At 47.8% G+C, this 144,179-nt stretch overlaps 1 protein-coding gene across 1 annotated transcript; it reads left to right on the plus strand.

The window, feature by feature from the left end:
* The first annotated feature begins 25,417 nt into the window (after positions 1 to 25,417).
* Positions 25,418 to 98,054, plus strand: MALL (mal, T cell differentiation protein like). Its single transcript, XM_069606853.1, has 4 exons — positions 25,418 to 25,630; positions 78,121 to 78,291; positions 94,260 to 94,403; positions 97,274 to 98,054. The coding sequence occupies exons 1-4, from the start codon at positions 25,520 to 25,522 to the stop codon at positions 97,334 to 97,336; spliced, it is 489 nt and encodes a 162-aa protein (XP_069462954.1). The 5' UTR covers positions 25,418 to 25,519; the 3' UTR covers positions 97,337 to 98,054.
* Positions 98,055 to 144,179: the final 46,125 nt, after the last annotated feature.

A 144,179-nucleotide genomic window follows, 5' to 3' on the forward strand; every position in this document is an offset into this window, starting at 1 on the left:
CGGGGCAGTCCCACCAGATATGCCTCCACGTGCCCACCTCTGCACAGCCTCTCCAGCAAAGATTGGGTGTTTGCGGGTACATTGAGTGCATTCTCTCTGGTGTATACTGTCATTGGATTACAATTTTTACCCACATTTCTCCCATTTGGTATGATTGAGTCATTTTTGGGATGCTATTCCACATATCTACCCATTGCTGCTTTGGGATATCTTCCCCCAGTGATTTCCCTCATTTAATCATATAGGCCCACTTAACTTCTTCTTCTTGGGAGTTAATAAAGGCATACAGTGATGAGACTAACTTCCTGGACCCCGAGTCGGTTAGTAAGTAGTTAATTGTGTAAAGTCCCCAGTGGCCGCTTGTTTGACTTCGGGTGTCGCCAGCCAGTGCCTGAGCTGGTCGTATTTGTACCTGTCCGCCTCTGTTAGGTTTAGCAGTGCTTTACATGCCTCGAACGACCTAATTTCTTTGTCTTGGAACATTTCTCCAATTTTTGTGCACCCTGCTGTCTCCCATTTCTCGAAGGCGCCCCTCTCCATTCCCGGCGGGAATTCGGGGTTCCGACAAACGGGTGTGAAGGGAGTTTGTACTGAGGTCATGGTGCCCCTTCACGTTTGTTCGTCCCAGGCTTCCAGAGTGGCCTTCATGACTTCACTGATGCAGAGGTTAGGATGTCTACGTTGTTTTGCTTTCCATAGTGTTTCCGCCAATGGGGATCTAGCTACTGCCCTATCCTGTGTCACCCATATTGTTTGTTGGTCTTCCCCCAGCCATTCCTTCAGTACCCTTAGTTGCGCTGCGTGATAGTATTTTTGAAAGTGAGGGAAAGCAATTCCCCCCGCTGGAATTGGTGCTGTGAGGACTGCTCTGGCCAACCTTGGGGGTTTCTTTTTCCATATATAGGTCGAAATTGCCTTTGATTTTGCTTTGAAGAAGGATCTGGGGACCGTCATTGGAAGAGCCTGGAAATAATATAACAGCCTGGGAAGAATATTCATCTTTACCGACTGTATTCTGCCCCACCATGAGATCATTAGTGGGTTCCAGCACTCCAGATCCCTTTTTATATGTTCCAGGAGTGGGGGATAGTTTCCTTGATAGAGGAGGTCTACCTTGTGCATCAGTGTAATTCTGAGATATTTTATCCCCTTTTCTGCTATTTGTAGATCTAATGCTGCTGCCTCCCTTTCTATTTCCCTTCTCTCGCCTGCCAAGATTAGTATCTCTGACTTTTTCCTGTTCATTTTTAGACTGGAGATTGCCCCAAAAGTCTCTAATTCTTTTATCGCTACAGCAAGTGTCCTTCCCGGGTCCACTAAGGCTATCAGCATATCATCTGCGTAGGCGATCACTTTATGTTGTCTGCCTGCCATCTCTATCCCTTTTATGAGGGGGGATTCTCTGATTCTTATTAACAATGGTTCCAGGAACAATTGCATATAAAAGGGGGGATAGTGAGCATCCCTGTTTGGTGCCCCTTGATATCTCAACCCTATCTGAGACCTCTCCATTTATAGCTATCCTAATTGATGGATTGTTGTAATTGGCTCTTATCATATTTATGTATTGCTCTCCAAATCCCATGCACTTCAGTGTTTTAAATAGAAGTGTCCACTCTACCCTGTCAAATGCATTTTCGGCATCTAATGGGAGCAGTACCACCGGCATGTGTAATGCCCGTCTTTACCACTAGGTGTATTAGCCTTCTCAGATTGTCATGTGTTTGTCGACCCGGTATAAAGCCTGATTGGTCAGTATTGATCAGGCTGGGCATAAGAGGGGACAATCTACTTGCCAGGATTTTTGTGTAGATTTTACCGTCTAGGTTAATCAGGGCTATGGGGAGGTAGAAGCCAGGGTGGGAGGGATCTTTTCCTGCTTTGAGAAAGACTAATACCTTGGCTTCATTCATTGACAGGGTTATGTTTCCGCATTCTTTGAAAGTGCTTAGGAGTCTAGTTAGAAATGGGATTATTATGTCCGCATATTTTTTATAGACAGGGGCTGCGAAGCCATCTGGGCCAGGTGCTTTATTCGCAGGGAGATCTGCTATTGCCTTGTTCACTTCTTCTTTCCTAATCGGGCTTTCGAGGGCATTTCTGTCCCCCTCTGCAATTTGTGGAATGGGGAGGGTTTGTAAGTACACATCTTGATCGCTTCCATTTGGAAATACCTTTGCATACAGCGATCGGTAGAACTCCCTGAAAGCCTCCCCCATGTCTTGTGTACGTGTTTGTAACTTTCCGTGTGCATTTTGGATATTCATTATCGTCATCACCTTTTGTTTCTCGCTGAGTTGTCTAGCCAGGTTTCTATCTGCCTTATTGGCTTTTAAATAATATTGTTGCCTGAGAAATAGATGGTTTTTCTTTGCTTTTTTGGTGCGTAGCATTTCCAATTGCCATTGTATGTGCCTCAGGGCCCTCTTCAGACTCCGGGTGGGGTGGTGCAATAGTTTCTCTTGTGCGTCCGCTATTTTCCTTTCTAGTTCTCTTTCCCAATTATGCCTCTGATTGTCTTTGGAGGCCTTCAATGCTATCATTTGGCCGCAGAGTACCGCCTTGAATGCCTGCCAGACTGTTCCCAGTGGGGCTTCTCCTGTGTCGTTATATGCAAAATATTCAATAACCTCGTTCCTTATCGACTCTCCCATTATCGGGTCCTGAAAAAGGTCCTGAGGGAACCTCCATCACCATAGCCCACCTCCCTTCCCTGGAAACTTCAACTCCATACATAACGGGGCATGATCTGACAGCAATATTGTTACGCTCACCTGAGATCCCCGGGGGCGTCTGGAAGGCTCTGAGATCTGGAACCCTGGATGCCTAGTTGCCCAGTGCTGAATAATGAATCTTAGTTATTTGTAGGGTGAGCTATCCGTCCTGCATTTCTTGTGCAGGGGCGATTGACGTTTGTTGGCAAGCTGTCCGAGTTGCTTCACTGGTGCAGTACACCTTCCTTGAGCCCAGGCCTGCTGTGACCCCGAATCTGCTGGTAGTCAGGTAGGTTTGTTAATTGTAAGTCTTTGTTCTGTTTATGGTGGGAATTCGTTAATGTCTTTATCTCCTTCTTTTCAGGTGCGAAGGTCTTGATGCTGGCGTGCCGGATGGGGAGGCACGTTTTCTAGGTAAGAGAAAGCGCAAAGCGCAGCGTCTTTATTGTCTTTTAAAGCTAACCTGTGTTTTCTTCTTCTTCTCCTCACAGGCCGCTGTGGTGCTGCGAGTGGATGAGAGCACGATGAAAAACAGGCCCCCGGAATCCGTTAAGGTAAGTACAGGGCTGTGCGGTTGTTTAATATTGAAAGCGAACCTGAATATGTTTCTGTACCTTTGCAGATGTTGCGGTCGTGCGTTGGATGGAAGCGTGGCGTAGCGCGATGGAATTCAGGTAAGACTGATGGAATTCGATGTTTTGGAAGCACGTGTTCTAATATTGTTTTTCCCTTTCTCATTATTGCAGGTCGCAATGTTCGAACAGCAGCTGTGGTAGCGGTTCACCGGAAGTCCTTAAGCTAGTACTCACAGCTCTCGGTTTCCACAGATTGCAGCCCAGTTGAGATGCTGAGTGCTGGATGGTGTTTTCTCAGGTAAGACAGAATAATCTTGATCTTGTAGGATTACAGGAAGATGCTGAAGACCAGGAGCTGGACACGGTGAGCGTCACTCTGCGGGTTGCAGAATAACACAAAGCATGTTCTGCATTCAGGGTGTGGTTTATATAGCCCAGGTAGAGTAGTACCAGGGAAAGTAGTTCCTGGCCTGCCACACCCAAAACACTGGACCGCATGGCTTGGTTCTTAGAACTAGACTGTGTGGGTGCTTCCATGTTGGATGTAAAGGCCCATGTACATAAATGGCACCTAGTTTGAACAGCCCTTCCTTCCTACATATGAGCCTGGTGCCAAGGGCGCCAAGACTGGCTCCAGGAGCCCTTTTGCAGTGGTTTTAAGGCCCCCAGGGTTCTAGTGGGAGCCTGCTTGTGGCACACCTTGTGCCCCCTCACAGTGGTCATGACAGATATTGACCCAATTTCCATTCCTTGTATTTTGCCTATCAGTCCCACCGAAGTCCAGAAGTAGTCTATCCTCGACATTGAGTTATAGACCTACGAGAAGTATGTGTACCCCCTCTGTTGGCCCTTGATCTCCCTCCATACGTCCCATAATGCCATATGGTCCATGTTTTGCCGAAGGTATTTAGACGGTGCCCTCTGGCCCTGGGGTCCCCCTGTGCTCTTGTCTGTTTGTGGGTGCCATGCCAGATTTCGATCTCGGCCCAATATCACCTCTCCCTTTGCAAAGTCCTCGAGTTGATCCAATGTGTCCCGCAGGAAGCCATCCTGCCCCGTGTTCGGTGCATATATCGATGCCAGGGTGAGGCAGTGTCCATCTGTCATGGTGTTAGTGAACGCAAACCTCCCGTTCCTATCTGTTAGCTTATCTATTAGCCTGAAATCACCTCCCTCTTTTACCGCTATCATCACGCCTGCTCTTTTATCTGTAGCGTTGGATTGAGCCCATATCTTGTACCCTCTAAGGCACACTTTCTGTTTGTCCTGGGCTCTTATGTAGGTTTATTGTAGTAGTAGAATGCTCGCCTTTTCCCTCCTCAACATGTCCTCAACTTTTTTCCTCTTCACTGGGGAGTTAAGGCCCCTTATATTATACGTTAGAATTCTTAGTTTCCCCATGGTGTCTTAGCCCAAAGTGAGTGTCATGAGTTCCCAGCTGCTGAGTACCCTTCTGTCTTCCGCCGTCCCCACCCACCCCTCCCCCCAATCCCCTTAACTCCCCCCAACAAAGAACTTTGAAAGAACAAATGTCCCGAGGAGGGCCCGGGTACCTAGGGATGCTAGGGCATTGAGTCCATCGCTCCCGGCCCACAATGAACTCGGGATAAACTTTGTGGGGGTTCCTATACCCCCCATTTACTTCCATCCTTACAGGGTTCCAGTTCCGAGGCCCTTCACCGGGCCGGTGTGTCGCTTTTTTTCTATGGACGTCTTCAACCGTACGTCTCTCCAACCTCCTGCTGCTCTACCTATGCCACCTATATGCAGATCAAATCCTAGATTTCCCTCTACTCATCTGGGGCCTATTTGCGGTTCCCACTTCCAGTTTGCTTCTTCTTTTGCCAGACCGTTTCGCATCCTCTCTGCCTCCTCAAGCTTTCTCCCTGTGCTTTTTTGTCCCCTTCGTCAGCACCATCTGTTTGAATGTCCATTATGTGGACCCCTTCGTCCCATGTGATCACTGTTCGTTGTTTGCCTTCCCATGTGAACAGCAAACCAAATGAGAACGTCCATTTGTAACAGATTTCCTTCGCCACCAGTTCCTTGACCAGTGGGGATATCTCTCTTCTTTTTTGCAGAGTCACCTGAGCCAGGTCTTGGTACAGCTGAATGTCCGCCCGATTCATTCTTATGTGGTCCATCCCCCTCCTCAAGATTTGTTCTTTTTGGGGATATGAGTGTGCCAGGGGAGAGGCCAAGAGATGTGCTAGTTGCCCTCTCCCCTGGCACACTCGTTCTCCTTGGGTCCACCCTGTGCACCCTGTCAATACCAATGATTTCTGCCTCTTGAGCCTCCAGAATGTCTCTGAAAACCTCCTGAACTGCCATTTTAAGGTCCTTATCTTGTACTGTCTCGGGCATATGTTTAATGCGAATGTTGGATCTTTGCGAGCGATTTACGAGATCTTTACATTGTATCTCTAGGTTGCGGGTTAGCCTCACTAGGTGTTCCTGCATCTCGTTGCTAGGCCGCGCTTCTTCTTCTGTGTTCTGGAGGATTCTCTCAAGCGTATCCGTCCTCGCTGGCCACATCCAACTTCAGTTTGTGCTTCATTTCATTCCTCGTCGTGGCAAATTGGTCCTGAACCATTGCCATAAACTTATTGTCACTGCCCAAGGCTCCTTTCCCAGGGATCACCTCACCTGGGTCTTCACTGTGGCTGAGTACCTTCTGCCTCCTTCTCCGGTCCTTTGGAGGTTTCTCTTCTTCTCCTTCCTTCTTTAGAGATCCTTTACCCTTCTTACGTTCAAAGAGATAGGGACGGTCTCCTCCCGAGGCCACTTTGACCGTTAATAGAACAAACAGTCAAGTGAACTCTGGGGAGCCCGCTCCTTCAAACAGGGAAAAAGCCTGATTGGCAGAAAAAACCCTGTGTAGCTGCAGATGACGATGGCCGGTTAGATTTGAAGGTCCAGAGGCAGGTGTGGACTTTCTACTATGATCTTGGTTGTAAATCCAAAGGATAGCGGGGCTTTTCTGGAGGAAGGAGCCCGGGAAGGAGAGGTAAGGAAGAGTCGCTGTAGAGGACCTCCGCAATACACACGGAAGCGGGCAAGGAAGAGTAAGCATGGGAAAAGTACTCCCGGAGAAACAGGTAAGATCAGAGAGAACGAGAAGTCAGAACGAGAGAGAGCACAAGAGAGAATGAGTGAGAGAGAGTGAGAGAGCGCGAGTGAGTCTGAGTGAGAGAGAGTGAGAGAGAACAAATGAGTTTGAGTGCGAGAGGGTGAGAGAGCGAATGAGTTTGAGTGCGAGAGGGTGAGAGAGCGAGAGAACGGAAATGTAGTGAAAGTAACCCCGAGCGGGTGGAAGCCGACAAGTCGGAACCCCGCCGCCGGGGAAGGCAGGTCTGCGGCAGCTCGAAGCAGATAGTTGAAGCAGACCTGGACAAAGCCGGAAAAAAAAACGTAAACAAAGTGATATGCAAGGAAGGCAAAGGAGAAAAACGCAAACAGGCGAGAAGGAAAGGGCAGCTGCGAAAATATATAGCAGCAAGGGGAAATGCTGAAACGGGAGGAAATCAAGGAAGGCAATGGTACGGATCAAAACGAAAGTCAGCGAAAGCGAGTTGCAACGCGACTCGCGGGGGGGCGTGGCTTCCATATATGCCCCTAGCAAAAAAAAAGGCTAGACCGCTAACAGACAAGCAGTAGAGTCCTAATAGCGCCTCCATCTTGCCCATAGCTTCCATGGCCGCATCGGTGTGACAGTATGCCCTCTCCCTATCCCTTCTCCTCCAGGTTTCCCTGGGTGAAGGCGATGGAACAGTCTAAGTAGACGTGGGGCGTGAATGTTACGTCTGGGTTCCCAAGATTGTTCTGCAGCAGAGTACCCTTTCCAGTGGACCAAGTACTATACGATGCCATGTCTGTAGCGGGAATCCACCAGCCTCTCCACCTCATACTCTTCAGGGTCAGGATCCTCGATCCTTGAGGAGGAGAGTCCACGACGACTCATGGGATCGGGATGATAAGTCTTCAGAAGAGAGGTATGAAATACAGGGTGAATCTTCTTCAGACTAGGTGGTAGTCGTAAGCGAAACGCGACAGGGTTAACCTGAGACAAAATAGGGAATTGACCTATGAATCGGGCCGAGAATTTCCCTGGGTGAACCCAACGTGGAAGATATTTGGTTGATAACCACACCTTAGTTCCTACTGTCCAAATGGGATTAGGTGATCCCTTCTTATCCGCGTATTTCTTGTAGCGGATCCTACTAGCCTCCAACTTCTGCACTGCCTCCTTTTGGATGGAACGAAGCTCATGAAGGCGTTGATCAACCGAGGGCACTGTAGTAGGAGGTACCCCAAAAAGAGGTATGTGTCTCGGATGATACCCATAGGTAAAGAAGAAGGGACTACTCCCTGTAGCGGAATGTTGGGTATTGTTGTAGGTGACTTCGGCCAATGCTAGATAAGACTGCCACATGTCCTGTTCCTGATGACAGAAACAGCGGAGATATTGTTCGAGGGTGGCATTTAAACGTTCTGTTTGGCCGTTACTCTGGGGATGGTAACCAGAGGATAAAGCTCTCTTTATTCCCAACGAGCTACATAACGCTGACCAAAATCGTGAGGTGAATTGAGTCTCCCTATCAGACACAATGGTCCGGGGCAGGCCATGTAATCTCACCACATCTCTCAGAAATACTTCGGCAGCAGCAGGAGCAGAAGGCAGACCAGGCAAGGGAGAAAAATGTGCCATCTTGCTCAGGGTGTCTACAGTCACCATGATAGCTGTGTACCCCTTGGAGGGGGGAAGATCTACAATAAAATCAGTAGAAATATGTTCCCAGGGTTGAGACGGTAGAGGTTCCTATTGGAGCAGGCCTAAAGGTCGATGAATGGTTTGCTTGTTGGCGGCACATACTGGACAACCCGTCACATATGCCCTAATGTCCTTTGTCAATGTCGGCCACCAGAAATATCTAGAAGCCAAATGTAGAGTTGCCTCTTGGCCCTTATGCCCAGCCGAAGGAAGGTCGTGGCACCAATACAGGGCTTGAGTTTGGAGTTCCTTAGTCGGTAGAAACGGAGCGCCCTGATGAAAGTATAACATACCCCTCTTAACCAGGAGTGGTTGGTACTCCGATAACACTTCAGAACGACAGGTAGCAACCTCTACATCATGCAAGAAGGAGCTAATCATTCCCAGGATTCTCTTGCCCACAAGTATTTCATCCTGGCCCTGATTCTCTTGGTACTCCAGGCTCCGAGAAAGAGCATCTGCTAAGGCATTGTCCTTACCGGGAAGGTAAGTTATTTCAAAATAAAATTGGGAAAAGAAATAGGCCCAACGGGCATGTCGGGAGTTCCGACACTCCATCTGCTGTAAAACCTTCATATTTCGGTGGTCTGTACGGACCAGAAAAGGATGGGCAGCTCCCTGTAATAAATGTCTCCATTCAATGCAGGCCTGGCGGATCGCTAGTAGTTCTCGTTCCAAAACTGAGTAATTCCTTTCACTTGGTGTAAGCGACCTAGAATAATATGCAACCGGATGTTCCATTCCATCCTTGCCAACCTGCAGGAGGGCGGCTCCAATTGCTCCTCCTGAGGCGTCTGTCTCGACCACAAAGGGGAGAGACTGGTTAGGTTGCACTAGAATGGGAGCAGTCGTGAAGGTCTTCTTAAGTAACTGGAAGGCTTGGTCGGCTTCATAATCCCATTCAAACTTCTGACCCTTCTTAAGAAGACGAGTGATGGGCTCCCCGGAGATCTAGCTTGGTGAAGATTGAAGCTCCTTCAACCGCCTCAAGTACCTCCTTTATAAGGGGCATCGGATATCTATCTCGAATCGTCAAGCTGTTCAATCCCCGGTAATCTATACATGGCCTGAGTTCAGTGGTGCCCTTCTTGGAAATGAAGAACATTGAGGCCCCTGCTGGAGAATGAGATTCTTGGATCAAGCCATTTTGTACATTGGCATCTAGATATTCTTTCAGTGCCCTTCTTTCCGGGAGGTACATCGGATACATACGCCCGAAAGGAACCGATGCTTCAGGCTTCAGATCGATCGCACAGTCCTCTGCTCGATGAGGGGGTAGAGTACGGGGTAGTTTATCTTCAAAAATCTCGGTGTACTGCTGGTAATACGGAGGAATCGTCTGAACAACAGCCGAGGAGGTTGGAATTGCGACTCCCCTCCCCTCCCCTCAACAGGAGATGCCTGGGGTAGACACGAAGCCGAGCAAAACGGCGACAAAAAGCTGACAGTCTTGGCAGACCAGTCAATTCTGGGATTATGTTTGCGTAACCAAGGTATGCCCAGGATGACAGGGAAGTGTGCAGCTCTAATAACATCAAAGGTAATCTGTTCTTGGTGCTGAAACAAAGACATGGTGGCTGGACCGGTCTCCTGGGTGATGGGTCCGGATGAGAGAGGAGCTCCGTCAACACCCTCTACTGGCAAAGGACAATTCTTTTGATGTAGGGGAATAGCTTGTTCTTGCGCCCACTGAATATCAACAAAGTTTCCTGCGGCACCGCAGTCCAACATAGCCAAGGTTTCTAATGAAGCGAGTGAATGAAAAGTAAGATGAACTGTAAATACCATAAGTCTATGGTCCTCTTCCGACACTTCCTGTAGCCTAGAATTGCAGGGATTTTTCAGCTCTGCCTGGTTCTTTTCCCTGCTCAAGACCGGAGAGATGTGTTTCCCGAACGTCTCGGGGGTACCTCAGGGCAACTCCGAAGCAAATGCTTCGAGGATCCGCAGTACATACACAGACCCTGATCTCTGCGTCTTTTTCGTTCCTCGGGAGTCAACGGACCTCTAGTTGTTCCAATTTGCATAGGCTCTTCTGTCTGTGGTCTGGTAGGGGTATTTGCCGTTGGGTTTCCTACAGACTGATGAAGTCTAAACCTCCTTCTTTCAGACCTTTGCTCGTGCAATCTGTATTCCAACTGCAGAGACATCGTGACCAAATCCTGGAAGGCAGCAGGACGTGCCATCCTAGCAAGCTCGTCCTTGAGTTCATCATGTAAGCCTCGTCGGAAGAGGGTCTGCTGTACAGAATCCGGCCACCCTGCCTCTGTCGCCAATTTCATAAATGTGGAAGCATAAGTCTGGACATCCTGGTTTCCTTGACGGAGGTCTAGGAGGGCTTCGTAGGAAGAATATTGGACCTCCGGTCTTTCAAACCTGGCACGCATCAATTGAGTGAACTGAGTGTAGTCATTAACAGCAGGATTTGCCTGGGCTATCAGTGGAGTAGCCCAAGTCAAGGCATTACCCACAAGGTTGGAGACCAGAAACCCTACTCTGGCTCTGTCAAGTTCATAAGCTTTAGGTCGAAACGTAAAGTATATCATACAGGCATCCAAAAATTCTTTCAAGAGTTGAGGACTGCCATCATATTTCCCAAAAGAGAATGTCAGTGGTGGTAAATCGCCACGGAAATCTTCTCGAGCCGCTACCTGTTGACGTAGGTTGATATTCTCTGTTCTGAGGTTCTGAACTTCTGCCTGAAGGCCTTGAATCGCTGTCACCATCTCCTGGTATTGCTCCAAGGAGGCCATAGTAGCTGTTTGGCGTTGCAAACTGTCACTGCCCAAGGCTCCTTTCCCAGGGATCACCTCAACTGGGTCTTCACTGTGGCTGAGTACCTTCTGCCTCCTTCTCCGGTCCTTTGGAGGTTTCTCTTCTTCTCCTTCCTTCTTTAGAGATCCTTTACCCTTCTTACGTTCAAAGAGATAGGGACGGTCTCCTCCCGAGGCCACTTTGACCGTTAATAGAACAAACATTCAAGTGAACTCTGGGGAACCCGCTCCTTCAAACAGGGAAAAAGCCTGATTGGCAGAAAAAACCCTGTGTAGCTGCAGATGACGATGGCCGGTTAGATTTGAAGGTCCAGAGGCAGGTGTGGACTTTCTACTATGATCTTGGTTGTAAATCCAAAGGATAGCGGGGCTTTTCTGGAGGAAGGAGCCCGGGAAGGAGAGGTAAGGAAGAGTCGCTGTAGAGGACCTCCGCAATACACACGGAAGCGGGCAAGGAAGAGTAAGCATTGGAAAAGTACTTCCGGAGAAACAGGTAAGATCAGAGAGAACGAGAGAGAGCACAAGAGAGAATGAGTGAGAGAGAGTGAGAGAGCGCGAGTGAGTCTGAGTGAGAGAGAGTGAGAGAGAACGAATGAGTTTGAGTGCGAGAGGGTGAGAGAGCGAGAGAACGGAAATGTAGTGAAAGTAACCCCGAGCGGGTGGAAGCCGACAAGTCGGAACCCCGCCGCCGGGGAAGGCAGGTCTGCGGCAGCTCGAAGCAGATAGTTGAAGCAGAACTGGACAAAGCCGGAAAAAAAAAACGTAAACAAAGTGATATGCAAGGAAGGCAAAGGAGAAAACCGCAAACAGGCGAGAAGGAAAGGGCAGCTGCGAAAATATATAGCAGCAAGGGGAAATGCTGAAACGGGAGGAAATCAAGGAAGGCAATGGTACGGATCAAAACGAAAGTCAGCGAAAGCGAGTTGCAATGCGACTCGCGGGGGGGGCGTGGCTTCCATATATGCCCGTAGCAAAAAAAAAGGCTAGACCGCTAACAGACAAGCAGTAGAGTCCTAATAGCGCCTCCATCTTGCCCATAGCTTCCATGGCCGCATCGGTGTGACACTTATCTTGGAGTTCCGTGAACCATGGGTGCATGTCATCCTTAGAGGGTGGTGGTTGATGTGGGGTGGGTGGGTTTTGCTCACCCGAGGGGTCCTCCTGTGCCCTTCCTCTGGTATGTGCTGGGGTATCCGATGACCACAGTTGTATTGGGCTGGCGTCTTGTTTGGTGGTTTGGGAGCCTGATAGGGTCGAGCCCCCTCTCCCCTTTGTGTTACACATGACCCCTTTGGGGTAGAACCACTGTTGGTTGGGGCGTCTTGGGGATTCCTCGTGTTTCTGCCTTCTGTCTGTTGGGGATGAGGGCCCCCTCATGGAAACAGAAGCATTGTTACCTATGTCCCTTTGAAGCGGTGGTCCTGAGTTCCCCTACTGCGGGTTGCCGTGGGCAGGAGACCGCAGTAAGTCTATTCCCCTGCCCTGTGATCCGGGGAGGGAGAGGGTACCTCCCTTGGTGAACCCCAAAGGCCTGGCCTCCGCTCTGTAATTCTGGGTTGTGGGTGGCGTGGGAGCCCTGATGAGGCATTTAATGGCAGGGGAGGTGTATTGTGTATGGCTAGGCCCCTTGTCTTCTCAGCGGGGGGAAGGGAGAGGCCCTCAACTTCTGCTCCGCGAGGCGTGCGGTCCTGCTCCCTCTCCGATCATGACTCCGGAGCGCAGCTCTCCGTGGAGTAGGGCCTCCTGACCCCTCATACGCGGCGTTCTCTCTCCCCTCCCTCGGCTACACAGCGCAGCTGTCCCCTCCTTGGACGTGTCCTCTCCACTGCCCGGGAGGCTGTCTGCCACTCTCAGGGCCTGCTGCTCTGTTCCTCGGCACTAGTTACTCCGAGACCAACCGTGCCTGCCTCGGCAGCCCCTCTTTGCAGCCGGCAGGCTCCCTTGATGTTCCTCCGAGGTGAAGGGGTGGTCCGCACTTCAACGCTCCTCTGTCCCGTTGGGTCCGTGCCTGCAGGGTTGGCAGCTACATGCCCTGTGCTCCCGAGGTGTCGGAGGTTGGTGTGAATTTACTTTATTATTTGTGCATCCCGTCTTGAATAGGAGTGCTTTGTTGTAGCGGCCAAGCGGGAGAAGGCCTCACATACGTGTCCCTGCCATGGCCGCCATCTTGGATATAAAATCAACATGTTTTACAATGTACTCTGCTTTAGTGCAAGAGACTGTCAAGCCCCTGTCAACACATAACTTTTTCAATTGATCCACTTTGGAGAAACTTAAAGTGGTGAAAGTGTTTGCTTCCATGATATCTATTACAGTAGGCGACTGCTAATACAAGGCAATCAAAAATTATCGTGTTCTGTTTAAGTATTATCTGGACACACCACCAGTGCTCTAGACTGTGGTACCCAAAACAGATCCTTTTCACAAAACACCCACATGTTATATAGAGAGGGTCATCACACCGCTGTACACCAATTTGTTAGAACTGATTTTCCATACTCTGGCTTGGTGGACAGATATATAGAAGGCCAACCTATATTGTGAAAGGGACAACTCTAGGGGGGCTGTAGCCAAACCAGTTGAGGTAGCAGTGACAGATGGTATAGGCTAAGTTCTTCAGAGGCGGTGAGCTTGTAAAGGGTCCTCAATGAGTTCACACAATGGGAATCACAGATTACACTTAGATAGGATGTATACAAATACAATTCTTATTTATTGGCCAAAACACACTATAGAAAAATGACTCCTGGCAAGTAGAGTTATCACACAACACTAGCAAAAATAGATACATATAGGGCCTCATTCCGAGTAGGGTGCAAAGGGATACCGGGCACCATTAAGGACATCGGTGCCGGTAATCCCTTTGCACCCTACTACAAGTTCCCTTAGTGGATCCCTTCCTTAACGCCTGGTTTTACCAGGCGTTAAGGAGGGGACCTGCTAAGGGAAATCTGAGCCAATAACGGTACCCCAAATTGCGGTACCATTATTAGCTACTCTCCCCTTCCCATTGAGTCCTATGGGGGCTCAAATGGGAATGGGGAATGGTTTGGTGAATGGGGACTTACCGGTCCCGCCAAGGTCGGACTGGACCGGTAAGTCCCCATCTCACCAAACCGGACACGGTACCGGTATGGGAGGTAGTCATGGTGCAAATAGCGCCATGACTACCTCCATACTCGGAATGAGGCCCATATACATTCACTTGTTAGCGAGCATAATATATATCACAAACTCCTACAATGGAAAGGTAAGGTTATAACTATGCACTCAAGATCCACAAAGAATGATCCCTAACTTTAATTGTCCAGCCCTGAGTTGTCTGGGGCCCTTTGCCCAATAGTTTAGGTAAAGTCCCACAGAATCTTTGAAACAGGATAAAATGCAGGTAGGGTCTCTGGGGTCCAGTGAAGGGTTCTACTTGTCAGAGCACAAGTTAAACAAGCTAAAAGAAGTATCCCCAACTTTCAGAAGGCTTGCGCAAACAAGCAATGGCATAGCCAATATTGTTATAATAAAGTTTATTATAAGCCCATAGACTTATAATGGGACTATAGGTGTAGGTAAGAATCACTGTAACCTACCCCCCGTATTCCAATTCTTCCCCAGACTTGGAAGGACAAGGGAAAAGGGTCACAGGTTGTTTTCCCACTGAATGTCTCAGTCCTTGATTCGCAGGGGTTGCAGGTACTAGCTGATCTCCGGTTGCTGTCTTTCACTGTTCCAAGGACTCTCGAATGAAGAATGCAGCCAAATTCGATGCAGGACCCCTCTCAGGACTGGGCCTGGGTGATTTCGGATGGTGGTCACCGTCACACAGTGACACAAAGGGACTCAACTGCCGCAGTTAGATTATCCCTCCTATCTCGGGTCCCCTTAATGCTAGGATGCCGAAATTTCACGAGGTCAATCTCGTAGGGCCAGCAGAGGATCTCCCAAGTTCCAGGTTAATACTCAGAATGGTGATGTTGGCAGCACGATAGCCCAAACTCCGAGCTGGTCAGCCACATGACGGTCTCTGGACACTTCTGAAGGCTCTTCTTTGCAGGGTACCGAGCAGACATCAGGAATGGATGTTCCCTCCACTCCAAGGGTCACAGCTGCTTCTCAGGACTGCTAAAGATCTTCAGCAAGACAGGGCTCCTCCAGGAGAGCAGCAGATGTTGGTCACCAGGCCTTCGCAGTTGGGTCTCTGGTTTCTTCGCAGGTCTCACAGCTGAATAGGGTTCTTGGCTCCGTCAGGTTTCTCCAGGATCTCTGCGGAATGGGTACAGGAGTCCTCGTCTTACCCTAAATATCAGGTAAGAGCTGCTGCCCTCACTAGCCAATGACAGGACTAGCCCACACACACACCCCAGCAGGGGTCCAGTCAGGACCACTGGTGGGAACACTCATGCATATGACTCAGACACACTGAAACCGGCTAGTGGATTGGGACCAGGCAGTCACAGCCCACATCCTGCAAGCAAACACACAGAGCCCTCCATTAGCCCGCCAAAAGCTTCTGTTTTCCTGGGCATTGGAATTCCTTGTAAGGATTTTCCTGGCCTCACAAGCCAGGAAGAAGGCTAAAGAACAAGATGGCAAAAGGACATGTATAAAATCTCGTGGCATGGCCATGTTTGATTGGTAGCAACCTTTAGTAGCCAAACGAGGTAAGCACAGTAAGGCTAAAACAAAAAGTCCCAAAAAGTGAGAAAAAGTCACTGCTGCCACCAACTTATCCTTTTAGCACACCTAGAGTAAACAGAAATCCTCTGAGTGTTAGTCTAGGGCAAAACAAAAAGTGTACCCCATTGTACTGCAGTGTAAGCTGCTTTGTACAATGATAATAGTTACCGCAAGTGATACAAAGTAACCAACAGTAGTAACACAGTAAGACGACTAAGGGAAACAAGAATTCCCAGTACTGACAGCCTGAAGGACATGTCAGTTTCGCCATTACATATGAGCAAAAGCCAGTGTAGTAAAGCTTAATACTTCACTGCACTGGAAAAAGAGCAGGACAGAATCAAAAATAAAAGCAAAACGTTTGGGGTTCCATGAAGATGGAAGGAAAGGTGCAGTAAAGAGAAATCTTTCCTAACACCACCCTGTTAAAAACACTTGGAGATTCACATTACCCCTGGGGCAACCTGGTGTGCTCGAATCTCTGACCACGACACATAAACGCTGTGAGGTATTGAGAATTGAGATTTAAGGGGACTGAGAAAATGCATTTTTTAAATCAATCACCATGGGTCAACCCAGTAGGGATATTACAGAGAATGATGTCAGGATTCGGTAGCATCAGAAATTCTGCCCCAACAAATCCTGGACCATCATACATCTGAACCCCTCCGCTTTCTTCACAGGGTAGGTGGCCGACTTACATGGGGACACAGAAGGCTGTATTATGTCTTGCTTCAACACCACCATAATGGTCTTGTAAATCCCTTTGTCTTATTTTATTTGTTTATTTTATTTTCATTTTTAATGCGCTGGCTGCTCGCAAGCTTCGGGGCGCAGAGACAAGGACACAAGGACAGAGAGAAAATTGGACAGGGATAGCATACGGGACACACAGGTTCAGGGAACATAATAACTAGTTATTGAGAAGTGGAACATTAACTGAAGATGTGTGTTTTCAGTTGTTTGCGGAAGTGCAGGTAGTTCTCTTCCAGTCTTATATTGGCGGGGAGGTTGTTCCACAGGCCTGCAGCCACGATAGGGAATGACTTTCCGGACCCAAATTCACAGTTGTGTGAGGCTACCGTGATCTTGCCCAGGTCGGTGGATCTTAGCACTCTGCCAGGTACATAGAGGTTGATTTTAGATTTTAGATACTCTGGAGCTTTCCCGAAGAAAATCCTGTGCACCAGTGTCAAAGCCTTGAACTGGACCCTATTTTCTATTTTCAACCAATGCAGCTCTCTTCTGGAATCGCTAATGTGATTGGATCTAGACTTTTGCTTAATGATCCTCACTGCATTGTTCTGAATAAGTTGGTAGCTATTGATCCATTTTTTATTAGCCCCTAGGATGAGTGCATTGCCATAGTCCAGGCGTGATAGTATAGTGGCCCTTGCTATGATGGCACAATTGTCTTCCGACAAATAAAGTTTAATGGATTTTAATAATCTGAGGTAGTAGGAGCAGGTTTTTTTATGTATTGTGCTTGGGCTTCAGTCCCCAGTGAAGCTCTGAGCATCATTCCCAGGGTTTTAACTTTACTCAGGACTTGGTTTTGGGTGCCTTTTATCTGAAACGAGCTGTATGCAGGTGGTAGTTTAGCTCTGGCCTGGTGAGAGCCAAATACCATTAGCTCTGTTTTTTGCCATTCAAGCACATCCAGTTTGCATCCATCCATGATTCTACTATGTTATAGGTTGTTGATATTTGTTCACTGTCTTTCTTAAAGTCGCCACTCAATTCGATCACCAGCTGAGTATCGTCAGCGTAGTTGGTGAAGAATATATTGATGTGATCAAGGACCAAGTAAAGATATCTCCGGTATAGATTAAATAGCAGGGGTCACATGCTGGCACCTTGTGGGACGCCACACAGTATGTCTTTTTCAAGGGAGAATGTATACCCCCAGTGAACCCTTGAAATCCTGTTATTGAGAAAAGACGTTATCCAGCCAATCGCTTCTTTCTAGCAGTTGGCTGTTCTCTCTAAGGCTATTTTACGGAGATTGTGGTCCAGCAGATCGAACGCTGCACTTAAATCAAGGAGAATAAGGAGACCTGCCCTCCCTTTGTCCATTATGCTAAGCATTTTAGTTTGAAGGTCGAGCATAGTAGTCTCTGTACTATGGGCTGGACGGAATCCTGATTGTTGGTGGTGTAGGGATTCTGATGCTTCAGCTGCCTCTCTAATCACACCAGGTTTACATTTTATTTACATTTCTCTAATACTCCTTAGCAGCCCCACATCATGAGAATGTCTGGTCCATAAATGGTCCACCACTTTTTCCAAATACTCCTTCCAATGTGGCTATGTATTTCAAATGATGAGCATGGTCTGTGGTACTTCCCTTTGCTCTATTGCTATGTGGCAAGGGACCCAATCTCAAAAACCATCTCTCCTATGTCTTCAGTGTGTTTTAACAATTGCTCGTTGGACACGTCCCTAAGCGATAAGGTTGGATCGATGCACAGAAATGTGCGCCCCTCTGTGCCTTCCTCGTTGGTTCCTGAGAAAACCACCCTGTTTTTCTTGATGACTACTGCTTCTAGGAGAATCATAACAATGGCGCCTGGTGTTACCTCCTGCGGCACAACAGGCCAAAACAAAAACTCAATCGGTACCCAGTCATGCCTGATTTCTGATTCCCGGGACCCAACTCAACAAAACCATTACCCCATAAAGAAACAAAGTTGAATGTACAGGCGCTGTCACTACAATATGCATGCTAACGTGCCGTTTCTCTTACCAGATACAGACCTGGAGTTGAACATACTATACCTTTCTCTGTGAACGCAAAGCAATCGACATTCGAAGTTTGCTCAGATTATCTCAGCCTAAAAGATTCACTGGGGTATCTGTACGATACAACAAGGGAGCAGATACATTTTGTTTAACCACCTTGATACATAGATCTTCAGTATGAGGAACCAACATGATAGCTCCAGAGAATCCCTCTGTGCTCATCAATTTGCCTGAAAAGGGGACTCACCTTCCTTGATGCAAGATTTTGGGGGCCCCCAAATCGACATTGAATGAAAGCTTTTGATCATCTACCTGCACACCTATCCAGGGTCCATCTTCTGGATCGGTGGTAACAGACAGGACTGGACACATGAGAGATCCCTATGGGCTGTCCTACTCTTGATACATATTAGCATCAGAGAGCTAAAACAAAAACACTTGCTCTAGTGTAATGAGTGACCATTCCTTGGGGTAAAGGATTTTTCTCCCATATATGTACCGGTACCGGTGCCTGTGCTGACATAGTCGTTGGGATCCCATAGGTCTGTGCAGCCCCAGTCGCTGGGTTCTGTTCAAACCGTACCTGCTGCAATTGCACAGAGCCTGGGGCATATGGCATGGTTTGGATTGCATCTGCTGAGCTCCCACATTAAAATAATGTCAGCTGTCTCGACAATCTCATGACATATGTCCCATCTTTCTGCACGACCAACATTGAATCCCATAAAACCCTCCATAGTTATTTCAGATTGGCCCATTAAACTGGGGACCCATTCCTCCAAACCTGTCAAATTACCCACTTCCTTGTGAAAATCCTCCCCTACCCCTTGGAAACACTCTCATTGGCCTTGGACCGGGAGCATACCCATCCATCCACCCTTGTGTCATACCTGATTCACCATATCCCCGCTGTCCCAATTGCCCTTGCTGTCCCTCCATGGAGCAAGTAATCACTGCCCCTTCCAAACATATTTTCGCCAATTCCTTCTGAACAAGCTTGGCCTCTGCCTTCTGTGCCTGTTCTATACTCTCTGTTTCCTTTTCTTGCCTCCTTTTACATAAATGCACAATGTGGTGCCTGAATTTCTGGCCAACTCTTGGCCTCTATCCCTACTACTTTTCCTATATCATGCTGGACTTCCTTGGGGAGTCCCTTCTTTAGCAGGTGGTAAAAAAACACCACATTCTTATCCCACGCTTACCCCGTCTATGCCCTCCACATCTCCTGAATTAACGGGATGTGTGCGGCAGGATCATTGTCCAAACTCGATGATTTAGCTAGAATCTAATTTATATCAGGCGCATTGGGATGCATAATCCACATGGCCCCCCATACCTACGCCCTGCAATTATTCAAACTGCCCCATCATGAGCATTGAAAGCCTGGATACCCCACTCTTCTCCAAAGCTCGTCTGACTGCTCCTCCATCAGAGCTGTGAATACGCTTTCCATGTCCCCTATGGCCAACATAAGCACGGTCGTATGTTTCTCTAATCCATCAACCTACTTCCCCATCCTTGCAGTGAGTGATGGGAGTGTCTTCATCAAATTATTACATGCCGTGTGTGAACAGATGCCTTTCCCAGACCCTTCTGGAGCAACATTGACTGAGTTGTACGTGCTTTTACTGGGGCTTCCCCCATGTCTCCCCTGCTACTTACTATGACAATATGAGTACCCTTGCACGTTCTAAGACTCCATGGTGTACTCTCTGTCGCTGCTACTGGAGCGGGAGGTAGGGCTGCTACACTCTGCTCAACATCCGATTCCCATTCCTCTTCGTCCCCTACTCCTGTTATTCCTTCCCCCGGCACTTCCACAGGCACAGAAGCATACTCAGCACTACCATAGAGTACCGGCTCCCATCCTCCCTGCTCGAATCCTAAACCCATGACCACATTCCTGTTCTCCATGTCCACATTGACCTGCTTGATAATCGATTTATCCAACCTAACAAGAATTTGTCCATGCCTCTGTCTTCCTTCCTCAACGTCCTTTACCTGTCTATTCACTTCTTCTAGCTCTTCCTTTCACTGCTGCCATAACAGAATTACCTCTTTCTCTGCTAGCCTCAACGTTTCTTCTATTTTTTCCCACTCCTGTTTGTCTATTACCCTTTGCAGCCTGTCCTTTCTCCCTCATTCTCAAGCCTTCATCTGCTCTTCTTGCTACCGGCCTTACTCATTCTCATTCCTCCAACCTTATTCTGTCTGCTAACCTACCAGTCTGGGGAGTCATTCCCTTTACGCTCTCCATTCTCAACCTTTCTGCAGCCCTAACCATTGAAGGAGTTACTCTTCCACTTTCCTCCATATCCCATATCATAGGCATCGTAGCTGATGGAGGCATTATCTGTGTCTTTCTCTCAACCACTGGAGAAGCTGCTGGGAAAATTGAGGCTTGAACTCAGGGACTTTTTATCCCTCTACAGACGATAGAGGATACCACTCAAATGGGGGTGAAGCTGAAGGAATTCCTGCACCCTCCTTTTTCGCCATGTTGTCTGAGATTTTAACATTATGTTCCTTTTTCGTATATCCTCCAGAGCTCTAAAATGTTCAACTGCTTCTCTAATGTTGAACCCCTGTGCCTCGTAGTTACAAAAAAAGTATGCAGGTTCTCCAATATCCCCTTATCATAGGTCCCTCAATAGGTCAAGATGCAAGCATTTTACCCTTAGTTTCCGGCAACCATTCCCGATATTTTAGAATCTTCCTCTTATAACCAGGAAGTACCTGACACAAATGATTCAAAAGAGTCCCCATACTCCACCCCAAGTTACCCAGAAATCATTTTACAAAAAATAACACGGAAGCCGAACCTCCGGCAGAATAAATCTCCACCCAAAGAGGCCTTCTTTTTCCCGTTCCCGGGTTTCTTAATCTTCCCCACAATCACTCACCTCACTCGCTCTCACTGCAATCACCTTGCTTAGCTATTTACTTTAGTTATACTTCTCACTCTCATCAAAATAAAACACTTGCCGAACAATATCTCAGAGATATCTCCTTCACACTAGCATTGACGAGCGCAATGCTTTTCACTACAACACTGGTGCTCTTGCTCTCTTCATCACTAGTACGGTCTTTTCTACTACAAAACCGTCTTTCCCTGATTACAGAAAGTTTCTCCTTTACTACTTCGACTAACCAAGAAAAGCGAGGCGAGATCTCCACCCAAGCAGTCATTACAAAATGAAGGTTCCCAAGGGTATACTTCAGGAACATGTCTATGCGTAAATTTACCATAAAATGCCACCTTACCTCTAGGTGAGGGCTCACGCCAACCAGACAAGCAAACTGAAGGTTATCAGGACAAACCTCAAAATGGACGTGATGGGTAGGACACCACCTCACACCTCTAAAATAACAAACTAAGTAAAAAATATATACAAAGGACTTACAATGTAAAACAGTTCACTGACTTCTTCAAAGCACTCACCCTTTCAGTGTTCGGAACCTCAGCTAACTCCACGCACACAATCCAATTCTACCCTTAGCAAAACCCTTAAATAAAAAATAGTATTTTTTTCCTATTTCCCCTCTTGCTTTACCCCCCAAAAGTGCACTCACATGAACCTGAAGCGCTCCAATGTGGTGCTCCGTCAATTTGTCCTGCGCAGCCGGACCACAGTATCATGTCTGCGGGAAACAGACGGGCCTTTAACCAATATGGAACCCGCAAACCTCTCTTTTTCACTGTGCTTGGAATACTGGTCCCGCAGTGAGGTGCCGTAGCCGGGTTGTGCGGACAGGAGACCACCAATGTCTCGGAAAGCCTGAGGTCCCTTGGTGATCTCCAAATCTCTGGATGAGCCCTTAAACCCTCTGACCCAAGCAGGCCCACACCTTAACAAGTGAGTACATCTTGGTTTGTAAAGCAAGTTTATTGTACAATCGTCCGGGAAGGAACTAGATGACCCTGTCGAGTCAAATTAACCCAAGTCTCACTGAACCACGTAAGTTGACACATTATATACATTTTTGCAACAGTTAAAACACTGCCATATGTTTTATTACAATCCAACCCCATACATGATTGGTAAACACCTATACAAAGAAATCCCATCTTTCTTCATTTCTTTCATTCCCATTGTCCATTGTTTTCTTCACTACCATCTTCAAATCATATTCATAGCACACCCCTCTTTGGGATTCGTCTGGGGTAGGTCATAACATCAGCACATGGTTACACATTCATATACAGATATAATCCATTATGACATGAAACTTAACCTTCAACAAAATTGCACATGGTTTGCATAGATACTTAAAAAAAAGCAGAATGAAAAGGTTCCCTTTGAATTGGCGATAACTATCTCATCCACCCCAACTTTACTGGTGTCAGGGAGCATTCTAATCTAAATAACTATCATTTCAACACACATGGCCCCTGGCCATATCCTGAGTAAATAATAAAATCACACCGAGTTATCAGTCACTTTGGCCTTGAGCATCATGTTAGAAGGGGGACACGATCTTCCTGCACCCCCAAGCCCTTCAGAATAAGGCAAAGGCGGTCACTGGTAGTGTAAGAGACCAGGGAGGAGCGAGGTGCCCTTAAAGGCTTCTAAAGGCTCCTACACGATTACATTATTGTATGCTTCCTAGATGCAGTGAATATGCGGGAATAGCAACCATCTTAGACATTAGCTGCCATATTGGAACACAAAGCTTAAAACCAGCTTCCCAGTCCTAGGCAGCAAACATGAGCATGGAATAGGTTGTATCCCGAGCACGGATGAGAAAGGTTAGAGTTACACAGATCCATTAACCCCTCATTGTCCTAAAATGCTGCCAATCTTCACGCCTTGGGAACAATGTGCCCTGCAAGGCCACAGGGTGTTGGGGGGAGTGCTTAGCGTCTTTGTACAATACAATCCCACGAGAAGGAGGGCACTGGCCTCAGACCCTCACCAGTCCCAACTCTAAGTTAAATTGCCCAAATGCCTTGGCTTTAGGACCCTGGAAGTCCAAGGTACCAGCCAGCCCCAGACCACTGGTCATAAACCTGCTGGACCCTCATTAGATCGATAAAATCAGAAAGTAGGGCATTCCTGCCTTCAGACCCAGGTCACGTGATTTGTACTGCGAGGTGCAGGGAGGGATGAAATTATAGCCCAGAATGATGGTGGAAGACTTTGGAGAGATCCGGACTGTCTGGGAGCAAGTGAAGTGTGTGAGTTTGAACCTCGACTTTTCCCCTGCGCACCTTTTTGTTTGTACCAGGTGCACTGTTACATAGATAGAGATGTGTTATTCAGTTGCAATATGATTAACACTTGTCCGCCTTCTGACAGATGACGACTGCAGCATCACCCACATGGAAGAAGATGGACGGATAGGGCTGGGACCAATGGCCTGGAATCACCTATGGAGCAGGTAATCTATGTGTAGGGTCACACCAACCAGCCACGTGGATTTCTACTGTATGTAATGATGTAATTGATGACACTACATACCTTTATAATGTACTGCTCATGCAGATCTTGGCAGAGAATTCCGCCGCAGCAGAATTCTTTGTTGGCGCTTTTTCCTTTTGTATGGAAATACATTTTGTTATCCTTGCAAGAGGTGTACTGGGCCTTTTTCCCTAGTGGGTTGTGCTTTTTCTGGTGTGAGCATCAAGAGGCTTTCCTAGAATCGCTTCACACCATGTTTATTGCTAGTAAGAGAAACAAATAGCCGAAACCCTCTGTCAAGCTCCCATGCTATTAAGGGATTACATCTGCTTTCTGCGATACTACTAGGCCATAAAAAACATGGCCAGTTTCTTTAGAAACATTGGAGTTATATGTCTCGCAATAAAAATAGCAACTGCAACACCTTGTCTCCAAAATCATCAGGTACATTTTCTAAAATGTACCGTTCTGATTCTGCCAGTGTTTGTAATGACCACGCAATACTTCCATGTCCAGAAACTAATTTCCCCTGCTGCGCGAACTCACAGTTTAACCCCACAATGACCATCTTGGCTTTGGAGAATCTGTTAATACACAGGTGAGCCAAGTTCTGCTACTGATGCCTTCTGTCAGACTATGCCACCACCAACAATTACTTGTCAGCTGTGCTGGAAGGGGTAAAACTCAGAGGCACATGTCTAGATCTGTATGAACATGCACCCTGTGAAAGCCACAATAGACCCTTCTGGCTACTACTAAGAACTAGAACATTCCTTCATATTTCTGCTTTAAAACACGACATTCAAAAAGTGTGAGGCTTAAAATCCTTACATAACTCCTTTCATTGCTCTTCCCACTAGAAAACCCCCAATTAATGGCCTGTAAATATATCTTCTCATCAAAAGATCAGGCTAGTGGTGGGGATCTAAAAGACCTCGACTTGGCGGCCATCTTGACTTTTTACAGACCTTCATTGTCTGCAAATGATAGAGGCGGTCAATTGCGTTCTCCTTTTACACTGCTAATTAGAAGAATAGTTCACTCTCTGAAACCACATTGCAAGCCAGTTCAAGCGTCCAGAACCATGTGCATACAAGGCGTTCATATTCAAGAACCTTGGCACCATACAGAAATGCTGAAGCTAAAAGCTAGGCCACAGTACCAAAGTGTACATTTGGATTCAGTTTTGGGTCTTTGTCTTTTGTATAGCGCAGCCTGCTACGGAAAAGGCATCAGAGCACTAAGCAAGGGTTACGATTTGAATCTAGGACGAGCAAAGGTAAATCAGAAAAAAGAAACCTCGATTCTGCGTGATCCACGATCACCTGAAGAAAACCCTGATTGGAGAGATTTCCTCGTCAAGAACGAATGTGTCCAGCCCTGGGCATCTGACTGCCATTACGACCACAGCACAGAACCCGGCGAGAGCAAAGACCACGTGTGTAGTAGCTGCGGGGGTGTGACTGCTACCTCAACACTCTACAGCACTCATAGGAATGTCAGTCTCGCAAAGTGCCGAAAAACTGTAGTCGGTGATTCCAAGAATGCATTCCTTTTGTGCTCGAAATATTTTCGCTTTGCAGATGAATAATGGGCGGGTCCTTTTTTGGGTGTTTTTAATGGGATCGTCCGATCCCTCTGTTGAAGAGGACCCACCCAGAGAAGGACAAGCCTCGTTGGAATGATTTCACCATCGCCAACTTGGCTGTTAGGTGAACAGGCCGTGCTGGGCTGGAACAGGTTTTTCGGCGCTCGCTCTTGTAGGTGTGCCCGTGTATATATAATGTCATTCTCCGTGGCACAGTAGAGTCTCATCCCAGAGAAGCGCGAGGGAGGAGGCGAGTGCACTGACAGCTCTGAAAGAGGAAGCATGGGCTCCCAAGGTGGCATCCAGTTGCCCAGCACCTATGAGGTTCCCGACATCCCCAGCGGCCTGGAAGTCTTCAGGCGGCTGCCCTACGCCTTCATTCTACCAGAGCTGGTAAGACATCCCTTCCACTGGCCTGGCAGACGGTGACAGGTCTAATCCACAATGGCAACATCTAAAACGGCCGTTATTGCAGACGGTTCGAACTGCGACCGATACATATGCATACATGGGAACTTTTGCAGAAGGCTGGCGGCCTGCGGCGGGTGTTTTTGGCCTGTAACCCTTATCCAAGTTCGGTCGTGAATCTTGCTGCCACTGGCGATATGCTAGCCTGCACATGCGTAGAGTGCACGTCCCTTTAGAACGGGAATGTATTTTGGACAGGTGGGCAGGCGTTGGAACTCTCTTGATGCCCGGAAAGGCTGAATTCTGAAGAACTATTTCCGTCGTGGCCTTCTGAGCTATGCTATGCCACCCCGGCATAACCCGCCTTTATGGGCTGCCTTCGATAAGATTCACTGTTTCAGCGCCATGTGGAACGCATGCGCAGCAGCTGGTACCAGCTTCCCTTGCTTCACTGTACTTGATCTGGGTAATTAATACCGGGCAGTTGCATACAGTACTGATCTCTCATTGAGCCACAACGACCATTGCATTCTAGCTCCACATGCAGGGAAAACTGGCGATTTTAGATCTGACCTCTGGGGACTGTTGAGGGGCAAATCAGCCAATTCAGCAAGGCTGCAGCTTCCTGGCCCAGCCTTTCTGTTAGTGGTGGTGACCGCTACCAGCCTAGAAGAGGTGATTGGGTGGACCAACATGGTCGAATGGGGACAATCTGGCCAATCACCAGCTCTATTATCACACCCCTGAGCACAATACATAAGGCTGACATTATTTAAAGCACATTATTATTATATTATAGCTTATGTCCTGAGAAATTGAAAAGTTGCGATAGTATCCACAACGCCGTGGTAAGATATATGTGGTGCCATAGAGAACTTGTAAATCAGGATGCCTACCATGTTTGTGGCCTTTTGCCAGTAGTGGCTGCCTCATAGTTCTAACAGGCCTCTGCAGGTTCGTCTTTCTTCCATTGGGCGGATCCCCCCCGCACCCTAATTTGAAAGAAAATGGCTTATCTGCTTATTGTCCATTTTCCATTGAGGAAGGGCTCAGGGGTGTTGGCATCTTGCGATCCGGCCCTAACATCTCTGTGTGGATGCATGTGTGTCTGTGTGTATTTATGGCACTAGATCTCGCCGGTTATGTTTTGGCACATGGATAACAGGTGTCATGTCCATGGTGTGTATCGTGTTTGTGCGGGTCAATGGGTAGTGTCTTTGTGCTCTGCTATGTGGGAATTGTAGCACCACCTCTGCCCATTTCATGACCTAATGGTGCTGATCATATTCTAATGGGACGGCTGAATTCCTAAACTGTGTGAAGGCACGGGGTATATCTAAGGTATAATGAGGGGTGGTGCCGGGAAGGGGATCAGAAACCCAACAACCCTCTCCGACAACCTACACTCAAGTGTTTGTGAGCGGTTGTCCTGAGAGCGGGATGAATCACTGACGGTGGCCCTCTGAAAGCAAGTCCTCTCCCACAGTGGACGGGCCGCAGGGTGGGCGGGGCGGGAGGCACCAGGAAGTCCGGTGATAATAGGCGGCTGCAGGAGCAGCTGCCGGAAACCAGCCAAGGGTGTGGGAAAAACGCCCTCGGCTGGGGAACAATACAGGGAGCCACGGGGGCCTCGGGAACAGTGTGAAAGTGCGCTGTTAAAAGGGGACATGGGAGTTTGGAAAAAGCAGAAGCTCTTCCACTCCAACTTTGTGACCCTGCCGGACATTGCAGCGATCTCCTGGACTCTATAATTGCTGCCTTGCCTGGACCGCTGTCTCTGAGAACCCTGCTGTACTGTCCTTATCAAGTTACCATCGCATCCTCCCCTTTTCGGATATCGGAGACGGTGGGAAGCAGTGGCAGGCAGGCGGGGGTGGACGATGTGGTCAGGTATTTGCCCCTCCCGGGGGGACCCTGAGGCTGTTTAGGTGCAGTGATGAGGGCACGGTCCGCCTCTCACTGGGATAGCTTGAGCCCAGCAGGGGGGTTTGATGGGAAGGTGGACGGAGAAGGGGGGTTGGGGCCAGGAGGCGGAAGGTCACGCACAAGAGAAGGGTGCCTCCGGGGATCACCCCCCAACATAGGGTATAGCGGGGAGATCCGCACTAGCATATGGGAGACCTCACCGCTGTACCAAGCCAAAAGGGGTCGGAACGAACGGTTCCACTTGGGACTGACTGTCACAAGGAGGAGCCATTTTAATATGTAGATATGAGTTATGAAATATACCTGTGATGATTACCCAGTCGTTCATTTTGGTGTCACGTTTATAATTGATGTATTGATCCTCATCACCTTGCAGTAGTGGAGCAACTGCCACTGGGAAGATTGGGCTTTACCCCTCTAACCCCTGAAATGCTGGGCTGTGTTGACTTGACCTGGCGGACCTACAGAGCTGTGACAGGACAGGACAGGACACAGACAAAGTGAGGCTGACCAGTTACCAAAGACCCATCAATTACTAATGTAAAAGTTTCATTGTTCGCACTTGCATTCTTATGCATACATTTTTAGGCAACTGAAATCGTGATGTGGGTTCGTACTTGCGTGTCAGGGGTGTGATCGGAAGGGTAGGGGAGGCAGGAGACCACTCATTCTCACAGCAGTTCTTAAGTGCGTGGTTTTAGAGACGAAGAGGAGAGTTAACTGCTTTCAACCTTGAAGCTGCACCAGAATAGTCTCATTAGAATGTGTACAGAAGTTCGGTGCCCCCACACAAGTAAATGTGTCCCCCCCACAGTCTCTGATGTTAGCGTCTTTCCCAACATTTGAAGGGTTAGCCCCCTCACCTGACCCCGTACCTCTGTGGACCCTGTCAAATCTAATTTCTCTTTTGGACGTGGCGCCAAGTAATTTGCGCAGCAACCTCGACAGCGTTTTCTCCAGATCCTGAGACGATTCTGTCTCTTTGACGGGGCATCGCCACATTCACAGATTATTTCTCCTTTCGCTGTTCTCTACATTGTCCATTGTGCAAGTCATCTCTCTTTCCTTGCATTCTTGTTCCTTAAGCCTCATCTCCACTCCCACGCCCACTATGCCAGCTCACCGCTTGGTATTCTCCAGTGCTTTCACCCTCTACTCTACTTTCGCAACTTGGTCCGTAAGCACCCGCATTGAGCCTTGGAACTCTGCCCGAACACCTATTGCCCTATAGGCCAGTCCGAGCCTGCAGACAAGGGAGATGGAAAGATAGGAGGAAAGAGTGAGAAACAGAGCAATGAAGAGCTATAAAGAATGAAAAAGAGCAAAAGAAAGATAGAGCGAGAAAGTGAAGGAAAGAGAGGGACAGAGAACTAGTGAGAGAGAGACTGGGAGAACAGAAAATCGAAAATAAAGGACTAAGACGGAACTTCTGGCAACTAGGAAGTAGCGACGGAAAGAGACAGCAGGTGATAACTTGGCAAGTAGGAAACGGAGAGAAAGGAGACAGGCACGGAAATGGTGGCGGCGGGAAAAAAGCCAGAGAAACAAGAAACCGAGAAGGGAGACAGAACCAGTGATAGGGGAAGGCGAGCGAACTTATGGGTGAGGTCATTAGGGAAAGGATTCACAGTAAAATGACAATTTGCATCAGTCTGAATGCTTTGTCCTGGTGCTCTTCCAGCTCTAGGGCTGCTACAGCAGCGAACAAGATAATACAAAGGTGTTATCGAGACCTCAAGCAGGCCACAACTATCGTTCTAATCTGAATCTCAGTTTCATAGAAATGGACGTTTCTTCCTCCTCTCTTCCCTCCTAATGTTTCCAACAGTAGCTACAATCTCCAAGGGGCTCTGGGTGAAATGGCAGTGTCAGGAACTGGCCCTTTTATAAAAAACCAAACATGTATGTATTAGCAGATACAGACAACCATGCCTCAAATAACTTCAAACAATTGTCTATTATCGTATCGGTGTGAAACCTCTATATCGCCAGGTGTGTCAGACCACAACTCCCATGATCCCTCATGGCTAACTGTATTCTCTACGGCTAATGAGAGTTGTAGTTCAAAACATCTGGAGATCCAAAGGCTGCAAACCCCTGCTGTAAATGTTGCCATATCTGTAGTCAGAGGAGCAGAGTGCCACAGGAACATAACGTTGGCTCGGCCCCAATGAGAAAGGGGCTCCCAGTCGCAAAAAGGCAATTTGTTCCTTTTGTGGCAGACTGAGGGTTTTCTGGGTGGGTGGGTGAATGTGTTGCACATTAAGCTTTTTAAAGAATATTTGTTCAGTAAAACTGGTCAAAACTGAACAGTTAAGTAATACCTCAAACTGGCTCACTTTGGCCCAAAAACTGGCCCACACAAGCATGTTGGGTCTACACTTTGTGCATTGTCTTATTGCCCTCAGGGGCGTCCTGTGTTATGAGCCTATGCCAGTCATCAGGATAACAGATGAGACAGTCTGGGTGAGTGGAGGGGAGTTATGAAACTGAATGAAGTTGTCCGACCTAACAAGAAACCCCGGCAGCGCCACTGTGGGTACATAGTAATGGGCCATGTAATGTGCCATATGGACTCCATGAAGCAGACTAGCAGATCCTGGTGTCTGTCGATTCAGGCCCTCCACCGTATTACCAGTTTACCAATGGAGTAGACTGCATATTGAAACAGGATTACTTTGGGAACGAGTGACCAGTGGTCAAAGTATTTGCCTGGCGCCTCCTTTCTCATCTCCAATTAACTTCCCTCGTGTTACCTCCCCTGAGGCTTTCCTCCACCTGCACCTATTTTGACCTGATTCGGGTGGCGCACTTTCCTGTTATACTGGGAATACTCTGGTTAACTTTGACCTCCATACATCCACCCAAAAGAGACCCGCCAGAAGGTGTGCAAAATCTCTAGCCTCCTTCCCCAACTGCTTGCCGCTGCCCCTTTTGCCGACCACCAGTCCAGCCTTGGATCAGCAATAAGGTTGAAGTCACCCCACACAAGCATGTGCCCTTCCTCCCACTCTTCAATAACTGCAAACACCTTCATCAGAAAGGGGAACTGGCTCATTTTGGGCACGTATACCGTAGCCAATGTGATTGCAACCCCATCCACACGACCCTTGAGTGCTTAGAATCTGCCCCCAGTACCTCTCTTAACCTGAAACACATTCATATGGATGGCCCTTGCTAAGATAATACCCACCCCCTCCTTTTCTGTTCCTTGTCGGAGGCCCAGAATATTTGACCCACCCCCCCTTTTTTAACGGGTGCGCCTTCCCCCGTTTGAAGTGAGTTTTCTGTAGGAACAGCAAGGACAAATTAAGGCTCTGGAACATATTATACATCAAATATCTCTTGTTAGGGGAGTTGAGCCGCCTGAGGTTAAGGGTTGCTACTTTCAGCTCAACCATACCCCTGACTGGCAAACATTCCTATTCTTAAAACCCCCATCAGTGTGAAGCCCGAACTGCCAGGACCATGTGTGTGCTGGTGGCCCTCTCCCCCTGCCTTGCTCGCTGGCCCCTCTTCCAGGTCATACCCCATAACTGCCAACAATAGACCATGCAACCAATTGCAAACAATCGGGGCATATAGCTCCCCTAGGTTGAGATGCCTGGACATTTCTAGGTCACCGGAAGGAGCCTAGCGCCCGCCCCTATCGCTCGTATCTGTACTGGCAGGCAAGCAGAAATATCAACACCAGTCCTTCAGTCGAGGAGTTCCAGCTCTCTACATCATCTCGTAGGCGACCACTGCTGGGTCCTTGGCTTTCTCGACCGTCTGGACCTACGTTCTCTTGTATGCCCTTTGGGCTGGCCAAATGTGCTTTTAAACCATTCCCTCAGTTGGTGCTGGCTGTCCCGGTCTGGTTGGTTATTTTCTTCCCGCAGATCCTGGAGGAGCTTATCGGCATCTTTTTCCTCCAGTGAAAAACCTAACTCTCCCCCTTATGTTCAAATGCCAGGGCAAAGGGGAATCACCATCGTTAGTGGACCCCACTTTCTTGGAGCAATTTTGTCAGGGGTCTACACTTACGTTGTTCGTCCAAGGTGTAAACCGAGAGGTCCTGGAAGATCTTCACCTGGGCTGCTTTCCATTCTATCGTGCCAAGCTCTCGTGCTCTTTGGAGAATTCCTTCCTTATCTCTATAATAGTGGAATTTCACTAGCATAGATCGAGTCCCCTCACCGGACCCCGTACCTCTGTGAACCCTGTCAAATCTAATTTCTCTTTCGGACGTGGCGCCAAGTAATTTGTGCAGCAACCTCGACAGCGTTTTCTCCAGATCCTGAGGCGATTCTGTCTCTTTGACGGGGCGTCCCCACATTCGCAGATTATTTCTCCTTTCGCTCTTCTCTACATTGTCCATTGTGCAAGTCATCTCTCTTTCCTTGCATTCTTGTTCCTTAAGCCTCATCTCCACTTCCACGCCCACTATGCCAGCTCACTGCTTGGTATTCTCCAGTGCTTTCACCCTCTACTCTACTTTCGCAACTTGGTCCGTAAGCACCCGCATTGAGCCTTGGAACTCCGCCCGAACACCTTTAGCTCTGCAAGCACTGTGTGAATGTCCTGCTGTATACCTCCTAGGGTCCCCAGGTCCTTCATGGTGTCGGCATCCTTGTCCATTGTACCTTCTTCCGGGTGTTGCTGTGCCGTGTCCTTATACCACCTCCTTTCCACCGCCTCATGTCCCCTCAATGGCTTTTCTGGTTCCTTCCCCTTTGTGCCCTAACGGTGGGTACAGCTGTTCCGCCACACCCAGCTTCAGGCTCGTTCAGCAGGTAACCCCATTCCTCAACTCCACTGCGAGGGGAGCCACCAGTACCTGGGGCCAAAAGAGGCAAAACCCCCATTCTCACTCCTCCTCCAATGTACGGTGTGTCGCTCCACACCACGAGCCTCAGCGGTGTCCAGACCTTCCCCAGGCTGCTGGGAGCCTCGGGTGGACGCTTCAAAGCTGTGTCTGCCTGCTCCCCTCCACAACTTCAGGAGACAGCGATCTGTGCTCAGATCTTGCACCCCACACCAGCTCACCTCCTCTTGTGGGGTCGCACTGTCGTCTAGGCTGGGGGTACCTCTGCAGATCCTTTCCCAATGCAGGCCCGCTACATAGGCCTCCAGTCAGCCATGCACTGCCTCCGCTCCAGTGCCCTCCTCCGGCGCTGATGTCAATAGAGGGTCCCTTCCATTTCTGTCAGTCTCCAGGCTCGGCAGCTACTGGGGCACGTCCCGCTCCTTCTCCGCTCCCTGCAGCCCCCCTCCATTTCTTGCCCACAAGGTGCCCCTCACCTAGGGCGGTGTACTCCGATTAAGGGAGCACCCACCTCCGTCTCTCTCCCCAGGACCTACGGTCGTTCGGGAAGCGCTGCCAGGCCCTGAACTTCGATCCACCAGGCCTGCCAACCACCATCCGTCCAGGGCCTTGTTCTCCCCTTCACAGGACTCCCACTCCACTCTCACTCGTGGAGTGCAGGGTACAAGCGCTGCCAAACCTTCCACCAACTCCTCGCCGCTTATTTCTGCCAGTCTGGGCTATTTAGGACTGCATTTGTTGGGCCGGCCGCAGAGCTCCACAATCACGCGGCCATTATCCTCTGCGTACCCTCGTGGTCTTGTGGGCCACTTTTTGATAGGCCTGCAGAACCAATTCAGGCTTCACTGCATTGCAATCAGGGTGCACTTGGCTAGGGAGAACTGCCCCCACTTAAATGGATGCCTTTGATTTTGAATGAACAAAAGAAAATCAACGATTGATGTACAACCCATAAGTACAGACGCAAGTCTCCAGGAGTGCAAATATTTGACCACCTTAAGTGGTTTGCATTGATTGCTATTGAGCAGCATTCCTCAACCTCCTGACAAGTACTTCACTTACCTTCCAATTCCATCACTTGGGATGGAATAAAAGCATAGCAGGAGCTTTGCTCACACTTGAGAGGCACTTAAAGGCGCTTGCCGACACGCTTGCCGACAGCCAAGTCTTGAGTCGCCTGTGGAATTCCAGAGAGCCAGACTATTAAGGTGTTATGTCGCCTGGAGGCCACTGCCATGCACTTGTCCACCCTGTACATGCCGTCCTGTTGTTAGTTTAGGTCTCATGGGGAATAGGGGGTATGTTTGTCTGATGGGTTCAATGGGAGTTTGAACAAAGCGAACAGTAGAGTGTTCTCCAAATGTTGGGCCTGTTCCCTTAGACTAGGGTGGGCAGTTTCCGATGCTGATGCGAAGACTAGGGTGGGCAGTTTCCGATGCTGATGCGAGGAGGTGAAAACGACGACTTGGCTCCTTGTGCTGCAGAAAATGGAGGTCATTGGAGAGTAAAACCTCTAGGACCCAGGAAGACCTAGGAATAGAGTTTCACAAGATAGATGCACTCCCTGCAGCACGCTGCATCATGGAGGGACCTCAGCTTCCAAATAAAAAGCAACATCATGCGATAAGAATTTTATTAGTTGGAAACGGGTAGTTCGTAAAGGCAGATTGGATCCATGGTCACCGTTTTGATTCCTGTCCAGGATATCATTTTGTACCAATTTATTTGAGTACATTTTATGAAGGACTCTTCAACGGTATGTTTTTTTAATTAAAATGTGCATTTCCAGAGGGGAAATGTGTCATTTGTTGAAAAAAAACATAGTGTCAGAACCTCAGCACCTACATGTTTCTTCATAATGTGTGTCTGTTTGCAAAGCGCCATGCAACCCCTTGATATCAGGTCACACTACAAGTTTATGGCTATGAGTGGATTAAGGGGCGCTGCACGGATGACTCCTTTGCATGGTTGAAGCCAGAGGGGTTTTCTGTAGCGGAAGACGACACAAGCTGCCTCTATGCACCATCAGGTTGAAGAACTTAGCTTCCTGTTTATTTCTAAAGGCTAGTGAGCTCATTTTTTAGTGCTGAGTAAATTGCTCAGAGGGGAACTGATACATTTACACTTTTGCTTTGGCAGGTAACTTGCCCTTAATTTTCCACTTTTAAATGGAAGAGTGCAACCGTGGAATGTAAAAAGGTGGTGTACTCGCACGCCACCCTTTTGCACTCTGCTGTTTAAAATGAGCAAATGGCGCCTGGCGTTTATGCAACGAAGGCAGCATTTACAATGGATCCCTATGTAATCCGCCTGTTTTTTTGTTGCTTTAAAATGCAAGCAGAGTCGATAGGAATCCACAGCATTTGTGTCAGCATGAAAATACATGCTGCCGCAAAATCTGGAGTATTTGCATGGCAGAGAGAAAGGGTGAGGCTTAATCGTATCTTATGATCGCCGCCTCCTCTCTGCCAGTCAAACAACCAAAAATGATCTGTGACATAAATTACTTGCGTGATAGATTAACCATAGACATTTATGCATGGAATTTACGTTAAGGTTCAAAGAACAGGACCCCCCTAAATGGGATGTCAGTGGGAAGTGCATTCCATAGTCTAGATCCCATGACTTCTACTCGCCATCTGGTTTTTGAGCTGCAGCATGTTAGGAGGTTGGGAATTTGGTTTTGAGGGTGACGCATGTCCCGGAGAGATAGCTCAGCGGCAACTTGCTCGTCTTGGAAACAAGGCAACACAGGTTCGATCCCCGGGTCCGCGCTTAGAAACCTCTGGGTGTTTAAGCGCGTTATAAGTACGCAACTAAGACAAGAAAAAAAAACAATTACACAACTAAAAACAAACCAAAATTTCCTGTAACAGCACATCGATGCCCGCAGGCTGTGTGAGTGCTTTAAAAATGTGAAAAAATAAATAAAGTACTGGAGGCACCCTGGGAAATGATGTCTTTTTTTTCATTTCCCAGATATTTTTGTTGATTTCCGTGTATGCATTTGCCGCTGAGGCAGAGGTTCGTAACCCCAAATTCAGTAATTTAGCGGGAGCAAATTGCTTGCTCACAGCATGGGTAATATTTGGGACCTTGGGTTCCTTTCCAGCTCATAGTTTGACTGACACTTAATGACTGAGCATAGAGAGCAGATACTATCTTATTCTGCATTTTGACAGACCAAGATAGTGGAAGTTAGCGCAGTCCAATTCAAAGTTAAGACTGGTTCCCCGGCTAGTCCAATTCAAAGTTACGACTGGTTCCCCGGCTAGTCCAATTCAAAGTTAATACTGGTTCCCCGGCTAGTCCAATTCAAAGTTAATACTGGTTCCCCGGCTAGTCCAATTCAAAGTTAAGACTGGTTCCCCGGCTAGTCCAATTCAAAGTTAATACTGGTTCCCCGGCTAGTCCAATTCAAAGTTAAGACTGGTTCCCCGGCTAGTCCAATTCAAAGTTAAGACTGGTTCCCCGGCTAGTCCAATTCAAAGTTAATACTGGTTCCCCGGCTTACTGATTTGTTTCCTTCAAGGGATAATATTCTGTTCTCAGGTACTTCGCCACATAACATCCAGAAGATGCAGGTTATTCAGAACAATGCTCTCAGAGCAGCCCTGAATATCCGAAAAAATGAACATATCTATAGTGTGAGAAGAAAAGTACACTGGCTCCTGATGCAAGAACGCATTGTCTTTAAAACCCTGTCCATCACTCACAGATGTCTCTCAAACTCTCTGCCCCGTACCTTACGCAGCAAATCAACTAAGTCCAATCAACGGGACCAATTAGATCTGTTTATGCTCACTGGATCATTATGCCCAAATTCAAGTGAGCCAAAGCCGGTGCCTCGAGCTTCCCAGCCATGGCGGCTAGACTTCGGAACCCCCTTTCCCCCCAATCTGCGAGCGGAACAATACTAGTGGGCCTCCGGAAGGCCCTAAAGACTTGGCTTTTCAAATAGAGTCGGTCGAGTTGTCGCATCTCGTCACCCACCACTACACTGTAATATTATGCATACAACTGGTAATCCACTCAGCGCCTTGATGCCTTAGGGTTTAGTGCAGGCAAATGTAACATTAACACACAGGAAGTGGCCAAGCAAAGGGCTTTGGCTTAGCTAAAGGGAAGCCTGGCAGACCACCTCCCTTGACCAAGTAGACCACGGCGGCAGCCTGGATGGCCGAAGTATCAGTGCCACAGGAGAGAAGCGTCGCATTCCTCTCGCCCAACTCCCCCCTCGCCCCCCCCAGCTCCCTGGCAGCTTTCATTGTACGTTGTCTGTTGCATGCTTCAGCCTATATCTACTTGAATATACTTGGCTCTCTCTGCTTCTAAAGCACCGCCTATGAGGTAAAACGAATTGTGGCGCATATACAGGCTAAAAAAGTGAGCTCTAAGAAACGAGTTCTGGTCAAACTGGGAGCAGCTCAGCAAAGAAAGACATTCACTATTCGCTCTGCATTCATTTTCCTGAAATAAAACAATCAAGTGATTAGGGGTGACTGGCAATGTATTACCCTGCGAATGTATTTTTTTAAGTCTCATAGTACTCCTGGGTAATGCTTTGCATTCCGGGGACACACACCACTGCAGCTTAATGTATTCATGGTTTGGCAAATACCAGTTCCAAAACTCTGACACGCAATGTGGGCGCCAGAAGCCACGAAACAAGAATTTCTAGCACTCCACGTGTAAGGGTAGGGCTGGGCTGGGCTGCGACAAAATAAGTCTCAGTTTCACCACACACTACCTGATGGTACACGTCCTGCTCTCCACCCATTGATTATCTCGCCCCAACCCTTTTTTTTATTTAAATGAAAGCCTGTCATGAAACGACTTAATAAAACACGTCTTTCAAACAACATATAGGTGCTGTCACATTTGCAAAGTGAAATTTGCATAACGTGTGACTATTGTTTGGACTTTCTTCCTTAGTACGAAAGATACCTTAGGGCCTATACAAATGACGCACTTATATTACTTTGGTTATGCTATATAAGATGCGAGGCCTACCTTAATGTAATCGCAGCCTAGAACCACAAGATAATTTAATACAGTGCTTGACAGCCATCCAAAGGGTGCGCGTGGGCGTATCCTCATGTATACCTGATTATTATTTTTTACAGCTTTGGGATCAACGTAGGAAGCCACTGTACGTGCCTTGGTTTCGTTTATAGCGCCTATGAAACACACAAAATGCAAATGCTTCGTGCGAGAAAACGAACCCAATTAACCTAGGTGGAGATTCCATTTCACCTGCTCAAAATGGTTTCTATTGGATCTCGTGCACAACGAAAGCGCACATAGCGCGGCGCACACAACAAAAAAGGGCGGAACACGGGGCGGAACACGCGGAATGGGGAACAATGTGTGAAAATGTGGGCGTTACGGGGGAATTACAGGAGGTAAATGCGCAGAACGCCCACTCGCGTGCCTACAACACGTATTCATGGAATCGAACAGGGGAAATGCGTGCGCAAAAAAAGACGAGCTAATCCGGAAACACGTACGCCAGCAGGAAGCAGGCGTATGCGGCCCCGCGCAGCATAAAAGTGCGCGCAAACAACAAACAAGCTCAGACGCTACGATGAATATACCATTCCTCGCAGCAGTGGTCGTGGGACACCGCAGGAGGAGGAAGATACCCAGGCCCAGAATATTTACACCCAGGACCAGCCTTTTTGGGATGCCTGATAACCAGGTCTATGGGAGGTACAGGTTCCCACCACACATAATACTCGACCTGGTGAGTGAGTGGGAGGATGACCTCACATCACCCACCCCGTGCTCCCAAGCACTGAGCCCCTTGGAAAAGGTGCTCAATGTGCTGCACTTCTTGGCCACTGGTTCATTTCAGTGGACAAGCCCCGTAGTGGGGGGTGTCACAGGCCATGCAGTCACGCTGCCTACACCAGGTGTTGGCCATCATGACTGCACGCTCTTCAGTCCGCAGGCACATATACATGCCCAGAACACCTGCAGAAAGGCAGGCTGCCGTCCAGGACTTTTACGGGGTGGCACAATTCCCCAAAGTGCTAGGTGCCATTGATTGCACCCATGTGGCTCTACGTCTTCCCAGGGCCATGGAGCACATCTATCGAAAACGCAAGCACTGGCATTCCATCAACGTGCAGGTAGTATGTGATGCCGAGGGAATCATCACCTCTGTATATGCCAACTATCCAGGGTCCACCCATGACAATTTCATTTTCAGAATGTCACCCCTAAACCGGGACCTAGAAGCTGGGCAGCATGGCGATACATGGCTGCTTGATGAGTATAAATGCCTCTGCACATGCATGCATGTCAGATACTCAGTAATTTCACAACCCCACTAATGATACCGATCATCACCTCCCCGGGGGACAGTGCCTACCCTCTGAGCACCCACATGATGATGCCGATTCGGAACCCCACCACACCACCTGAGGTAAGATACAACACAGGCCATATTGCAACCCGGGGCATAGTGGAGCGCACATTCGGAGTGCTCAAGTCACGCTTTCACTCCCTTGACCGCTCTGGTGGGCAGCTGCTATACGCGCCCCCAGTAGTGTGCAGGATCATAGCGGCAGCATGTGTCCTGCACAACGTTGCAACCCGTCGGGGCCTGCCGGTGGACATGGTGGTGCCCCCACATCCCCAACCACATGCACGTCCGCTGTGCATGGGAGGGGAAAGGGCACGTGGTGAGGCAGCCCGTACGCAGCTGGTGGCTAATTACTTAACCTAAAATCACATCCCTGTGGAGTGCACACAGCCCTGGCACATACCAGCTGACAATCAATGATGATGACATAAGGGACAGTCAACTGTCACAAACATACCAGCATGAGATTGGTCACCTGGCAGTGTTACATTGTGTGCATCCCTACCTACTGAAAAAGTCAACCAATGCTGTGTCACAAAAAGACACACATTTATGCTGCATGAATGACTACCCCTTTGCAAAATACAACATGAAAATAGTGCCATGTCACCAAACCCCTCCCCATCTCAGCTACCCAACACACCATGGCATGTCATGCAATGTGAAAGCAACCAAATGAATGCACAACACATGACACAAGTGTCACAAAGTGCACTGCCCCAAATGGAAACAGGCCACAGACAATATGCTCCCAGTAATCAATAACAAACAGCACACATGAACAAATACTTACCAGCAACACAATACAGCAACACAGGATGAAACAGTGGCAAAATATGACAGTACAAAATCAAAGTAGTGCAAGTCTTACAACCTGAATAAGCCAGCACATCGACCCCTTCCAACTGCAGAGTGTTGCTGTCAGGCAAATGTGTCAGTGGAATGCATACAACATGAACTGCATCAGACGGCCTTGTGAAGACATGAAGAAGGTACCTGTGAATAAGGACGAAGACATGGATGCACAAGCACATATCAATACACCATGCAGTGTTCAATACAACAACATTGCACACTAGGGATGTCCACACAGTTTTGACTACAGTCTGCCCACACAGCTCATGGGAGCCCAATGTCACTGTCACTTGGTCACACCCTTTTCAAGCCCATGGAAAGGGGAAGCAGGAGAGGTGTGTGTGTCATGAACCCAGGCATCTAACCCAAAGACAGGACAAGACTGCATGTGCCCAGCTGGAATACACAGTGGATGCCCACGGGAGCCACACAAGGCAACACACTGTAAAAAAAAAAAATACAAAAATCAAAAATGGCCATGTGTGGACCGGGGCGGGGGGAAGGTCACCCAGGAGGTTCGAGGACAGGGTGCACACCAACACCTAACTGCGTGGATGTTGCAAGAAAAAAAAATACCTACATGGGCTCATGGCCTGCATGGCTATGCCAATGTGGGAGAACTGCTGTCGCTCTCTTCACCCTCTGCTGCTACATCAGGAGGTGGCAGCGCTATGGGAGGTAGCCCACGCAAAGCCCTGGTATAGTCCTCCATGGCAGCAAGCATGCAGGTGTGGAAGGTCTCGTTCTGGAGGATGATAGTACGGAGATCCCCATGCAGCACCTCACGAGTTGCCTGCATTTCTGCACGCATGGCCTCGCATGATGCCCGGATCTCCTCACGAGTTGCCTGCAGCTCAGCTGAGAGCGAACGTGTGAGCTGCTCCAGCTGCTGTTCTGACCTAAAATTTCGGGAAGCCTCAAGTTCACCCAGAGTCTCCCTGAGGAAATGGAGTTCTAACCTCAGGGCTTCCCTGTGGCCCTCTGACTCTACAGATATGGCTTCGCACAGAGTCTCCAGTGCCGCCCGTCGGTCCCTGTTGGACACCAACATGTCTTCCCTGTGTGATTGGCAAATGGAGTCTGTTGCCTGCTGTTGTTGCTCCATCTGCCTTTCAGGGGGGAGAATGGAAGTGGCCACGCTCTCCATTGCCTGAGCCATCATTTCAACCGATGCTCCTTTTTGTGCTGCTATACTGTAAATGGCGTTTTCCCATACAGTATTGCCTGGTGGCGTACGGCCACCGCGTCGGCGGGCACCACACCTGTTTGGAGCAAGGTGATCTGCACCTTGCTGTGCTGGCACTGCCTGAGGCTGCAGGACTGCATTCCCCCGCTGATCTGCTGGCTCAGGAACAGGATCAGATGTTGTGGAGTGTGACCCTGCATCAGTAAACCGCCAAAGGTGGAGTTACCAACACTGACATCCCCATAAAGGGGCCTACCCCCGGTGCAGGTGGGTTGGACAGAACAGCATCCCTGCCAGAAACACTCACCTGCGACAGCACATAAGTCCCACTGTCCGATTCAGCACCTGAATCATAGAGGTCTGGGGAGGTGCACCCACAGACACCCGTGGACAGTATGGTCTGCAGGAGGATAGGGTTTTCACCCACCACCACACCACGTCCTCCACTGGTGCCCGGTCGTGGCTGAGATTCCTCCTGGGTCTGCACCATCTCCTCCACCTCAATAGCATCAAGTGCGTCATAACCTGCAAAAACATGAAAGAGAACAAATGGAAACAGGCATGAGGACAATAGCACACACATAGGCCTGACAAGGCAGAGATCCAGTACATGAATAACACATGTCCCACACAACTATAACCCTGGCATGCATGCACTGTCAATGATTTGGAAGGGGAGGCAAAAAGCAGACACTGAGGACTCCAAGATGGAAAATCAACACATGTGCTGCATGCTGGATAGCACTGGCATCACATATTAGCCTGTGAGTGGCATGGGCAATCCACATACATGGCACATGCCAGCACACAGATGGCACGTAGCATAGCCATGGTACATTTGACAAGTACAGCCATATGTCAGTGAATGAGCACTGTCACCCATCCATGTGAGATGGACATGATGAGCTGAAAAATGAAAAATAGTGTGACAAAATACGCATGTGCAACACATCCAGTGAGCAATAATACAGTGATGGCAGACCGATGGATACATCAATGGTTGGTCACTTCAACATGACATTGGTTCCACATTCAAACAGGCCACAAAAATTAATGTGAGCAGGCCCTTACTCAATCAGCCTGAATGGCCAAATCATTCCCATAACAAGTTAATAAATGTGGGCCAATGTGGGTTGTAATCTATGACAGAAGCATGTCACATATGTAGCATTAGGGTAGAAAAATGTGTTGGAAAAATGTGAGGATTGAAACAATCAGGCTGAATGAACACTGAAAAATCAGAACAATGTTGTTGCAAGATGACAGTTCAAGAGCAACTGCAGTAATGTGGCGCTAATTGGCTACTGTGGTCCGAAGGGATACTGTCAAACCCAAACCCAAGGCCGGTGAATGGTTTGGAGGAAGCACATGGGTGACCCATACCACTCAGGAGTACACACCCTCACCTGGCACTCAATCATTACACATCAACCAAGAAACATACACATGGATTACACACACTTGCATGGGCACTCACCGGACAATGGCTCATAATCTGGTAGGTCTCCCACGCCTTGGATCTGTTTCTCTGTGACGAAGGTTCCAGCCACAGACTCATGTTCAGTGAGTTGGTCGTCCTCTGGTGGAGACCCACCGCCAGTCACCAGAGTAGAGGCATGATTGGAAGCCAGCTTGTTCTTTGCTCTGCGTTTAAGGTAATTTCACCGCTTGTAGCAATCATCAGCTGTGCCCCTCACAAATCCAAGGGCACTAATGTGGTCCGCGATGGTCTGCCAGTGGGCCCTACGTTGAGCAGTCGTAGTCTTATAGCCTGCAGTCACCAACATTTTGCGGCTATGTGCCGACACATAGGCCACAAGTGCATCAAGTTCAGCGTCATTGAAGCTAGGCTCCCTTGACGTGCTGGAGTGTGTAGCCGTGTCTGGGGTCTCAGCCTGTAGTGCAAGAGCACTCTTCTTCTCCTTCTTGTAAGGTGGTGCAGATCCTGAGTGGCTTATGCCGCTCTGGTCAGTAGGGGCAGAAGCGCAGGTGGACTGGGTACTAGAAGCCTGTAAAGGCACAATGACCATAGGTCTTGGTGCAGGCATTGGCTGCAGGGTGATGTCGGCAGGGCCAATGTCGGTGTGATGGACCTGGACTGACACTGTCCTGGCTGGGAGACTCGGAGCTGAGGGGGATTGAGCTGCAGCTGCCCCTGCAGCCTACCCATCCTGCCTACTTGGGGCAGCAGATGACATTGCTGCTCCAGATCCACGTGGCCTGGTGACAGCAACTTTCACTGCCACACGTGGATTAGACTTGCTGACCTGGAAGTCAGCCTGGGAGTCATCTTGTGCCGGTTCAGGTGACAAAATGGGCCAGTCCAACAAGGGCTGAGCTGGGATGGTGTCAGCTACGTTTCCCACAACCATTGGGGGGGCATAGGTCGTCCACACACGGGACTCTAGGGGCACCCTGCAAATCCTGGCCATGTCCCCTACCGCGCCCACCACACCCTCCTTTTGGAGGTTGGCCACCTTTGCCTCCCCTACTGCTTGGTCGCCTCCCAACCACGGCACTGATGTTGTTGTGCGTATGGGAGTTGCAGTAAACGATTGTCCTGGGCAATTGGGGTGAAAGGGGTAGGGTACTAGATGGAATTCGTACCCTAGTGCTCTAGCAAGGCTGTATGTGACCCCTGGGGGAAGATGACAGGTCACGCAATGCACAGGCACCCCAAAAACAAAAGTGCACGTGCACGCAACCCCTGGTAAATGAACCCGCACTACGCTGTGGCAGCCAGAAACACAAAAATAAGCGTACGCGTGTTACACGCAGCCTACAATGACCTCTGAAGGGGTACGCGACACACGGGGCAACCACAGTTGGAAAATACGTGCGCGACGTACCATCTGCCTTGAAAAAGAACGTGAAAAAGACACGCGTGTGCGCGTTGGCAACACCCCCGCCAAAAGAAGAAAAGAACAGAGTCCGAGGGAACAGGGAGTACGAACTGGAAACGTGAAGTAATCGCGTGTGAACCGACAAGAAGTACAAGAAACACCTGCTCGCTCTCCACAAAAAGCACGTACAAGAAAATAGCGTGATACTCGTACCTTTTAAGCCAGCCCACACGTACAACGTCACTTACGCGCTAAGACCCTTTCCTCCAATAGCACGGTGACGTGCAGTTTTCTCACGTGCTGATTCAAAATGCACCCGTGTTGTGGGGAACGCCCGCGCACGTAACGTCACTTACGCGCTTACACGCTAAGGGCCTTTCCTCAGATTTCACGCTGACGTGCACTTTTTTCACGCGCCAAATCACTCGGTATCAAGCTGGCTACACGAAAACACACGGAAGACCACGCTCCTGCCCAAAAGGCCATTTTCCTGCCCCCAAGAGCCCCGAGCACGCTCCCACCAGCCACCTGCTGCTGCCTGCCTGCTGCCCACATGCCCTGCTATTTGGTGCCTGTACGTCCGCCATCTGCAGGGGTCCAGTTGCTGTGTCCACCCCTGCTGGAACAGAAGACTCCCGACTGGGATACCATTGCTCCACAGCCCAGCCCCAGGACCCAGTTGCCCACCCACGCCTGCCTCGGGGGTCGCCATTTCGGGGCAAACACCACCTGAGACCACTGACGACCCCCAGCCAGAGAGGCAGAGGGCCACCAGCTTCAGTGAGAAGGAAGTTGGTGTCCTGGTGGAGCATGTCCTGGGGCATTATGATGCCCACTTCGGAACATCACGTGTCAACAAGGAAGGATGGGAGAGGATCTGACACCAACGCGGAGGGGGTGGCAACCTGCGACATCAAGCACGTCCGGAAGCGCTGGGAGGACTTCAGGTCCAGGACCCTCTACAAGGCCCGGCGCCTCGCGAAAGCAGAGGATGCACAGGGGTGCCAGGTCAGCATGAGCAACATCAAGATGAGGGTCCAGGAACGCGTAGGCCAAGCGCTCCACACCCAGATCCTTCGGAGGCAGACCCGTCTGGAGTTGAGCAGTAAGTGGCCAAGCATTGCTGTGTGAGACGGCATGTTGCAGTGTGCTGGTAGTCTGATACTTGCCTGTATGTGTGACATAGGCCATGTATGGATGTGTGTGTGCAGGGACATCATGGTCATGCATGTGAGACCAGTAATGTGTGAACCACATGGATGGTGCATGTGTTCCAATGCAACATGTGGAGCTGTATGCGGAATGCACAAATGAATGCATGCCAGTTTCTGTTCTTGGACATAGAGGGGGGTGAGGGATGGGTGCTGCTCTCATGTACATGTATAGTGCACATGTGTGTGTGTCTGAGAAGTGTGTGTGTGACTTTGAAACGCCATGGATGCATGCACATGTCTGTGATGATGTGTAGATTCACTCATGCAGTGCGGTCACCGTTGTATCCACTGTGTCTATCCACTGTGTCTGTGGTGTACAAGTCATGATGCATGATGCTCCGGTGATGTGTGTGCATGGGATCATTGTGAGCCATGATGCATGTGAGTTTGAAGGCAACATTTAGGTTCAAAGAGGCCCTTGTACATGGATGCTGATGTTGATTGCAGGCACCGTGCCTGTTTCTGCATGTGTGTTGCGTGCATTCACCCATGTATTGTGGAGGGACAGGATGGAAGTGACATTTGACAGAGCCACTCATGTGTTATTGCTTCCTGTCTAGGGGAATATTGTACTGTACCCTGATGCTTGTGTTCTATGTCTCCCTCTACGCAGCATCATGTGAAGAAGAGGGCGGAGACGGCGCTGTGGAGCCAAGCGGCGGTATGTCTCCACCGGGCGGCGACGCAAGGCCCAGCCACCCTCCCAGGAATTGCCATAATCCGGGAGCGAGGGGACTGGTGCCACGTCTGCCACTACGGCTGTAGCGGAAGGGCCGGGTGAGCCCCCACAGGGGCTTGCAATGGCGGAAGATGGTGTGGAGACATCCAGGTTGGTGGTCTCCACAGAGGAGGAGGAGCCCGCTACTGAGCCGCACATGGGGCCTGGTGGGGGTAGTGCCACTGGTGCAAGTGGTGCAGTCCAGGGCCCGGGTCAGGAGGCAGCACAGGTCACTGCAGAGGGGCCTGTGCATGTCGCTGTTCTTGACCATGTGACTGCACCACCATGCACCAGCAGGGATGCCCCGTCCCAGGCCTGTCAGCAGATAGGGGGGAGTGCCACGTCATCTGCCTCTCCACTACCTGCGGACGAGGGGTCCCATGACCGTATGGGCTATGTCCTGGTTGGTGTCGCGTTGCGCACGCGTGACATTCGTGATGACATGCGTGCTTCCTGGGTGGAGCACGCACGCCATCACGAAGAGCAGTGTTACGATGTGGCACTGTTGGGAGGGGCCCTGGTCGGTGGGTTCCTACATGTGTCGCGCACTCTGGTGGACCTCTCCTCCTCTGTGGAGACTATGCGCCAGTCGTTCTCCCTGCCGTCTTCCGGCCCAGATTCCACCAGGGCCCCTTGTGGACCTGGCCTGACCAAAACAGCCAGCTTGCTGGAGATCCCATCCCTGCCACAATCGGGAGTCGGCGGTCCAGCAGAGATGGACACCACAACAACTGGAGACCAGCTGATGGAGGATGTGCAGGCATCATCGGAAAGGGCACATGGACAGCAGCAGCAGCAACAGGCTCTAGGTGGGAGCAATGATGGCTTGGGGCCACCGACATCAGAGGGGCAGGCATCGGTCAGAGGGCAGGAGGACCCTGGAATGGGTGTGTCTTCCGCGTGGCTGCGGTTGGGCCGGCGTATAGATGCAGAGCGGCAGCGGGCAGAAGAGGCACGGCTCACAATGGTCAGGGCGGAGAACTCCATGCAGAGGGCACTGAGGCGGGCCGAGTGCCTCGAGGCTATTCGCAGGGAGTTGGAGTCCAACATGGCATCGTCCCTGCGAACCCTCGGGGCCATGGAAGGGGACCGCCTCCAGGACATTGAGCAGGAGTTCGACGATGCCCTGGCCCAGGAAATCGGAGAGTGAGCCGTCGGACTAGCCCACCGCCATTGTATATAGTTTTTAGTTTTAGGTTTCTTTTTTGTTTTCCTTTATTTTGGGGTGTTTGGACTTTGCCCCACACATTTGTATATAGTTTTTTTATTAGGTCGTTTTTTTCCATAGGTTTCTGTTCTTTCGTTGGGCTCATGGACCCTTGACAATTCATTGTACATAGTTGGACAATGGATTTATTTGAACTTTTTCTTTGGATTTCACCATGGATTAATGGATTTTATTTTTTACGTTTCCTTTGGATTTGCTTTGGTGGAGGGAGGGTTTGGACTATTTTTCTTTTCGATTTCTTTGGATTGGTTATACTTTTCATGTACTCATCTTTTGGACATGCTTTTAATTTCATGTTTGCAATTTTTTATGCTTTCATTTCATTGCTTTATTTTTGTCCATAATACATTATGATATTTTACTTCCATGTGTGTAATTCGCTCTTTGAGTTCATGCATGTGGGTGGGGGTGCTGGGGGACATGAGTCGGGGCCTGCTGGCAAGTGCCCGTCAATGCTGGGTGGGTGGGGGTGCTGGGGGACATGAGTCGGGCCTGCTGGCAGGTGCCTGTCAATGCTGGGTGGGTGGGGGTGCTGGGGGACATGAGTCTGGGCCTGCTGGCAGCTGCCCCTCACTGCTGGGGGGTGGGGGTGCTGGGGGACAAGAGTCGGGGCCTGCTGGCAGGTGCCCCTCACTGCTGGGGTGTGGGGGTGCTGGGGGACATGAGTCGGGGCCTGCTGGCAGCTGCCCCTCACTGCTGGGTGGGTGGGGGTGCTGGGGGACATGAGTCGGGGCCTGCTGGCAGGTGCTTGTCAATGCTGGGTGGGTGGGGTGCTGGGGGACATGAGTCGGGGCCTGCTGACAGGTGCCCGTCAATGCTAGGAGGGTGGGGGTGCTGGGGGACATGAGTCGGGGCCTGCTGGCAGGTGCCCGTCAATGCTGGGTGGGTGGGGGTGCTGGGGGACATGAGTCGGGGCCTGCTGGCAGGTGCCCGTCAATGCTGGGTGGGTGGGGGTGCTGGGGGACATGAGTCGGGGCCTGCTGGCAGGTGCCCGTCAATGCTGGGTGGGTCGGGGTGCTGGGGGACATGAGTCGGGGCCTGCTGGCAGGTGCCCGACAATGCTGGGTGGGTGGGGGTGCTGGAGGACATGAGTCAGGGCCTGCTGGTAGGTGCCCCTCACTGCTGGGGAGTGGGGGTGCTGGGGGACATGAGTCGGGGCCTGCTGGCAGGTGCCCGTCAATGCTGGGTGGGTGGGGGTGCTGGGGGACATGAGTCGGGGCCTGCTGGCAGGTGCCCGTCAATGCTGGGTGGGTGGGGGTGCTGGGGGACATGAGTCGGGGCCTGCTGGCAGGTGCCCGTCAATGCTGGGTGGGTCAGGGTGCTGGGGGACATGAGTCGAGGCCTGCTGGCAGGTGCCCGACAATGCTTGGTGGGTGGGGGTGCTGGGGGACATGAGTCAGGGCCTGCTGGCAGGTGCCCCTTACTGCTAGGGGGTGGGGGTGCTGGGGGACATGAGTCGGGGCCTGCTGGCAGGTGCCCGTCAATGCTGGGTGGGTGGGGGTGCTGGGGGACATGAGTCGGGGCCTGCTGGCAACTGCCCCTCACTGCTGTGGGGTGGGGGTACTGGGGGACATGAGTTGGTGATCAGTAGTGCAAGGTGACATGTGGGCTGGCTGGGGGGCATGCCCATGGTGGATGGGCTGCGTGTGGGACATGGCCAGGGGTGCTGGGTAGTCCCCTGTGGTGTGGACTACCTCCAAGGGCCTTGGAGGGGGTACAGGGCACACCTGGGAGGACCCACACTCACCGCGAACCCCAGTAATACACGTACCCCACTCGCACAGGGCCAATCGCGTGTGAAACTCCCCGCGAACCGCCGAAATACACGTAACCCGCTCGCACATGGCCAATCGCGTGTGAAACTTCCCGTGAACCCCCGAAATACACGTACCCGACTCGCACAGGGCCAATCGCGTGTGAAACTTCCCGCGAACCCCCGAAATACACGTAACCCCGCTCGCACAGGGCTAATCGCGTGTGAAACTTCCAGCGAACCCCCGAAATACATGTACCCCGCTCGTACAGGGCCAATCGCGTGTGATTCTCCCCGCGCAGCGGGGTACGTGTATTCGGAGGGGTGCGCGGGGAGTTTTACAGGCGTTTTCGTGGTTGGGGGCCTGTATGCTGGTCCACTGGCATGCGCGCCATGTTCGGGATTTGTGCACTCTACATGACGCACGGGGAGGGGTTGGGGGCGTAACTGGTGCTGCTGCAGGGTCGCTGCACCACTCTCCACCATGGCTGGTAATGGATGTTAAAATCCATGAATACGCTGAGCGCGGAAATGGATTTTGATGCATGCGGCTGGCGCAGACTGTCGCACGCGCACACTGTGCGCCAGCCGCGTGCGCCTCTTGTGCGCTGAATTCTATAAATTACCCCCTTAATTCCTTGCATAGTTGAGTTGTGGTTTTTGCCTATCTCTTCCTCTGAGCGCAGTACACCAATTAGTAAGCAGATATCAGCATGCCTTAGATGGCAGTGGATTGTAACAAAGGCATAATTTAAGATTTTTCAAATAAATGAATATTATTACTTGTAAAAGTAATCTGGTCATGATAAGTTATGTATGCACTGAATAGTCAGTTCATACAATGCAAGTACAGATCAAGTAAACGTGTGTTTCTTGCCAAGAGCACTTCTTAAGGACTTAGTATAAATGTATATCAATTTCTAGATCATGAAATTGTTTCCTTGATAGGAGGAGCAACGTATCAGAAGGGCAATATTGTGGTCTGTTATTTTTCTTTTTTTTGTACATAGACTTATCACAAACCTTAAACAAAGAAAAAGAAAAACAGCTAAATACCAATTTAAACAAAATTCATTTAACAAATTCATTAACAATACCATTCGTAATGCTAATTACAAAAGCAAACATTATTTAAAACACATCACTCAATTTCATCAGCTTTAAAAAGGGGACCACTCTAATTAATGACAAAGTCGACTGTCCTCTTAAGTTTTAATACTAAAACGGGTCAGAATTCAAAGAATCAATATCATAAACATACATACTAAACAATTCTTCCCTTTTCATTTGAAAGTATACACAATTTATCATTAAATGTGTTAACTTTTCAAAATTTTGATTACAAAAATGACATAAAGCAGATTGTGATGCGCCTCTGATATATAAAATCTAACTAGTATGAATAAGATTAAAACAAATTCTTTAAGTAGTTTAACAAAGGTAGCGGGCGCCCCTCTCTCGCAAGAACAGACATGATAACCTGTTCAGTGGTTATTAACCACTTGAGAGTTCGCAGCCACTGCTTTTACTCACTGTGCCTTTCACAGATGGGAAATATCCATTTGCATATCAGTCTTTGTCCTGCCCAGGGGCAGTCCAGCACCGAAATACAATGGCAATTCCAATCTGAACGAGAGTACCATCAGCAACCCCATACACGTGTTTCACCCTTGTTGGGGATCATCAGTGAGGTGAAGCTGATGCCTCTCTAAGCACAGTGAGAGGGAGACCACGTCTGGTTGCCCCCAGGAGACCTAGGGTTACCAATCCCAGGTTCCTTAACAAATAGTTTAACAAAGGTAGCGGGCGCCCCTCTCTCGCAAGAACAGACATGATAACCTGTTCAGTGGTTATTAACCACTTGAGAGTTCGCAGCCACTGCTTTTACTCACTGTGCCTTTCACAGATGGGAAATATCCATTTGCATATCAGTCTTTGTCCTGCCCAGGGGCAGTCCAGCACCGAAATACAATGGCAATTCCAATCTGAACGAGAGTACCACCAGCAACCCCATACACGTGTTTCACCCTTGTTGGGGATCATCAGTGAGGTGAAGCTGATGCCTCTCTAAGCACAGTGAGAGGGAGACCACGTCTGGTTGCCCCCAGGAGACCTAGGGTTACCAATCCCAGGTTCCTTAACAAATAGTTTAACAAAGGTAGCGGGCGCCCCTCTCTCGCAAGAACAGACATGATAACCTGTTCAGTGGTTATTAACCACTTGAGAGTTCGCAGCCACTGCTTTTACTCACTGTGCCTTTCACAGATGGGAAATATCCATTTGCATATCAGTCTTTGTCCTGCCCAGGGGCAGTCCAGCACCGAAATACAATGGCAATTCCAATCTGAACGAGAGTACCACCAGCAACCCCATACACGTGTTTCACCCTTGTTGGGGATCATCAGTGAGGTGAAGCTGATGCCTCTCTAAGCACAGTGAGAGGGAGACCACGTCTGGTTGCCCCCAGGAGACCTAGGGTTACCAATCCCAGGTTCCTTAACAAATAGTTTAACAAAGGTAGCGGGCGCCCCTCTCTCGCAAGAACAGACATGATAACCTGTTCAGTGGTTATTAACCACTTGAGAGTTCGCAGCCACTGCTTTTACTCACTGTGCCTTTCACAGATGGGAAATATCCATTTGCATATCAGTCTTTGTCCTGCCCAGGGGCAGTCCAGCACCGAAATACAATGGCAATTCCAATCTGAACGAGAGTACCACCAGCAACCCCATACACGTGTTTCACCCTTGTTGGGGATCATCAGTGAGGTGAAGCTGATGCCTCTCTAAGCACAGTGAGAGGGAGACCACGTCTGGTTGCCCCCAGGAGACCTAGGGTTACCAATCCCAGGTTCCTTAACAAATAGTTTAACAAAGGTAGCGGGCGCCCCTCTCTCGCAAGAACAGACATGATAACCTGTTCAGTGGTTATTAACCACTTGAGAGTTCGCAGCCACTGCTTTTACTCACTGTGCCTTTCACAGATGGGAAATATCCATTTGCATATCAGTCTTTGTCCTGCCCAGGGGCAGTCCAGCACCGAAATACAATGGCAATTCCAATCTGAACGAGAGTACCACCAGCAACCCCATACACGTGTTTCACCCTTGTTGGGGATCATCAGTGAGGTGAAGCTGATGCCTCTCTAAGCACAGTGAGAGGGAGACCACGTCTGGTTGCCCCCAGGAGACCTGGGGTTACCAATCCCAGGTTCCTTAACAAATAGTTTAACAAAGGTAGCGGGCGCCCCTCTCTCGCAAGAACAGACATGATAACCTGTTCAGTGGTTATTAACCACTTGAGAGTTCGCAGCCACTGCTTTTACTCACTGTGCCTTTCACAGATGGGAAATATCCATTTGCATATCAGTCTTTGTCCTGCCCAGGGGCAGTCCAGCACCGAAATACAATGGCAATTCCAATCTGAACGAGAGTACCACCAGCAACCCCATACACGTGTTTCACCCTTGTTGGGGATCATCAGTGAGGTGAAGCTGATGCCTCTCTAAGCACAGTGAGAGGGAGACCACGTCTGGTTGCCCCCAGGAGACCTAGGGTTACCAATCCCAGGTTCCTTAACAAATAGTTTAACAAAGGTAGCGGGCGCCCCTCTCTCGCAAGAACAGACATGATAACCTGTTCAGTGGTTATTAACCACTTGAGAGTTCGCAGCCACTGCTTTTACTCACTGTGCCTTTCACAGATGGGAAATATCCATTTGCATATCAGTCTTTGTCCTGCCCAGGGGCAGTCCAGCACCGAAATACAATGGCAATTCCAATCTGAACGAGAGTACCACCAGCAACCCCATACACGTGTTTCACCCTTGTTGGGGATCATCAGTGAGGTGAAGCTGATGCCTCTCTAAGCACAGTGAGAGGGAGACCACGTCTGGTTGCCCCCAGGAGACCTGGGGTTACCAATCCCAGGTTCCTTAACAAATAGTTTAACAAAGGTAGCGGGCGCCCCTCTCTCGCAAGAACAGACATGATAACCTGTTCAGTGGTTATTAACCACTTGAGAGTTCGCAGCCACTGCTTTTACTCACTGTGCCTTTCACAGATGGGAAATATCCATTTGCATATCAGTCTTTGTCCTGCCCAGGGGCAGTCCAGCACCGAAATACAATGGCAATTCCAATCTGAACGAGAGTACCACCAGCAACCCCATACACGTGTTTCACCCTTGTTGGGGATCATCAGTGAGGTGAAGCTGATGCCTCTCTAAGCACAGTGAGAGGGAGACCACGTCTGGTTGCCCCCAGGAGACCTAGGGTTACCAATCCCAGGTTCCTTAACAAATAGTTTAACAAAGGTAGCGGGCGCCCCTCTCTCGCAAGAACAGACATGATAACCTGTTCAGTGGTTATTAACCACTTGAGAGTTCGCAGCCACTGCTTTTACTCACTGTGCCTTTCACAGATGGGAAATATCCATTTGCATATCAGTCTTTGTCCTGCCCAGGGGCAGTCCAGCACCGAATTACAATGGCAATTCCAATCTGAACGAGAGTACCACCAGCAACCCCATACACGTGTTTCACCCTTGTTGGGGATCATCAGTGAGGTGAAGCTGATGCCTCTCTAAGCACAGTGAGAGGGAGACCACGTCTGGTTGCCCCCAGGAGACCTAGGGTTACCAATCCCAGGTTCCTTAACAAATAGTTTAACAAAGGTAGCCGGCGCCCCTCTCTCGCAAGAACAGACATGATAACCTGTTCAGTGGTTATTAACCACTTGAGAGTTCGCAGCCACTGCTTTTACTCACTGTGCCTTTCACAGATGGGAAATATCCATTTGCATATCAGTCTTTGTCCTGCCCAGGGGCAGTCCAGCACCGAAATACAATGGCAATTCCAATCTGAACGAGAGTACCACCAGCAACCCCATACACGTGTTTCACCCTTGTTGGGGATCATCAGTGAGGTGAAGCTGATGCCTCTCTAAGCACAGTGAGAGGGAGACCACGTCTGGTTGCCCCCAGGAGACCTAGGGTTACCAATCCCAGGTTCCTTAACAAATAGTTTAACAAAGGTAGCGGGCGCCCCTCTCTCGCAAGAACAGACATGATAACCTGTTCAGTGGTTATTAACCACTTGAGAGTTCGCAGCCACTGCTTTTACTCACTGTGCCTTTCACAGATGGGAAATATCCATTTGCATATCAGTCTTTGTCCTGCCCAGGGGCAGTCCAGCACCGAAATACAATGGCAATTCCAATCTGAACGAGAGTACCACCAGCAACCCCATACACGTGTTTCACCCTTGTTGGGGATCATCAGTGAGGTGAAGCTGATGCCTCTCTAAGCACAGTGAGAGGGAGACCACGTCTGGTTGCCCCCAGGAGACCTAGGGTTACCAATCCCAGGTTCCTTAACAAATAGTTTAACAAAGGTAGCGGGCGCCCCTCTCTCGCAAGAACAGACATGATAACCTGTTCAGTGGTTATTAACCACTTGAGAGTTCGCAGCCACTGCTTTTACTCACTGTGCCTTTCACAGATGGGAAATATCCATTTGCATATCAGTCTTTGTCCTGCCCAGGGGCAGTCCAGCACCGAAATACAATGGCAATTCCAATCTGAACCAGAGTACCACCAGCAACCCCATACACGTGTTTCACCCTTGTTGGGGATCATCAGTGAGGTGAAGCTGATGCCTCTCTAAGCACAGTGAGAGGGAGACCACGTCTGGTTGCCCCCAGGAGACCTAGGGTTACCAATCCCAGGTTCCTTAACAAATAGTTTAACAAAGGTAGCGGGCGCCCCTCTCTCGCAAGAACAGACATGATAACCTGTTCAGTGGTTATTAACCACTTGAGAGTTCGCAGCCACTGCTTTTACTCACTGTGCCTTTCACAGATGGGAAATATCCATTTGCATATCAGTCTTTGTCCTGCCCAGGGGCAGTCCAGCACCGAAATACAATGGCAATTCCAATCTGAACGAGAGTACCACCAGCAACCCCATACACGTGTTTCACCCTTGTTGGGGATCATCAGTGAGGTGAAGCTGATGCCTCTCTAAGCACAGTGAGAGGGAGACCACGTCTGGTTGCCCCCAGGAGACCTAGGGTTACCAATCCCAGGTTCCTTAACAAATAGTTTAACAAAGGTAGCGGGCGCCCCTCTCTCGCAAGAACAGACATGATAACCTGTTCAGTGGTTATTAACCACTTGAGAGTTCGCAGCCACTGCTTTTACTCACTGTGCCTTTCACAGATGGGAAATATCCATTTGCATATCAGTCTTTGTCCTGCCCAGGGGCAGTCCAGCACCGAAATACAATGGCAATTCCAATCTGAACGAGAGTACCACCAGCAACCCCATACACGTGTTTCACCCTTGTTGGGGATCATCAGTGAGGTGAAGCTGATGCCTCTCTAAGCACAGTGAGAGGGAGACCACGTCTGGTTGCCCCCAGGAGACCTAGGGTTACCAATCCCAGGTTCCTTAACAAATAGTTTAACAAAGGTAGCGGGCGCCCCTCTCTCGCAAGAACAGACATGATAACCTGTTCAGTGGTTATTAACCACTTGAGAGTTCGCAGCCACTGCTTTTACTCACTGTGCCTTTCACAGATGGGAAATATCCATTTGCATATCAGTCTTTGTCCTGCCCAGGGGCAGTCCAGCACCGAAATACAATGGCAATTCCAATCTGAACGAGAGTACCACCAGCAACCCCATACACGTGTTTCACCCTTGTTGGGGATCATCAGTGAGGTGAAGCTGATGCCTCTCTAAGCACAGTGAGAGGGAGACCACGTCTGGTTGCCCCCAGGAGACCTAGGGTTACCAATCCCAGGTTCCTTAACAAATAGTTTAACAAAGGTAGCCGGCGCCCCTCTCTCGCAAGAACAGACATGATAACCTGTTCAGTGGTTATTAACCACTTGAGAGTTCGCAGCCACTGCTTTTACTCACTGTGCCTTTCACAGATGGGAAATATCCATTTGCATATCAGTCTTTGTCCTGCCCAGGGGCAGTCCAGCACCGAAATACAATGGCAATTCCAATCTGAACGAGAGTACCACCAGCAACCCGGGAAATTGATTTAAATAATTCTGCACATATCCTCTTTTTCTATTTTCTAAGCACAGGTCGGAATAAAGTTGAATTTCTTCCTCGCATCACAAGTACTACTCTAATCCATGTCGAGCATTGCCCTTTTCGATGATAGAGGGTCAGATATCAAGATTTCCAACCTGATTTTATACATTTCCAAACTTTCTGTGCATCTCTTCTTAAAATGAAAAGAACAACTAATATTAAAACCCTTTAACTACTTACCTACTGCTCAATATAATGATTCATTCTCAGCACAGAATAATTTCTTTTATAATGACAACAGTTTCCAGGATCATACCATTACTGCGACCAATTAATTGCGACCACCGAAAATTTAGACTTTTTAAAATTTTGATCTCCTTTACACCCCATATATGTGGGGGTGGGTATAGTATATAATGCATGTAGGGCGGGGCTTTGGGGGATCACCCCCGCATATATATGAGGTGAAAAGGGGGTTGAAATGAAAAAAAAGTCATCCTTTTTTTCGGTGGTCACAGTTAATTGGTCACAGTAATCACATAGATCCCTGTTCCAGAACACCAAAAAAGACAATGAGCTCAATCCCAACTCATATCGTAAGATTACTGCTGGCACACAATTTGGCAGCGACAAGACCTTGCGCCAGATTAAACCCTTAAAACAATGAAATTCTAATCTCTCAAGGGACTGCGTTCTAATTATAGAACAGAACCAGCAGACAGAACGATAATCTACAATGGTTTTCTTGAAAAAAATGAGCCCCCCAATGCTTGCATTTAGCCCATACAGGGTTTTTCCAAAGGTCAGTTGGGAACACTTTGCTAAAATGAGCCCCAAATATTATACTGATTGTACAAAAGACAACGGGCTCTTACCCATAAACCATTTGCAGTTTATGGGTTTAGTTATCATCCCATTGCAGAACAAAATATTAGATTTTGAAGGATTAGCCTTCAAGTTATTTTGTGTGTTATATTCTTCAAATCGTGACTGTAGGCCCTGTAAGGCTATGGGAGTTTTATCCATTAAAAGGACGCGGTCTGCATAACCCAGCCAAAAACAACACTCCTTGGCAATTACCGGGGGGCAGAAATGCTGCCGTTTCTAAGAAATCACCAAGATCTGAAATATATAAATTGAGGGGGCAAAGGGCCAAAATGCACCCCTTCCTCAGACCCTGCACAGTCGGAATTGCATCGGTGACCTCGCCTTGTACATTCAGCCTCACCTGAATCTTTGTGTTATTATGAATGTGAATTAGAATGTCTAAGATGTGGTGCCAAAGCTTCCTTCTAAGGAGTTTATTCCAGAGCCTAGTTCGATCCACCGGTTTGAATGCGCGACACAAATCTACACTAGCAATGCGCAAGGCGTCGGCCCCCTTACCACAGGCACATTCAATCACAGAGTTAATTACCAGCCCATTAGCATCCATCCCGATCTCCCTCCTGAAACCAGTTTCAAACTTTGGCAGCCTTTTGTTTTGATTTATCCAAAATCTTGCTGTCGGCATCTAGGAGGGCAATTGGGCAGTAACTGCCTGGATCTTGATGATCCACTTCTTGTAAATCGGGACAATGGGCCTCCATACCGGGTCCCAGTACTGGCTAGTGTGCTGCCTGCTTGACCCTCTGGACTACTAGGATTTCCAAGCCAAGCTGGTGTGCTCTTGCTTTCAATAATGGATAAGCATTGTACTTATCATGTGTCACACTCACTTTAGGTGTTTCTTCTTCTAGCCGGTAGAGGGGGGGAGGTTTTCATGGAGCACCAGTCAATACCGTTTCACTACTCTGCGGAGTACAGCAGGCACAAATGAATGTGAAACGAGCACCAGGGGGACTTCCCTCTTCCAACAACCCCGAAACTCCACAACTGTTTCAAGCCTGGCCTCTAGTTTGGAGAAAAAAGGCATGTGGCGCAGGCACCTGAAGGGTGAGACAGATGAGCCTTGCTTTAACTGGATAAATGCCTTAAGCTCGTTGTTTTAGTGTTTTTGAACAGTTTTCCCTGCCAACCAAAGCATACTTTCTAGCGGACACAGTCTAGCAACAATTGTTTGTGTGAGGGGTATGTGTGTTATTTTCTGAATTGCAATGCATTGCTATGTAGTTATGGTATCTGCTTTAAAATATTAGCCTTTGATATCGCAGGGATGTCTGTAAGATAAACTGTTACTAATTAGAACACTTTTTCATGTACTTGCGCACTCATGTGTCAGTGCAACACAACAGCAATTACAACCGCAGAACAGTGTACAGGTAAATATGTTTGTCTACATTGAGGTTTTCCTCAAAGCTACGTTTCCTCGTCCCGCACGTGCTCTCTTTCTGGGGTGTCGTCGGTGGCACCCAGTGTGTTCCCGGAAATCACTTGTGTGGCGTATACTGCGCATGCGACTTTTAACTGCGTTCCCCCATGCTCCCTAGCTCAGTAATCTCGAGGCCTGCAACTGTATTGTAGCAACTGCTGCATAGCGTTTCTATATATCACTCCAATAGCCACATGCTGGAGTTTGGGGGAGGAAGCCGGTACTAGAAAAAAATATGGATATTGTTTTGAGTAAAACGAAATAATGCGGTTGCTAGACAATGGGAGCCCATTAAAAGAAAACGCCTGGGGTCAAATAAGAGGCACGCTATAGCTCACAGGGCTGGGCTCCGTAATCTCCCCGCATGGTACTTTGTGCCTTGAGAATGCACTTGGCGGATCCCACCCGCTCTTGTACCTGGATTTGTTTTTTCTAATTGTACTCTGTGTACAAATACCTGAGCACTTCTACACACCCTGGAACATTTTTACCTCTGGCGAGTAACCCTCCTGTGCCAGAAAGAGTCGACAGCGTCATTTTATAAACACCTAAATTACATTTGTCTGGCAGCCGTGCGCGGTAGCACACCTTTTAGACAAACGCAAGCGCCGCGCAGTTTGTAAAAAGGTCATGTTTTACTAAGGTCACTCCCTACTAAGATTAAAAAAAGCACTGAAAACCTGGTTATTTAACAAATATTAACTTAACAGAATGCGCTTGATTTACCACCTTCTTTGAATATAAACAGTCACGTAGCCCCATGTCCCTCATGCTCCCCTAGGGGCCCCATGTCCCTCATGCTCCCCTAGGGGCCCCATGTCCCTCATGCTCCCCTAGGGGCCCCATGTCCCTCATGCTCCCCTAGGGGCCCCATGTCCCTCATGCTCCCCTAGGGGTCGCCTCTTGATCGACATCTACTGTTCAAACAATATGCGACTTGCTTCCTTGACCATGACCAATTGGAACTTAGTATAAGAAATGCAATTACATGATTTATTTGCTTTAGTTAAATATGTTTGTGTGATGGTAACTGTAACACTGTATAAAATGCTACAATTTATTGAATCTTCGCTGTGATACCTACGGGTCTGGGCGAGTAATAAATGTAATAAATAAATAAATAAATACATAATGTTCAGTGAGGAAGAGAAACGGTCAGCTTGTACATTTTCCATACGGAAATAACACATGTAATTTCGTGTTACTTCTGTTTTCAAAAAGGAGAAAACATTCTTTTGAGCCACCCACCCCTGCGCAGGGGAGTCAGTCAGCGGGAGCTCTGTGAACTTGTCTAGGACAGTATGGCCCTTTTTTTTTTGATTGACGCATGACGCATTTCTTTAATCTTGGATGAGGATCAGGGGAGCGGCTGCGGGTGGCATACTTGATGAGGTTTAATAAGTGGTTTGTGTGCGGAGATACTGCAAGTGCCAACACCTAAGCAAATAACTTTTTTTGCGCCACACCTGCATACAGATTCATTTTTAACCTTCTGTATAGCACTTTGTGAAACTCAAACGGTTTTCACGGCCCCTGATGTATTAAGCGGCTACCCTATGCAAACCTTGTCAGGAACGTGCGCACGTTTGTATGCATTGTGTAATAACAATCGAGCAAACGAAGCCGTCCACATGACACCTTGCCATTTGCCTGATAGTGTGTACTGTTGGTAGTTTTTAACGGCCAGATTACAATCTGGTAATTCACATTACTGCAACTTTCCCCCTTGTCACCTTCCTTACTCAATGGGTAATTCTTTCCTTTTTCAGAACCATACCAGAGTATTCTTTCACCATCCTCCTATGCCCTCCTGCTGAAGGTAAAGCATGGCTACCCAGCTCCAGCTCCTCCTGTCTGTCCCCAGAACCCAGCGACCTGAGGAAGGTGATGAGGGCGGGCAGAGTCGGACTGGGGCATAAAACTGTATCGGACAGCAATGAAAAAGTGGCCCACAGTCGCAAATGGCAATTAATTTCTTTTGTGACAGACTGAGTAGCACCCAAGTGGGAGGTTTTTGATAAAATGTGTTGCAATTTGTGCATTTTAAAGAATATTTATTCAGTAACACTGGTCAAAACTACTAGCTGCATGGTGAAGTAATTTATCAAACTGGCCCACATGGGCCAAAAAAGTGGCCTACTTTGACCAAAAAAAACGGTTTAGGTCGAATTTACAGAACAAAAATAGTCGCATTGACCAAAAGTTCTATAAATGCTACCACCAAAGATTCGAACATCAAAAGTTTGAACCTTTGGTGGTAGCATTGAAAAAGAAAACGTGGGCTGCTGGGGTGTCACCCCCACAGCCTTCTGTTTAAAAAAAAAAACAGGGGCTGCGGGGGTGTCCCCCGCAACGCCCCGCTCACTATACTTCATGGTATTGTGAGCAGGGGGTGCGGGGGACAGCCCCACAGCCTTCCGTTACAAAAAAAAAGAAAAGAAAAGGACCCTGCAGGGCCGGTTCCGAATCATGGAAGTGAAAGGGAACTGGCGCTGCAGGAACCTAGCGTGAAGATGAAGGTAAGTGGGGTTTGTTTATGTTGGGGGTGTGGGAGGGGGGGTGTTATTGGTGTGTTAGAATGTATGTGTGTTCGCATGAGAAAGGTGTCAACTTTTGGTAGTTCGCACCTTTCTCATGCGAACGATTTGCCTGCGTACTTTCAGCCTCGGGAAAATCAATTAGATTAAAAAAATCTGGCACACACTAGCATTTTGCATTTTTGGTTCAGGCATTGTCCTATTGCCCTATAGGCCTGTACGAGCCTGAGGGCTGGTAGTTGCAATAATGTGGATTATCAGATGTAATCTGTGCATTACCTATCAAAAGGACCATGTGAGTCTTCCCTGACACCGACCCCATCCCCATCCCCATCCATGCGGCGTTCCCCAAGGATCCTGTGTTTCCCCACCACTCTACAACATATTCACCAAACTCTTATTTGACCTGGACGACCTTGGCATATCCTATACAAACAACGCCAACGACACCCAAGTCCTTCTCCACCTGACCGGCACCTACGACACAGACTCATTAATGCTTAACAGAGTTTACCTGACAATCCAGTCCTGGATGGGCTCTAATTACTTCTGTCTCAATGATGACAAGACTGAAATCTACTGGTAGGCTCCCCCGTAGTACTAGAAACTCAGCACACAATTCTCCGCCTTCCTAATAGATAGAATCCAGATCCCTGTCTCAGACGCAATAAAAACCTTAGGCGCATACCGAGACGCTTCGTTATCCCTAAACAGACAAGCCAGTGAAATTGCCTCATCAGCAGCCTATACACCTAAACTAAGCAAGGCAGCTAGACAATTCCTCAATTCAGATAGATGCATGACCATTGACAGAGCGATCACAGGGGCTAGGTTGGACTACTGTAACATCCAATTTGCAGGAACCTCCAGAAATAACCTAGATAAACTGCAAGTAATACAGAATAATGCCCTCAGAGCAGCACCGAACATCCCCAAAAGCAGAGGCGTTGCTAGCGGGGGGCTTAGGGGGCTATAGTCCCTGGTCTTTTGGTTGTAAGGCTAGCTAGCTCCCAGTCCCAACAGTTCCGACATCAGCGAAGTTCCGGGTTTTTTCCAGACCTAGCAACACCCCGGCCCAAAAGGGACCACATCACATCTCTCTGGAGAAAAGCTCACTGGCTACCGATCAAGACTCTCTCCATCACAGACAGATGCTTGAGCAAGACTGCCCCCCAATACCTTTCCCAAAAAATCAAAAGAACAAAATCCAACAGACCAACAAGATACATCCATGCCCACAAACTGACCATACCAAGAGTGAAAAGAGCCCAAGGAGGGGGGAATCAGCTTCCCAACAGTCACAGTCAACCAGTGGAACTCCCTCCCAGCAGAACTAAGAGCAGAGAACTCATACTGGGCCTTCCGAAAAACCCTGAAAACCTGTCTGTTTGCCTAAACACCAACCAACCAGAATGTCACCCCACGTGCACTCCACATCCTGTTATGTCTTGCTCCTCTCCTAACCTAGGTCTACTCCCAATGATTGTTTATCCACTCCCATTGTATTACCGCTCCACCCCCTGATAAGAAACAAGATTTTGCATAAATGTGTGCAAAATAAATGCATGAATGTAACTGGTCTGTAACAGTGCCCTGATGCCCGAGGGGTGAGGCTTTTTTTTAAATGTAAAAAAATAAATTAAAAAAATAAACTCCCCTCCTTTCTACCCTTCCTTACTCAATGAGGACATATAAAGAGAAGCAACGAAAGGTCGCACACCCAGTGAATACAAAAGCATCAGAAAATGCAACACCCTTTATCGTTACAGCAAACTGAAAACATTAGTCCTGGCAAACAGCCTTCAACACTGGTTTATCTGAGGCCTGGATTGACAATCTGTAGTGAGACACGAAGGCCACTCCTCTAGAATGGGTGTGCCAAAAAACAGGTTGGTGGATCATTTCTGGGCCTGATTCATGGAACATTTAGAGTGGTGCAAAGTGACTTTGCACTGCCAATGAACACTTTGATTCACAGAGCGGTGGAAAGTGTATGTTTGCACTTTTTGCACCAGAGCAAATTGAGTGCAGTCACTTTGCTCTGCAACAAAATACTTTGCACCGCTCTGTGAATCAGGGTGTTCGTTGGCAGTGCAAAGTCACTTTGCACCACACTAAAACGTCCATGAATCAGGCCCACAGTCTTGAGTATACGATAGCAAAACCAGCGAGAGTAACATAGCAGCCAAGTGGCACCAAGTTAGTAGTCACATCCTGGAATCTGTGTTTTGTAGTTTTGTTCCCCTCCCTTTATTATAAGAATTCCTTACCAAGTCCCAGCACGCAAAGTGAAAATCTGACTCCGCTCAAGGTTTTATTCATAATTATGTATAATAACCGGCCTAGTGCATAATTGTTTGCCAGATAAATGAGTCCAGATTCCGGACATGTTTCTGGGTTATTTTACAGTGAATAGGATTTGGTTAGTGATGGCTGCAGAATCACACCAGAAAGAGGGTGGGTTTAATTTCAAGTTTGAGGGTCTGGCCATAAAGGGGAGGTCATTCCGTTACCGTCACTTTTTTTGGTGGTAACAGAATTTCACCAATTCTTCCCACACCGCCAAATTACTGAATTGTAATTCCGCCAATTTCTGGAGGAAAAGTGTAGGATTTACATCCAGCACCGAATTGTATAGACGAAACGTGTTTTGTGCTTGGCTCAAGGGCTGACAGGTGCCTTGAAGAGTTACAGCTCCGTGTTTATGGGTGATTGATCGCGATATATGTAGACTTGTTGAAAATTGGTCGCTGAAGTTTGTTTTGATAGAATAGGAATTATGTAGATGCACCGGTCTTTTAGGCTACAAAGCCAATCTCATCTATACTGCGGTGGCCCACCTCCCATGTGTGTCTCTCCATGGCCAGTGCTTTAAGTGGAGTGCTAAATCGAGGGGGGGCGGGATCTCGTTAGGGGGCGTGGTCTACTTAGGACACGCTCCCTAACTAGAGACCCCTCGCAGCCCTTTCATTCAAGGAGCCGTGTGGTTAAAGGGTTTCCAACAAGGGATTGTGTGGGGGCAGTGACCCCCGTATGCAACCCTTTAACCACGCGGCTCCTTGAGTGAAAGGGCTAACCGTGCAGTTAAAGGGCTTCCTGCTGAGTGTTGCCTCTTTAATCAGAAACAAATGGAGAGGCCGGGCAACCCAGCCCATCTCCTGTTTCTTTAGTAAAGAGACATCATGCACCAAGCAGCCCATTAAGCTGAAGCGTTGCAGGGTTAACCGGCTGATTGCAGCAGTCAGCACTTCAGATAAGAAAATAGAAAAGGCAATACCTTTTCTTTTTTGTATCGGAAGTGTTCACACCGGCTGGCTGCCCTTTAACCATGCAGCCCATCGGCTAAGAAGCTGCCTGAGGGGTTGGCATGGCTGGGGTTAGTTGGGGGTAGAGGGGGTAACGACAGGGCCCTGTTGCGTCCTCTTTCTATGCACCTGTTGTTTATCCTTTGTTTCATGTCCGTTCTCTGTGTTAGTGAACGTGGTGACGTTGGGACAGGGAATGAGGAGGCGGGGTTACCGCCTCCGCGGTTAGTTTCGCGCCATGATTAAATAAAGCAGTTTCTCCTGACTCCGGCTCCCGCGTCTCATTTACCTGATATTGATCGCGCTCGTTTGATTGAATTACGAATTCGTAAGAACTCAACATTGGCGACGAGGACGACCCACCCGCTGGCAGCCCCAGCGTCGCGTGCGGGCCGTGATAATACGCTGCAGCAGCTGACACGGCCGCATTTCATCTGGATCGACGAAGCCGCGTCCAACATCAAAGGCGGGGGAAAGAAACCTCCCGTTTCCCTACACGCTGCAGGAGAAAGCCCCGCAGTGCAACAGCTAAGGGCCACCTACTGTGCATTGAAGCTCCATGCAGGCCAGGTCACCGCTAGCCCCTAACTTCAGCCGGCGAGGCCGCATTGGTGAAGGAAGTGGAGGTGGACCCTCAGCACATGACACTCCTGTGAGTAGAGACCCACAACAGCGCAGCGCTTCCGCACGCACTCACGAACAGCGCAGCCCAGCCGTTTCACCAAACATGTCGGCAGACAATACGGATAGCGGCCTACAGAGCCCCCAAGCCAGCTCCACACCGAGAGCAGCCAACAATGCAGAAGATAACTCCTCTGAATCTTTGCAGCTACAAGCAGTCCCGCACTTTGACATGACTGACACCAACAGCCTGGCACCCCGGTGGGCTCGCTGGTTACAAGAACTCCACATCTATGTCGATGCCTCTGGCGTGAGAGAAGAACGCCGCTTGAGAGCCATCCTGCTTCACTCCCTGGGTCCCATGGTGCGGGACATCGTATTCGAAATGCCCGAGGCCAACACCAACTCATTTCAAGGCATAATTGACTCATTAAATGCGTACTTCGCACCCCTACGGAATGTCGACTACGAGAGACACGTCTTCCACACAACTACACAAAACAAAGACGAAAGCATGGATAATTTTATCATGAGGCTAAGGAAAAGAGCCAAATATTGCGATTTTGACAAATACTCCACTGAAGAAGCACTAAAATCGCAGGCCATTGCTGGGTGCGGTTCCCCGGATTTTCACAGAAAATTGTTACAAAAGAGCAGGACATTGGAAGAGATCCTTCAAATTGCAAGAGCAGACGCCGCACTAACCCTACAAACCGAGTCTTTGGGCAACATCTCCATTACGCAAAATGCCAAGCCAGCGTCCCTCTGCCCCATCCGCACGCCAGTTGGCCCGTCTGAACAGAAGAAATGCTATCGTTGCGGGTTCCGTTTTCCCCATGTAGGCCCATGCCCTGCTATTGGACATCAGTGTGACAAATGCGGAGGGGAAAACCACTTCCAGTCCGTATGCCGAAACATCAAATTCCTACAAGGCTCAGGAAGCACAAGAGAAGCCGGAAGACAAGAAGGTGGACGCTCCAGGCGGGAAAGCCCGCGCAAATACTCACATCGAGTCTCCACGCATGAGAGGAGGCGCTCTCACAGCTCAGCCAAGGAATACGCGCCATCCTCGAGGAGGCGAGAAGAGAGGAGAGAGAGAGAAACGTCTGGTCACCGAGAAAGCAGGCGCCATTCCCCACACCGCAAAACAAGACAAAGGATCCGATACGTGGATGACTCGCCTCACGACGGACAGACAACCAGGTCATCATCCTCCAGTGGAGACAGAAAACGGGCATACGTACATGCTATTGGGAACGCTACAGCGGCGGAATACAGTCCGACCCTGCTACTCCAACTAAACGGCCAAAATCTAGAATTTCTGATTGACACAGGTGCCACTGTAAATGTCATCAATGACATAATATACAAGTCGCTAGAAGTCAAGAAAGACTTGAAGAAAGCTGACACGCTGATATACCCTTATGGGTCCAACAGACCACTAGACTGCATAGGAATGTTCAACGCTCGCTGTCAATACAAGGAGAAGAGCCAGAAAATAAATATATACGTAATCAAAGGGGAAGTTCCAGGTGGGAGCATCCTAAGCTTCCGCACGGCAATACAAATGGGTCTCATTAGCATCATGTATCAGATCATGTCTGCATATACCTCCAGCGCCAAAGACATGATACAGAAGATATTTCCCTCACTCTTCAAAGGATTGGGGTGCCTAAAGGGCAAGCAAATCAAACTACATATCAACCAACAAATAAAACCCATCGCACAACATTACCGGGGCATTCCCCTCAACATACAACGGCAAGTAGAAGATGAGATTCACTCACTACTCCAACAAGACATAATCGAACCAGCGTCAGGCCCGACTCCATGGGTTTCACCAATAGTCCCAGTACCCAAGAAAGATGGCACCTCCAAAATACGCATCTGCGTAGACATGCGTGCCCCGAATGTAGCTATTGAAAGAGAGCGACATCTAGCTCCACGCATGACGGACATGATACATCTTCTGCATGGTGCCACCATCTTCTCGAAACTTGACCTGAATAAAGGCTATCATCAGCTCGAACTTCACCCGTCATCACGCTATATAACCACATTCTCGACCCACCTAGGACTCTTCAGATACAAGAGACTAAGTTTCGGAGTATCGTCTGCGGCCGAGATTTTTCAAAATGAGATACATCAGATAATCAAACATATTCCACACTGCCTAAATTACAGTGATGACATTCTCATCTTCGGCACATCCCAAGAAAGCCATGATGACACACTAAGAAGGGTCTGCATGGCGTTAGAAAACGCAAACCTCACACTCAATTCGGAAAAATGTGAGATCAACAAGTCCACACTCAAGTTCTTTGGACATATATTTTCCAACAAGGGCATGCGTCCAGATCCAGAGAAGGTACAGGCCCTGGTGGATGCACCCACTCCCACATCATCTTCGGGCATACGATCATTTCTGGGCATGGCGAGCTACTGCACGAGATATATTCAAGACTTCGCGTCAGTGAGCACACCACTAAGAGTCCTCACCGGCAAAAACCAAGAATTTGAATGGACAACAGAATGCGAAACAACATTCCAGGAAATTAAAAGACGCATATCTTCAGCTTCATCCATGGCATACTATGACCCCGACTACGACACGGAACTCACAGTGGACGCCAGTCCCGTAGGCCTGGGTGCCATTTTAGCTCAATCCAGACCAGGAGCACCACCCAACTCACCCAAGCGTATTGTAGCATATGCCAGTCGGAGCCTATCAAAGGCAGAATGCGCGTACTCACAACCTGAAAAGGAAAGTCTCGCAGTGGTATGGGCGTGTGAGCACTACCACCTTTTCCTATACGGCCGCCCTTTCACAGTCGTAACTGATCACCAAGCCCTGACCACAATATACGGCAAACCTACTGCCAAAATGCCACCCCGAATCGCCAGATGGGGCCTGCGGCTACAAGAATATTCCTTCAAGATCATACACCGCCCCGGGAAAGAAAACAACCCTGCTGACTTTCTTTCCAGATATCCACTACCAGCTCAAATAGAAAGACAGTCCATAAAAGCAAACCAATACGTTAATTTCTTAGTCAACAACGCACTTCCAAAGCATGTCTCCCTCGCTCAACTTGTGGACGCCACAGCTGCGGACATGCTGATACCCATAGTAAAGGAATGCCTGCGAACAGGCCGGTGGCATGCCAAGGAACTAACAGAAGCAGAAAAAGCTCATTTTCATACTTTCAAGCAAATACGTCACTCCTTATCTGTATCCCCAGAAGGACTGCTCCTCAAAGAGAACAGACTTGTAATCCCTCCAGCTTGCAAAAACAAATACTGGACATAGCCCACGCGGGACACCGTGGAATAGTGTCCACTAAGAGGCAGCTGAGAACAAAGGTCTGGTTCCCTAGACTAGATGAACAAGTGGAACAGATGTTAGGCAAATGCCTCACCTGCCAAGCGGTGGGGCCCCGAACATTCCCAGCACCCCTTCAACCATCGGAGATACCTCCGCAAGTGTGGGACCGAGTGGCAGTGGACATGTTTGGACCCCTTGCAAACGGGAAATACGTCCTGGTAATTGTGGATGAGATGTCCAGGTTCCCGGAGGTACATCTCATTCACTCAACAAGTGCCCAAGCTGTGATACCCGCTTTGGACAAGACCTTCTCTGATTATGGCATACCGTCAATAGTAAAGTCAGACAATGGCCCACCATTCAGTGGTCATGACTTCGCAATGCTCGCAGAACACCTCGGCTTCCAGCATAGAACAATCACACCACTGTGGCCACAAGCCAACGGAATGGCTGAGAAGTTCATGAGCTCCCTCAAGAGAACGCTCCAAGTATGTGCCATCACAAATCGTTCGTTCATGCAGGCCATCTGCATCCTCCTGCGTGAATACCGGAACACTCCACACAGCACCACAGGGGTGTGCCCGTCTACACTAATGTTCGGGCGCGTCATACGAACGCAACTGCCTCACAATCCCCTTGCCCAATCATCGGCAACAGCTGTTGGTGATGCCATCCAAAGAGACAAGCGGAGCAAAGAAATGACAAAAACATACACTGACCGAAAGAGACAGGCCAAGCCGTGTCACATTCAAGTGGGCGATGTGGTGTTAGTAAGGCAAGAACAAACCACCAAGGACACCCCGGCGTTCAGACCGGAACCCTTAGAGGTGACGCACATCAACGGCTCCATGATAACAGCAGCCAGTCCCAAAGGGACCATCACAAGAAATTCGTCGTTCTTTAAGAACTTTGAGGGACACTCCGAACAGATCACCGATCATTCGAGGACTGACTATGAATCTTCAGATGTGGAGTCAGAGTACCAGGTGGAAGCACGAGATGCGGACGACAGCGACAGTGACACCCCCGTGCATGGAGAGGAGACAACTCGGAGAAGCCTTTCCAAAAGGACCACTCGCCGACCCACTCGATGGATAGAAGAAATGTAGCAAGGCGCACTCCTCTCTTAAGTGGGGGGGGAGATGTTGCGTCCTCTTTCTATGCACCTGTTGTTTATCCTTTGTTTCATGTCCGTTCTCTGTGTTAGTGAACGTGGTGACGTTGGGACAGGGAATGAGGAGGCGGGGTTACCGCCTCCGCGGTTAGTTTCGCGCCATGATTAAAGAAAGCAGTTTCTCCTGACTCCGGCTCCCGCGTCTCATTTACCTGATATTGATCGCGCTCGTTTGATTGAATCACGAGTTCGTAAGAACTCAACAGGCCCCAGCTCGGGAGCCCCTTTTGGAGACTGGCAGCCTTCTTAAAGCCCTGCCGCTGGCATACACGAACACACGAAAGACGTGTTCGCTATAGTCGAACATAAATGCACTTCTTTTGAAAGATCATAAGTGTAATCACAATGGATTTATCAATAGAGCTGCGGCAGCCCATGCTCACCCAAAGAAAGGCTCTATTTTTCTGTGTGTGTGTGTGTGTGTGTCTGTAACAAAACAGGCTTGTAATACTTGGTGGCAGCGTCGTGTTATTCAGGATAAATTGTCATTTGGGAGATCTGAGAAAACAAAGGGTCACCTCAGCTCTGAGACAGGCTCACCTAGAGAATGATGTAATGTGCTCTTGGCTTCATCAGGACCCACCTAGCTACAAATGCGAACACAGACGCAGAGAAGGAAGTGAGTCATGGTGACCCGCCCTCCTGCACAGCTTACTAATGCCTCCACCCACTTTGCAGACAAAACAGACGGTATCCGGTCCCCTCACCACATTTCATTAAAATACATTTAACTTAGAATACATTTGAATTAACTATAGTCCAATGAAAATACATTTCTTCGAAAATGCGCGAATAGAGATAAATACAGACCTCAGCAAAATTACAAAAACATTTTTTAGTAAAAAACGCACATAAAAGGAAGGGAAGGACAGCAAAAAAAGAAATCATGAAGAAGTGAAGCCATTAATGAAGGGGTTTGAAAGAAGCACATTGGCTGAAAAAGAGGGTACAGGGAGGTATTTCCTTGTTAATCATTAATGAATGAGGCAAGGAATATGATTAGAAAAAAAACATTACTGCACTAAAAAATGGATGAGATTTATTGAGCTGAATGTACATATAAACGTGTTTCTTGAAAACAAAATGAGTGAAGGAGGTGGCCTGAGTTGCATTTAGGCGGGATGTTATGAGGTGAATTCCAGAGTTTGATCTGCAGACGGGCTCCCCTCTGGCAAATTTCCCTGGCAACAGTAATACATGTTCAAATCCACGAAATAGAGTTCTTTCCCAGTGCGACTGCAACTGGGTTTGAATTCAGACTATGAAATCCTGAAGGAAGCCAGTCCACTGGCCATATTCGTGTTAGGCCCATGTACCTCATATCATCCTTTTTGGTTTTGGCGCTTTTTGGTGGCAGAAGCCACCAAAGATTACCAAAACATTGCTACGAAGGGCTTCCAAGAAGTATTCTTCTGGTTGGCAAGCCAACTGGTTTTCTTTGCCCTCTGGGACTAGTGGCACTGCATAATATTGGAAAACGCAAAACATCTGGGGTCTAGTTGAGAGGTCAGATCATTTGTGTAGCCAAATTATACTCGGAAATTCGGCATAGATTTATCCGGGAGTCTGTTTAACCCCAAGCGAGGTGAGGGTTCGCGGTGGGGGCATTTGGTGTGACACAAAATGCGTGGCACCCTTGAGAGCCAAGCTGAGGCCCTTCCCCTCAAGCTTCTAAACAAAGCACGGGACGTGCCACACTCCAGGCCGTTATGAACAACCATGCATGCACAATGCCCATCATGATTACGCCGCTTCAGGGGCATGCGCATACTACGCGAGGTGAAAGAAGTTGGTATGTTTTTTAATCAAAGCTTAAATCTTTCACCCAGCGTAGAAACAGGGGGCAGTGCATGGTCCCTGAAAGCAAATAGATTAGTTGGAGGACTTGCTGTGGAGACCCACATGATAATAATAATTGGTTATTTATAACGTGCTTAGCACCCCGACGTTTCTAAGCGTGGATGGGGGGCGCGGACCCGGGGATCAAACCTGTGTGGCTTTGTGTCGTCTTGCTTCTAAGTGGAGCACGTTGCCCCTGAGCTATCCCCCTGAGATACTCAACATCCCTAATAACATGGTATGCATGTTGAATGGGAAATATTACACAGGCCACAGCCCTGGCAGCCCCTCCTGTAGAAGTTCACCATAGACACTGGTGGAAATGTAAATTATTTGGAGGGGAATCCCAAAAGGGCCGGCGTGGGAGTGGAGTTTGGAGGAGGGGGCCGATATCCAAGGAGGCAGAGTTCAGAAGAGGTGGAGCTGGCAGCTGTACTCCGATCAAAGGAAATGTTTAAAAAAATATTTTTTAAATGCCGCAATTTCTTTCATTGCCTGAAAATTGCACAAACAATAGTAAGCGTACTTTGCTTTGGTTTTTGTACTTTTGAAGCCATCACAGCATTCACTGTCCCTGTCAAAATGTATTTTGACATCCCAAACTACAAATACCAGAATTCATTTGGGGAAGGCAATGATCAACGAGCCTGCGAAGCTGGGGGCTCGTGATCAATGCGTTTTCCAAATGGATTCTGCTTTGTGCGTTTTCTGCTCAGGCACAGGGTCTTTGACCCTCGGCGAACCTAGGGGCACGCATCAGTGATCTCATCTGCTCTGTGGGTGCGAGCCTCCGGTTGGCCGAGGGTCTGCCTTGGCTCCTGCTGCCTGTGACATAGGTGGGGGCGGAGCCAGAAGAGCGCTCATGGCGCCAATGTGCGGCTGTGCCCCCACACTCCGTAGGGGACAAAATGCCTTTATTTTTTTCTTTCAAAATCCCTTTAGTTTGTAATGGGCTATTTGGTGCTGAGGCAGGTTGGATCCCGAGATCCAGCTACACACCTGATGCCGGATCTTGGATCCGGCGAGAGCCGGCCCATTGGCCAGCGCTGACCATAGAAACAATACATGCTGAAACTAGGGATAGGCTCCTTTTCACTGATAGTCTGGCACTCCAATCTTTACCCACTCCTCCAACCCTTACATTTATTCTCCATCTAGGACGTCATATCACCACCTTTAGTGGCCCGGCCCCAAAGAGCCGTCTACCTGTGTGCTTATTGTCTACAATGGTTGGTTTGCAGAAGAGAAAAGTGGGAGTTGTCACTTGTCATGAAAGAATGACCTACAAGAAAAGCAGGATTAGGCGTGGGCTCCATGAACCAGAAGACATCTGCAGCTGAACAAGGTGTTGTTGACCTTACTCACAAATCTTTTTGTTGTTGTTGTTGCAGTTTTTCTGTTGTTCGGTGCAGAAAGGCAGGAAACACCCTACTTTAAAGGAAGTTATTTCAGAATGAGATAAGTCTACATTGCTTCCTTCCAAGGCTGTCACTGCCAAAAAGCCATGCAACTGGCGAACCCTCTGCTACACAAAGACTGTGTGATGTAAACGGCACGCAGGGTTGCCACGCTCCACAGCTTTAGTGGTGTTTCTGGTTGTCCTGTTTTCAGCTCCTCTGTCCATTTTGCACTCTCCGTAAAGCAAATGATCACGCTCTGAGATGTTAAACACAAATATGTTAAGGAAAAGAAGAGAGAGGGGAAGAAAGTTAAGGGAGGCAAAAGGGGGTGGGGTCTAGAGGTAAATAAGTGGCGTGTGTAGCGAGGCAGAGGTTGGAAGGGTGAAGACAGAGAGTTAAATGAGCATGAGAGAAAGCATGGAAAGGTTAAAAGGAGAGCGATGACAGAGGTGTCGTAGGAGCAGTGGGTGCAAGGCAGAGAGAAGGAGAGTGCAAAAGATAGAGCAGATAGGGTTGAAATGGTAGTGAAACTATAAAACGAGGGGGGGCTGAAAAGCAAGGGAGAGGAAGTGAAGATATCTGCGAGGCAAAGTTAGAAAAGACAGGAGCAACAGAATAAAGATGGAAAACGACAGTGCAAAGAGAGGTACCAAAAGGGAGAGCAGAGGGAAGAGAGAGAACAAGTGACAAAGAAGGGAGAGAAAAAACCAGGCAGAATGTGAGAGCGCAAACAGAAGGCGAAAGGAAGGCGCAAGTAAAGAAGAGAAAGGGCGTCATGCGACAGAAGGGCAGAGAGAGTTAGAGTGACAGGGTGTAGAAATGATGACAGAGGAAGCGACAAGGGGTGAAGGGAGAGAAAGATAAAGGAATGGGATAATGAGAGCAATAGACGAAGGCAGAGAGATGGTCAAGTGAGAACAAGGGCTAGAGCAGTGGTCTTCAAACTTTTTTGGCCAGGGCCCCCCTGAGCAAAATTTGGGCAGGTCGGGACCCCCCAGAAATGCCAAATGCACAGTATATATTGCGCGCCGTCACCTGCTCCCATCACAGTCGCTGGGCTCCCTCATCCCACTCCTACCTAGTCGCTGGTCTCTCCCCACCCCATCACACACCCTGGGCTCTCCCCACTCTGCTCCCACCACTATCCCATGGTTCCCGCCCATTGTGCTCCCACCATAATCCCTGGGTTCCCCCATCCCGTTCCCAACAGTCTGAGGGCAAGTGGCGGCTGGTGATTTTTTTATTTTTTTTTTAAGTGGAGGGCATAACTATTTCTGCCAAAAATGCAATAGCGACCGAGCATAGTGAGGGAGCTCGAACCAATAAGGGGAGGTTAGGGGGGGTTTCCCCCTGTGAATTTTTTTAAATAATGGGTTAAAATGTTGCATTGTAGAGCATACTTTGAACAAAAAATGGGTAAATAGCCAAACAGTTTGCAATTGGTGCTGGGAGTCCAGGGGGCAGGCATTGATATTGATATTTATATTTTATTTCTATCGCGCTCGTACACAAGTGTTTCAGAGCACAAGGCAAGGGAGGGGAACAGAGGAGAAGAAAACAGCCATCTTACTAGGCCCAGTAACATTGAGAACGCACAAGTGCGATGGGGAGGGGAAAAGTGCATTGAAGGGGGGAGAAGTGGAAAGTGCGAAGCAGAGGAGAAACAGATAAATAAACATTGGCCTGCGTGTGGGTGCTGAAACGGCCTGCTCTGGCTGCTCTGTCCGTATGTGCAAGGAGGCGCAGGAGCTCCCCCTCAGACATACAGACATGCAGTGCCCCAGCCAGCATTTCCAATGAGCTATGCAATGCTGGCGAAGCAAAACGCCCCAGCACTTGCATGGCTCAGTGAGCATGTGCGGCTGGGGAACTAAACTAAACTGTCAAAGGGAAACTGTTTCCCTTTGACAGTTCAGCCAGCCCAGGAGCACTCCATTAGCTAGATAAAACAGTTGAGGGAGTGCCCACTGTTTCACTGGGCAGGCTCCTTAGCTCCTCCATAATGGGTGAGGGGCCACTGGGTGGGCGCCCCCTCGCCATTATGGATGAGCCGCCAGGCTCGGACAGGCCTATAGGGCAATGCCTGTATCAAAAATGTAAAATGCTAGTGTCGGCCAGTCAAAATGGGCCACCATTTTGGCCAATGTGGACCAGTTTGATGAGTTACTTAACTATGCAGTTAGTAATGTTGACCGTTGTTGCTGAATATATCACAATTTACTTACATTTTAACACAAAGCACCCCCTTGGGTACTATTGAAACAGTGGGCTTCATTAGAACTCTGGCGGTAGCTGTGCTGGTAAAACCGGCACGGCTGCCGCTGGAGTTGCATCCGCGTCCGGCACCCGCGAATGGGCAATTACCAGGTCATGCCGAGTTAGGCGGACATAATTGACCTTTCGTGGGTGCCGGTACCGGTAGATCCCCATTCCCATTGAGCCCAATAGGGCTCAATGGGAATGGGGGGCTCGGATGCACCGGCAACGTTCGTAACGGTGCCGGTACAGCCAACGAACTGTGCTCGCGGGTGCCGCACGGCCTACCAGGTCAGACCTGGTGGGCTGGCAGGCACACGCAAGCACAACTCTTACTATGGCGGTACGGTAGCAACGGTGCCAGTAGCTTACCAGCACCGTTGTTACCATACAGCCATAGTTGTAATGATGCCCAGTCTGTGACTAAAGGAATGAATATCCATTTACAACTGTGGGTCACTTTTTCATTGTTGCCTGAGACAGTTTCATGCTTCAGCCCGACCCTGTGAGCCACCCCTATCATTTCTACGAATCTAAAAAAAAAAAAAAGTTTTTTTTTTTTTTAAAAAATTCATGCTGAGATCTCAGGGCCCCCCAGGGATGCACCCGCGGACCCCTAGGGGGTCGCGACCCACAGTTTGAATACCGCTGGGCTAAAGCCAAAAAAAAGGAGTGAGTGCAGACACACAGAAGAGACAGAAGGGAAAACACAGAGAGCAGCTAGCCAGAGGGACAGTCAGGAAGTGCGGAGAGAGCAGAGCAACTATTGAGTATCAAGGTGCAGAGGGAGGGACCTGGAAAGAGTGGGAACAGGAGCAAAGGAAAGGTACGGAGGTTGCATTTGAAGTGAACTCCTTTCTTTGATCAGTTATGGGAAAAGGCGTTGCCAGGGGACAGATCGGCTTTATACGGGCGTGGCTTAATGCCCTTTTTTGACTTTACTTAAAGGTGTGCCCTCTCTACATTGTAGTGCCCTCTGCTGAAGCCCAAAGAGTACATGCAGTAGTCCCATAGAACCTAATTCAAATTTCCGAAACGTCAAGGGTGTCACCTCGCACCACTCACATGATCCGAGAGTGTTCATCTGGGACAATGCAAGGAGCAGGGCTGCCAACAACGCTGCGCAGTGAAGATTGGCATTCATCTCGCGAGCACGTGCTGCATGTCAGGTGGCATTGATGGGATTACTCAGTGTTGTGCCTATATAACTCCACACCGCTCCCAAGAGTGAATTGGTAAATTGGGCACACCTGTTCAGCCCATGACCTCTCTGCTGTGATGGATTCCGAGAGTGTCAATTAAGCCCACATTTATTTTTCTGTGGAAGTTGGCACCAGCCGATGGGCATGGGGGTTGCTCGACCCAATTACTCAATTTGATTTAATGTCGAATCTGCAAACTATAGTTATTTTTCGGGTGCTGTTACATTTCAGATTGCATTGTGCAGGTAGATTGGTATATTCCACTCTCGGGAGGAAATGCATGGCCGAGTGGATGCAGATCCTCTCTGTGAGGGCTGGCAGTGAAAAACATGGCGCCCGTTTCACTGCGTTGGTACTGAGAGAACTCCAATAGAACACGTTTCCCCTACTGCCAGTGCACAGCTGATGGGGTCCAACAACAAGGCGTGTTAAAGATCACTCCTCTGGAGGCTGCAGACAAGATCCTCACACATGTTATGGTTGCCATCTCTGATGAGGAACAATCCTTGACTTCAGAGGAAGTTCCTTTGAGGCAATTCCAGAACCTTTCCTCTTCTGTACCTCCAGGGCTTGAGCAAATGAAGAATGTATTGTCTCCACAACGGGAGTAACGCAAACAGGACCAATATTCCTAGAGGTTTGATTTATGAATACCCAAGACCACGGTACCGTGTTGTCATCGGCCTGCCCCAGAGCGCTGGCAGGCGAATGAAGAGGCACTGAGGACGGGGGTAGAGTTTGCCAAAGCAGCGACGTGCAGGCCCAGCCGCGGCTGTGAGCTCAAACAGAGCTGCACACATAGGGGCAGAGGCGTTGCTAGGGGGAGTTAAGGGGATTGTACCCCCGGGTCTCTTGGTTGTAGGCCCAGATAAAAGCTCAGCGGATACAACCAAAAGGCTAGCTAGCCCCGGGTCCTGACAGTCCCAACATTAGTGTAGCCCCAGATCTTTTCTAGGCGTAGCAACACCCCTATATAGGAGGCCGAGGAACATCCGGACATTCTCCAGTAAAATTGTGGAAACACCCACAATAAACCCTGAATGCAATGCCCTCAAACTTAAATTGAATGTTAGTCAAATTCTCACCCCAATATAAGTCCCAGACACAGAGTGCGCCCCCCATGGCTTCTCCCCACCATAACGCTCAGCTACTAAAAGGGTCGACAATGACACCACCCAAAACCTTGGGGAGAATCCCAAAAAAAACACAAACCGCACACCTGTCTTCACAATTTAACGCAGAGCCAGCCTCCTGAAATTAAAAGTCAAAAACTGCTTTACTTAAGCCATATAACTCGAGCAGGGTGGCATTCGCTTGATATTTATCGTTAGGCCCAAGGCATCACCTGACCAGTATTGCCCCTCTACAAGGATTATATTGCTACTAGTACCCCGGCACGTTTTACCGAGGTAATAATAGTAAATAAAGTTGAGAGTAGTGTTTATCGTTTCTCAACTTGGGAAAAAGCTACAAAACAAGAGGGCCGCAATGATCAGTGCCTTGGTGTAAAGTACTCTATAAATAAATAAATAAATAAATAAAATCAATCAATCAATGAATCGGGGAGAAGGGAACTACATATCGTCCCTTCTCCCTTTCCATGGCAGACATTCCCTGGAAGGAGGTGCGCCTGGAACACTGAGTGTTCCCGGCGCTGAGGAGGGACAGAGGAGGGTAAGGAAAGTGGGGAGGTAGTGGCGGCGGGTTGGGAGTGTGGATATTGGGGTTGGGCGTGGGGGAAGGAGGAATAAGGTTGCGGGGTGTGCACTTACCTGATTCCCAACGAGGGAAGGTGGCAGCCTCCAGCTCTGAGAAGGCTTGGAGCAGAGTTTTACCATGAGGTAAAGCCCCCATTCTGAGCCCCTGATTGGCTGGGAGGCCGCCACACACCCCTCACGGGTACTAATAAAAGAGGGAATATGGAATGTCCTCCTGTTTGAATGTCATTTAACATTGTTTATGATGGTGTGGAATTGTAGAATATGAAAAGCTTAATATCAGTTTTAGGATTAAGTATTATGAAAAAAAAATGTGCACCAAAATGGTTGGACCTGAATTAGTTACATTAATTGTAACAGGAACACAATATTTTTACAATGAAAATGTTGTACAAATATTAATTTAAGACTGTAAAACGTGCAACCAGCAGATTTTCCTCCTATCGTAAAATCCGGACAGCATCAAAAATCAACAGAATGATGATACATCACAACCAAGCAAAATAGAATAATTTATTGTGTTCTGTGTGGCTGAAAAAAGGGTTTATGTACGTTAGTGGGCTACAAAGTAAAGAAGGAAGGATGGATCTGGTTAGTTAAGCCCTTGCTCTAGAAATCAGTAGGTAAACTGTAAGTCACAGGTTCAAATCTCAGCAGATCCATCTCAGCCTTTAATCGATAGGTCGATAATTGATAGGATTTAGGTTCAGAACATGATACAGTGTAGTTGGGGGGTTAAAAGAGCACCTGTTATTAACAGTAATACAAAATACTGTAGAAAAAAGAGCTCGGTAAAAGGCAAATTAATATTGTTGATAACAGTTACTGTCGGTTTTCTTTCAGATATTTGGAGTTTGGGTGTGGATCCTGGTTGCGGCTACCAGGGTGTGGATACCCATTAGCCAAGGATGGGTTATGTACGTGTCCGTGAGCTCCTTCGTCTTCTCCCTGCTACTGCTCATGGTGTACCTTTTCGGACTTCATAAAAATAACTGTGGCACCTGGAGAATAGTGGTAAGAGTGACCAGCCAAATATTTTGATGCACTGTGATTTAATAATGTCTGACTTTCCTTTTCCGGTCCTGCAAGTACAGAATACTTTTTGGGTTATGGGGTTACTCTATTCTTGCCCTGCCTCTATCTGAATCTGCTGGACATTCCTCAACACTGCATCTTAATCAACACATTAATTTCCTTGCTGTATAACACTGGAAACATAGTCAAATGTTTAGGTTCTATCCTTGATGCAGGTTTTCACCTTCTTCCCATGCAGGGGTTTATTGTAATCAAATGTGGCAGGGATAAACCAGTACATTTATTCCAGATGTAATGTAAAATAATCCCACATAGCGCCCTTCTGCCAATAATGTTGGCCTGGCTGCGCATGGCTCTGTAAGAAAGGTGGGCAGGGTGTGTTAGCCAGATAGCTGCAAGGCAGATGCAGACACCTTTGGTGTTGATGGATGCAGGTCGGAAGTACCCGTTACCTGTGTGCCTATATGAACATCTCTTTGCTGTTTGTGGATGGTACCGACTGGGCAGGTTAGCCACATGGGCAGCCCCCGAAATGTGGAGTGCCAATATTGACAGCATGGTTGTTGATAGAAGATGGATAGGGTCTCGATCTGTTAAGTATATGACATCTAGAGGTCTTCTCAAGGAGTTTGGGAGGTCTAAGAATAGTAATGAGGAGGTAGTTGAGGGATGCGATGTGTGGTGGGAGTGAGGGTGTTGTCAATTCCTGGCTTTAGGTTGTAGATTTCACTGAGATTAAAGTGTGGACCAGTGTCAAGAAGCTGATGATCAATGAATGAAATTGGTTTCCCACAGGGGGAAGAAAGTGGGAACTGAAAAGCCAAATCTTGAACCGTTTCCTGAGAGTCAGGGAGTTCACCTCTATGCAGAGAGGTTTGGGTAGGATATTCCACAGTTTATTGGCCAGAATTCAAAAAGAGGACCTTTCTTGCTGTTTCTGTTGAAGTTGGGGGCTAGTATTAATGTAGCATTGCTGGACCTAAGTGTTCTGGAAGGAGTATAGTGTTGAAACTTACTTTTGAAGGAGGAAGGGCCCCTCCAGGGTATGAACAATGGGCGATGCATAAGGTTTTGAAATTAACCCTTTTTGTGATGGGTAGCCAGTGGAGAATACGAATGCTGGCGTGGTATGTTGAAATCACCTAATTCTGAGAAGTAATCTCTCTGCTCCTTTTTGAGCTCTTTGAAGTTTCCTCATTAGGTAATCTGGGAGTCTGAGATAGAGGCTGCTTGCATAGTCTAGTTTGGATAGTGTTAGAGAAATTATGGCTATGGCCCTATGGGACCAATTTTACTCAAGGTAAAATGCAGCTGGGAGAAACAGCTTCTGATGATGGCTTTGACGTGTGGATCTAGAGGGAGGGTGTTGTCCATTGTCAGCCAAAACACATTTCTATGGTTGATGGGTTTGAGCAAGGGCCCATCTCGTCATGCCAAGAGATTGTGGTGGAGTTAGAACATACAGGATTACAGAGCATCAGTTCTGTTTTGCCAGTGTTGGGGTTTAGTCTGTTTGTTGTCATCCATGCATCCACCTGTGCAGGGCAGTTTTTAATGTCTGTGGCGTTTTTGTGATGGATGATTCACAAATGTGTAGATTATTTGTGTGTCATCTGCATAGTTGTGAGCAGAGATACAAGATTTATTTATGATGCCGAGTAGGGGCGTCATGTAGATGTTGAAAAGTAGAGGTTGGTGTGAGTGTGAATTCTTGGGGTACTCTGCAGATAAGTGGGTGAGGCCTGCAATTGTAGAGTTCCAAGATAGCGGTTTCCTGTCTACCCGTGGTGATCCAGTGTATCGTTGTTGCTTTAAAACCAATATCTTTCAGTCTTTTTTAGTAGGATCTCGTGACTGATGGTGTGAAAAGCTCCTCTCAGAGTTTTAAAAAATCTGCAAGTGTACCCCAGATGGAGCACAGAGTCAATTCTGCAGTTCTAGAAAGTCTAAATACATGGTGTGCCTCATTCAGGAGTTGGTTTGTTCCGATGGAATCCTGTAGTTGACAAGATATGCATTTTTCAAGAGGTTTCCGTTAAAGGGGTGTTTGAGGTAGGGTGATAGCTGGCTGGATCATATGGGTCAGCCTTGGGCTTTGGTCTGACGTATAATTAATTAATTAATTAATTAATTAATCCTTTATTACCTGCTTAACACCGTAGACCAGTCTCTAAGCACTGGACCAGGATTCAAATCCGTGTTGCTTTGCAATGTCATGCTTCCAGGACAAACACATTGCTCCTGAGCTATCCTCCCAGACATATGCAGATTTCAACCGAGCTAGGACTCTTCGGGTGCTGACGGAGTGAGTCATTGCGGAGGGATAGGAAGATGGGTGCTTACTCTGGAGATTTCATAATTGATTTGCAAAGATTGGAGGGACATGGATCTCGAGAGATCCTGATGGGTTTCATGAACCAATGTTAGCTCATAGGTCCTCTGCAGACAGAAGGCAGAAAGTCAATAGAGAGGAGGTAGAGGGAGGTGTTGGTGGAATCTCATTGTTGGCATGTGGGTGGCAGCATCCTTCATTTGCACAGTGATCCTGGATGTCAAGGATCTTTTGTTGTGCAGCAATCTGCTCACAGAGTTCTTGTGTGGGGGTAAGGGTTGCGTTCAAGGCTGTCAGGTTTTTTAATTAGCTGATTATGGTATACATGTCCCTTCTGCTGTGATGCACCAAATGACTGTGTTTGAAGCAGTGTGCTTTCTTTGCGTTGAGTACTTCAGCCCTGTAGAAGCGTAACTGTTGATGGTAGGTGAATTTGCATACCGTGTAGATTGGCTTTCCTCCAGATTTTCTCAGTTTTCTTATTTTAAGTAATTTAGTCAAGGGGTGAATCATTTGGCTTGTATCTTTCTTGGAGAGTTTTTGAAAGGTTTCTTATGGGCAAAACAGTGCAACGCGGAAATAATCCACTTGTGAATGTGGCAGAGTTTTGCATCCAGTGTGGTTGTTGGTCTATCAGAGGAGATGGTACATTTGGTTTCTTCTGGTCTTTCTATTAGGGAGTTGATGTGTATTTCTTTCTATGATCTCGTCATAGTCAAGGTTTCTTTTGAAAGGTCTTGTGAGGTGTGGTGACTCTGTGAGTATCATGAACGGGATATGTAAGTGATCTCCCCAGGGAAGGTGAACTGGGGAGCAGATGGTGATTATGTTTTCATTACAAAAATGTCATCCAGAGTGTGTCCAGCTATGTGGGTGGGACCCTTAACCATCTGTTTGAGATGTAATGCAGTAAGGTTCGCTCCAAGTGACTTTGTAATAGCGTCTTCTTTCTCAAGACGGATGTTTAAATCTCCAAGTATAGTTAGTAGTTGGCGCTCTACAGGCAGGATGGCGACAGCGAGTTTGTCAGCAAAGTGTGGGCTGTAGGAGGGAGGTCTGTAGATCAAGGGGAAGCTTAGTGTAACTGGGAGATGAGCAGGTCAGATAGAGCGATTCACAGTATGGAATGATGTCAACGCAGGGTGCTGAGACTTCAAAGGAGTCTCTGTGCACCAGAGTTATGCCACCTCATCTCCTATTGTTGAGATTAGCACAGCTGATCTTAAAGCCTGATCGGATACTCACATGGATAACCAGCAACTGATCATCTGAGAGCCAAGTTTCTGTGATGAAGAGTACGTCTATTTGGTCTTCGGAGAGAGAAGGTACAACATTTCTGTGTAGTGCATGGAGACAGAAAATGTATTAATCAGGAGGCATCGTGATCTTGTAATTGATGGGTGGGTTTGACTGCTTGTACCTGTGCAGTTGGGTTATTCAAGGTTGCTTTTGTTAGTTTCCCAGAGGTCCATGTTACAGCTTTTAGATTCAAGGATGCTCAGGAGGCTATCCTGGCTGAGTTTCTCTCAGTTTCTGCTGCTTGGTTGTGGTGGATAGTTGAGAGGTCTAGCGATGAATGGAGTGACAGGTATTGTCTTGTGGTTGGCTAAATGGCTGTCAGGGTAAATGCAGACAAGGATGTCAGTGCATTGGAAGGTCCTTTTCCTCAGACCAATTTTTGGTCATAGTAATGTAGCTCAGCTGGGTTCTTCTGGAGGTATCTGGAGATAAAAGCTGTCAATGGTCTCTTGAGGAGAGATTGTGGGAAGCCTGTATGATATGATATGATATGGCATTTGTAACGCGCCTATACACAAGTGTTTCAAGGCGCAACGAGGCAGGGGGGGGGGAACAAAGGGGAGACAGACAACGATCCTACTAGGCCAGGTGTCATTCAGATTGCGCAAGTGCAAGGGTAGAGGGGAAGGGAAAAGTGCAAGGGGGAAAGGGAGAGGGGAAAGTGCAGTACAGGGTTAGTAGAATAAACGATAAATAATAAGGGCCAGCTGGTGGCAAGTGCAAGGTAAGTGCAGACAAGTGCTGGGAGGAGGGGCTGTGGGATACAGAGACAGTCCCGCAGTGCAGGGGTTGCCAGGGAGGCAGTGCAGGGAGAGTGGCTGGGCCAGGGACCGAGATCGGTGAGTGGCCCTGTTGCAGATTCAGTGCAGTTTCAGTAATTTTAGCAGAGGAGAGGGGGAGAGAAAGCGGAGGCAAAGAGGAAGGTTTTGAGGTGCTTCCGGAACCGGAGATGGTTCTCCTCAAGTTTCAGGGAGGCAGGAAGGCTGTTCTAGAGGGAGGCCCCTGCTGCAGAGAGAGATCTACCCCCAAATCGTTGCTTGGAGAAGCGCCTGACCCTGAGGGATTTGGAGGCGGATGAGCAAAGAGCTCGAGAAGGAAGATATTTAGGAAAAGAGAGTTGAAGGTATGTTGGCCCAAGGCCCCAGAAGGCCTTGTGGACAATACAGAGGGTTTTGAACTTAATCCTAGCAGCCACTGGGAGCTAGTGTACTGATTTCAGTCCTGGAGAGATACGGTCCCTGGGCTTGAGGCCAAGGACAAGTCTTGCAGTCCTGTTCTGGATGATTTGCAAAGGGCGGAGAGTAGAGGCAGGCAGATTTAGATAGAGACAGTAGTCCAGCTTCGAGAGAACCAGGGCTCTAGAGACAGTGAGCTTCTGGGGGAAGGAGAGGAAAGGAAGGATACCACTGAGGAGGTGTAGCTGGTAGTGTGACTTCTGAGAGACGTCAGATATGTGAGGAGAGAAAGAGAGTGTGGAGTCGAAGATGACCCCATGGTTTTTTGCCTTGAAGGTATGAGCAGGAAGAGGACCAAGAGAGGCCGGCCAGAGAGCTGCAGGGAAGGAGGGAGTGGGTAGGCCGATGAGTAGAATCTCAGTCTTACTGTCATTAAGGCATAGGTCGTTGGCGGCAAACTTTTCATGGATAGCAGAAAGACAGTCAGAGATGAGGGAAGGGGAAGAGGAGGCCGGGTGTAGCCTGAAAATGAGCTGGGTATCATCTACATAGCACTGAAAGTTGGGGCAGAGAGCGGTGATGCGGTGGGCAAGAAATGCCAGATACTGGTTGAACAGCCAGGGAGAGAGGTTAGATCCCTGGGGGACACCACAGGTAGAGAAAAAGATGTCAGAGAGGAAGGACCCCAGTTGGACCTCGGAGGGTCGATTGGAGAGGAAAGAGGTCAGCCACGCCAAACCTGACCAGTGATACCTAGGTTATCACGGAGACGGTTGAGCAGGATGGTATGGTTGACAGTATCAAAGGCAGAAGAGAGATCAAGCAAAATGAGAACACATGGGGTGTTAGAGTCAAGGTTCGAGAGCAGGTCCTCACGGATGTTCAGGAGAGCAGTTTCTGTGCTTCTGGCAGCTCTGAAGCCAGACTGATGGTCATGAAGACTACCAACAGATTCAGCATGGAGATTAAGCTGGGAGATGGCCAGTTTCTCTAGGAGCTTGCCCAGGAAGGGAGTGATAGAGATTGGGCGATAGTTAGCCGGGCAGGAGGGGTCGGAAGAGGGTTTCTTAAGAAGGGGGTGCACAAGGGAGTGCTTGATGGGGGATGGGAAGACTGCAGAGGCAAAGGAGTGATTGCAGAAGTCAACTAGGGCAGGAGCCAAGGAGTCGATGTGGTTCTTGATAGTTTTGGAGGAACAGGGGTGGACCTGTTTTGACAAGACTTTCATAGATCGGACTTGTCTCGAAACCTCGTCAGCAGCAAAAAAGGGGAAAGGCAGAGAAGGAGGGAGGAGGGGTGGCTGCAGAAGGGTCAGAGGAAGGGCAGGGAATATAGAGGGAGAGGTGATAGGAGGAGATTGAGGACAGGATGTCCTGAGTTTTTGAAATGAAGTGGGAGGCCAGTGCCATGCAGAGGGCCTGGGAGGGGATAGGAGAGGTAGAGACTGCAGCAGGGTTGGCCAGCTCCTGGCAGATTTTAAAGAGTTCGGCCGAGTTGTTAGATGCCGCAGAGATGCGGGCTTGGATAAGGGCTCACTTCTTGGTGAGAACGGAGAGCCGGTATTGCTTTTGGAGCAGGCGGCAGGCCAGTTTGTCAGAGGATGAACATGAAGCACGCCATTTCCTCTCTGCCACCCTGCACTTGCGTTTAAGGGTGACGAGATCCGAGTCATACCAGGAGTTACATTTGGCTTTGGGCTTCAGGCGGATTCTCATGGCAGGGGAAAGGATATCAAGAGTATCAGATATAGCAGAGTGGAGAGCAGAGAGGGCTGTGTCAGGGCGGGAGTCAGCTGAAGGGGGAGGGTGGTGCGAGAAGGTGGCAGCGAAAGCCTCAACTGGCACGCGCTTCATGGGTCGGATGACTGAGAAGGAGGGTGTCAGCGATGAGGGTGGCTTTGCCTGTGGGGTAGGGAAGATGAGGTGGGAGGATAGGAGAAAGTGATCACTCTAGGAGAGAGGAGTGGAGAGAGGGACAGAGAGGGGAAGGTCAGAAGAGAACAGAGCATCAAGAGTGTGCCCTGCAGAAAGAGTCGGCCCAGACGGGAGAATAGAGAGTGAGAGAGAGTCGCAGAGGTTGCAAAAGAGTCCAGAGGGGGGACAGGAGGCATCCAGGTGGATGTTGAAGTCTCCAAGAAAGAGGAGTTGAGTGGTTGAGGACAGGAGTGAGGAGGAGAGGTCTGCCCACTCGGAGAGGAAGGAGGAAATTTTACCAGGTGGCCGATAGATAGTAGCCACGGTAAGGGAATGGCTAGGAGAGAGAGAGAGAGTCGGCAGAGAAGGCATGCAAAAGAGGAGTAGGTCTGCGTAGGAGTGACAGTGGCAGGAATCCACTCAGGGAAGATAAGGGCCACACCCCCCCCAGCATAGTTGGGCCTGGGCACGGAGAGGATCTTGTAACCGTCAGGTAGGCATGTGTCAAAGCTGGTGACAGAGCTGGCCGTGAACCATGTCTCAGTGAGACCGAGAACGTCAAGGTCCAGTTCCTCAAGAAAGCGAAAGATATCAGAGGAATGTTTGACGGCAGAGCGAGAGTTAAGAGTGGCAATGTGGAGAAGGTTGCCATCCTTGAAGGACTTCCGGGGAGGGGTACAGATCAGAGGTTCACCCTGTGGAGGTGAAGAAGGAGCCTGAGAGGGGGCAGGGTGGGAGGGTGGAGGCAAGGTAGCCGAGGACAGAGGAGGGGGACAGCAGGAGAGGAAAGGAAGTTGATGAGGTGCGGGAAGAGTCTATCAAAGAGGTGAAGGTTCGCCTGAGAGCCTTGGACCAAGACGGTCCCATTAGCATAGACATTAATGATGGCCTTAGAGGAGTGGAAAGGGGCCTATAGGACATCCCAACGGGTGCCACCATTAATGGGAGAAGAGGAGAAAGGACAGAGCACAGAGACCACATGAAGGGTCCATAGGTCAGGTGAAGGCACGAAAAAGAGGATGTCAGTGAGAGTTTCCTTGGAGGGGCACTAGTGCAGGTGTCAGCGATAGGGAGGCCTGGGTTGGAGACCAGGATGTCCTTTTTAAACATTTTCCTACCAGATTTAGTGAGGAGAGCAGGATAGTCAATGGAGAAGCAGTTAGAGAAGATAGGCGAGATAGAGAGCACCATGGAATAGGAGGGAGAGGGGGGGAAGACAGACAAGAGTAAGCGGATAGGAAGTGAGCGGCAAGCCCTAATTTACCACATTTCAGAACAACAGTAAACACAGTAAATGCGAATTAGGTACCCAGTGGAGAGGCCACCTAAGTTTGAGAATCCTGCTAGGGAGAAAAAAGTCCTAATTTACCACATTTCAGAACAACAGTAAGCACAGTAAATGCGTATTAGGTACCCAGTGGAGAGGCCACCTACGTTTGAGAATCCTGCGAGGGGAGAAAAAAGTCCTAATTTACCACATTTCAGAACAACAGTAAGCACAGTAAATGCGTATTAGGTACCCAGTGGAGAGGCCACCTAAGTTTGAGAATCCTGCGAGGGGAGAAAAAAGCCCTAGTTTACCACAAATTGCGGAACACAGTGAAGTGTAGACACCATGCGAATGAAGTGAACAGGTGTAGGTTGGGTGGGCCGGGAGAGCAGGTGGAGCTAACAAGATGGAGCGGCGGAACGGTACCTGGCGTCCCCTGCGGACACCTGCAGACACACATGGAACCGCAGCCGTAGGAGCCGCCCTTTGCCTCAGGGGCCCTTAGCTGAGGGGGGCTGCTCAGGGGGGTAAGATTTAAAGGCAGGAAGAGGAGAGGAAGTGGAGGGGGTGTGGGCGGGCAGGGAGGCGGGAAGGGAGAGGGGAGAGGAGGACCAGGAAGTGGCAGCAGGGGGAGGGGGGGCAGGGGGCAGCACAATACGCATGGAGCGCGAGAAATCAACAGTGCCTGAAAATAAAATTTAAATTACACACTCACTGGAAGCCCACGGGACCTGGAAGGGCAAGCCTCACTTCTGGCCACACAGGGCTGCGGGCGACCGCTCGATCCCGCTCAGCTCAACAAAGAAGCGAGCGTGGAGAGCGGCCGTCGCGTAGTCCTGGAGGGACCAGGAGAAGACCAATCAGAGGGGGGGTGGGCGGTCAGGGAAGCGGGAAGGGAGAGGGGAGAGGAGGACCAGGAAGTGGCTGCAGGGTGAGGGAGCAGCACAACGCGCACGGAGCGTGAGAAATCAACAGTGCCTGAAAATTAAATTGAAATTACACACTCACTGGAAGCCCACGGGACCTGGAAGGGCAAGCCTCACTTCTGGTCACACAGGGCTGCGGGCAACCGCTCGATCCCGCTCGGCTCAACAAAGAAGCGAGCGTGGAGAGCGGCCGTCGTGTAGTCCTGGAGGGACCAGGAGAAGACCAATCAGAGGTGGGGTGTGCGGGCAGGGAGGCAGGAAGGGAGAGGAGGACCAGGAAGTGGCTGCAGAGGGTGGGGGGGCAGGGGGCAGCACAGTGCGCACGGAGCACGAGAAATCAACAGTGCCTGAAAATAAAATTTAAATTACACACTCACTAGAAGCCCACGGGACCTGGAAGGGCAAGCCTCACTTCTGGCCACACAGGGCTGCGGGCGACCGCTCGATCCCGCTCAGCTCAACAAAGAAGCGTGCGTGGAGAGCGGCTGTCACGTAGTCCTGGAGGGACCAGGAGAAGACCAATCAGAGGGGGGGTGGGCGGGCAGGGAAGCGGGAAGGGAGAGGGGAGAGGAGGACCAGGAAGTGGCTGCAGGGTGAGGGAGCAGCACAACGCGCACGGAGCGCGAGAAATCAACAGTGCCTGAAAAGTAAATTGAAATTACACACTCACTGGAAGCCCACGGGACCTGGAAGGGCAAGCCTCACTTCTGGTCACACAGGGCTGCGGGCAACCGCTCGATCCCGCTCGGCTCAACAAAGAAGCGAGCGTGGAGAGCGGCCGTCGTGTAGTCCTGGAGGGACCAGGAGAAGACCAATCAGAGGGGGGGTGTGCGGGCAGGGAGGCAGGAAGGGAGAGGGGAGAGGAGGACCAGGAAGTGGCTGCAGAGGGTGGGGGGGAAGGGGCAGCACAGCGCGCACGGAGCACGAGAAATCAACAGTGCCTGAAAATAAAATTTAAATTACACACTCACTAGAAGCCCACGGGACCTGGAAGGGCAAGCCTCACTTTTGGCCACACAGGGCTGCGGGCGACCGCTCGATCCCGCTCAGCTCAACAAAGAAGCGTGCGTGGAGAGCGGCTGTCACGTAGTCCTGGAGGGACCAGGAGAAGACCAATCAGAGGGGGGTGGGCAGGCAGGGAGGCGGGAAGGGAGAGGGGAGAGGAGGACCAGGAAGTGGCTGCAGAGGGAAAGGGGGCAGGGGGCAGCACAACACGCACGGAGTGCGAGAAATCAACAGTGCCTGAAAATAAAATTTACATTACACACTCACTGGAAGCCCACAGGACCTGGAAGGGCAAGCCTCACTTCTGGCCACACAGGGCTGCGGGCGACCGTTCGATCCCGCTCAGCTCAACAACGAGTTTCAGGGTGCCCCATTAGAACAGTAGTGAGGGCTGCTTCCAATTCTCTCCTTGTTCCTTCTTCCTGGCTGATTTTGGTGTCTTTGCATTTTGTTCTAAGCATCCTGCCACCATGCTTTCACATGGGCAGCATGATGGGCATACTATGATGTAGTCTACTATTGTATCCACAATTGATTGCGATAATGCCTCCTACAGCTAATGTGCCACCTGAAGTCCTTGTGTGCCTCCATTTAGGAAACATAAATAGGAAATCCCATCCCCCTGTTCCCAAATACACTTTGCTTACTTCCAGCACTGCCAGTGACTGCCTTCATTTGACTGCTCTAGACCAGACAAACATTCACAAAATGGCCCTAGATACCTGCAAGTGGATACCCCCTGCAGTTCCCCTCCCTATTCCGTTGATCCCTTCAATGTCTACCAAGGTCTTCTTTCTTTATGTGAGTGCACAACTAGATAAAGTTATGTGCTCAAGATGATTTTACACCATTGGGAAATAAATCACAATGAAGGACTTCTTCTTAAAGTTGGGATCCAAGTCGAGAACAGACAAAAACTTAAAGAGACAAGACAAAATAGACCTACCATTGGGAGTGTCCGATAGAAGTATTCCGGAAGCTCTTCCCTTCCTTGAAAAATATTTGGTTATCTGTGAAGACAGACATTCTGCTATAACTGATTTTAGTAAAATCAAATCAATGGGGGAAACTGGTATAGATTTGGTGGGTGAGCTGGCCTCTATATTGACTGAACACCTAACGTTTGATTTAATGGAAGAACGGGCCAATTCCAATGATGGCGAATTACATGAAAAGTTAAGAGTTATGTATGATAGAATAAAGTTAACTGCTCTGACTATACCAGCCCTAAATCTAGTGCTAAGCTTGATTGCGAAATTGTATGAAAACATAAGTGATACTGTAAAGACAATTGTTATTGAAATTGGAGATCAAAAACTGGGGCTGGAAGTAATAGTGGATATGTTGGGAAAATATTCCACTAGGAATGCACCAAACGAAATTGGTGTCTTCTATGGAAACATTGAACCAGAAAGTGGAAAGGCACTCAAACATAACTGAACTGCATCATCGTTTGATTGCAACTCAATCTACAATGAACATAGTTAGAGAAAAACCAACTGATGTAGCTGACGAAACTCTTGAGACGCCCAGGACCAAACTCCTAAGGAACGGGGGTAGTAATGGTCAGGGCTGCTACCGCTTTGCAAATTAGCCAAAATGATGCCTCAAATGTTGTTTCTTTGCAGGAAAGGTCAGGGAATAAAGTGCCGAACCATGTCCAGGAATCAACAAAAAGGGCAAAAGTTGATGTTGCCCTAGACAAAAACACGGAGAAAAAGAAAAACAAATCTTAAAGGCTCAAGAAAGTACATGAGAAATATGGATCTATTAGAGGAAGTAAGAACAGAGGATGAGTTGTCTAGGAACCAGAAAATAGAGGCGAAGAGCACAGGAGGAGATAAAAATAGTGTAAATGAATGAAATGCATTACATGGAAGGAAGGCCGAGATAGAATTGGCCATCCAGACTTGGAGATTGTTGATAATTATCCAGGTCAAACTTTAAATTGTGAGTCTGAAGCAGCTGATAATTTGCAGACAAATATAGTGGTCAATTCAACTAGGGGTACTAAGAGAAAGATATTGCCTCAACATCTGGAAAAATGGACTCAAGTTAACATGCAGACCCGCGTGGATTGGAAGGTATTGGACCCACAACAAGCTCAATCAAAAAAGTGGTCAATTGAATAAACCCAAATCACCAGTGGAACATTGGGTGCCAATCTTCCTAATGGGGACAAATAAACCTAAGGCGAGTTTGGCTGCTGAAACTCAGACACTTTCGAACTCGCTGTCCTCTCATTTGCAAACTCAATCCAAATCAACTATGGTAAAGGATTCAAATGCTCGGAGGTAAGGAATTTGGAGTCAACTGGTTTAATATCTGCACCTCAAATTACAAGTAAATGAGAAGAGGCTAATAAAGGCGATGCTATTGGTAGCAAGGAAGAATTTTCAAAATCCCTTTTTGTTCGCCTCCATGTATGGTTGGAACATCTGTCGAATACTGGAGATCAAATGACATCAAACAGACAGTCCATTTTGAAGCTGTTGAAAGAGGTTCCAGAACTGTACTTGTTCTCTTCCTATGACATTGATTATATTCACTTCCTATATGAAAACGTTATAAATGTTGTGGAGATTGGGCTTCAATCACGATTAGAGGTGAATGCTCTTCTGTCAGCAGGAGGAGTGTTTTTGGAGAAGGGTTTCCAAATCTCTATTAGCAAACCAAGTATAAAGACAAACTTTGAAACAAGGGGCATAGGTTCAACCTCAGCTGAGAGGAGTACAAGAAATCAGGAGAGATAAATGGCGGTGTCAATGATAAAGGTTAATGAAGAGGTGAGGAAAGGAAGAAGTAAGGTGTGGAGTCTGTTGCCAGAGATCTTGACCCAAGTCTTCCAGAATTTAGACAAAAATAATGCTTTACTTTAGTCAATGATGGTTTGGATGTTTTGTGTGGTACACAAGGGCTTACAAAAGTTTAATTGAGGGGAATTCTGGGGATGACATCTTCGGCTCCTTTGATTTAGTCTTGTTACAGGAAATGTGGCTGTTGTCGGAATTGAGGCTGGATGGCTTACCATCTTGAGTCAACTGGCGATTAATAGTAACGGTGGTCGCACGTTATGTGGATTAATAACTGCCTCTCGTAATTCCAAAATAACAAACATGAAAAAAATAGTAAATTCCAACTATGGTATCAAAGCCAGTAGAATAGAGCTCAAAGGGAAATATTGTGAACCGATAATTGTAGTGATTAATCTCTATCATAACCCTGCATGTTCGATTTGAATGACTTCTTTGAAGAACTAGCCGAAATTCTGTCAGAGGATGCAGGCCTGGGCGAGGGCTCGAGTATTTTGATAGAATGGGACCTTAACACATGCTGCTTCGATCTAGGATTTCAGAAGTGGGGGTTGGCACAGGAGGAGAAAATGGGAAGAATTGGTTAAGGTTCTTTAACGAATGGAAGTTGATTGTCTGTAATGGCCAGAGGAAATCAGTCATTGACTATATAATCCTCTCTAGAGATCTCTTCAAATCTAGTTCTCGGATGCAGGTAAGATCTACCAAGAGAAGTGACCACAGTATGCTAACCCCCAGGATGCTCAATGGTGCTTGCCCTGATGTGGGAAGGTATGAGGGTAACGTTGTGGTGAACAAGGGAGGAAATTGTTTGGCGAGGTTTCGACAAGATGGGCAAAAATTCAGTCGAAATCAGAAAATGTCCTTAGTAGTTAAATCAGAGGAACAATTGAGAGTAGAATGCCAAATGGATACATTCAGACACTTCTTTTGGGAGTTAGATAACCCACAACTAGGAGGGCCAAAGATTGCACCCAGTCACAAGTACCAGTTCAATCAAATAACATGCAACATGAAATTGGAATTAAGAAAACACATTAATCTGAAAATTAAAACTCCTGAACTGGGTGCTTTTCTACGGGGGAAGAAAACTTTAAACAACTCATTTTGAAATTGGAACAGGGCTTGTCGATATCTGAAAAATGTACAACAGGGGGAACATATGGTACAAAATCTCATTACAAAGAACACACAACATCTTTGGTCACTAGTAAATGGTAGTAGGATCTCACAATCATCCTATCTAACTAATTGTGTGCCGGAAGATCGATTGAGAGTGCATTTTGAATCTCAGTTTGGAGAGATTGCTCAAGATGCAGTCACATTCCACCTAGATATCCCTTTGTTCCAATGTATATCTCTTGAGGTCATGCAAAATTTAATAATGAAGTCGTCTAGCTCTAGAGCAGTATAGCCAAACAATGCATCTCAAATTCTATTTTGAAGGCCGATTTGGACTCCTGGTCACAGACATTATGGGCATGATTCACAGAAGCGTTTTATAATGGCACCATCCCATAGGAAGACATTCTGTGAATCACGCCCTATATCTCCTGTTTAAGAATTCAATTGACAGGAGACATTGTCCTGAGAGTTGGAAGTGGCAATATTAGTTCCAATCCACAAGATGGGCGATCGTGCCGATCCCAACAACTGCCGCCCGAACGCCCTTCTTGATGCGGATAGTAAAATCTTTGCAGGAGTGGTGCTTCTGGAATTGGAGAGGTGGGCCGAGACTAGTGGAATTTTGAAGAGAGAGCAAATCGGTTTTAGGAGAGGGATGTCTACAACCCTTAATAGGTTGGTAGTGAACATATTGAGGGACAGTGCATGGCAGGCAGCTAATCCACCAGTCTGCGTAGCTCTAGTGGACCTAAGTAAGGCCTTTGATACAGTCTATAGAAATCAAATGTGGCAAAAGCTTAGGGCATGGGGAATTCCATTGGGATTGTTGTCTATCTTGGTCTGTCTACATGAGAACACAAATATCCAGGTACGACTGGATGGTCAGGGGCATTTGACAAGGCAAAAATCAATGGGAGGGGAGTGAGGCAGGGATGTATGCTTGCCCCATGTCTCTTCAACTTGTACTTGGCTGACCTAAAGGACTCCCTGGAGAAACGTGCACTGCCTAGCCCAAAAATCTATGGGTGGAAGATTTGTTGGATAGCCTACGCCGGTGATGTTCTCTTGGTCAATCTTACCCACAGGTGCTTACAGCAACTTATGGGAGCCATGAGTGAATATGCGTTAGCAAATGATTTAGTAATCAAACCGGAAAAAAACAAGATAGTTAGATTCAGCAATGGGAAAAAGAAGCGGGCTAAGTACAGTTGGCTTATCCATTCAGAGAATTGAGCCTGTGTTAGAACCAGTATACTTGGGCTTTAGAATGGCCAGCCACCCTAATGCGAGCTTGGTGGAATTGGGGCAAGTACCTGGAGAGTTAATGACAAGTCTTAGTAGTGGGCCAAGTGTCTGAGAGTTGATTACAAGCAAAGAGGCAAGTACTTCACAGGTGTTCAAAATCCTTGCCAATAAAGCAAGCCCCTAAAACCGTTATGCCAATCTGCGCAAATGGGGCAAGCCCCTAAGCAGTAGATGTCTACTCTTGCCAATGGGGCAAGTTCCCAGGTAGTTGATGATGATTCTTGGCAATGGGAAGTTGGGCTGGAGAAGGGATGCAGGGTAGGAGGAGAGCTGAATTCCTCTACAGTTGCATGCCTCACCTCCCATGTCCCCTTCCCAGTCACATTGAAGGTGGTCCGCACTGCCAAGGTTTTTGGCGTTACAAAGATCCAAACATGTGAGTCCTATACAATTTAAGAAACTTGCAGTTTATCCGACACATTCCAATGAATACAGAAATGTAATGCACATGCAAAAAGTGCAATTGTTTGCAAGGCAAATGTATTTATTTTGATGGGAGTTTTATCATTTTGGTTAATTTAAGAGATTTGAAAAGCCTTCATATTGTCAAAATTCAGAATGCTAAATCCATATTGCACCCAGGCACGACATTCCGGGGCTCTTAGGCAGAGGAATTACTATGTGACATTGAATAGGTTGGAGCATGCTTAGAAAAGCGTGGAACTGAATTGTGTGACTTAGCATTGGGGGAGGCAAGAAATTCAATTGCATCAAAATGTCTGCACCATGGATGTGTCTTCCAATCATGTTTTAATGCTTTACATTTCCACCCTGTCTTTTTTAGGATGTTATTTACCATGGAATCACCGCAATTTTTTACCTGAGTGCTGCTGCCTTGCAAGCAAATGCTACAATATTCTGTGTTCAAAACATTGCAGCAAATTGCAACGGCCTGCTTGTTAACTACTATCTAAATGCATCGGCCACTGTAAGTACATACTGTCTGAAGTTGATGACTGAGAGAGAGAGAGAGAGACAGAGAGAGAGAGAGAGAGAGAGAGACAGCAAGTGAGAGAATGAGGTGGAGGCCGAACAGGGAATAGGCTACTCAATGATCTCATGTAGGCCTACCAATTTCCACAGTAGCATAGTTCTTAATGCATTTCTTCATCATCCCCTGCTTGTGAGCACAGACACTGAAAGCAGAGCTAGTGAATCCTTTTGAACACTCCCCTGCATTCATAATTTTCACCTTAGGCCTCTCACACTTCCTATGCAGCAAGATGGTTGCCAACTTCGAAGGGTTTATGGTCATTTCATCTAAAACCATTGCATCTAATGCCATTCCATTGAAATTCTTCCATCTAAGAAATGTCCATCTAATGCATTTCTCTTCTTTCTTTTTTGGGGGCGGGGGGTGCACCCTCCAAACCCCTGTTGTTTACCCTTTAAAATACACCTGAACAAAAAATTAACCCTTTACCCCCCAAAAACATGCATTAGATGGACATTTTTTAGATGGAAACATTTCGATGGAATGGTATTTTGATGGAATGGGTTTAGATAATTGACTAGATACCCTTCGAAGGATAGTTGCCAGCCTGAGCAAGGCTGCCTTTCCATGCGGGCATTGTAGAATGTAGGGCAATAGTAGACAAAGGTTGAAGGGGAACTAATGTAGTGCTGAGAAACATAATTAGGCAGTTTCTGAATAAAAGTTGAGTGCCTAAAAGAAGTTGGGGTAGCCATGAAGAAGGTCTTAAAATTGTCTCATTCGGTCACAGGAAGCAAGTGGAGGGTTTGAGAACACTTATGTGTGTTTTGAGCAGAAGATCAGACACATTTCGAACTTGATGAAGCTTCTCAATATAATGTTTAACTGATGGTTCAACCCAGAGAGAATTGGCATTGGTATGATCTAAATTAGATATTCCCGCAAAAAATATTGTTAGCATGCGTTGTGGGAAGGCAATGCAGAAAGAGTACGCCAAGTACAACTTCAAATGACTTGGGCTTGTTGGCATGTGAGAGCTCTGGTTCAAGGCACAGCTCTCCATTGCGGGGTACTCCTAGTTTTTTACCACAATTGGCAGGTGCATCGGTAAATCATCTCTTAAAAAAATCCTTTGGTCACTGCCATTAGTCCTGGAGCCTTATCTCATATTACGGCCTGATCTACTTTCCTCCTCTGTCCCTTTTCCTGACCCTTTCGTCTTCCCGCTGACAGACCAATTGGTGCTTTGCACTTACCTCCCTTTTGGGCTATCATCCCTTGTATGCACTTGTTCCTTTTACGCTTGTCTTCATCCCTCATCCTTGCGCTTACTGAACTGAATGTTTCCAAAGCCTGTAAAAAATCACTGCTTTTCTTTTTACAGTCCACATTCATTAACCAATTTAATTGTGCTCATGCATTTAATTTAACACAAAGGTTTTTTATGCAAATGAGATTGGACAGTAACATAAACATATATTGATTACATAAACCATAAAAAAATGGATCCAGACTGTCGCAGTTTTCAATGTGCCTGTCCTAGCCAACATGTGTTTTGACCTTCTCAGTCTTTCTCAAGGCTGATATATGGCATAACATATTCAACAATTTCCAAGATTCATGTGGATCACAGTTCCATGATCAATTATTATAGAACTCCAATTATAGTTAAAAAAAATTGTATACATTACCACAAAAAAGTTGACAATTTGGAAAAGTAGGAGAGAGAACAAAAAAAGAAGAAAGAGGACAAAACCAATGATATTACAAAGAAAAATAACAACAGAAACATGTAATTTACCTGTATTATTCTTGACACATGGTCATCATGACAAATCTTTGATTATACCCTCAATCACCTGTGATTATTCTTTACATTAATTAATTGTCTTAAAACTCCCAGATGCAATGAAACACCCACACTCCATTATGTGTGACTGCTAAATTTAAAAAGTGTACCAGTTATTAATCATTAAAAACTTGCCAGTCACCAGTGAATATCCTTTTTGTGCTGTGTTAATTATCCCTCTAATGTTAACATGTGCAGAGAACATGCTCATCAACATAGGAGCTATTCAGAAAGCCACTCACTGTAGCGCTTCCTTGGTATCATTAGTGAACGACAATGGCTTAAAAGTATCTTGGCTGTTGACTATTATCATCTGAAAATAGGATGATCTATTAGTTCCTTAATCTGTCCTATTAATCACCATACTGTAATTTCCCAAATTTAAGAATGACCTTGTTACTCGCCAATCTTATTTTCCCTTCAATTAAATTGGGTTTACTGGTTTGATAGTGCTGAAATCCTTTAGAATTTGTTTTAACAAAAATTCAAATTGAGATTACATATTTGTAATATTTGTTGCCTTATTACTGCTTGGGCTACTTTTTAGTGCATATTTACTTAAGGATGCCACTCTGAATCATATATTAATTTTAATCAGTAATTTCTTACCAATTAAGAATGGCTTTGTTGGCAACATCCTGTAATAAGTCATGCTCCATGAGGTGGCCAAATCCACTAGATTGCTTAGATCTTCTTGTGGTGCCTTTACCCTTCTCTGGGCCACTGGAAATTGGCAGGACCCCCCCCCCCCCAACCTCCCCGCACACATCCGCTCTTTGTCATATGACCTGCTGCACATTTTCCTAAGTGCAAGATGGTTGGCTAGAGAGACTCCTAGCAAGACCGAGCTCATGGGGCACACCACCACTCCCCTTCTTGCGTTAATCTTGGCTGGCATGCTCAAAATCAGCCTGTCTGAACTGCTACCGGTTTAAAAAAATGGTTGAAGATCAAATGAATATCATCTTAACTGTTCAATTCCCTCCGAATAAAGTGTTATTACATTTCCTTCCAGATTTTTGCCTTTATCACAACGCTACTCTATACTTTGCACAGCTTCCAGTCTTACGTACAATAACAACGGCTGGGTAAAATGTGCATCAGAGCCACGAAGACTCGGTCAGCAAAGTCATACCTGGGCTTCCGCTTCGTTTATATTCAACTGAATGGTTGCCTCAAGAATAAATCGTGTAGAGATGTTGTCCTTCTGAGCCTGAAGTCCTTCGAATGGCAATCAAATTCTTTCGATAGAGCCCTTGATGTCTGCAGGAGCGACGCGACCACACTTCTGAAATGTGATGAACTGTTGTAAACATGTAAGGTCTAGTGGAGACACATTATTTGTGCTAGCACACTGTATTATTTAGGAGTTTACAGGATTATTGCACATTCTCTTTATTTTTGGACTGTTTTCAACATATTCATCATGGTCTAGCGTTTGCCCTTGTCGCACTGGAAGTATTTTTCTTCGAAAGGACTGCGTGTATCATAGCAATGCATCGATACACAATGGTCCCAACCCAGGACTATTTTGCTCTGCATAATTTGCCATCCACAGCCTTTAGGTATTGTATAAAGTATTGCTAAACTGCATTTGTACCAAAATCATTTTGTAACAGAAAGCTAGAAATTGTCCTATGTGGTTCTCACAAAAAGTGTTGTCAGGTTTTGTTTTTTATGTTTCGTATCTCGTTGGTATATTTGTATTTATTTTTTTCTTTTGATGTACCTACTATTGTCTGTCTCTCTCACATCTTTCCCTCCATACCTTAAATAAAACTGTCTGTTGCTCAGTCTCTGGTTGAAACTTTTCTGCTCCTGCTGTGCAAGTACCTCACAACCATGACACGTGTCCGTAGGAACCAATATGCTCCTCAATAAGACTAACGGGCCAGTAATATGAAACAGCCACAGGAGGTCATGTTTTTCGACTACATTAAGTGCACACAGGGGCCCATCTCTTTGCTCTTATGTAATTTCCCTGATTTTCACAATGTGGTGGAAAGGTAAGGAGTAAAATAAAGGTGAAATCACCTCTACTCTTCACAAGTAAATGCCACCTGTAATGTACGCTTTGCAAGAAGCGTTCAATGGATTCCTATGGCAATTTCAGGCGGCTTCAATAGGAGCCCATTGCATTAATGTCAGCGTGGAAATCCAAGCTGGTTCGATGCACCCACATTTGTATGACAGAGCATTTTGTCACCTTCACTTCCCCAAACCAGCATACAAATTTAGCAACAAGAGGTGGTTTGGAAAATGACAGTAAGCACATTAACCATCATGTATTCTGATCTGCTTCACCTGGAAAATGAGAGTGACAGTATTTATCAGATGCAAGTCTATTTGAGGTTTGCATCTACAATGGCATATTTCTAATTGAGATCTGTGGCTTGAGTTCCTTCAGCTCTTCAAGGGTTTGTCTCTAAACCGCACTTACTCAGCCTCTTTTTCTTCAATGGCTTATTCCATGAGTTCCATTGAGCTTCGCAATAAAGACACATAGGGGGACATTTTATAAATACAATGCAAATTGCATGCAGGGGACTGCCAAAGTTAGTACTATGTGCTGTTGGGGGTCCCGGCTTGCAATTTTTAACATTTGCAAGGCAGAATGCAAAACAAGGCAAACTCGCCAGTACTCCAGTTGTATGCTCTGTTTTGAAAAAAAAAATGTTGTCGGCTGCAAAGTACTCTTTGCAGGCGAAGTTTACTTATAGATTGCTATGTAATCCGTCTGCTCTTTAGCAGGTGTTAATTCAAGGCAGATCCCTTGCAAATTCACTCCTTTTACACCTACGTGAAAATATCATGCTGTCTTAAAACAACTTTTTCACAAACGACTGAGGAGGAAAGCACATAACCTGGGCATTTGTCCATATTTGTACCATTCCATTCGCCACCCTTGATACCCCACCACAAAAAAGGTCCAGAATGAGTAATTCCTTTTTTTTTGTTGGCATAAAAGGCTGCAGATTTATTTTCACACCATTGTTATAACTACCAAATTGAAAACACTGCAAATCAAACTTTGTGAAAATAGTTCTGAAGGTGCGGCGACCAGCCGACTGATCCGTGTCCAAACCTTGCTTACCCCTTTTCCCAACCAAGTCTACTGTAGGCCAAAGCTCCCCAACCATTCATGTCTGAGCCCCGCCTGCCCTTGCAGGTGTCCCTGGGTTGGGAGAGTGCCGTTTTGTCGAGGGGAAGCTGAACCCTCATTGATACCTCCAACGCCCTTGCCACGTAGGCCTCCAAGGGGAGCTGGCTGCGAGAAGAGCAAAAACGCTTCCCGCTTTGCCACGGCTCGTTAGTAGTCTGTAAATTGCCACTCGTCGCAAAAACACTGCCTTGCCGTTCTGCGACAACAATGGCCAGGCCTTGCAATTCCGCCGTGGTTAGGCTTAAAACAAAACAAAATTGCTGCCTCCTTCCTCGAGCGTCCGGCATCCTTGTGCTGCAATGCCATGGTAGCAAAACCCGACGGCTTATAAGCCCCTGCCCCCCCCCCTTTCCTTTGTTTGATTTCACAGGCATTCTCACCCGTTTGGCAGGCTTTGAACCCTTCTATACTACGGGGCTTGCCTGCACTCCTCCCCTTACCCATGGGGAGGTAGGTAGACAATGCCCAGTTATTTGGGCGCCACCTCCATTTCCTTTCGTCGTCACCTCCATTACCTGGGCATTTGTCCATATTTGTAACATCACGCCTGCTCATTCCATTCGCCACCCTTGATACCCCACCACATAAAAAGGTGCAGAATGAGTCCTTCCTTTTTTTTTTGGCATAAAAGGTCGCAGATTTTTTTTCACAACATTGTTATAACTACCAAATTCAAAACACTGCAATCCAAACTTTGTGAAAATAGTTCTGAAGGTGCGGCCACCAGCCGACTGATCCGTGTCCAAACCTTGCTTCCCCCTTTTCCCAACCATCTCCACTGTAGGTGAAAGCTCCCCAACCATTCATGTCTGAGCCCTGCCTGCCATTGCAGATGTTCCTGGGCTGGGTCCGTGCCGTTTTGTCGGGGGAAGCCGAGCACTCATAGATACCTCCAATGCCCTTGCTGCTTAGGTCTCCAAGGGGTGCTGGTCGCGAGAAGAGCGAAAACCCTTTCTGCTTTCCCACGGCTCGTTAGTAGTCTGTATATTGCCACTGGTCGCAAAAACACCACCACGCCAAAGGTGGGTCCACACCCACCATGACTCCCCCCTTTCCCCTCTTATAATTCCAGCAGTTTAGTGCACAAATTCCAAAAGAACAGATCCATGCCTGCTGATGACAAATGCATGCCGTCCTTCACATAGTACTCCAGTGATTTTAGATTGATCAGACCATGCCTGACCTGCAGGAAACCTCTGCCCCTGCAGAACTTGGCCATTGCCCTGTTTAATTTCCTCCTTGATTTCTCCACTACGGAATGGCTTTCTGCGCCCCTCCATTCCTGTCTCGGAATGATCTCGGACCAGATGATCTCTCTCTCACGACAATTCCTGTAAGGTGAACATCATTTCCCTCATCAATGACCCCCCTACCCAAGCTTGTCAGGTCATTGCCACCTAGATGGATGATCAATACGTCGGGCCTGTGGTGCTTGCCCAACAATTTGTCAATGTCCCCCTGCGATTGTGCCCATCTCATCCCGGGCACCCCATGCCACCAGATCCGGTACTCGCCAGCGGTCATCCTCTTTTTTTCCGGCGTCCAGCTGGCCCCGGCCCTAGTCACAAAAGAATGCCCCACCACCCAAACAGGCCATCTCCTCCTTCGAGCTGCTGTTAATTGGAGGGAGATCAGAAGGAGATAATGAATACTACATTTTTTCTGGCCTTATGTACCTCCTGAAACAACCCGACTTCAAACCCCCGATTCTCATGATTGGCTCGGGCCCCATGCCCAGCTCGGCTGCTGATGTAGCTTCCCCTATTCTAAAGGAGTGTGTTCCAAACACTCCTCCTGTTGCTCCCATCCCTTTCAAAGCCATATCCATCATGCTCCTGAACTGGAACCTGCTGAGGGCCGACCCATCCCTGTGCAAGAATAGGGGAGACCCCGCACCCGCCTGTTGTTTCTCCTGTAAGAAAGTCGTCAGCCCTGCTACTGGACACACTATGCTCCCCTCAATGCTATAAAGGGTGACTGTCCTCCCTTTTCCTTTCTGATCGGTCTTAGATTTTCTCAGATAAATGCACACCAGCTCCTTTGATAATTGCACATCTTCCAACCTTAAAAACCCAGAGCCCTGTCCCTCTCTATTCTCGGGTACCAGCTCGCTTACTCTGAAGGCTCCAAAGAAGGCCAATGAAAAAGCTGCCTTGAACAAAACACTCTCCCCCTCGCTATGGCAAACCGTACGCAGGGTTTCTATTAGACTGTGCAATTTCACAATATCAATGGGCCCCCTTGCGTCAGGCTTGCTCTCCAATTGCTTTGCCCAACCCTTCATCGCCATCATGATGGTGGGATCAGATTTTACCCCTAGCTTGTAGTAATGCACTATTGCAGCCAAATGACAAGACATCCAGGATCTTGTTTTCCCAGACCGCCATCCCCATCCGACAAAGGCACGTACTGGCACTCCCCTTTGCTGTTCCATCGAAATGTCTTCTTGAAAGGCCAGGAATTGCTCCCAGCACCTCTGTACCTCCTTGCTGTGCCCAGGGCCACGGCATTGTGGATTAGAGAACTCAGATTTCCCCAATCATGCACCACCACTGCACATTGAGCATGGTCATCCTCTTGCTTGCCTCTGGACAGTTCCCCCAAAATTTCTCCGACTGCAAACGAGAGAGAGATAGAGTCAGCTGCCACGTTCTTTACTCCGGGAGTGTGCCGTGCTCTTACCTCAGAGTTCAATTTCACCAAGCTTGCTGTCAGCTCTCTCAGTAACCTCAGTACCCTCACATTGCTGGACGTCCTCTGATTAATGATTTGAACCACTGCCAGGTTATCTGACCACAGCACCACCCTCCTATTCGCTAGTGACTTTCTCCAAAGCTTGAAAGCAACCACGATAGGAAACAGCTCCAGAAAAATGATGTCCCTGGTAATTCCCTCCTGATGCCATGCTGCCGGCCAGGCCTGCCCACACAAGTCGCTCCCCAGAATGGCCCGAATCTGTGTGAGCCTGAAGAGTCAGTAAAAACCTTGAGTTTCTTGCTAGTGACCCACTGCTCCAGCCATAGTAGTACCCCATTGAACTCATCCAGGAAACCATCCTACATTTTGAGATCCTCTTTAACATCCGCCCCCAGCCGCACGTGCTGGGAATCGTGTTGCAGCCCTACAGTCTTGAGCTCAATGCTCCTGGTGAACACTTTCCCTGCCGGAATCACCTTACCCGCAAAGATCAAGTTCCCCGCCAATGATTGCAGCTCCCTCAGGGTGGCCTTACTCCTGCCCCTCATTTCTCTGATTGTTTCTTTAAGCTTCACCACTTTGTCCTTTGGCAATCTACACTTCCCTTCCACAGAATCTATCTCTATTCCCAGGAATGTAAGCCTTGTGAGTGGGCCCACTGTCTTTCCCTTCGCCAAGGGGACCCCATCTCATCCATCAATGCCCAGAACCTCCTCATGAACGCCCCACATTCATCGGTCCCTTCTTTCCCAATTAACAAGAAGTCATCGAGGTAATGCATTACCACCCCGCCCTGAGCCTTGTGCTTCAATGGATACTCCAGAAAGGTACTGCATTTTTCAAAATAAACACAAGAAATAGCGCAACCCAGCAGTAAGCACCTGTCGTAGAAATAAGAGTCCTTCACTTTGAAGCCCAGCAAATGGTAGCTTTCCTTGCTAATTAGCAGTAGCCTGAAGCCTGAATCAGTGTCGGCCGTCCCCATCAAAGTGCCTCTCCTTGAGGTCCTCACTAGCTCTATAGCATCATCATATGAAGAATAATGAACCCTGCAACTCTCTTCCGCTATGCCATCGTTCACGGATGCACCTTCGGGGAAGGAAAGGTGTTTTATGAGGCGAAACTGCCCCTCCTCCCTCTTTGGTACAAGCCCAGGGGTGACACTACAAAATTCTCCAATGGCAGGGAAGTGAATGGGCCCGCCATCCTACCCAGCTTGATCTCTTTAGCAATTTTCTGTGCTACAACCTCCGGCATTCTCACAGCTGTTTTTAAATTGTCTGCTTCCCTGATCCCCACAGCCCCGTTGTAAGGGATTCTAAACCCCCACCTGAAACCTTCCCAAAGCAGTTTAGCATCCAGGCTATTGTGATACGTATTCAAGAATGGGATCAATTTATGCAGGATTATGGGTGTGGGCAAGTGAGTTTCAATTACGCTTAGCCTTCTCTTTGGGATTTGCGCTATCGCTGTGCTTTCCCTCGTCGGAAGACGTGCTGTGGATCCCTGCACCTTTGCCTCCTGTGTGCTTGAATCTGCATATTTTGACAAAGGGGCAATACCCCTGCTCAAACTTCCAGCAAACCGCCTGCTCCCCCTGCTGATAGCTGGGTCGACTATTCCAGGAGGAGCCCCAGTGAAAGGACCCCCTCCTCCTGTCCCCATAGGACCATCTCTCTTATAATACAGCTTCTCGACCTGAGCCTTGTCCCCCATCTCCCTTGATGGCACCATTTTCTCAATGTAACCCCTGACATCCACCTATCCGAAGACATTGCAGGCCAAATCTGCATTATTAGCCTAAAACCCCTGTCATACTTTAACAAAGCTTTGCCGCCATAGGTCAAGTATACGGTATGGATGTACTGCTCATATACAATTAATGCCCCTGCATCCTGTGGGAACATTTCTATTATATGGATACCAGCATCCTGAAGGAAGCCAACCAATTGTGGATGTTCTCCTCTATCGTGACCTTCTCCCTGTCCTTCTTCTCCCTCTCCTTCTCAGACAATTCACGTAAACCCAGCCCCACAGGCTCCATATCTATCAGGGAAAAGATCTTGAAAAATTCCCAAAGGAATCTGCCATACTAAAGAGTTCCCAGCTGCCCATACTGGAGCAAAGCCCGGCATCGCCCTCCCGTACTGTGTAGGATTACCCCACACAATACCCTGCCCTAGGCTGCCTGCCGGTGTTGCTATCGCCCGCTGCAGCTGGCTGCCCTCTTCCAGAGAGGTTTTCCTGGGCAGTGAGGCCGCTTGACTCATGATCGTGGGGCTCACAGCCCCCCCAAGCCACCCAGCCTCTGAACTTCCCCTTGCTGATGCACCGCCTCAGCATTCCTCCCCACTTGATTAAATGCATTGACATTTCCGCACAACATTTGACCATTCCCCCCATTTCCCCATGCTTGCAAGCACTGCATAAACATACCTTTAACCTGTTCCAAGGATGCAGGTCTATCTGATGCCACCGCTGCTGAGCTGGCCACATGCGTGCTGGGTGCACTGCTGCTACACCTTGGAACTTCCACAGGCAAGGCCGCCGGACTGGCAACAGGCCCCTTCTCTCTCCCCCTTCCTTTAGCCCCAGCTGCTTTTCACTTTTTGGCCGCCTCCATCTGCTGCCTAATGGCCTTAGCCTTGGCGGTCATTGTCCTCTTCCTCTTGGCTGCCGGTTCCTCCACCTCACTGGGCCCGCTTTCTTCCTCCTCGATGGCCTGGATCTCTTGCATGGACTCCTCCGCTGAATAGTCAGGAAAGAATAGTGGTGATTGTGACCTGTTGCTTGGCCCAGCTGCTTCCCTATCTAGCTGTGTTGCCACCTTCTGCAACCAATTAGGTCTGTGTTTGGCAGCTGCCATCCGTGCCATCGAGATGAACTGATCCATGTCTTTATCAGGGCAGGAGAACCCTGGCATGCGCACCTCTTGAGTGGACATTCTGTTAATTGCAGCAGCCTGCAGGCAAATGCACTGCGGGATTAACTTGTTGCAGGGGCCTCCAGACATATGAACTGCATTGGAATGCAGCTAAACCTCTTCAATTGCCAGAGGATTTCACCTGCACTGCTCTACTGGCCTTTGCAGCGTCCCTTGAGGCACACACATTGCTATAGGGAACTGCTCCTCCCTTAATGGCCTCACAACACACTGTGCGGCAGCTTCCTGAAAGTTTGTTAGTTCAATACTGGGTTTATATGCTTTCTATCACAGCCTTCTAATCACTGCTGTGACCTTGAAATTGACAAAACTTGACTGTGGCAAATGATTTCCTTAATAACTCAGCAAATGGTACTTTCAATATGGCGTTTTCCCCCTTTCAGCTGACAAGCATAACAATGAAAAGCCATATTGCTGTGCACCCGTCTCGCTGAAGTACACGCCCTCCGGCATTGCCGCAGTGATTTCCTTAGTCTTTCAAACACATTTTTAAATTACAGTACGGCTTTCACCCCCTTTCGGCTGTCCGTAATATGACTGGTAGTCCGCCACTGCTGCGTAATTCACGCTGCAACCAGTTTTTCACCCTTACGCGGCCCGGGATGCACCGTTGCCGTGAACCTGCCTGCTGAACTAGCACACCCCTTCTGGCGTCGCCGTGGTGCAGTAGCAAGAGGGCGATCTGCCAGGCACACTCTCCCCTCTTAGGCCCCCTTGCTCAGCTGGCTAAACCCTGCCACTCAGACTGGTTGGCTCCTCTTGCTGACCTCCACACCGGAGCTCCCTCCACAACGCACCTACGATGGTTCTGGGGGGTCTTCTTGGGATGTCCGTGGCATGCCGCAGCTCCGTTTTTTCTAGGTGCGAACCTCGCGGCGGTCCCAAGGGCACACGCACGCTTTTGGCTTCAGATGAATGCACTTTACCAAAGCCCTCAAGAAAGGACTAGAGCCCCCAAAAATTAAAGGAACACAGCAATTCTATGCTTTTAACTAAACACACCAATTCTCTTTTAACATAAACATGTACCTCTAAACCACGGGTCTGCAAGCTGCGACTCTCCAGATGTTTTGGACTACGACTCCCATGATCCCTCACAATTGAATGTGCTGCATAGGACGGGTGGGGGTGGCAGTCCAGAATATTTGGAGAACAAAGCCTGTAGACCCCTGTTCTAAACAAAACCACGTATGATACACAATCAACGTCTGAGCTGGGAAATGATTTTGAAGTATCTACAGGGCAGCCGGTGGCACTTTCCGCAAGCACCTCTTTGCCTGCAGGTATATGTGCGACCCTCACCCGGGCTGGTGCGCTTCTAAGTGGTTATCTACAAGCTGGCACACTACAAGACCTCTAAATGAAAATAAACACACAGCATAGTCACCTTTATTATTGACTTATGGTGACGTTTAGACACCACATAGCAACTTGAGACATTGCCCAGTGAAATATTAAGAATCTGGCTGTTTTCCATGTGAGACCCTTGTCTATATACTATGTATGAGTAGAATCCTTTATCAACATTTGGGATATTAAAGAAACTCTAAAAGGGAATGAGAATGTTTACCAGCATCCTCCAGTAAAGGTAATGTTTAGCAGGGGTTGGTTCATTAAAAGACTCAACAAACGATGCAGTCATTCATCAGACATCAGCATCTGAAGTCTGGGCGATTGTTGGTCATTATTGTTTTATTCAAATGCCGCCACTCACAACGTGGCATCAACTCACATTTTGAGGTGGAGTTAAAAATGTAGAAAACATGACTTCAATACGTTATTTTTAATGTAAACAGCGGGGTGGCCATAAGGGAAAGCCAATCAGAACTATTACGTCTGGCAAAAAGCAGGTACATGTGGGATCCAGTGGGACGTCAAGGGGAAGGGTTGCCTTCCCCTTGACTTCCTGTTTGCCGGTCTTTTTCCCTACTTAAGGAGCCCTCCAGCCTCTTTTCCTTTGCAGATAGGGAGCAGGTGCAAGTGGATCTTGGTCACCTTGCCTAAGCCTCACCCACCTGGTGCCTTCCTGGTTGCTGCTCTTTTTCACCACTTAGCAAGCCCTGCTCACCTGGTGTCTTCCTGGTTGCCGCTCTTTTTCCCTACTTAAGGACCCCTCCAGCCTCTTTTCCTTTACAGATGGGGAGCAGGTGCAAGAGGATCTTGGTCACCTGGCCTAAGTCCCGCCCCCCTGGTGCCTTCTTGGTTGTAGCTCTTTTTCCCCACTTAGCGAGCCCCGCCTACCTGGTGGCCGCTATTTTTCTCTACTTGAGGAGCCATCCAGCCTCTTTTCCTTTGCAGATGGGAGCAGGTGCAAGTGATCTTGGTCACCTGGCCTAAGCCCCATCCACCTGGTGCCTTCCTGGTTACTGCTCTTTTTCCCCACTTAGCAAGCCCTGCCCACCTGGTGCCTTCCTGGTTTCCGCTCTTTTTCCCTACTTAAGGAGCCCTCCAGCCTCTTTTCCTTTGCATATGGGGAGCAGGTGAAAGTGGATCTAGGTCACCTGGCCTAAGCACCATCCACCTTCTTATCCCTGCCTCTTCCTTCCTGCTCTTAACTCTTAGAACAAGGGTGTCCAAAGCAAAGTGCAGACAAAGAAAACAGCAATTCCTGTTTGGACCTGTTCGGACCAGGAGGGTCCAGGGCCCGAACCCCTGCTCAGACAGCAGGGAAGCATGCACCAACATGTGTTTACTCCCTCTGTCCCCACAGGCCATCCCCACTCCTCTGGTCACCCTGTGATGTTCCCTTGTGTCCCCCTTCTTGCACAGAAGTATTGCCTGTTTTGCTTGATTTTTCTACCCTGCTCCCCCTGATCCCCTCCACCCCTTCAGCCTACTTCTGCAGGAGTCTGTCCTGATACATTCTGGTTTCACCATCATCGTCTTGTGGCCAATGCTGGATTTGGCTTTTATGGACTTCATCGATTCACGGTACATCACCCTTTCTCATGGTAGCTCTGAATCATGCTGTTCTCATCTTCATCTTGCAACCTTATGTGTTACTACTGACTTCTGCAATTGTAGGCTTGCAACATTATGTGTTACGACTGACTTCTGCAATTGTATTTGCTCTCCCCTCTTGCTTCTCCACTCTTTTTGACGGCTTACTCTCTGTTCTCTTCTCTCCCTTCCTCCCTTTTCTTATGTGCTCCCCTCCTCCCCTTACTTTCTTCTATGCACTTACTCTATGAGAATTGTCCCTGGACCTAGTATGATAGCAACCTCGTCTGTTTCTTCCCCCATCCCCTTACTTGTTTTTCCTTCCCCACTGGCCCTCTTCCAGCACTAACTGAAATGTCGTCAGGCCTAATATGATAGTCGCTTGTATTGTTCCTCCCCTCCCTTTCTGCACCCCTCTCCCTCAGCTTTTGTTTTCTCTGGCTCTATGAGAAATGTCGTCAGGCCTAGTACAGTAGTCGCCTGTCTGTTTCCATTTCCTTCCCACTCTCCCCCTCCCTTCCTTATCTATGACTTAGCTCTTGCACTATCTGAAATGTCATCAGGCCTAGTACAGTAGTCGCCTGTCTGTTCCCATTTCCTTCCCACTCTCCCCCTCCCTTCCTTATCTATGACTTAACTCTTGCACTATCTGAAATGTGGTGAGGCCGAGTACGATAGTTAATTTCTCATTCTTACTGTTCATGGCCTGTAAGAATGTCATTGTTTTTCCTTTTTCCCTCCCTTGCTTTGAAGCGCTTTGAAACACATTGTGTATAGGCGCAATATACATAAACTATCATATCATTATCATATCAAGTTCCAATACTTGTAAGCTTTGGATATGAGACGATTTCCTGGAAGCTGGTTCTGTCTACAGTGAGGTTCTCGACCATTCAGATCTTTTTAAGATCCTTTTGGCCGCCTTCATCTGCATTTAAATCCCCTCAAGAGTATAAGAAACCACGGTCGTTGGGTGTTATGTGTTTGATGTGACTGAAATGTATTTATTTATTTTAGAGATTTTGTACGGTGCTGTATGCTGTGGTCAGCTGTTTTTAGGACTGGCTTCTGAACAACTAGCACAAGTATGAAGTTTCAGACCTGATTTAGAGTATTTTCGGTCAAAAGTGGTGTGTAAAATTGAGTCTTTAGACCAGTGAAATGTAAGGCAGGATGTTTCATGTCTTAAGGGTGGTAGGCGGGTGGTTCAGATGGTTACGTCTTGCACATGTAGAGTTCGGCCTCTGAATCGAGTGTAGCTTGATAAACCTATGGCATGAAGGTTCTGGGTCTGACTTAGGCTAGGGTTTGGGCGGAAGACTTTAGGTGTGTAGCCAGGTGTGCAGCCTTGCACAACATATAATATGGCATTGCTTTCCCAATTTAATCGGAAGCCAGTGGAAAGCCTTTTCTACGAACCTGATAGGAACAGTGTGTCACAGATTGAACGCAAGCTGGCTGGCATTGTTCTTGGCTCTTTCAGGCTCAGTAAAGCTCTTAGATGGCACCAGTTTAGAGATGCCACCAAACCCTCTATGTAGGAGAGGGTCAACACAAAGATCAGGGTACATTTATAGGATGGTTGCAGTAGCGAAAGGAAGGACGCTACATGGAAGCCGGAAACCTTGAAGCCCATATTGGGCGCCTTTATTACTCACTGAATATATACAATTTTGTGATCAGAGATTATGTGCCTTCCTGAATTGCCTAGTAGATGATCCAAAAGTACTTAGCAGGAACAGGGGAGAGGCGTACACTCCAATGGGCCCAGGAGACAGATTCCAGTTTTTGATCTATTGGGGCAGAGCTATTTTGTTGAATGCAGCACCTTTCAGCAAGTCGCATTCTTTATTAGTTAAATGTTCCTCATCAGTCATCATATTCCACAGCGATGCTCATAGAGGCTCTTTCCATATGGTACTTATGATGACATAAAGACATATACCAATGGTTCAATATTTTTATGCGCCTGGTGACCACTTCGCTGGTGACGGTGCACGGTACAAAAACCTTTAACATTAACATTATCACATACAGGCAGGCACAAGAGGAAGCAGTCTTCTGATGATTCAAAAGCAATAAACCCATTTGTAATTGTGCCTGCTGCTCTGGGCATGCAGCGAGAATGCACATAAGAGACATTTCTAGCTCGCACACTTTTAATACATAAGGGCTTAACCATCTCCTGCCACTCCTATTCAAATCCAACTAGCATTAGCTCAGTCTTGTTGGCATTCAGTTTCACGCTGTTTGTTTTGTGTAGCATGTTCAGTCAGATGCAGACAGGCACATGATAATCACATCGGGCTCCGCCGTCAAGACGACATAGCAAAGTTATCATCGCCTCGACTATAGAACCGCAGTGCATGGCTTCAGTTGGGATCGTATGCAGGCATTACGCATGCAATGAACAACATGGGGGTTCATTCTTCTCCTCCCTCTGAAAAAAGGACAGGCAGATCGGAAAAGAGTGAGGGACAACACCCTGGGTAAGACGAGTGAAAAGCATCTGGCTATACATAAGCTCTCCTCTTTAACCTTAACACTAACAGCACATCAGTGGCTAACCAGACCCAAAGTGCTGTAGCCTATCAGATCTTGGGTTCTTACCTTCAGCTAACATACTCCCAGTGTCTCTGCCAACCCCAAGGAGAACGGCAGTCCGGTCCCAGGTACTTCCAGCCTGCAAGCATCAACAGCACAGGTTTCACATATTGTGATTTAATCCAAAATTAGGATTTTACACAAATATACAAACACATAGATAAATACATGAATATACTAATGCATAAATAAATCGAACATCTTAGATCCTAAGTCACACTGTATCGATCTACTAATCGATGTTGTTAAAAAATACAGTGATACAATAGTGCAAGAATACAAGTAAAACAAATAAAACAGATAGGACAATAAAACAAATAGGAGAAGCCAGTGGAGCAATGAAACAGTGGGGCGATATAACAATGCAGATGAGTACACAACAACAACAACATAACCAGATGTATATATTTAGATCACTTTCCACAATACCAGATACCAAATATCTCGACAACCGGATCACTAGATGTTTTGTGCAGATTTTAAACCGGTAACAATCCCCTGGAGGCATGGGAAGTGAGGCCAACAAACATGGCTGGAGGTCACTGTATAAGACCACTTTACAGTACATGACATTGAATGGGTTTTCACACATTGTATACATTGTGCCTTTTGGGCAATACAGACCTTTTGATGAACACGCTTTGGGATCTATCACAACCATCTATACGGCCTTGCAATGTCTGCAACCCTAGAAAAGAAGTCTGTCAACACCCTTTTTGCAATATTCAACATTTGTTGAATTGCGCTTACCTGCAACTGAATTGGCAGTTTGTGTTTGTTTCGTTAACAATATACGTAAAGAGAAGTCCTTCAATTTTTTGGTGATCGGAGTCTCGAATGGTTTGACATACGGGTTTGGTTATCTAAACCAACACCCTGGCCCGAGCTCCATAAAAATGTTGTATGATGTAAGTGTTTATTAACTGTTTGCTTCTTCAGTGGCAGGCATAAATTTAGCTCTCACTTTTTATTCCTTACTAGACAATCTCCGGGTTTACAAAGATGGTAATTCAGCCAATTGGGGGATGTCCAGGTGATTTCGAACTTGGACCCACCTTCTTAAACCAAACTCCCCAAAACCTAAACTGGAACAACTCTGTAGATGCTATGGACATCTTTGAGACGCTCTTGGGCAAATGGCGATCCCACAAAAAAATCATCAAGTGCGTCTCGAGGTATCACCAGATTTTCTCCAGTTTTTCAGATCTGAAATCGCCTGGACATCTCCTAATTTGCTAAAGTGCCATCATTGTAAAGTAGGCCCTATTAGCTCACTCCTAAAGCAGAGGGAGGTACCAGAGTGCTGAATTGAAAAAGTTTGCATATTGAACTAGTCGAGAAAACAAAGATTTGGTTTGTCATTCATGCCAAGAACCCCACAAAAATACAACATGTGTTTCTCTGCGACCTCAGGAGTAATACTGCACAATACACATTTTATTTATGTAACTCTGTGGCCCAAAGAGCGTAAGGCAATTCTGTTTCTATCCTAATATCCTAGGTTACTGTGTAGTTATGAAAGGTAATTAATCTAAACAACCCATAGATTGGAATTTAAAAAAATGTGTCATTGGTATTTAGAGAACTGGTACTTCATAATGACATTGTAATGTTGGCATGGCTATAGTGAAGATTGGGTCTGCTTGGGGCCTTGACTACTCACTGTTGCAAAGCTTAATGTTTCTCTCCCAACATTCCGCCTCAATGCTCAGTGTCACCCTTAGCTAAAATTCGAGCAAATTTTATCTGTTGTTTCTAACCAGCTTATAAGTCTATTTTTGTGATTTTGCTACATTATAATGGCATTACCCTTACGTCGTTCTGAGCTCTCAGCTCGCCTCAGGCACATAACTCGGCTGGGGATCAACAATACCTGTTACAGCCTTCTCCCAATGGCTGGAATGCCTCAGCACACCCTTCATGTTGCGTTTTCTAACATGAACCAAGTTTGCTTCAGCAAGTGGTGCCTTCTGTGAGAACACTGTTGGTGCATGCTCTTGTTTGGCTCCCACTTGCCTCACATGCAGGTGAGGCATGCTGCTCCCTCATCCATACGCATGCCTCACATGCAGGTGAGGCATGCTGCTCCCTCATCCATACGCATGCCTCACATGCAGGTGATGCATGCTGCTCCCCCCTCTTCCATACACCATGCCTCACATGCAGGTGATGCATGCTGCTCCCTCATCCATACGCATGCCTCACATGCAGGTGATGCATGCTGCTCCCTCATCCATACACCATGCCTCACATGCAGGTGATGCATGCTGCTCCCTCATCCATACGCATGCCTCACATGCAGGTGATGCATGCTGCTCCCTCATCCATACGCATGCCTCACATGCAGGTGATGCATGCTGCTCCCTCATCCATACGCATGCCTCACATGCAGCTGATGCATGCTTCTCCCTCATCCATACACCTCGCCTCACATGCAGGTGATGCATGCTGCTCCCTCATCCATACACCATGCCTCACATGCAGGTGATGCATGCTGCTCCCTCATCCATACGCCATGCTGTTATGTAGTATAATGGCCAGTGTAGCCTGCTCCAGCTGTTGGTAACACTAACTACGTAACATGCACGGGCTACAAATCACAACCAACCACAAACAAGTTTAAATATTTTTTTAAAAAACGAAAGATGGTGGCCATGGGAACAAAAAGGGAGTGCCTTTAAAATAGAAGCAGCACCCTTTCTATTTCCATTACGTTCATGAATCGAATCCCAGAGCAACGACAGGGGTATGCACACAACAGGAGATGTTGCAGGGAGCCCAGAGCAGGTGAAAAACAACATAAAAAAGGTGAATGGAGTGGCTCACATGCTTCAGAATGTGGCCAATAGCGGCAGTTCATGCCATAGATTCCAAATTGCCGTTTAAGCACCCTGTTGTGTGTTGGTCTAGTGGTTTTGTTGCGTGCGCGTCATGACTGTGTCATGATGCTTCTTTAATAAAAGGGGCTCTGCTGGCACGCGGAGGGCAGTGCAGCAGAGCCCCAGGAAGCGGCAACTTGTGTCTGTGTGTGCTTATTGACGGTGGGCCTTGACACGTGATTGTGGCATGGGCTGTGAGCATTGGCCTGGGTGCCCCCACGCCAAAGCTGACCCGAGCTGGGTGCCTCCAGCTGGGGTTGCTGGAGCCGGTGATCCGGACTGGGCAGGGTGATCCCTGCCCCTCACACTCTGCGTGCCCGCAGCGCCCTGGTGCCGTGTCGTGTGCCCCGAAACCATCTGTGGCCTGCCCCAGTGACCGGAGGTGGGCCACCACATTGGCGACGAAGAGCTTGTGCCCGCTTGGTGGTGATACCATTCCACCACGCGGCGACCGCGTGGTGGAAGCACGTGGTGGCACAGGGACCTGTAGTGGAATTCCTGCACAGGTCGCCTGGTGCCCGCTGCGGTGCTGAAAAGGACTGCTTGGGGCGGCGGCACGAGCATGGTGCGGCCGTCCAGCCCTGAACGTGGAGGGGGGACAATCAGACAGCAGCGTGAGCCGCGTGGAGCCCAGGCCCGGCACAAAGAAAGGGGGCGGAGCCTCGAGCTCTGGGTCCACGGCTCATCGGCGCATCCCATCAGAGTGGGGAGCAAACCCGCCTAGCCCGGGCTGCCGACGGGTGAAATCACCTGGGTTGGAACTGAAAAAAAACCACAGAACGGCTCGTGGGCAGCTCACCTCGCCCGGAGTCCGGCCTGAAAGGGGTGGCGTGCACTCCCCACCATTAAACACGGAGACAAAGTAAAAGGGACGGGGCCCCATCATCTCTAGGCCGCGGGCGGAAAACACGGCCCACTCTGGGGGCCGCGTGGTGAAACGTTGCCCTGGGCAGACACGGCCCAAGGAATAGCCCCAGAACAGCCAGTAAAGGGTGAAGAGGACAACAGTGGTTTCTCTTCTCCCTTCCACGAGGGGGTGGGAATATAACAGCTGAAGGCAATCCTCTGGAGGAAATAAAAAAAAAGGGAGGTCATGAACCCATCCTGACCTCTGCATCTGCCTCGGGCCCAAAAGGGTAGCGGCTCCACCTCACGTGCTCGTGCGCCCGCGGGGCAGGGGCATGCGGGGTGGCCCAGTTGAGGCCAATCACCAGTGACTGTCAAGGGGTGGCTTACAGTGACAAGCACTCCTGTGCTCAGTCAAATGGACACTTCAACGGGGCTGCACCCATCCTGACGCCCTCCCACCATCAACACTCCCCAGAAGGGAGGGACTGCCCGGGGAGAATTGGGGCGCCTCAGGAAGACTTCCCCACAAAGTGCTAGGCCCCTGCGGCCCAGGGACTCTGAACACTCCCCAACACTCAACCGCTGTGGCCACAACCGGCATCGCACCCAGCAATCAACATGTCGGACAACGAAGGGACGTGTCGAGGACAGCTCGTGCAAATACAGTACTTTGATGTCGTGGGTGCGCCTGTCAGTCTGGGACCCCGGTGGACAGCCTGGGTGGAGAACCTGGAACTATACTTCGAGGCGGTGGAAATGAAGGACAAGGCCAAACGCCCAACCCTCCTGTACTCCGCCGGACTGGCAGCCCAGAGGCTATTCAAGACACTAAAGCCCATGGATCAGTCCTATGACGCGGCCATCGCAGCCCTGAACGAGTACTTCCGACCCATGGTCAACAGGGACTACGAACGGTTCAGGATGAGGTGCGCGAGGCAGGAGGAAGTGGAGAGCCTCGATGCATTCCACGGGAAGCTGCACGGCATTGCACTGTCCTGTGCCCTGGGTAATTTCGAGGAGGACGAGGTCAGGGCGCAGATCATCTATGTCTGCAGTTCCTCCAAACTGCGCAAGCAAGTCCTGAGGGACCCAGCGCTGACCCTCGACCGGATACTAGATCTTGGCCGTGCCCAGGAACTGGCAGAGGTGCGGGCCTCAGTCATGGACTCATCTAGACAACACCTCAAGATGGAGGCCCCCATGCAGCGGGTCAAACTGGAGGAGGTGGCAGCTGTCGGCAAGTGGCAAGGAGGAAAGCCGGTGAGGAGGGGAGACTGGCCTGGGTGGGATCTTCCACACCCGCAGCACTGTACTGCGAAAGGACACATCTGTGGGCGGTGCGGGAAGGTGGATTACTTCGCACGGGTGTGTCTTGCCCTGACACCAGCCAGAATGGTGGGGACATCGCAAAGGGGGGAGTCGAAGGGGAAAAAGAACCCCAGAGTGGCTGCGGTCCAAGATGCGGGAGAGGAGGCAGATGAAGAGAATATATTCTTTCTGTCCTGTAGCAGCACCCCTGGCCAATTCGATCCCGGTATCTTCTAAGTTGGATCAGCCCGCGGACGGGTCCCGTGGTGAGCGGACTGGAACACACCTGTGTGGGTGTATTGTGTAAAGTTCTAGGTTTGGAGTAGTGATTAGGTGGTGCGCGGACTAGAATGCACCCAATGTTTGCCGTGATGATGTAGGAGCACAATGGGTGCGTGGACTAGAAGGCACCAAGTTAGACCCAGCCGTGGGTCGCTGTTTTTGTTTGCAGTGGGTGGTGTTTTTTTTTGTTATAATAAAGGAGGGATGTTGTGTGTTGGTCCAGTGGTTTTGTTGCGTGCGCGTCATGACTATGTCATGACGCTCCTTTAATAAAAGGGGCTCTGCTTGCACGTGGAGGGCAGTGCAGCAGAGCCCCAGGAAGCGGCAACTCGTGTCTGTGTGTGCTTATTGACGTTGGGCCTTGCCACGTGATCGTGGCCTGGGCTGTGAGCATTGGCCTGGGTGCCCCCACGCCAAAGCTGACCTGAGCTGGGTGCCTTCAGCTGGGGTTGCTGAAGCCGGTGATCCGGACTGGGCAGGGTGAACCCTGCCCCTCACACGCTGCGTGCCCACAGGGTCCTGGTTCCCGTGTCGGGTGCCTCAACACAGTCTGTGGCCCGCTCCGGTGACCGGAGGTGGGCCACCACACACCCTCTGTGTGCTGAATGAGGGAAAGTGCTTGATGGTTGGTGTGGCCAACTCTTTTCATGCTTATGCGGGTAGAAAGCATTGTTTAGAGATTATTTCTGAGGATATTCGAATATCAAATGAAGGTATTGGAAAGTTTTAGATTGGGATTATATCTGAATACCAATTATCCATAGCCATTATTGTTTTCCATGGCTTCAGTTCTTGCTCGGGACATACGAATTTACAGTGGAGTAACTTTGCTGAAAAGGTTGGGGGGGACATGACATCTGAAGAAAAGTTGCCCCAGCCAAATGAATGGGGACACAATGGTGTGCCATGAAAGTTGGGGGGGACAAACACCCTTGTTCCCCCCCTAAAATTACGCCCATGCAAATTTAATTTGCATAGGCCCTAGAGGCCTGGTTAATAATACCTGGACTTTGACAAGGCTAAAGTAGGGCAGGCTAGTACTCGAGTGAGGATAGTACATTAGCAGAGCCCTAGGATATGTAATTGGGGTTTGCTTAAGAATTTCAAAAACTCGAGAAGTTACATGAAGACCAACCTCATTTTTAAATAAAATTTGAATTGTCAAAACAATGAAAAAACGACAATACCATGGAGGACAATGGTACAGTACATGACGAGGTGGGTTGTGTGGTGGGGGTCAGTGAAGTCCAACGGTGAGAAAACTACACACAAAACTGACAAAAGCCTGACTGTAGATGGTGATTGTGAGGGTACGTGCATGAATGAAGTTTTTCGAGAGGTTTCCTCCGAAAAACAGGTACTTAAACAGTTGCCAAAGAACTAATTACTGAGTAAACACGGTGTTTTACCAGTATTTCGGTATAGGGAATAATGTTAAAATAATGCAGTTTGGATGATCTATGTATAAAGTGGACACTGTTTTGGAAATCAACATTTATATAAAGAAGTAGTTATTGTGAGGGAGAACAACATTGCTTCATTATTCTCTGAGGTAGTTGTCATGTTATGTTTTCCCAACGCTTGAGTTCTTCTGGGATCATTTGAAGAGCAATGATTTGCCACGTACCAAAACATGATTAACCACCATGTGCATTTATTGTAGAGTTCACACTTTTAATCTCATCTGTCCTTCCAAGAACACTTATATTGTATATAATAACATTATTCACAGCTTTCTATCATGCGCTGGGCAAACCAAACTGTACAGGTTCTATTTTAAACTATAGTTCAGTGAATATATATTAAAACATGCTTAGCTTGTGAATACTTTTCACTATATGTTCAGTATTTAAGAAGACAATGGGCCTCATTACGAGTCCGGCGGTAACTGAGGCGGTAAAACAATGGGACTCAATGGGAATGGGGATCATGGAAACACCGGCAGCATCTCGTAATGCTGCCGGTGTTTCCTCGTCCGCCTGCAGGCGGGCGGTGTTAAACCCGCCAGGTCAAACCTGGCGGGAACATCACCTCCCGCCTGCAGGAGTCGGGATCAGGCGGTCCAGAAACAACAGTGGCGGCGGGTTTACCGCCACCGTTATTTCCGGACCGCCTGATTTGTAATGAGGCCCAATATATTTTTAGTCCCCACAGAATCTGAAACAAACTTGTACATGTTTTACAGTGTACTGCCTATTGCCCTCCCAATGTCACTAAGTTTAACCTTGTCCTAGACTTTCCCAAATAAAACTCTAGTTTTATGAACTAATGGTGGCTCTTCTCTTAAAACTCATGTCCACATTTCCATAGAACAGTGTAATTGAATAAACTCATAACCATATTCTATATTTCTTATTATTTCTAGTTATGGGATATTATTTTGAGTTGTCTAGATGGTCATCTTAATTTTAGTTTAGCATTTCTGAAATAAGTGGCCTGTTGATTGAATTGTGCTTTTGCATTTACACATTTTACACAAGTTGGTATGTCTGGGGAACATTGTTAGAGAATTATGTTTGTCTACGTTTAACCTGGTTCCAAAAGCCACGAAAGGCATGTGAATTGACCATGTGGGTCCCTTTGGTTTCCTGGTCATTTTCTACTTTCTTGTGGCGCCTCGGCTCGTCATTTGAGGAAATAGCTCTGCTGTTTAGAGGTTGAGCATGTCATCTGCAGTGTGTGCAGGTTAAGTGTTGAGGACATGGGCTTTAGGGGGATAGTTCGCTGTCTGCCTGACCATGTGTAGTGCAGGACATTTGATTTACTGGGATAACTCTAGCGTCTAAAGCTTGTACCTGTAAGGTACAGTCTGTGCCCTGGTCTCCCTCGTTTTGTTAGTTTTGAAAACTGGTAGGACCAGTTAGTTGGTTAGGATTTGGACGGAGGACTACTTTAATATTTTTGGTTTTGACTTGTACCCTTAGTTTTTAGCTTGACAGGTAGGGAACTTCTCTCATAGAAATAGGGTGAGTCAGAAGTCTTCCTTTTATTTTAATCAAACCACTTTGAACATGTCATTAAGTCGCCCAGCTCCTTCTTCTGGTTCACCACAGTGCACGAAAAGGATTTAGCATTTCCGCTGTGGATTCCTTGTCCTTCTTCAAATGCTCCTGGTTTTACATCTGCATGTGAACATAACAGAAAAGCAAGGTGATTAGATTTCAGAGGATGAACAAGCAAGGATTTATTCATGATTCTTGCAAGAAAGAAACAGCATCCAACTCTGACCCACAACCCCAGCCATCCCTTTTGGCCCACTAAACTCACCTTCTCTTATACCCCAAAGATACTCAACCTCAGTCACCCTGGTGTGGCTTCAGGACAGTTATTGCCACCTCCAAGAAACAAATATACTTCTTTGTATTTCTTTTATAGTCCATCGTCTATTTCCAGCACTCGACGATTGCCTTGATCCCATTGTCTACTTCCGGTCTCATCCTCCTCAGGCGAGGTACATAAGTCCACCAACCCTTTTTATTTTTTATTTTTGCATTTTTAAAGCGCTCACACAGCCCGCGGGCATCGAGGCGCTGTTACAGGAATTGTTTGTTTTTTAGTTGCGTAACTGTATTTTTTTTTGTCTTAGTTGCATATTTATAACATGCTTAAATACCCAGAGGTTTCTAAGCACGGACCCGGGGATTCAACCTGTGGTGCGTTGTGTCGTTTTGCTTCCAAGGCAAGCATGTTGCCGCTGAGCTATCCTCCTGGGACGCATAACCGCTTGAAATTAAAGTTACATTGTGGGGAATGGATGCAACTGACCTAATCGAAGGATGAGTGGCCTTCACCCAGTGCCCTTAGCGTCCAAAAAGTGCTGTCCCCAGCACTCATTATGGCACACGCTCCACCACTGATTTTTCAAACAAGCATTAGCAAAAGCCAACAATTTAAGGAACACCCTCAACAAGAGTCCGCCAGGATTTAAAGAAATATATAAAAAAAACACTCATAATGGAATAGGCGACGCATCAAAAAATCCAGAGTACCATAAATGCAATTGGAATCCTTCTAATCATATTCATTTTACCTTCCCGCACCCGAAGAGACAAAGAAATAATATCATGTTTATCACTTATCCTAACCAAGAGGCTGTCGTTGCTGACATACCCACCCCCCTTTCGTGCTTTCTTCGCAACTATCACTACACGCCTCACCGAATCAGTTAGGAACAGTTCACCTGTTTTTCCTTTCCACAGGGAATTCTGTTCTTACTCTCGTTAATGACTCTCCCGCTATTTTTTTTGTGCAGGGAATCATCTAAAAGTCTAAATATGACACTCATGTAAACATTCTTTCCCAGATGTGCACTAAGGACACTCATTGCTAGGAGTTTCTCCAGTCTTTGTTTACGGTTTAAGCTCATGTTCCAGTGTTTTAGTCTCTTGATGCACTTCCAAAAGAGCAAGCAAAGCATAGGTTTCAGGGGTCCAGCGAAGGGGAGCTGAGCTGTAGGGTGGGTGATGTGTTGATCACTACGGTTTAATTTCTATGACACCGTTTATGACAACAGGGCACTATTCCTGCCAAAATAAAAAAGAAGACGGTTAGGCACACAGCGGTTGTAATGTAAGGCTGTTCAGACACTTTCTGTTGAACTGCACAGAGAATATCTCAAGGTGTACACAAAGTAGCATTATTGTAAACAATCTCAAAAGCACTCTTGTCCTCATTATATACTGCCTTCCGTACATGTAGATTTTTGCTGATATCAATTACCTTTGGCCAGTCTTTCAAAAAGTCCACATGTAGCCCCACAAACGTTCTTTCTACTAAGATAATCGACCACGATCTTATGTATTTAAACATTGCAAGTGGGGTGGCTGGCAGGCCATAATTTCCAAGTAGAGCCAGTTCCAAGCCATAAATCAGGGATTATCTCTGGGGCAGAGATTAAATAAGGGGCAGCACTGTTGAGTGGTTTTATCTCCCACACTTCTCCTTGAGACAACCATTCCCAGTTGCATCCAGCCCAGGGACCAGGCTGTATTCAAAGGACCACAGTCCATTGATTTGGCCTTTGGCAGTTAATGTCTGCTTTTCATTCTCAGAACCATCTGCTGTACCTCCAGAAGTTATTTTAGGGACAGAAGTACTATGGTACTTCCCAAATCATTACCCGGTAGTCACAGCGAGCTGTGTTGCACATCGTCTCAGATGGAGAGCAGCTTGGAGTTCAGGTAGTCTTGCACCTCTTTGCATGCTATATCCGACTGAAAATTCTTTCTGGTAGTTAACACATTGTTCATTAATTGCTGCAATGCATTTCGGGTCAACAGGCTGAGGATGCCAAGCACATGCAATTCACTGATATCGCCACAACACTTAGAAAGCTCTGCCCCAGATATAAGCCTGATGGCTTCATCAAGATGGCCCACAAAGGTGTCCAAATGTGTCCCTTAATGGATACCCCATGCTGCAAGCAGTGTTTGCCCAACTTCATATGTTATCTACTACTTCCCCAGGGTTGGAAATTCAGATTAGATAAGCAGGAGCTAAAAGTAGCTCTTGGGTATCCAGCATTAACCAGTGACCAGAGCTACCACTGGGGAACAAGGAGCTAGTACACAGCGTTCCACAAATCTAATTTCCACATAATATGGGAACATATCATTTTGTCCATTATTTATGCTTCAAATGTCATATGGATGTATCCAAAAGTTTATTTACAGATTGTCCCAAATAAACAGGTGAATTCACATAGGTGTGTATGCTTCGGCATCATTTGGCATTTGGAGCCAAAAGTAGTTCCTGGCAGATGTTGGTGTCAATCTAACCAGGCTTTCCTAGGGTGCAAAGCAGAAGCTAAATAGCTCCCAGCTCCCCTCAATTTCGAACACTGTTTCCCTTTTCTGTCGTCCTCTGAACAGCTCCTCTCTCGGTCGCTGAAACTGAATTCCTGCCCCTCCCCACCACCCTACCCAAGCAGTTGGGAAATAGTGCAGCAAACCCAACAGTAGGTAAGGTTGCATTTAAAACAAGATACATATACCCTAAATCCATCCAACAAAGAGTCTGTATCATAGCAGAATACCTCCTGAAGAAAATACAACACATCCAAAATACAGCTGCAAGACTACTCCTCAAACTATCAAGAAGAGAACACATCACTCCTACCCTAAAAACACTACACTGGCTCCCAATAAAACATTGCATCACCTTCAAAACAATGTTCATAATGCACAGGGCAATCAGCGGACAAGGAGCAGAATTCCTACAAAAGAAAATAACAATCTACAAGCCTACTAGATTCCTCAGGTCATGCAACGAAATCCGCCTGGAACCAAAACCATAGCTCAAGAAAAAATTTGGAGGAACCTCCTTCTACCACTTAGCTGCAAAAACCTGGAACAACATCCCAAAAGAAATAAGAAACACCAAAGATCACCTAAAATTTAGGAAATTACTAAAAACCTGGCTATTCAACACCACAGACTCAAACTGAAAACGGAATCAGAAAGAAAAAAGGATGACTAGACTAAACCAGACACGGACAGCTCCCAGAACCCACTGGGAAGCTCCCACGGCACCCAGACGAGTCTCACCGGGTAGAGTGTAACACAGGCGACCCCCACAGAGACAGAATCAACAAACCCTACCTAATCCCACCCAACAAACGCACTCGTCCCTTAGTTCCCACCAGGTACCACAGTGGTTGGAATTGTCAGGATACGTAGGCGTAGGCAGGTGCAATGGCTGTATGGGTTGGAAGGGAAGATAGGTAGTGCTGCGAGACAGGCGGGGGGATGAGTGGGTGGGATGTAAAAGGGACCTTGAAGGCTGGATGGACTCAGATAATGTCAGATGCATAGGGTTGCTATCGAAATCCATCTGGGGAGAATACAGAAATCCGCTGCCTCAAATCGGGATAGAGATGCCAACTAATCAACTGCACTAACAATTTCCCCCTCTGCATACATCTCTCAAATCCAAACCAAACACAACCACAAACCTTCTGTACAGCAAACCGCACAAACTTCACTACATGCAACAACAAAACAAAAACACAAATAGACTCGCACAACAGTACACAACGACTACCGGCCGCAAAACACCCCAGGCCCAGCCAACGGACCCACCGGGCTGAGGCCGCCAACAGCACATCACTGCTCTGTTGCACTTTTCCAGCTCCTTCCCACTAACTCCCCTCCCTTCCCTTTTCAGAGCCAAAAGAGTACCAGGGGACCACTTCGGTGGTGATAGTGCGCGGTACAAATGTCCTTTAACATTAAAATTAACATTAAATTAACATTAACATACCAGAGGTTCTGACAGCGTACTTGTGTTTATTTCATACATTTACTAATCTTGACTTCTGTAGCCTCAGGTTCTGTATCAAGTACAAGTACTGTACAAGTCCAATATTCTAAATCATCAGAAAAATGACAATGGGCATTGGTAGAATTAGAACAGATTTTCATCATACTAGTATCCTTTTAGGAATCGAAAATAGTGAACAGGTAACACTCCAGCTGCACCAGATGTCCTATTTTCTTGCCTAATATCGCACTGAGGTCACTCATCTCATAGTATCCTGACACCACAACCCGATGCATAGCAAGAGGTAAGGCCACAGTATCTGATGTTACGCTTGCTTTAACACCAACTTGTCTTCTCGCCATCACTACTGTAGCGCGTGGTACTTGAGAATACCAGTAGATAAGTTTGGAAACCATTCTGTTTCTCCTCCTAATGAAAAGATCAGAATAGCAATATTGAATTAAATCAGACACATGGGAATGCTCTGAGTATCATACAAATATGTCAGGGGTTGGTGTAGTTCTAATGGCTAATGGTTCAGTTCTATTTTTACTTCCAGGTAGTGTGGTTATTAGCACAGTCAGAGAATTAGCATTTAAAGCCTGGAGATATTCCCCCTCACGCAACCAATCTGAAAGTGCCTAACATGGATAGGGGACAACTCTATGAGGACATTCAGCTGGCTCTGGAATAAACACTAACCATAAATCCACCCCACACTGCATGGCCCCTCCTAAATGGCATGTCCCCGCCCTGCTAATCCACTACAAACCTCTTTTTTTCTTTACTCAGCTTTATTTGACAAACAGAATACAGTGAAATACAATAAATGCAACACATGAGGTTGAGAAGGAGGTCAATGGATTACATGAAAAAGGGAAGCAACTAGGTATATTCAGAGAAGGCTATTGAAGAGGGATCTCAGTCTTTATGTGAGCTGGCACAGCCAAACACGTTACTATAAGGGGGGCAGGGAGAAAGCAAAACCATGTACAACAGAGAAAGAGGAAAGATAAGAATCCTCCAGACCCTCACCTCTGCCCCATCCTCCCTTGCATGACTTCACCCCCACTCTCCCACAGGGATTCCTCCTCCCACAAATGGGAACCTGTGTCCCACAATTTGATTTGGCTTAAAGGCTGAAATGATGAAAGGTGGAGCAATGTTCTGGAAAAGTTTGGAAGGAGGTTGTTGAGGTTGGATGTGATTTTTTCCACTGCCCATGTTTCCTAAATCTTGGCACACCACAAGTTGATAATGGGCCCATCTGGGGACTTCCATGATTGGGCAAGGGTCAAGCAGGCTACGCTGAGAAGTTGCGTGATCAAGAACGATGTATCCCCATTTAATCTGTAGGTGCCATCCTGGTCAGTGTTACCTAGAATAAGTGGGAGTGGATTAATTTGGAGCCTCTGCTCAGTAATTCCTCTGATCCTAGAAAGGATCTCCTTCCATTAGAATTGTGTGTGGAGATAGGACCACCACATGTGTTACAATGTGCCAGGCAAGCCGCAGCCCCACCAACAGAGCAGTGACTATACTGGGGTAATCTTATGAAGTCGGTGAGGGAGGTAATATCATTCCATTGATAACGGTGCATTTGGAGCTTTTTTGTGCCCTTGACCAGATTTGTCACCAGGAATACAGGAGATTTCTCTCCCAAGCCACCATATACGCCAATTTCTCATCTTGGTCAGACCTAACCAGCAGTTTCTACCCTAATAATTCCCCGGGATATGGTTCAACAAGATTTGGTGCCTTTTCAAATGCTCAGTCCCTTGACACATTTGAGCCTTGCATTCCTGTCCGTAATGTTTGTTTCCTCACTCTTTCTCCCTCCCGTCAATTCTGCTTGCTGTTTCCTTCCTTCCTGCCTTCCCTCTTCTCTCCTCCTTCTCTTCTCTACTCCCTCCTTCTCTCTCTCTGATGGTCACCCAAACATCTGACTACTCTTCTACTCTCTCCTCTCCCTTATATTCTCTGCTGTCCTGTCCACTCTCCCTCCCAACTACTCTTATCTCCGCTCCCTTCTCTCCTCCCTTCTCTCTTTCATTCTCTTTTTTACACCCTTGCTTTGACCCTTTACAGTCACAGAGAAGTACTTTGGACCCGAAATCCAGTTTCTTATCTGGCAATAACGTAACTTCTCACCCTCCAGTAATTAAAACATTGCTTTAAAGTCCTCAAAAGAGCATGGCCGCCCTTGGGCGTCACAGTCCTGAAGGTGGAAGGCCCTCAGATCCAGGCCAGGGGTAAAGTCCAGATTCAGGCTTGATGCCCCAGACTTGTGCTCCAGGTCCCAATAGGACAGGAATGCAATTGTTGATTGTACAAAGGAGCCTCCCAGCTACCATTTCTGCCTGCCCATGAAGAGGTGCGAGAGTAGGGGAAAGCAGGTGGAGGTTTGCTCTAGTTGTGGACATCCTGAGTGTGTGAGTTCCCTGCCACATTTGTAAATTTGAACTAACTGGGATGCCAGCAGATATCTCTATACGTTTGAGACGCCTAAGCCGCCAAGCGCAATTGACCAGAATAAGACATTGAGGGAGACTCTGGGGTGTTAACTACCCCCCTACAGAATGAAGCTGAATATTCGCTTCTGTATATTTAAAGAGAGGATTTATATATCTGAACTGGGGGCTGCTGTAGAGGTATAAAAGCCTTTGGAGTATTTTCATCTTAAGAGAGTAGACCCTGCCTGTGCAAGAGACCTCCAGGGGCAGCTATCTGTCAAGGTCCACGGTAAGGGCTTTCAGGAGGGGTTGTATATTATTTTTGAAAAGGTCTTCCCTGCGCAAAGTGAAGGTTACACCCAGCTACTCCAATGATTTGTTCAAAGGTTTCAAGGAGAATTTGTCTTCTAGTTGGTGGATTGTTTCTGCTGATGCTGATATGTTGAGCCATTGGAATGTATTGTAATTGATGGTGTAGCCGCCACTTGGTTGAATTTCTCAAGCTCCTGTACCGCTTGGGGAAATAATGTTTTGGTTTAGATAAGATAGATCTTTGTTTATGTTGGACTGGCAAACAGTGGTCTTTAGTCCCACTCTTTGGTACAGCTCCAACCCATTCATACAGAGTTCTCCAATCATGTAATTTACGTTTTGAACCTATGATATTATATAATCATTTAATGCTGATTTGTTCATATAATTGAGTTCTTTGTTTTGTTTGATTTATTTGAACACGCATGTAAGGTTTTTTTCTTTTTTTCCCTCTTTTATGTACAGTTTGGGTTTCAGTATTCAAAACTGATTACATGCACAAATGTATGAGCAATGTTTAAATGATTAATAACATGTTAATGCGTGCACAAATATTTGGATTAAATACGAATACTGTTGATTTGAAACAATTGCAATAGTAAAGACTGACTATTTATTTCTGTGTTAGCTATTCAATGGTTCAGATAATTGATATATCTATGAAAAGTTCGTTATATGACCTAATCTAAATATAGGCCTCAGACTGTCCTGTTTTCTTTTGGCTGATGATGGGGGATTTGTCCACCCCAACCTTCCCTTTTTGGTTTGATTTGAAAGCATCTTCTTTTGCAACTTGCAGATAGATGTTGGGAACCTTCCCTTGGTACAGGTTGGTTTAGCTAAGAAACAGGAGGACTTTGTCAGCTTAGAGGGATCTTTTATGGAAGGAAATCCCCCTCCGACTCCTTGATATGTATGTTGACCCTGATGTTGCATATAAGGGACTCCATTCAAGCGTGGACAGAAGTGGGGATAAAGGTCAACCCTGGAACATGCCCGTAATCAAATATATTGGTTGTGTGGCATGTTCGTTTATTCAAATTTTTGTGAAGGCGACAACATTTTGGCTAGAATCCCCAATCTGAATTTGAGACCTAACCCAAAGGCCAGGCAGGTCTCTTCGAGGAAGTCCAAGTCCAGTCTGTCAAATGCCTTTAGCGTCCAGTGCCACCACTAAACATTTTTGCTTGTTCCACTTGCCAATTTTAATGAGATCGACCGCCCTTCTAATATTATCATGAGTTGGCCTGTGATAAAGCCAGACTGGTCAGAGTTAATGAGGGAGGGGAGGACTTTTGAGAGTCTGTTGGCCAATACTTTCCTGTATATTTTAGCATCAGTGTTCAGAGTGGCGATTGGCCAATACGAGACAGAGTCTGCATCTGGCTTCCCTGCCTTAAGAAGCAAGACAGTCAGAGGCTAAGAATTAATTAAATATGTTAGCCAAGGGGTCGATGAACTGGTTTTTAAATTGCCTATAAAACAAGTCAGTGAAACCATCTGGGTTTATTGGGGTGTATTGTAGATATTGCGGAGTCCACCTCCTGTTTGGAGATCGGTTGATCCAGAGAATTTCTATCAGCTTGGATAATGTGGGGAGGTGAGCCCTGCTGATGTAGTCTCTCTGTACCTCCCTCTTCAGGAGAGCTCCCTTCAAGAGGCGGGAGAGATACTGGAAGGCGATCTTACATTTCTATGCTTCTCCATAATGCAACACCTTACATGTTTTGAGAAGTCGAGAAATCTTTTTTCTAATTTGGAGGCCTTTCAGTTTGGAAGCCTGGTGGCCTTGTTACCCTGAGAATAGTATCTCTGTTTCATTGCCGAGATTGCAAGCACAGTGCGGTCAGCCATATGTGCCTCTAGTTTTGCTCACATTATCCATAGGTTTCTGAGGGCTTTCAGGGAATTTGATGCTTCATGAATTTTCTTAAGATCCCTGACCTCGTCTAGCAGTTGGCACCTTATGGTCTCTGCGGTTCCGCAGAAGGTCTTACTTCAGACGCCATGGGGGTTTAGGAGTGGGCACCAGCCAATGCATTTGCAGGTCTGCCGTGACAGGGGAATGGTCTGTCAAGTGCCTGATCCCAATTTCCACTCCTGATAAGTAGGGCAGGGAGCATTAGTAGCATGTTGAGGTAAGAATGGCCCCTATACAGGTGAGAGAAGAAAGTGTATCCACTATGTTTAGTTTGGGGAACAGGTGCATTAGGGCTAGAGCATTGGGAAAGTCCAATGGGGTGGGCAGTAAGGATTGATATAATACGGGTTCACTGCGCCTTTGAAGTCCCGCCTACCACAATGAGGCCTTCAGCAAAATCTGAGAAAGGGAGCACAAGCTCCCGAAAGAAAATGTCTTGGGCTTCGTTTGGAGAGTATATGGAAAGAAGGGTTACAAGATGACCACATAGGAGCCATTTCAGCAAGAGGAAACGGCCCTCGGGATCTCTGCAAATTGCCAGTGTTTTGCGAATGGGAGGTCTTTGGCTATGATATGATAAGTCATTTATAACGCGCCTGTACACAAGTGTTTCTAGCCGCGACACGACAAGGAGGGGGAAACAGAAGGAAGACAAACAGTGATCTTACTAGGCCTTGTGTCATTCAGATCACGCAAGTGCAGGGGAAGAGGGGAGGGGAGAAGTGCCAAGGGGACTTGGGGGCAAGGAGAAGTGCAGGTGACTCAATAAGTGCTGCCAGAGGGTGGCTCTTAAGTGCAAAGAGAAGGAACTCTAGGGTTACAGATACAGATCCTTAAGTGTTGAGGGAGCCGGAGCAGTGGAAGGGCAACTGAACATGCAGGAGCATGGGCCCGAGTACAGGGGTGGCCAGGTGACCAGTGTGCGGAGCTATCAGCGACATTAGCAGGGGAGAGGAAGAGAGAAAGCAGAAGTGAAAATGAAGGTCTTGAGTTGCTTCCGGAACCAGAGGTGGTTCTGCTCAAGTTTGAGAGTGGCAGGGAGGCTGCTCCAGAGGGAGGTCCCTGCTGAGGAAAGAGATCTGCCTCCCCATTCTTTGCTAGGAAAAGCATCTGACTCTCAGAGAAGTGGAGGTGGATGAGCGGAGAGCTCGAGAAGGAAGATCTTTAGGAAGAGAAAGTTGGAGGTAGTGCAGTCACAGGCCCCAGAAAGCCTTGCGGATGATGCAAAAGGTCTTGAATTTGATCCTTGAAACCACAGGGAGCCATTGCAGAGATTTCAGAGCTGGAGAGATAGGATCCTTGAGCTTGAGGCCAAGGACAAGCCTTGCAGTCCTGTTCTGGATGAGTAGTAAAGGTCGAAGAGTAGGGATGGGGACCCCCACATTTATTTGGAGCTATGAGATGCAAAGTACTGCTGTCAGAATTGGGTGTCCCTTAAACTTTGTTCACCTGAGTGCATTAGGTGTGTCTCCTGAATGACAGCTAGGCCCCCAAATACCTGGCATAAGAGCCGGTGGATCCCCTTCCTCTTTCTTGGCAAGTTTAGTCCCTGGACATTGAGGGTGGTGATGGGGTGGAGGCTATGGCCCTAGGGTCATCTAAGGAGGAGGTCAGAGAGTGAGGGGGTTCTGGAGCTGTGAGCTGTGCCTGATAGTGATAGCCTGATGGATGTAAGGGGAGAAAATAAACCCAACAGTGACAATAATGTTCTGAAAGTAAACCTTGGCTAGTGAACCTTGGGTATATCCTGGTTGCATGGTAAACCAGAACAACAACAACATTGGGGGAATCGGTTGGGGCCCACTCTGCACAAATACTACGGCTTAAGAGATTGGGCTGAAAAAAACATTAGAACAACTAAACATTATTGAGCTGGCAGTGTGAGCCACAGAGTTCAGCTACTGGTGAGCATGTCACAATGGCAATCAGACAGCAACTGGTCATGCAGTCCGCTGAGGTAGGGTACATGCTTCTGCCCTGAGCAGGGCATGATTTCCTAGGCACTTTCGACTGTAACAAGGCCTCAGAGGCTTTTTAGGGCCTGTAATGGCGAGTAGTAGGCTCGGAGTACAGTCGGCTGGTTCTGGAGAAGGAAAACGAGTTCAGCAAAGGCTCTGCTTCATTCATGGCAAAAAGGACCCAAGGTTTGTCGTCGAGAGTGAATTGGAGAGACCATGGGAAGCTCCACTGGTAACTAATATTTCTGGCTTTCAACTAAGCAGTTACAGTTTTGAAGGCATGAGGTATTGAATGATTTGGATCGGACCAGATCGGAGTGTGAGTGAGTGTGCAGACGTGGCAGTCCCAGAACCTGCAGCAGCAGCTACCACACAGACCTTTCTTGTGCTGCACTTCCTTTAAAATAGCAGGTGCAGACCACCGTGCAGCGTGTCTGTAAGTGTGCGCTCTTGGAGGTTAGAAGATCTGCAGGAGAAGCTGCCACATGAACATTTCATTGCGCTGCACAATCTCTAAGAAAGCAGCCAAGGAATGCGAGTGAGTGTGTTGTTTTGGCAGTATGATGATCTTTCAGATGGCGTCACTTCTCCATAGGGGAGAACCCCTTAGCATGAGGCTAGGGAGGTGAGGCCACTAACCAATAGTCCCCCTAGGAGTGGTAATATGTGGGAGAATCTCATGAAGAGGGACTCCTCTCTTGGGGTTAAGGATGTGATTGGGAGGCACAGCCCCTTCAAACCTCACCCGTTAGGCTGTCGATAGTACCTGAACCTTATGGGACTAAACTCATATCCCAAACCATGTGTTATTTTGAAACATCGAACCATCCTTATGACATTGGTACTGAGACAAAGAAGCACTGAAATACGCTATATTTTTGCGGGATGAAGACTAGAACAGCTGCTGTCAATTGGATGTACATTACGATGGGGACGTCTCTGCTATTTAAACTGAACAGCAAAGACGGACTGGGTTCTTCATTATTCGCTGACCCGTCCAGCAATGGCCTGTGGGGTTCTGGCAAGCTGGAAGCTGTGCACAAAGAGAAGGAGAACCGGGTGATCGAGGAGGCCACATTGAAACTGGGAAAGCTGACACAAGCCTTCGGGAGATTGCAACGAGACTCGTCTCCAAGACTGAGAACAGGAATAGCGTGAAGCCCAAGAAGCATCTTGCAAGCCGGTTGGGAATTAGCGTGATAAACCTGCCGAGACTGAGTGGTGGTGCCATGACCTGTTGTGAGTGGACCGGGTGGTCTGACAGCAGTGCCGAGACCGCCAACCGTAGCCTATGGCAGAACTGCCGAGGTGACTATAAGGAGAAGGTGAGCGACCGTGGAGGAGATGTAAACTGTCACGGTGAGAGTGAGGGGTCTGACAGCTACGCCAAGATGGTCTACAACAACACGAGGTGAAGAAAGAAAGGTGAGACACAGAGGACTACTAAAGGAAGAAGTTGAAGTAGGAAGAATGAACCCACAACCCCTAGCAAAACCAGTAAAGAGTTCCCTGGGAGAAGGTAACGGGAACACGTACAAGCCCGGAAGGGGGTCGTGAAGTTACAAGACTGTGAACCATAAAGAAATAGAGAAAGCCGTAAACCATTTTGTAGTACAGTTCCCAGGCCAATTCCACAAAAGGGTGATACTGGGAAGTCAAGAGGGACTCCAGGAACGGCTACATCATCCCATTGGGGGTGGAGCCAGAGATATGTGAAACCCTGAGATTGTGAAAACCTCCATAAGGGAACTACAAACCTTATTAAGAACTGCGAAGGACATTGCAGAACCAGCTAGGACAATGAAGCCATTATCCTAGCCCCACATTATGTTTTTATTTGATTTTCTGTTGAGTTAAAGAGAACCCAGAACTTTTATGGAACTTTTGCTTTAGAAAAAACCTGAGAGGCATTTGGACGCTCTGCATCCAGGAGAAGGGAGTCATTATCCTGGATTACTAGCAGTGGCTGTACTTTATGTTGTTTTGTTGCAGAAACAGGAATAGAGTTGTAGCATTTGTGACTGGAACGCAGATTTTTTTGTTTGACTCACACAGACTTTGTGTTGAGCACCCGAGTTTCTTTAGTTTAGGTATGGAAATCACCTTAGATTTCGGGACAGATTGATTTGTTTTTTCATTTAATAAAAGTCTATAGCAATCACTATGGCACCATGTGGTATGTATCTTAATTCCTTGTCGCCACATCGGTCTAGGTCGAGCTGCGAATGGTGAAGGAGGAGGGCGCTCCACTCAAATGGGAACACTGAAGCCAATGTGAGTTATTTAACTCTTTTTCTTTGCACTCATTTTCTGTCGTGGGCTAGAATCAAATCCAGCAATGTATGCTTTACGTACCAAAAAACTATGCGGACCTCGACTTCTACTTCTCTAGCCCCTATTGTTTCAGACAATACTTTAAGCTCCCTAAAACCTTTGTATGAAACTGTATTGGGGAATGATCCTGCTCTTGCCAGTAAAATGAAATTCAATCGAAAACTACAGGACGTGATACCTAACAGAGAATTACTGTCTTCCTACAGAGTGTGGGTGACTCGTCTATCCTGAAGGTGCTCAAGGAGGAGAGCCGCTCTGGCAATATAGATAGCTCTAGAGTCCAAAAAGAGAGGACAGAGGTTACTGAACTAGCTTTTTAAACGAATGCCAATATGACAGATGATTGAAAACTAACTAATCCTGTTGTCAACGAATTACACTTAAGTACAAACATTTCCAACAAAATACTTGCACCAGTGAGGATCAACAACCACTCAATGGGCCTCATTACGAGCATGGAGGTAATGAAAAAAGGAAGGCGGAATGGTGTTACCGGCATTATTTACCGGTCTGGGCCATTACGAGCCTACAACCCGTTAATGCCGCCCCCGCCCGTACCGTGCACCTTCTTACCGGCATGCGTGCGTACACGCGCCCCTTTGCGGCGGCAATACCGAGATGCCGCTAACAGGAGGACATCACAAGTCACGCTGGCATGCACTTACCGGCACCCCGAAGGTGGTAAATAGGGCCTGCACGATGGCGGTATCACAGGCATCGTGGACCACCCGTAAATAGCAACCTGCAGTGTAGCCAACTGCTACAGGTGCACACAATCACCACAGGTGGAGCCAATGGAGCCTGTCCCAGCACAAAAGGAGCACACCCACACACCACACCCCTCCCAACACCAAAATGATCCCACTAGCTGTAGCAATCCTGGGGCTGGAGGACATGCCTGCACTGCTACACCAGGAACAACAACTACCACAACAACAACAACAACAACAACAATAACAAAAGGCAGCACAGAGGAGATGCAGGAGGAGGAGGAGGGTGAGACAGGCCCCGCAGGTCCCACCAGTGCAGCCAGTGGTATCACGTAGGCAGCCATCAATAACTTGCCTCAGAGCCACTCCATTCAACCCAACCCCCATGCAGATCCACACCCTGTACCGTTTGGACAACATCGTCAGCCTGATAAAAATCCGCACAGCCCTCCCCCCTATACTGAAGGTGGTGTCTGTGCTCCACTTCCTGGCCACAGGCACCTACCAGCACACAGTGGGTCAGCTGCATGGCATATCACAACCACTCTTTTCACGCATGCTGATCCAGGTGCTTGATGCCCTCCTGAAGCATGAAAGCATCCAAATATCCCTACCACGGACTGGCCAGGAGCTCGCTGACACTAAAGTAGGCTTCCATGCACTGGCAGGCAAGACCAATTGCGTCGGTGCCCACGACTGCACCCGTGTAGATTTGGTGGACCCTCATGCCAATGAGGTGGTGTACCGCAATCGCAAGCAATACCACTCCATCAATGTGCAGTTGGTATGTGATTCCAGCAAGATCATCACACATTGTTGCGCCCGATATCCTGGATCTACCCATGATGCCATGGTGCTGCGTAACTCCATGCTACCCCGCTAAATGGAGCGACATGCTGGATGACGTGCCTGGCTGCTTGGTAAGTTGCCTGACTGGGCCATGGCAGTGCAGTGGGGTTGTGAGATGGGCGGGGGATGCACATTCCACCTGGGTGAGATTGGGGGGGATGCATACTCCACCTGGCTGAGAATGGGGGGATGCATACTCCACCTGGGTGTGATTGGGGGGGTGGGATGCATACTCCACCTGCGTGAGATTGGGGGGATGCATACTCCACCTGGGTGAGATTGGGCGGTGAGTGGACAATGTACTTACAGCTATACACTGTTCGCCTGAATATCCCAACATGAACATGACACATCAATGCCATACATAGGATCAATGCTGCACAGCAATGACAACATGCCAGACGCACAAGCAGGCCACCATGTGCATGTTAATACCAAATAGCTGCAGCCATGGCAGTGATTCCTAAAGGTGTCAGGTTACATATTGACTCACACATAACTCATTGTGCTCCCATGCAGGTGATAGGTGGCTATCCCTTGAAGCCGTGGCTACTTACCCCTGTACGGAACCCGCAGAACAGGCACGAAGAGGAGTACAATCGGGTTTATACCCGTACCCGTGTTGTGATTGAGCAGACCTTTGGCCTGTTGAAGACACGGTTCCGCTGCCTCAGCAGGTCTGGTGGACCACCCCTTTATGGGCCTGAGAAGGTGGCAAAGATCACCATGGTGTGTGTCATGCTGCACAACATGTGCATCCGGAGAAACGTACCACTGCCACCTGACATAGACCTGTATGCACCGGGTGAGGACGATGAGGATGATGATGGAGGAGAAGCAGCACCCCTGGCAGTTTGTGATGCACTCGATGGCCATGCTGTGCGCCAATCACTGATTGACGATTATTTCTGAACCACAAGGACGCTGATGGTTATGTGTCAGCACTACACTGGGCACTGGGATCGTGTGGACATGGACACAGGGTGTGTGGGGAGTTGGGCACTGTGCGCTGTCATGAATTGATTAAACACACACAAAATGAACAATGTCCCGTTATGAATGAATTTGCACACCACAGGTGTATTAGAAAAAATAAAAATATAGTGCTTCATCCCTCCCCTCTCCCCCAAGAGCCCCTGACACCCCATACCCCCAATAAACACCCAATACCCCCGAAAAACACCCCTAACACCCCCCAATAAACACCCCCAACAACCCGTAAATACCACCAACCCCACCTCCCCCTTCACCCATTGTCATCCCACACATGATGTGGGTGGACCGGCTATTTCCGGCCTCTTTTTGAGTCTGGGGGCAGCATGTTGGTGTGCCTTGCGCTGCGCCTCATCATCCACACAGGGTTTGAGGGAGTTGAGCTGGCAGGTGTGGATGATGGGGTGGAGGTGGTAGGATGCGGCACTGCCAGTGCAGGTTGTTGCTGCTGAAAATGGTCCAGCATCCTGCTAAGGCCCTGTGTCACAGCGCCTAAACTGTCATGGATGAGCATGGCGCTTGTGTTGATGGCATTTACGGTATCCACATTTGCCTCCCTTATTTCTCGCCGTGTTTGTTCACCCTCGGCCACATAGTGGCGGACAAGTTCAATCATGAAGTCCTGGCAGACCTCTACCCAGGTCAGGCGTGCCTCCATGTCAGTGGGGGCTGTGGAGGTGGATGGTGCTGTAGCTGGGTGGACCATTGCAGGGCTGCCCTCTGAGGTGCTGGACAGATGCGGACTCCTCAGTGGAACCGCTGGTACTTGCATGGGGCATGCTGGTGTGCCCTGTGTGGAGTGGTGGGGGGTGGACTGGGTGCTTGGTGTATGGGGACATTCCACATGGATGGTGTCGTCAATGTCCTGGTATTCCTCCACTTGCACATCCAGGTCACTGAGGGGGGCTGTGGCTGCTGCCTCACCTACCAAACTGGTGGCAGCGGACTGGCTACCATCAGCTTCGCCCTCTGCAATTGTTCCCGACTCTGTATTTGCAGTCTCGTCGGCTGCTGTGATCTCCTCCTCAGCCGGCCTGGCCTGTACTGGTGCCCTGGGTTGCACTCTGGCCCATGGGGCTCTCCCAGAGATGGAAGGGCCAGTGCCCTCTGGTCTGGCCCTGGATGACTTGGAGTTTGTAGAAGCCCTTGGGGCAGGGTCCTACCCTTCACTTTCTGCATCAGTGCCTGTGGGGGAACAAGAGATGCAGGGCATCAGTGATGGTGTTACATGCAAGATGCATGAGTTGGTGCTGTACAGTATTTCATTTCTCATGCATTGCATTCTTATAGGTGTGTTTACACAGGGTACTTTCAAGGGGCGGGGCATATTGGCATAAGCCGTGGCCTCTCCATTCGGTATTGATGTGTACCAGGTTGCATACAGTTGTATTGCGGTTTGTGTGATGTGTGACATGTGAATGGTCCCTGTGTGTTGGGTGTCTGTTGGTAATGGAATTGGCATGCAGCATGCATTTCATTGTGCCAGGGTTTGGGCCTCCATCTGGACATGGATTTGTATATGTGTGTATGATGGGTCATGCATTGGCTTGGCTCACTTTCACATCTTTTGTACTACGTCATGGTTTGGCCTACTGGGGTTTGCGGGGTCACTCACCTCCATCTCCCGATGTCGCCACACCCGTCTCCATTTCACCAAAGCCCTCAATGGACTCCCTATGTATGGTGGTGCTGCCGGTCTCTTCCCAGTGCATCCATTTTATGCGTGAGTGGGCACCGCCGCCTGTGGCCATGGCCTCCCTACGATTTGATGCCAGGATGTTACGACCCAGAGACATAGGTCATCCCATCGCTTCTTACAGTCTTTGACCGTGCAGGGGGTGGTGCAAACCGCTGTCACCGTATGCGCAACCTCCTCCCATATTTCTTTTTTTCTGAGTTGAACTTCCCTTTTGAGATTGTTTGCGAACACCTCATCCCCACGGGCTGCAAGAGTATCAGAAAGCATGTTGAGCTCCTCGTCGGAGAAGTGCTTCTTGCGCAGGAGGGGGTGTTCTTGCGGGTTGCCTTGGACTTGCTGGATGGTATGGCCTTGCTCTCGACTCTGTAGCACTGCTGGATTGAGAGGATTACAATGGATTGTGTTTTTAAAGATGGCCGCTGGCGCATTTCCAGTTCTGACGCGATGACGTTACTTCCGGGTCCGGTATTACAAGCCTGGTATTTGCATGATGTTATTACCGGGTTGTTATTAAGGGGTTGCTCCTTGGCGGAGGCGGTATCTGCGGGTCCCGTGATGGTGCTATCGGGGGATTGGAGGGCCAGTCGCGGCATGGCAGTGCAGCCATTACCGGCATGGGGGTTCGCGCATGCTTGCGCAGTCGTAATCACCCATTATTAGCGGCATCAAGGCTGCACGGATTCGCGATTACCACCATGCCGGTAATGACTCTGTTTTTACCTTCATCCTCGTAATGAGGCGCAATGTCTCCTAACCTATTTAAATCTGACAACATCAACTCTTTTAGATCTTTACATCTTTCCAGGTTCTTTTACAAACCCTTTCCCTCACAGCTGCATTCTCCGCAGTTCATTGAGCCCTTAGGTGAGCAAACGACACTGGGTCAGCCTTCGCTACTTGCTTGAAACTTCGTCCTGAATCCCTACGAAAATTATACGAGAATATCTATGAAGAATTCAAGGACCAAAAAGTCTCCCTCAGTTCGATTAATTCTAAAATTCTTTTTCTGGAATATTTTATTTGGGGGAAATCAAGCTCTCCAGTAAACCCAGACTTACGCAAACCTGAACCTGTCCTCTTGCTGACAGTACCTATGTACAAATCTCCAAGGGCTCCATCAACATCAAAGACAAACCCGCCATCCGACAATTCTATGACGTTGCAGGCTGTAGCTAATTAGGGGTTTTCTATGATCGGCCCTCTTGTGATCAACACGGAAGGAGCCAGCCAAGTTGCCTAAACAAAATCCAAAGAAAAAAACTAAAAACAAGAAGAATGTTTCCTCGCAAAAAAATAGAAGCTCTAGAAAATTCCTCTGTAAATTAAGACAATCAATATTTAATATGAACCACACTAAGACCACAGTAAACTGCTCTCAAACATCAAAGAAGTGTAAGCAACAAAAACCTGCAATGGTCATGTAGGGGATCCGAATAAGGACCCCCAGGGCACTTTGGCCTCTGGCAGCATGCATTTTTATAAAGCGCTATCTTATACCCATCTTTGAAGATATACTCCACGAGGAAGAGGAATTAAACTTGCGACTTCGTTCTACTTATTCCTCATGAATAATGCAATGATGCGAATCAGGCAGTATTTCCTGTTGATCCTGAACTAAAACGCAATTCGCCTACTGCAAAAGGAACTCAAAGTTTGACCCTAAAGGAAAATTTAGCCTGTTCTCAACACAGATTCTTACCTCTAGGGAGCACAAAAAAACAGGATTACAGGTCTCCAGTGATGCTCTTTTCTTATGCTTGAGTAAAAACGAATTTGGGTGCATACAATCATACCATGGACGTTTCACCTGAGAAAAAGCATGAGAAGCAGAGCCCAGGTGAGTAAGATGGAAATAATTCCATATGTGTCTGCCTAGAACATTTATGTCTACCTGATCACCAAGTCAACCTAAATAGAGAGACAATATTGTGCCAGCTTGAAGACATTCCGAGATTACGTATATCATTTGCTGATATTAAACAGGTGCAGTTTATCTCTGATAGCAGCGTCAATCTAGTAACAATCCATCTGTTTTCCAGACTTATGATCATTATTTATTGGAAGAAGCCACCTCTATTCTTACTCTGGGATATAACATTTATATTCCCAGGGAGCACAATTTGCAGAAATCCTCAAATGCAAACATTTGTGTGCCTGAGTCATTTGATCTATCTAGATACAGACCCTTTTTCATCAAAGAGATTGGTCAGAAACATGCATCCCATTGTCCAAATAGTCTGTGCCACTGACAATTGCTCATCGATATTCTCAGCTCTTCATGCCACAGACACAGACCAAAATCCAACATCATGAGGAGAGGATTTTCCATCATGCTTCTTGATTTCGTGAATCTCCAGAAGACACTCAAACCTATTTAGCTCATAGCGCATCTCTACCTTCTGTTCTAACTTTCAGTGTTATGTGGTTGACACTCGGCTCTCCTTCATGATCCCTTCAGCCTCCTCTGCTCCTTCTCTCATACTTGACTGTCCACAATTCAGGAATAGTTGCCTCCAATGATCTCTGCCTTAATGCCAGTAAGACTGAGATCCTCCTCATTGGGACACCTTCTCCTGCCTTCCCTCTCTCACTGAGATTGTCCACCGTAGTCCCTTTACCTGCACCTTCCTCTGAGGCTAAGAACCTTGACGTCAACTTTGACTCTACCCTCTCCTTCTCTCCCCACATCTCTGATGTCTCTAAGAGGTTACACTGTCAGCTACACTGCCTCAGAGGTATTCTTCCTTTTCTCACTGTCCACAGAGCCCTTGTTCTCTCTAGGCTGGACTACTGCAACAGCCTCTTTCTAAATCTGCCTGCCTCTACTCTTCACCCTCAACAACTAATCCAGAACAGGACTTGCGAGACTTGTCCTTGGCATCAAGCCCAGGGATTGTATCTCTCCAGCCCTTAAATCTCTCCACTTACTCTCTGTAGCTGCAAGGATCAAGTCCAAGACCCTCTGCATTGGCCACAAGGTTTTTTGGATCCGGGGACCACACTACATCCAACTTTCTCTTCCTAAACATCTTGAACTGGATAACACAGCCCTTTAAGATGAGTAGGAATTACCCTGGAGATGGATGGGGATGCCGATTTTATTTATACATCAATAATCAAAACAACTCAGGTAGTTGGCAAAAAGGATAACTGTTTTATTATCAATTATCTAAAACAGGGAGTACAAAGAACATCAACAAACTCGCTCGATCCTCTTACTCAACGAGTTTAATAAAAAACAGAGCTTATATGCTAAAAACCTGTCATTGCCGTTGACCTATGTAATTACCAACGTCATCCTACATGGCAAACTACAAAAACCTACGAGTAACGGTGATAGGCTCTCAATGAACACCTAAGTATACGATCCATACTAGTCTAAAAGAATGTGAATATGTGATTGGTTACTTAACTTCAGGTGGGGTAATTAAGCCCTCCCCTTAAAATGCGCACTATGAACGTCACTAAATGTACGACGTCCCATTGGTTACACAAACTATAGGACCCTTAATTACGCGGTCCCCTACGATTGGTTGACACTCTAACCTTCGTCAGTACTTTTCCACCTACATCTAGGAGCATGCAGGCTGGCCTTCCAGGTGCTGGTGTGCTCGCGTTAACCATAGCTTCCCACCAATTAGCATATGAATCCATCATCACTTCAGTTGTCTGCTTGTCAATTAGGCTTTGAAGATCGGCCTTGAATTTGTTCTGTACTATGGAGAATTCAGGGGAGTGAAGGCACGCACTGCCCTCATGCGTAGGTGTGAATATCTCGTTTGTCCAACTTCATCCTTCCATGTGACTGAAGACCATGGAATCGAGCTTCTAATGTCTTTAAAATACTACATTACAATAGACCTCTGACGTCTTCCTTATTCTGTACATGCCTTCTGAACAGGAGTTTTGTTCTTTCCCACAATTTGTATCCAATGTCAGTTTACTTCAGCCTGATAAGACCTTGCCTTCTTTGGCTCATCCAACCTCGCCTTTTCCAGATTCACTTTGTAAATTCAACTTCTTTTAGCGGTGACACACTAGAAATTAGGCCTTCTTTCTAATGTCCAGCACTGCTATAATACGTAGTGGAAACATCCATCCTTCTCTTGTCCATTTACATACATATATGTTGGCGCTTGTCGCAATCTATTCACTATAAAGCTAGCCTCAAGATTACTTCGTCTGCTTGCGTTTCTTTTGCATATGTACATGCAAAACTGATCTTCATCAGTTCTGTAGCATAAGCGTCTTCACCTTGATCCCAACATGTCACTTATTTTTGATACTTTCTTGATGCCTTGTACAATATCTTCATTCTCTTGTGTCTGCATCCTCCATATACGTCAACTCGACTTAGTGTGACATCACCATTCATCTTTGCCATTTATTTTCTCTGCCTCTTCAGGAATCTTATTCAAATGGCCATCATATTTTCTTGTATGCAGGTATGTTTTTCTCAATGGGAACCTTGCTTCCAGGATTCTTTTAGGTAGCAGTATTCTTACTGGTACTGCACGTGTCTCACACTCTGGCTCCCAACATATAGGCAGTATGGGCGAAGTGGTTGAGTGTCGTGAACTAAGGGAGAATTGAAGATCTGACCGTGGTTGACTGTCTTCACTCTCAAACGGTTCAACAGTAGCAACATAGACTGTGGACAGAAAAACCTTCCCCCCAAGAGCGCGGCTTGCAGGAGATAAAATACACCTGACAGGCCATGGATTTGGATGAAAAGTCAGGAGCAGCAACAGAGCTAAGGGAAAAAAGGTAAGTTCACAAGATCAATATCATAAACACTAGATATTGGAAGTTAACTGCAACCCCCCTTGTACAACCCAACTCTTACCTTCAATGGAGGCGAGAAAAGCGGTGAACCTACTTGACTGTGAAGGTACTGGTGTTATATAGAAGAGGCTGGTGCAAGAGAGGTAATCCAATTGGTAAAGTCCCAATGACCTAACCCGAACGGCACGAGGGCGCAACTATTAGTGTCCACATAAATCCAAAGGAACCAGCAGTGCGTCCATATAGATTCCCAATGAGCAATAGAGCGTCCATAAAAGTTCACCAATAAGTGTTGTGTTTAAAGTGACACAAAGCTATACCAGCAGAGCGTCCAGGTGTCACTTAAAATAAAGAAAACAAAAAGTTCCAAGATGCACAGTGAACTGAGGCAGCAGACTGTCCAAAGAGGAGATGTGATAGTGCACACGAGAGGTGTGGCTGCAGGTCACAGGCGAGTGCTGAAGTGATGAAGAAAGTAGCAGGTCTGTGGTCAAAAAGCGGATACAGACTCCCGCAAGGAAAATGCCAGTTCAAGCAATGGAGTCGGGTAGCAACAGACCTGAAGCGTTTCGGCCGAGTGAAAGTTCCATTTAGGGCTAGCACAGGAAGCAAGGTTGTAGGCAGGCAAAGATTTGGTAACAAAGTAAGCAAGTTGGGAGAAGGGACTGAGCGTCAGAAATCAGGAGCAAAATCGATGCAGAGTAATCCAAAAATCAGAATAACTGAGCTAAGGCAAATAAACAAAGCACGACTTAATAGGAGCAAACTCACAGTTAAGGAGCACTCGGGAAGTGTTCTCTTGCCATTCTTACGGTTTACCTATGGAGGATGATGGGAGGCACGTCGCATATGGATCACGTGACTCTCCTTGGACCGGGGATGCTGGGAGATGTAGTTTTCCGCCGTAATGAAAGATGCCAAGGTAATTTCCAGGTGTTTGTGGCAGAGTGCCTAGAGAATGTAGCCAGACGCCGGGTTATCACATTGAGGAAGGGGTACTTGGCTCCTTCTTTACACTCCCCCCTCTGGGCGATTTATCGACCGCTCTCTCATCATCCTTCACATCTAGACATCCTGGTCTGAAGAAGAGCTTCCTTGGGATCCATATCTTTATGACACCTTTCAGGTATCCTGCTGATTTGACATGCTCATCTTTATTCCATGTCATGAGCCTGTACTGTCCCCTTGGACTGCAGTAGATCCATCTTCCCACATATTTCTTTTGATTCTTTGGATACAGGAACTTCGTCCCATCAGGTGCATGGATAATGGCCTTCACAAAGTCTCTGATTTCTTCATCTGTCAAGTCTTTAGCCTTCTATCCTGGTTCAACGTTGATCATAATCTTCATCCCTATATCTTTCTTTGCAGTGTTCTTGCATTGAGTGATTATTATCTTGATCACACAGAATCCAAGCAATATCATTATTGTCAGGGCTCCAAGGAACTTAAAAATGTCTTACATCCTTTGTGGAACCCAAGAAAAGAGTGATCCAAACCAGCTGTCATCAGCAATGTCTTTTACCTTGTCTATCATCTGGCCGTGGAGCTTCGTCAGCATACCTATGGCCTCTGTCAAGGTATGAACGTGCAACATGATTCTCCAATTTTTGCACAAACACCTCCATCCATTGCTGTGACCATGTCCAAGACATATCTGTTCTGGAGAGTCATCAGTCTTGTCTCTTCTCTTATTGCATTGCATCCCTTTATAGTCGTGTTGATTGTCTGTAGCAATTCCCATCTTGTGATCTGCAGCCATTTGGTATTTGCTCCAATCTGGATTCTCGGCATGAAGATCATTATGTAAACTGATGGAGTCTGGCTGAACAATCTGTGCTCATATGGGATAGAATCAAAAGCTTCTATGGATTTTGCTGAGAAATAGTTCTCGCTCCTCATTCTTCTCATCAGCTCCACAGATCTCTTCTTCCTCAGGTGAGCATCTACTTTCGGAAAACTGTCAAGATTCAGGTCATTTTTAAGAATTACAAATGCTGGAACATGGACGTTCACTGTTGAGCAAATTCCTCCCTAATCTGCAGGCAATCTTATATAAGCTCTAGCTCCACATGCCCAATAGTGATCCATGATCACTGCAGTCCCAATGTTCATTCTTGGTGCATCAAATATTCTGTCACAGTTCTGATTCTCCCCAACATTTATTGTGCCATTGTTTCTGAAGCACATCTTTGAACTTTCCAAAGGCACTATCTGCAAGGGTCCTCCTCTATCTTTGACCCAGGTCAGCAATTTCACAATACTTTTCCATAAAGGATTGCATAGCACCAGTGCATTCCAAACAGTCGACTCAGGGCAATCATACAACATCCATGATCTGCAGATAACCACTCCTTCTTCCCATCTATCTGGTGATAACACTGATCCCCAAATCTGCATCTGGTCTCTGTTTTTCCAATGGCAGATCAAGTTTTCTATTTACTTCCCATCTGATTCCAGCTCCTTTTACTCCAGGTTTCTCATAACTGATCACACAATTCTTGGTGTGCTCTCTGTTTCTTGTCTTAGAGTCTTGCACATAATCATCTTCATCTGGATCTGTCCATTCAGTTGCCCATTTAAGATAGGCATCTCGGCCCATGAACTGGCCTCTCGTTCGGGAAAGGGGTCTGTGTGAAAGACAATGTGCTGTCAGGACATCTACTTCAATGGCTATGAAAATCCTGGATTTTCCCATGCTATAAGGCATGAGTGCACATACAAAGCATTCCTCCTTTGAGGTTCTTCTTCCCACCTCCTTCATATGTTGATACCATATGTTGTTTCCCAAGTGTGCTGTGCTCTCCAGGTAATCATTTAGCTCAAAGTCATCCTCCCTGGTATCTCTCTTAGGTCCCATTCTTCTCTTGTGTCATATATCGCCCATGGAAAGTATGGAGCAGATGGGCGATATGGAAGAAGGACTAGACTCCGAGTAACTGCAAGGTGCGGTCTAGTCTTTCTGTTGTACTACCTACAAG

Source organism: Ambystoma mexicanum, chromosome 4p (assembly GCF_040938575.1).
Source record: "Ambystoma mexicanum isolate Mex_15411 chromosome 4p, UKY_AmexF1_1, whole genome shotgun sequence".
Lineage (NCBI taxonomy): Eukaryota > Metazoa > Chordata > Amphibia > Caudata > Ambystomatidae > Ambystoma > Ambystoma mexicanum.

What these genes read in the sequence shown, in the direction of transcription:
- MALL (XM_069606853.1), top strand. Translation starts at nt 25,520, where the DNA reads ATGGGCTCCCAAGGTGGCATCCAGTTGCCCAGCACCTATGAGGTTCCC. An exon ending in CCTTCATTCTACCAGAGCTG is followed by an intron (nt 25,631 to 78,120) that starts GTAAGACATCCC and finishes GTTTTCTTTCAG; the next exon opens with ATATTTGGAGTTTGGGTGTG. An exon ending in GTGGCACCTGGAGAATAGTG is followed by an intron (nt 78,292 to 94,259) that starts GTAAGAGTGACC and finishes TGTCTTTTTTAG; the next exon opens with GATGTTATTTACCATGGAAT.